The sequence below is a fragment of the Sylvia atricapilla genome, chromosome 1 (assembly GCF_009819655.1).
Source record: "Sylvia atricapilla isolate bSylAtr1 chromosome 1, bSylAtr1.pri, whole genome shotgun sequence".
NCBI lineage: Eukaryota > Metazoa > Chordata > Aves > Passeriformes > Sylviidae > Sylvia > Sylvia atricapilla.
This window is the reverse complement of record NC_089140.1, coordinates 83,286,563-83,388,132: the sequence shown is the minus strand read 5'-3', so window position 1 is coordinate 83,388,132 and position 101,570 is coordinate 83,286,563. Positions and strand designations below refer to the sequence as shown.

The window sequence follows — 101,570 nt, the reverse complement described above, 5'->3', positions numbered from 1 at the left end:
AATTATTTACTCCTGTAATCCTTGTATTTGAGTGGTGTATCAGAGTTTGGGTGGAAAAGCACCATCTGCACAAAATACATCTTTACTTAAAGAATCCAGGAGGGTGGAGGAGTGGGGTGGAAGAATTGGTGGTTCTTCTGGTTGGCAGATAGAAAAACAGAAGGTTGGGAATATTTCACTTTTATTTTTTTGGACACAATCCTTTCCTGTTTTCTCCTTGTTAATCCATAGAAGGCATCAAATGCATTCCACTTCAAAACTCTGTTACACTCTGGCTTCTGCATGTGATGTCTCCATATTGCACTACAGCATGAGTAAACTAATATGCTAACATGATGACATTTACATTTTTATCAGCACACAGAGGCAGAGTACTTCCTTTGGATTTTGATATTCCTCAAGTTTTTTCCTATCTGGGCATACATGTTAAAGTGCTTAGAATTCACTATCCTGCATGCAGTAACTTAGTTTTTTTCACCAAGTTAACAAAGGGGACTGCTTGCTTACAAAAGGTTTGAGGATGCCTATTTCCTGCTTGGCTAGAGGAGGCCATACTAACACTGAAACTGATTGCCACTAGGATCATTAAAAGTCACAGACAATAATTCTACACAAACCTGTAAAAAAAAAAAAACAACCAAAAAACAACATCAAAACCTCACCTTGCTTTATTGCATATATTACATTTGTAACAGACAAGAAGATGGCATTAAAAAAAAGCAGCATTGGTAAGAAGACCTCAGTAGGCCTGCCCTGTGGCAAGGTAGTGCTGCCAGCATGTTTGTCCAAACTGCTCACCTCTGTGGCAGATGCAAAATGATACCTGTGAAATCTGGCCCTCGGCATTAGCAGTGAGTACTTGGGCTATCAGAATATCACCAGTACAAAATTAGTCTGGGCCAGAAGAGGGTCTGTGGTACAGAATTGAATTACTTGCCTGATAGGTTTCGCTTCTTTTGCATTAGTTGCAGAACAACAGACATGATCAGACATCTGATCCCATAAAGAAAGCATTCTAGCATGAAGTTCACCAGGCAAAACATCTTAAATGCATTTGGGCCTATAAGTAAATTCCTATCAGACTCATGTTTTACAGCCTGTGGCTGCAGGACTTTCATCCTGATACAAAGAACCCTTAAATTAGGATTACTTTAACACTAAATTGTTGCTTCAGCTTGTACCTGCAAAACCAGATGAGAAAAACATCACCAACTGAGCCATTTCCCTTCAAGTTGAACTTTAGATGACTTTTGGTCTTTGTTATTGCTAATTTAGTAATGCTTTAATCTGGTTTGTCAATGTCCAGTCTGTAGACTGCTTTGTGTCCCGGACATTGTTTTTCTGACATCTTGGAAACTTCAGTAACAATGTCAGCAGATGGAGAAAAAAGATATCTTCTGAAATATCCACACTGCCTTCATTTGGGTTGATTCTGCATCCTAAATCTTAAGTCTTCCTTCTTTAACTTGAAGCACAATTTAATTAGTATTTGGAAATCCAACCTAACCACATCTATGTCCAAGACCTATAAGATTTTCATTAGATATTGTGATTAGTCACATCTGAGACTTGAAAATGAATTAGTTTGTGTAACACACATTGCAAACCCTTAGCCCAAAGACAATTCTGCTCTAACTGCTTGTCATTTTGCTCAGATAGCAGCAGATGTTTTAGTAAGAAAAATAGGTTCACACAAGATACTAAGCTGTGATTAACAGGGTCTTACCACACTTGTTAGTTGTCCAGGTTCGTTATGCTTTTCTATAATCAGGTATTTTGCATCCCTTGGCTGCAGGATCCTGGTGCCACAACTGGGGAACAGGAAGGTGCAATTACAAACAGCTGCCAGCCCTGAGCAGAACTACAGCCTGGGTTTACGGGCCCTGAAGCTCAGCTTGGCTGTGCTCAGAGGTACAACTCCTTAGAGCTCAGAAGACAGACGGGGAGGGAAGTGGAAGGGAGAAAAGAATTATTCTTGGGCAGTATGGTCCAAGGGATGGTTTGGGTATGTGACTAGGAACACAGTGAAAGCAGTGCTGTGATGTCCTGAGTGCTGCTCCCCACACCCTAACAGTCAGTTTCCCCTCCTCTTCCCTCGAACTTGTGAAGACACTTCTACTTAAAGACTCCCACTGTATTTGCCCTTTGAAACACATTCTCCAGAGGTGTTAGGACTGGCATCTTGCATTACCAAGGAGAGAAACAGCAGCAGTGGAATGGGTGTTCTCTATAACCTGCCCATTCTCCAAAACAGCCTGTCTGACTGCCATTAGAAGAAAACGAAGGTGAGAGTATGGTAGTATGGTTCTGCCAAGAATAATGATGGTTAAAGCAAATGGCTTAAGCCCTGAAAGCATGCAATATCATAGCTCCATAAAGAATCCTAGGCACATCCTATTTTTAAATAATTTAAATATTTCGACCTTTTCATTATCCAATTCCCTCCATAATACTTCTCTTTGCTGCTGAATTTGTGCATTATAATAATGTGCTCTCTCTGACTCTTACCATCTCCTAGCTTTCAGGTTGCTGTAGCACTCTGAGAATCAAAAACAAATACAGAAACGAGGCAAGCGGTGAGGATTAGAGCTTCCTGAAAAGTAACTTCACAACACATGTAGTTATGAAAGAATGTAAATTGGTAATTATAGATTGGTGGATAGAAGACTTACTAGGGGTTTTTTTTTTTTCACTAGACAGTAAGGTTTGTGAAAACAGCTGGCTAAACAAGGGTGAAAGTCATTGAAGGCTCACAAAGTTTGCCTCAAAATACTTCAAATCAATTGCTAGAACAAGCATTTACCTGCTCTAGAAAACAGTGCTTCAGAGAAATGCATCCTCTGAAAGGATTGCATCCTCTCTCCCTAAAAGTAATAGAGAGCAGGAACTCCAATGACAGCAGAAAAGGAGACTTAGGATGCCACAAAAATGTAAGACCAAATATGAGGGTCAGAGAAAAATCAAATATATAATAAAACAATTTAGTGGGCTAGTATAATAGATTTATAGATCAACATAGGCCTCTGAGCAGAAACAAAACACTTAATTGTGTGGTTTTTTGGTGTTTTTTTTTTTTTTTTTTTTTTTTTTTTTTTTTTTTTTTTTTTTTTTTGATACATAAGTCACCTGAAGTATGCAGAGGACCAGTTCAAGAAAACCAGAAGTATTTCTTTGTCAACTGCTAATATGATCTCTTGCATTGTCCACCACAAAATGTAGCACATGGCAAAAGTTCACATGGGTTCACAAAGGGCTTCTATCACATCATGCCAGAGAAACCTCAGCTGATGGATAATAACCCAAAAATACCATCCTTTTCTCTGAAAGTCCATTGGTCACATGTCACCGAGTGCCAGGAGCAGTGTTCAGGGGAAGAATCATTACTTGACAGCACATATGTAAGTACATCTTCCCTGCATGTCCACTGCTAAGACAAGGGCTAGAGATACTTTTTATCTGATCCAGTAATGTGACCAAAAGAAGGCTGGCTCATATGGAAGTAACTGAAGGTAACACTTGAGACTGACGAATGACCAAGAAAACCTGCTCTACAGTCAGCTGGAGGCTCCCTTTGACTGAATTAAGGCTGCCCTAAGTGAAACAGCCATGTAAGTATTGAATTTACTTCCTACCACCCCACCCCAGGAAATGATACCTCCAAAGTCTCCATCAGTTGTCCTGTCCTCGTGTGCCTTCCCCTGCTCCAACCTGCCGCTGGGAGGGGTGTGCTGCCATTGTGGGGGCTGCCACAGGGGAGCTGAGTCCATTAGGGCTCTGAAGTTGTTCAAAGGCAATGTCTGGCTTCATTCAGCCTCAAAACTGGGTCATAATTGACAGGGACTGAGTTCTAAAATGATCTTTAAACAGAGAATAGGTTCTACTCCCTTTCAAGGCTGAAGTGAGTATACTGACTGCATACAAATGGGTATCTCTGGGCATTTTTGTTCAGCAATGCAAAGAGACGTGTTGTGAAGGGTTTTCCTGGGTAAAACGCAGGTTTTCCTTACACCATTGACATCTGGGTAGCAGAAAGGGGCATGCTCAAGCCAGATGATTTTTCTTGCTGGAAGCTATGGTGAAGCTGGAGGGAGAGCGCCGTGCTGGGGTGGGCAGGCTGGGTGTGAGGGGGTACATGGGGAGCTGTCGAGGCTCTCCCAAGCCACCCACTGCTATTGAGGCAGAGAGAGAATGGAAAGAGTAAATCACAGAATTTTTCACGGTAGGAAGGGACCTCTGGAGACCCTCCAGTCCAACCCCCCTGGCGTGACACAGTCACCTACATCAGGTTACAAATGAACCTCTCCAGGTGGGTTTTGAATGGCCCCAGACAGGGAGACTCCACGACCTCTTGGGGCAGCCTTTTCCACCCTCAGTGTAAATTAGTTCTTCATGTTGAGGTGGAACTTGTGTTTTAGTTTATGGCCACTGCTCCTCATCCTGTCTCTGGGCACCACTGAAAGGAGCCTGGCACCATCCTCTTGACCCCCATCTTGGAGGCATTTATGTGCAGTGATAAGATCAAACGCTGGTGCGCAGCCCGGTTCCATCCCGCCCTGGAGGATCCTGCAGGCGGCAGAGGGTGGCTGGGCTCTGTCCTGCCCCAGGGCTCACCCGGGCTGGCCCCGGGCAGCCGCTGCCCTGCGAGGGGCCCGGAGGGGCTGCGGGCCGCCTCTGACAAACTGCTGACAGCGGAATCCCATTTTGCTGATTTCTAGTCTCCGATTCTGACAAGTCTAAACCCTGGAGTAGGTGACATCAGCGCGGGCCAGCGGACACAAAGGCCGGGGCTGAGCCCGGCGGCAGAGGCGGAGCAGGCCGCGATGGCGGGCTCCCGGCGCCGGGCCGGCAGAGGGCGCGGTGTGGGCCTGCCCCAGCCCGAGGGGCTCTCCCGGGGCTGCGCTTGCTTTGGTTTAGGGCGGCACCGTGCGTGTCGTCTCCTGTGAAACTGCTGTAAAACAGCTCCAAGCGCAGCCAGGCTGCCTCCGGCGGGGCGACTGCTGCAAATGGCAGCGCTGGGCACCGGCGCTCGCCCCGTCCCTGCCAAGAGCGGCACGTCCCGCTTTGTGGACATGAGGGTTTCTCCTCCCGGCAGTGCCCCTGAGGCTCTGGCGGGCGGGAGCCGCCAGGCAGCAGCTGCCCCGGGAGCTCTGGCGTTTCCCAGATTGTCCCGCTCTTGCTCGTGCGGCTCCTCAGGCATCTCCGTGGAGCCGACATCACGTCGGCAAGGGGCAGGACGTGCCGGGGCTGCTGGCTCGCTCCATCCCACGTCTCGTTGGGCTTTTCACCTAAGGCTCAGTGAATAAGTGAGAAATCCCACGTCCCTCCTATGGCAATGGCTGCGAATTGCGGCTGAACGAGCCCACAGGTTTTCTGATTTCCCCGTGTGGAGAAAGAGCGGCTGATAAAGCTGTCCTGCGGCCACGCCTGGTTAATGGTTAACGAAGGAGCGCAGGGCGAGCGCAGTACTGGTGAAGCCCCGATAGTTCCTGGAAAAGCCTTAGAAATTTCTTGAGATTAAAATTCCCTAGCCACGTCTGGTCACCTCTTCTTCACTGGGAGACTGTGAACTACAGGGAACTGTAGGGAACTGAAAACAATATCTGTTTCCAAGATACCTGGAAAAGGAGTGAAAGCCCCAAAAAGGTAAGGATAAATTTGGTATTGTCGGAAAGTGAAGCTACCTCTGCACTTTCACCAAATAATCTGATCCAGCAAATCCACATAATTTGTTATAAACTAGTCAGTGTTTAGAAGTGCAGCATAATCTGCTACATGTAAATATTTTAGTTGGCATGTGCTTAAGCCAGTTTGATGAAAGAGTTAGGAGTTCATGAAGTATTTTGGATTCAAAGTTTTGCATTTCACAGCATTTTTAAGAGAACTTCTCCTTAACTGCTGCTAAAAATTGAGTTGAAGGCGCTGCTGCATAAGGGAAGCAGTCTGAAGGGATGGCAGTACCTCTAGATGATGTACTGGGCAGTCTTGGAGCTGGATCCCAGCTGACAAGGTGATTTTATTAATCTTTTCAAATTTGGTCAGGAAAAAAGTTCTTATTTGTTTGAAAATTTTGTGCTCCTAGTTTTTGAGCTTGTTTTCGTTGTTAACCTGTCACATGAGGTATATACTCTTGTTTATGGCTCAGGGACTGGAGTGATCAACATGTGTTGACACTAAAATTTTATGTGGGGCTAAATGTGAAGCAGCAAAAATTATTATGGCATTGCTGAGATTTGAAGAGTAAGAAGATGCTGAAATTGGAAATGGAAAGGAGAAATAAAATGACAATCACTATTTACATTACAGAAATTTACTGTTTATGTCAATGGTAAGTAAAAGGGAAAAAGAAGATACTCTAATGAAAGTTCAATGAAAAACAGATTTGCAGTATACCATGCAGTGGTATGTGCTGGAAGGTTTCCTTGGGTAAGTGATGCCTCAAGGAAGAGCATCCTGGAATTCTGATGTTCAAGATGTGCATCCCCACCACCAATACAAAGTGAGGAAACTGGAATTTCTTGCTAAAATTTCTAAAGGTTGTTTAAAGTTGTAAGAGAGTTTCTTTGATTGGTCAGTTGATACAGATCAATGGGAAATTTCTGTGTTGCTTTAGTGTATGTTTCTTACTCTGTTCTTTCCATTATGCTGTGTCCAGTTCTTAGCCCTGCAATTTAGGAAGCACGCTGAGATGCTCAAATGCATTCACAGGAAGGCAACAAGACTGGTGAGGGGCCTGGAGGACAAGTCCTTTGAAGGATGGCTGAGGGAGCTGGGGTTGTTTAGCCTGGAGAGAAAGAGGCTCAGAGGAGACCTTATCACTCTCTACAACTGCCTGAAAGGAGTTTGTAGCCAGGTGTGGATCCATCTCTTCTCCCAGGCAACTGCTGACAGAGTGAGAGGCCACAGTCTTCAGCTGTGCCAGGGGAAGTTCAGGTTACACATCAAGAAAAAAATTTCTTCACTGAAAGAGTGATTGGGCACTGGAATCATCTGCCCAGTGAGGTGGTGGAGTCACCATCCCTTGATGAGTTAAAAAGAAAAGTCTGGATGTGGCACTCAGTGTCACGGTTTAGTTGATGAGGAGGTGTCATAGGTTGGACTTGATGATCTCAAAGGTCTTTTCCAACCTACTTCGTTCTGTGATTCTGTGAATAACTGTTCACCTCATTCTTCTGAGGCACAAAAAAAGGCATATTTTTAAAATCCCAGATAATATATTGCGTAATCAGAAAAATACATGGCCAACAGTGTTTCCTTATTGCTAAGGAAAAAAAAAAAGGTTCAACATATGCAACAAACTCAATTTATTTCCAGCGTATCGTAATCCCAATCCTGTTACTCATCTCAACCATCTGTTGCCTCTGCATGCCCACAATCCTCCTGTGTTCCTCTGATGAGTGTCTCCCCATTGTCTTGGTTTAGATAGACACATATTTGCCAGGGAAGATTGGAGTCTCCTTTGGAATGTAAGCCCCACCCCTCCCCCTTTATACATTTTATAAATTTGCAATTAAAAGGCTGTCAGGCAAAGATTTTGGGAATAGGTATAGTAGTTCTTTACTAGGGATATTAAAAATACAAATGTTGTAGTACAGAAGAATAAGCAAGCAAACAAACAAACAAGAAATCCTAGAAAACCCTGACAGAGTCAGAAATACAACCTAACACCCTGTCAGTCAGGGTGTTGGAAACAGTCCCAAAGTAAGCCCTCCTGGAGTGGCAGATGTGGTCCTGTTGGAAGCAGAGATGGTCCTGTAGAGAAGAGGGTCCAGAGATTGATCCAGTCTTCCTTTGGGAGTCCCATGGGAACACTGGATGTCTGATGACACTTGTGGCTCCTTTTTATCTAGGTGAAGATGTTTTGGCTCCTCCTCCCTAGTTAGAGCATCTTACAGTGGGATGATGTAATGTGTCATGTCATTGGTGAGCTTTAATGGCCCATTAACCAAAGATATTCTCATGGGGGTAGTGGAAGACTGAACAGAGATAAGAAACAATGCCCCACTCAGTTTTAACAGCTGGCTTGTTATCAGAGAAGGCAGTTACCTCCTCCCTTTTGGAGTTACAAAAGATAAAGAAAAGTGTCCCCAACTGGGTTTCAACAGATGGAATAGAATAAACATTTTTTTGGTTACAAAATCCAAGACACCCATTGAACCAGTTCATGCTGATTATATTTTTTTTTCTCCTAGAAGTGGTATCTTTCCTGTAGAAAATTTTGGAATGAAACAATTGCTTTGTTTTCTTGATCCTGTGTGGATGGTATGGCTATCCATTCAAAATCAAATGAATAAACAGGGGAAGAAATATTATGGTAAATACTCATTTCTTGGAAAATAAATTGGGATTTTAATTTTAGGCTCTTTGTCAGAGAGCTGGCAAGAGCACTGTATGCTTAAAAAGTTGCTCTTGCAGTTTACTGTCAAATAATACTGTATTATTCCCCCTTTCCCCCCTCACTCTCTGCTTGTTTTAAAAGGAACATTTTGTTTTAAAATTCAGGGCAAGTTGGCTAAACTTTGTGAAGGTGTAAATAGAAATTAGTTTTATCTTTCCTGATTGTATGTTTTCAAAGAAATTGGGTGGTTTACATGGAGTCAAATGTAGTTTAATGTTTTCACTCTTGTATTCCATCAGACATATTACTTTATTTCTGAATTTATTTTTTATAGCATCAGAGGCAGACAGAGAGATTCTGTCCCTAAGACTAATGCAAGAATTAATGGCAGCACATGATTTTTTTTTTCATTTATTCTCCCTCAGTGAAGTGCTGTGCTGTGAGTCTCAGTGTAGGAACATGGGATGACTTGAAGGCAAAGATGTGACTCCAGCACTGTGTCACCTATCAAAACAGCCTCTGTAGAGGATGTATCTCCCCATCTGTTAGGTGCAGCCTATCTTTGCAAGACTGGATATGAAGCAGAGAAGTTAGGAAGGTTTTGAAGTGTTTTGAGTGAAGATAAGGTGGAAAGGTTTCAGTCTCTGAAAGGAGTATGGGGAGGGAGGACATGGGACTCATCTGATCTTAACACTGGAGGCAATTGAAGCCATAGTAACAGCAACTGTGCATTCCAGTAGAAGCTGGAATATGTATATCCCAAAGTCAGGGTTATTATTAGCATTTCAGAGTTTCAAGCCAGTCGTGCCAAACTTGGGTTTGTGACATTCCTTATGCTTCAGAAATTTTTTTTTTTATCTACCAAGTACCATCTCCTATCTGATTGCTAGGGCAACGTCAAGCACTGGTGTCAGCAATACTGGCATATAATTTGGAGTTCACTCTACAAAAGGAAGGGAACAATCACTTCCTGCTCGGTAGACAGGGTATAAGTAGCAGACTAAAATTGCTGGAAAAAGAGGTCCTAGGAAAAAAAATGTACTGGAGTATATTGTTTAGGAAGCCTAGAAATTCAGTGTCAGAGTAATGCTGCTGCTAAGTCACTTATAACACCTCCGTGTGTTTTTTGCCTCACTTGCACTCAGTTATGCTGTTGACAAACGGTTTCATTTAAATGAATAAACCCCACCGTTTTTAGTTTTGGTTTTTTTTTTTTTTCTGACACATGACAATGCAGGTACAGTTAATGTGACATAACAAGAGGGAAGCATCTTTACTGTGACTACTTAGTCATGCAAAAAAAACTGAGATGAGAGATTACAGATATACTACACATGATGCTTTCTGCTTTTAAAAACAATCTGAGCTCAGAGAAGTGGGAGGGATCCAGATAATCATAGAGCCAGCTCTATGAATTTCAAGGCAAATATACATTTCCAGACACATGGGATGAGCTGAAGACTGTTGAAATGCCAATATGCTGGGAGGATGGCTGGCAGAGACCTTTTCATCTCAGACAATACCCTAAAGGAAATGGCCTTTCAGTGTGGCAGATATTGTCCCTTTCTGTGCTGCTTCTTTAAAGGGAGGGAGAGAGAATGAATGCAAAGGATTTCAGAGGAGGTGTCATTTCTTTAACGGCATCCTGTGGGTGCATTATCTTGCAGAGACCTTTTTCTTTGTCTCTCAGTCTGATTAGCACATGTCTTTGTGCAGTTTTAAAATGCTTGGACAGTTTTCTCTGAAGAAATACATGTGCCTTCCAGCAGTTTTAAATTGCTCTTTATATGTTTGATATCCTTATACATCTGCAAACACATCAGAATCTTGCTGAGTTCTTGACTGTAGTTCTTCCTGTGGTAATTATATTTTGTGCAGTTTTAACCACACATAGTGCGAAGAAGTGTTTCCTTCTGTCTGTTTGTAATGTGCTATCTTTTAATTTCCCAGGATTGTCCCTCTTGGGCTTTTAGAATTTGAAAACCAGAAAGAAGTTCTTTGTCTTCTCCCTGTACTCATTCGTTCACTTATCCTTTCCTTAGTTTCTCTCATATTGTTCTGTTTTCAAAGCTAACCAGGCCCACTCATTTGAATCTTCCCCAGAGGACAGCATAAGTGCCTTTGAAGAGAAATCTTCTCTTATGCTCCAGGAGGGCACTGAAGGCTTTTTGAATGTGAAAATCTGAGAGAATATTGAATGTTCTAGAAATATTCCAACAATTGATCAAAAGTCACTAGAATATTTTTCCTGTAATTCTCCAACTTGCTCTTAGTGGATCCAAACTTCTTCCTAGTCTTGATCATGCTACTTATTAAACAGGTTTTCATCCAGCATTGGTTAGACTAAGTTTGACCCTTAAGACTTCTTAACCCTCTCTGTATCCTGTGTTACTTCAGATTATTTGTACTGAGCTTCCTGCAATTCTGTACTGACTATTCAGGATGTGACATTCCTCGCTCTTCTCTCCAGTTCCTATGGCTGCATCTTTAATAGGAAAAAAGAAGAGGGGGAAGGGGGATAATGGGATGGTGGAATGATACCCTTTCACTGCAAGTTTTTGTATCTCACAAATCTAAAAGCTCCCAGGTATTGTGGCTTTCATATATTTTAGACAGCTGAAGTAGAGGACTCTGAGACCTCTAGCTGTGGTTAAGATGGGACATAGAAAGAATGGACCAGGAAGAATACTTGCTGTAGTGATGGGTACTGAGAGGTCTGAGATGGAAGATGATGAGTGAGCCTGTATTCTAATAAAACACAAATATCTAAGAGAATTTGTGGGAGAGAAATAGGAATATTGTGTGTAACTCTCTTATGAGGACGGGCTGGGGCAGCTGGGACTGTTTAGACTTCAGAGGAGACAAGTGGGAGGGGACCTCAATATCTGAAAAGAGGATGTCAAGAGGATGGATCCACGTTCTCCTCAGCGGTACCCAGCAACAGGACAAGAGATAACAGGCAGAAACTGATGCACAGGAAGTTCTACCTGAGTATGAAGAAGAACTTTCTTGTGCAGGTGACTGAGTGCTGGAACAGGTTGCCCAGAGAAGTTACGGAGTCTCCCTCACTGGAGATATTCACAAACTGGACACAATCCAGTGCCATTTGCTCTGTGATGACCCTGTGGTCCTTCAACAGGGAGGTTGCACCAGATGACCACTGTGGTCCTTCAACCTGACCCATTCTGTGATTCTGTGGTCTGTTGCCCATGATTCTTGACACATACTGAAGATGCTCCATAAGATGATCATATTTTCTGTCCAAGTATAAAATACCAGCAAATTTTGCTTTTTTACATATTTTACAAAATTTTACAGATTTTGCTTTGCAAGTGGGAACATCCAGGGAACAAAAGAATTGACTTTTGGAAAGAAAGAAATTATGGCTAGAGAGTATCTTTTTGAAACACTTCTCCTGATAACTAGAAACTAGGAAGATGTTACAGACATCTTCATATTAAGTAGTAAGAGTTTAATAATTAAAAGCAACTTAGTGATAATCTTAATCGATGAAGAAAATTCCTTCACATCAATAAGTTTCCAAAATATTGTCTAAATAAAATTTAATATTGCAGTGTAAAATCAGATTAAATACTTGGTTGTGAGAACTTGAAAACCTCTTCATGACTGCTTAACACTAATATTATTAAGGACCAGTGATAAACTGGGGAACAAGGTCAAGCTTCATAACACATGTAGATACAGAACTATTATTGCTCAGAAATAGAAGTCCTGAGACCAAATACATTTTTTGGTATTCCAAATAAACAAATTCAACTGATTAATTCAAACTAACCTATTAAACAATAGAAAGCATTTTTGAAGTTTTGTAAACAATAACAGGATAAGCTGAGCTTTGAGGAATGTGCACACTCAAACAAAAAGCACTTTACACCCCAGCTAGTGCCAGTACAGGCAGTACTGGCCCTGGCCCTGGCCTCGGCCTCAGCCAGCAGGAAAAACCAGCAACCTCTGACTGGATGCACATTTTACACATAGTGCTGCGATTTTTCTTTTTTAATGTTTTTAGGCATTTCAATTTTTTTTTTCTTGTGACATCTTCTTCTGTTTCTTCACTATTCTTTTCCTTCCAAGGAAATTTGTATTTAATGTTGGCATCTATCCCTAGAATCCTCCTTTTTATCATCACACTAGAATTTTTTTAATTATTTAGCCATACATTGCTTGTTTGTTGAGGCTAATGACATACAGCCTCTACTAAGGTGGGTATAGAAGTTCATACTTATATATGTTAAGCTTCTCAATATCTTTTCAGACCCTCAGAAGTCCTTCATTTGCTGGTTGCTAACATGACAGGTGCATCACACGCTCTCTTTCCTGTTTTCTATTGCCTTGCACATGCCAGGATTTTTTTCTTGGCGCTGCTCATGGAGGCAACGACTTGTCTCCTCATTTGCCTGCCCTGCCAGCTCTTAAATGAGCCTTATTGTGCCGTTCTCCTTTGGTGCCTGGGGACCTGGTACAAAGGTGTTGATTCCTGAGCAAGTGTTGCAGGACTGCATCCTGAGGCCTGCCACGCCTGCCAGGATAGGGGCCTATTGTTGTTCTAGGCTGCTGAAAATGACATTTTCTGTAATGAAAAGTTTCAAATTCAAAAAGTAAACTCAGAGCCTTGCAAATGTGGGTTTTTGGTGGTTTTTTTTTTTTTTTTTGCTAATGAAAGATAAGGCACAAAATTTAGAATGCTTTATTATGATTGTATGTAAGTGTGAGGATTCTCTGTAGCTACATCAGCAGCTCAGCTAGTTATAAGGCTGATCTCAAGAATATCTGCCCACGGCAGACAACTGTTGTGTGAATTCATGCCCTGGGTTGTTCTAACGCCTACCTCTGCCTCCTCCTTTTCAAGGTTATTGATACATATTTCTATTGTACATCCTAATGAGTATGTTCCTGCCTTTGGGTGATTTCCATTCTAGCTCTATCCAAAAATCTGAGATGCAAACATATTTTTTGTCAGTTTAATTTTCCTTTTCCTCAGAAAAAAAGAATTTTTTTTAATCATTGCAGTAATTTGTTACCATGTTGACTGCTGTTCTGTTCAGCCCAGTAATTACTTAATTGCACACTAGTCCTTAAATGACTTTAAGATTGAGTGGTGAACTACTCGTTTGCTACTACTGTTGCTTTGTCACATGTTTCCTTTCAAGGTTAAAAAGAAAATAAGACAAAAATTGTCAGTCTTTTTTCTACAGCTTTTGCTTTATTCTGAAGGTTCTTTTGGATTTTTTTTTTTTAATTTTTCAAGAGCAGATTTTTATGCTTTTGAAGATATATTTCTTAAAAAGACATTATGCCCTTTTGGAGCAACAGTTTTTGTTGATAGACCTCTTTATGAATATTCGTTTTAAAATCACATAAATTTGATCAAAATTTCATAACTGATAGAAGGAGTAAGATATTAAAGATGGAATAGGGAAGCCAGTGTTATTAATGTTACAAAATAAAAAAAATGTTATCACAGATCAGTAAATACTGTGTGTTGGTGCCCTCTTTCTCACCTGTTCTTATTTATCCTGCTCTTCATAGTGGTTGTTAAAAAATTCCTTTTGGCTACCATTTTATTTAGCAAATCATCTCTAATCTGAATGTTTCATTGATTTTGAAACTTAAAATGATCTTGATGTTATACGGATTCTTTGGTGGGCCTATAAGCTTGTTTATGCTGTTTTACTAGGAAAGGTACACTGACACATCTTTAATTTGTCTTGCTTATTTTGAGGGTCAAGTTCCATCACAGGAATGAGACTATGGAGGCTATTTCCTGCAAATTGCTTTCAAGTATTTATTTTTAGTGTACGTATGTTTGGTACACAAATTACAAAAAAAAGTCGTGTCAAGGAAGGTGTTTGCTATTCTGAAGTTTTGAATATTACTACATCATGTTGTTACAACATAATTGCAGTACAAAGACTGTCACATTGAGTCCAGCTGACCCTGCTGCCAGGTTCTGATTTGTCATCTCTTTGTGGCTCTGCTGCTCAGCACAACTACATGTTAGAAGTGAATCCAGTACTTGTTTTCAGGAGAGGATTAGGGTGTTGTTGTGTTTGGTTTTTTTTTTGTTTTTTTTTTTTTTTTTTTTAATACAGTTCCTAAAGACAACTGGTAGTTACTTTAGCAGCAGAAGGCTCTGGTAAGTAGTGGAGATGTTTTGAAATTGCTAAGATGATGAATCAAAATTTATTGTATCTAAAGCAGGCTAAAGCATTCTTTTGCTGAAGAAAAGTACCTGCTAAAGGAAACTGGAAGGAAAACAGAACATAGACACAGAAGCACCATTCATTTATTTGAAAAACAGCAGTAAGGTTATCTTTTCAACCAAACAGGAAATGTTATGAACATGAATGGTTTAGTCAATAGATGTTTAAGAGGACAAAGATAAAGATAAATATGAAATAGGTAGTGCTAGATCATGGAGTTTAACTGAGCTGTGAGTACAGGAAGTTGTGTCCCCTGTTGTAATTTTGACATCATTCCCTTCTTCACTGCACAGTGCCTCTACACTACCGTTTCAATCCCAGGCCCAAAATTCAGCCCATTTTTCATGTAAGAAAAAAACTTATTTTAGATGCCTGATGAGGATATGAACAGCTTCACTGTAAGAAAACCCACAGCTCCACCTATCTCTATTTCAGATTCAACAGGCAGAACAGTAGCAAATGTTCTGAGTCTTAACACAGATTCTGGATCCCTTATTCCCCAATCTTCTTCCACATGCTTTTTGAGGATGCTTCTGGTCACCTGGTCATCACAGTTTTACAGCTTATCTTCCTGGACAGCAGCAGTAGCAGCCAGCAGAGCTGAAAGCTGCAGAGTTGAAGAGAACTGTATTGTCTTGAGCATCCAGAAATACTGCCAGGCTTTTTGTGACAGCTTACTATTCTAGCATTGGTAGAAACCAACTCTTCTTTGTAAGTATCCATTGAATATAGCATAACACTATTTTTCCTGTGGTTTTGTGGGTTTTTGTGGGGGTTTTTTTCAGTGAATGGGAAGTAAGGAGATACGTATTTAATCCTTTGTTTAACATAGCTTTGAGTTATAGCCTTAATTTTAGCAGTGTTACAGGATTGGAATGTGGTTGATATGCATTGTACTTACAGCTGAAGAATATTGAGTTGGGGTTTTTTTGATATAGTAAACTAATCTCCACAATTATTCATTCTTCTTGAAGACTACAGTCACATAAAATGTAGATCTGGATTGTATGAGTTCATTATTGTGTATGGTAAAGTAAATAAATGATAATTTTGATAAAAGATTAGTGTGATTTTACATGCTGAGCCTACATATTAAGAAAATTAGCAACCTATATAAAAATATTAACTGCTTTTAAACCATTGAGAAGTCAGAGAATGTAGTTACATAGCTGTTCTCTTAATTTTTGCTTCAATGGGCAGCAGTAATGTCTTTAGACTGGTGTGTTGTTGAAAGAAAGAGACTGAAAATATCCCCTAGAATTCAGCAGAAGCTATGGGTAGGTAAGTTATCTTGCTTGATTATATTTTGCATGTATATAACATGAAATGTGGTAGTGATTCTCCTTCCCTAAGCATAATTTCACACCATTCTGTGTTCTCTGGGCACTGAAAAACACTGAAAAATGACATTTCTTAACCACTTCCTGCTGACAAAAGTTAGCCTGGTGGTAGAGGTGGAAGAGATGTCTCTTAAGACTACACAGAACAAGATCATGAAATAAGAGAGTGCTTTTTAAAGAGTTAGCAGGAAGGAAGGAAACAGAAATCTCAACATTTCCAAAACTTTCTTACACTGTCTTTCAGAGAACTATGCAGAATATCAGACTGCTGTGAAAACAGTTTGCTTCTAGACTGGCACCATCTGACCTCAGCAGAGAGAAGTTCAAAATTTGTGCCTCTGACCAGAGACAAACACTGTCAAGAGTTTTGACAGAGGGTGCTGCCACTTTAAACCTGGCCTACATTTAGGCTGTTTTGATTCCAAATCCAGTGGAGCCAAACGTGGTAGCACAGAAAAATAAGCTGGAAGAGAACAACCCTTTCTAGCAAAATATTTTATGGAAAATTCCTCTCTGAACCTACCCAGCATTTCACAGCATATGGCGAAGACTTGCATCTATATTTAAAATCAGGAGCTTGAACTAAGGCCTCTGAGTACAAATGTAATGAATGCATTGGACTGTCCTTCTTGTCTAACTGCCTGTCTCTGCCAGTAAGTCTTGGCTAAATGAGAGACTGTCTCCTAATGATAATGTGGAAGCTGTGATTGTCTGAGGTGTGGAAGTGAACAAGATCATAAGGAGAACAGATGGCAAGCAGTTCTGAGTGGGGAGATGGCTGGCTGGTATGTGATGAAGCTACCTGCAGCAGCTTAAGCTGTTATTTTTCCTGGCTGACTGTTTTCCCTCCTAGCTGGAGGTGATTGCCTTTCTTATGGAGTTGGCAGGATGGATGGAGCATGTGAACACTTGGTGGCTCTGTCACCTAATGTCACAGGGGCAAGCAGATTCTTTTAGGGATCCTTGATAGAATGAGAATTTGGCACAGGGCTTTAGGTAAAATTAGATCTTTAGAACTACAATTAAACACTTAATTTTCAGCATGGTTTATTGTCATCTACAATTTTTTAGGATTTAGTGTAGTTTATTTTTGCACAGTTTTTATGAATTATACTTTCAGCTAAGCAAAATCTCTAGTGATGATTGTAGCTTTCTTACTATCTAGAGTCTTTAATTATCTACACTTTTAGTCACCTGGACACTCTGCAGATTGTGTCAAATTCTTAGTAATCAGTGCATGATACAATAATCATAACCTGGACTCAGACTTTACCCAGGAGAACATGATTCATTCAGTCTTCAGAGGAAGAAGACAGCAGTGGCTGTGTCCCAGACCACTGGGGGATCATGGCGTTGGCTGTCCAGCATCAAGCCTTGCAGCTGTTTGATTTTATAGGCAGCATCTCATGTACTGTTACATTTCTGTGTTCCATAGCAGGTATCACCACATTCTGGTAGCAATCTTGCATGAGCAAATAGTTTTTTCACAATGCTGAAGGGGGATCTGCCTGTTCTGTAATGGCGGTCATCACATGTTGGTGACAACTACAGCGTTGGAAAGGGGAAAAGAGAACGAGGTGATATGTGACAGCACACTTACATGCTATGACTGTTTGTCTCAGGAAGTGGCAATGGTTGTGCTCACCATATTAGCAGGAGTCAGGAGCAGGGTCACGTGGGTCAATGGAAAGACTCATCCTGGTGTAAATGCATCTTCCTGCCTTCAAGCAGGTGTGCTGTGTACATATTTCACTCCAAGCTCTGAGGCAAAGACAACAGCCTAGAGCAGAAGGGAGCAGATATTACCTTACTCATTGCTTCAGCTGTGAATGTGTGTCCACGACCAGGGAGACCCTGTGCATGTGGAAGATCTGGTTCTCCAGAGCTCTCATTTTGGGATATGTGTGTAGTGGGTTGACCCTGGCTGGATGCCAGCACCCACCAAAGCCTCTCTGTCACTTCCCTCCGCAGCTGGACAGGAGAGAGAAACTATAACAAGGGTTCCTGGGTTGAGATAAGGACTGGGAGAGATCAATCATTAAATATTATCATGGGCAGAACAGGCTCAAATTTGGGATATTAATTGAATTCATTACTAACAAAATCAGAGCAGGATAATGAGAAGTGAAATAAATCTTTAAAACACCTTTGCCCCACCCCTCCCTTTTTCCCAAACTCTACCTCCTCCTTCCGCAGCAGTCATGGGAGACTGGGAATGGGGGTTTATGGTCAGTTCATCATAGGTTGTTTCTCCCACTGCTAAGGTAGAAGAGTTCTTCCCCTGCTCCAGCATAGGGTCCCTCCCACAGGAGAGAGTCCTCCATGAACTTCTCCAATGTGCTCTAGTAAGCATAAAGTTTCCTGAAGCTTTGCACTGGTCTATTCTGGAAAGATGCATGTGTTAGCACAGACTGAAGGAGAGCCAAAGACACCTTTGAAGAAAAGCTGACAGGGAAATGTAGCGAGAAACACTGGTGTGATCCCTTGCTGTAGTACTTGCTGTAACCTCAGACAGCTGGGCACCAACGTGCCCTTTATGAGGAGACTCTAGTGAGGTTCTCAGCCTTTCAAGAATGAGTTAAGTCTTACTGTGGTAGCAAATGCTCTTCCAAGCTTATTGCAGCTGCATAACCTTTGTGACAAGGCATTAATCACAGTCAGTGGCAAAATACCGTCTCAACCAAGCATTGTGTGTTCTTTGATATCTTTGTAAACAGTGATCCAAACAAATCTCTTGCTGAAGAACAAGCACTGGATTGTGTTCCGTCTGTCTGTCAAGCCATCTTTGTTCCTCCTGCCTCACCTGGGTCTGTATTTTCATCCACACGGGGGTTATTCCATTCATGAACTATCTGCTATGACTTGCTTTTCTAACATGAGGTCTTTACAGCACATTTTAGGCCACATAGCAGTTCATCTGTCAGCCACAGTTTCTATGAAGCTCACAATAGTCAATGCTTGAGAACACTCTCTGTGAGCAATACATGGCTGGACGAGTGCCCTGGCAGTGCCTATGCCCCTAGGTAAGCACATCTCAGCTCACAGCAGAAGCTATTCCTATCTCTGTATTGGAAGAGTCTGCCTACTGCGATTGCAGCCTGCTCTCACTGTCTCTGTGACTATTCACAGCCTGTCAGTTTTTCTGTTGACACTTTTTCAGTTCATCACAACCTCTCTTTTCTGTAGGCTTGCTTCCATAAGAGTATGGATATGCTCAGGCTGCCTCAAACCAGCAAGTCGTACATTAACTCCTCTGAAACTGTGTGTGTGAGTCTGTGTCCATGTTCACTTCGTTAGCAGTTCCTTTTTTTTCTTCTTTGGTTTACCTTCACATGTTCACACAACCAGCAATAGGAACTGAACAGAGAAAACAAGTCACACATAAAATATTTATGAAAAAAGAGGATAGTTACTTTCCCAGTTTGTCTGCTCTGTCTCAGATTCATCTCCTGGCTAATCTGTTGCAAAGTCTACTTATGTTCTGCAGGAGACTTAGGTTTTATCTCATACATTGAGAGTAATCCATCTATTTGCATCTGAAGGCTTTATTTAATTCTTACTTTCTTTCAAAGGAAATACACCCTTTGTTTTAATTAGAAAATTGTTAGTTGCAGATTTTATCTAAAATACTCTCTTCTTTCTTGTCTCATCTTTGTGCTTATGCAGATTTGGACCTTGTTTACCGAACATAAAAGGATTTTTCATTCTATTCTCACTTGTTTGTGTTTCTTTTACCTTCTCATAGATAATTTCCTGTAACTAGTATTTTTTACATTAATGGAAGAATATACTGGAGTGGGGAAAGAAGACCAAAATGGGGTTCTACTACTGTTCTCTTTTTGAAGGAGCAACTGCAAGGAAAACTGAAAAAAATCCCTGCAGTCTCCAAATAGCTTCCTGCAGAGTAAACAAAATACAATAAACCAGTAAGCTTTTTTATGCATAGGCAACAGTGAGTGTTCCTTTGACACCAAATGTGGAAATGAGGCACGAACATTGCACTAGATCCCTAATTAATTGTTTCAAATTATTTTCTCAATGTCTAAGATACTGAGTATATCTGAGTCAATTTTAAGCCCTTCATGTTATAGCTCAGAACAGGTTTTTTTGAACGTTAGGTTTAGTTAACTACAGCCCAAACATATCTTCATCAAATTTAGCACCTAGTACCACACCAAGAGGCTAGCATGAGAAGTGTCAGCCTATTTAGGTGAGGGAGAAACAAAGTTGGGAGTAGAACCATCTAACCATAAGTGGATTAAAAGTGTGAGGAAACTGTCTTTTCATTTCTAACCTGCATTGTACAGTTGTGGAAGAGGTGAAAGCTGTTACCAAGTGGGTACAAACTGTTTAATCCCTCTGCTTTGATCCATGTCTTTGCACACGGACTGACAGTGGGACTGCAATGACTGATAACACATTGCTTCATTTTCTGGTGCTGTGCTGGAGCCTCCTGTTCAAACACAGCCTCTGTCCCACCTTGTTTGCAAACTCAAGGGTTCAGTAGTGGTAATGAATCAGTGCTATTACTGCACGGGCACAGCATCATTTATGTATCATCATCACGGTTGACTTCCATGTGCAAAAACATATGGAAGCTCATCTCTTGTTAGCTGTGAATAATAGGTCTGTTGGGTGCTTACCAACAAGCCCCAGCCTTTAAACCTTTTGGGGTCATCTGTTATTTCTTACACACTGGTATCCTTAATTTTGGAACAGTTTGGCAGTAAAGAGGGGGTCTCTATTAATTGTGTTTCTGCAGTAAATGAAGTTGTTCTCTGGCTGTGAAACAGAGTAATCTGAAGGGCCTGGAACAAAGTCACAGCACCACAACAGGTCTGACTTATCCAGCATCTGTGATAGAAAACTAAATGATGTTCCTTTTGTCCACCACAGAAAGATTCTGTTAAACAAAGATTTGTTTATTGCCAGCAATTGATGATGAGAATTAATAAAACTAGTGCAAGGCAGAAGAATTTCTAAATTGCAGAAGAGACATAAAACATGCTTTTTAGAAGGGCATTTATTTCCCCTTTTCCAGCTTGCCTGTTGTATCTTCACACTTTATTTCCCTTTTCTTCCTGAGAAATTATAAATTGAAATATTTTAATGGAAAATGTGACTATTACCTCTTCACAGCAACCTTTACAGGTACAGCAGAGAAATAAAAACACACCAGGTGACTTTGAGGTTGTATTTCAACACTGATTAAACCAGCATTTTAATATTTCAATCTTAATTTTAGTTTCCATTTTTAATTTCCTTTGGAAGTTATTTACTTTTTGCAAGCTATTTGGATGAAACATTGAAGTGAGATTTCAGTTATCTTTAAATTTATTAGAGACAGCTTCAGTTTTTGCGTCTCTTATACCCTCACAACAAATTTTGAATTTTCAGCCTTTTCAGTCAAATTCAGGAAGGGAGGAAGGGAGGAAGGAAGGACTCCAAAACACTTGTTTTCCTTTGGGGTCCCAATATGCCCAGTTTGTAACCCTGTGCACTCAGGAGTTGATTTGAGGTGGAAAACATCTCAGAGGCTGTGGCAACTGACTCTGGGATTTCTTGATGCTTTTCAAGATTGAAGAACTTAATCATTACAGCAGACAACTCAGGCACTGGAACTGCAAGTCAGACCATAGAATAACATCTGGCACAAGTGCAGTGACACCAGAAAGCTCACCTGAGGAGTTTAGATTCTGTTTTTATTTTGCATAGGCTCTTCCAGAATTGTAGCAGAGTTGTCATTGGTCTTGTAACATTAGAAGAGCCATGACAGTTTTAAAACTGATGTGACAGTCACAGTTTTAAAAAGCTGTGACTTTTTCTTTCTTCACTAAAAGGTTGGCTGTAATAATACTGCAGTGGACTGGAGACTGTCTGAGAGCAATGACAATCCCAAATCTGCTACACTACCTGGATATATGCTGTTTAGGACTATGAAGTGCTGATAGTACTATTTTTTTAGATTAACTTGACTGAAATGAAAATGACAGGAAGTCACCTGCATTCATCTAGGAAAGAGAACTCCGCATAAAACTTTTAGAATAGGAAAACAAATCTTAAATGCTTAGAATTACTTTTAAGTGTACATATAATTAAAGAGAGAAACTGGAAAAAGTCGGATAAAGCTTATCAGGGGGTGTTAGTTCCACAGCTTTATACCTGCTCAGAAGCTTGCAGTCACTTGAGTGATGCTTCAGGCATGTCCGTGTTTCTTTCCCGGCAATAATGTTTCACAGAAGTGGATCAAAGCAGCTGCTTTTACTGCAGCAGCCTCTGCAGAAACGTCCCGGAGTGCGCAGCACAGACGGGGAGCGTGTATTCAGACACTCCTTGCTAATGAACTTGTGAATGGAGCCTCTGGAAGAAAACACAGGGCACTGCAGAATTAACCTGGGCAAGAGCCCTTTCTCGGTCGGGTCCCGCTGCTCTTCAGGGAGCTTTCTTTGCGAAGTGTATTTTGGAGGAGCTGTGGGAGGAGGGGGAGATGCTGCTGCTGCACGTTCAGTGCAAAGCCCGTGGCTGTGATAGGCTGGAGGGACATGGATACTCTGCCTATATATGCTGGCAACTGCATCCTCTCCGCTTTATAGCTGTCACTGAGGAGCAGAGAAAGGCAGTGAGAAGGGCAAGGGGAGAGGCAAAAGCCTTACCAACTCACTGTAAGTAACATTCTTTATCCTTAAGAATTTATGGTTATAAAATTCAAGTAGGTACATTTGGATTAATGCAACAATTGGTTATGGAGAGTGGGAGCTCAGTTAATAAGCAGCCAACTTATATTATTTTAGGGATGGTAATAATAATAAAACCCATTTATTTTTAATCTAAGTTTGCACAATGTAGTGTACACCTATTGTTGTGCTTGCTTGTTTTTTGCATCTGATGTATGTCAGCTGTAACTGCTTATATACATTTATGTAGAATCCCATGTATACGAAAGTTTGTATCTTGTCTTTCCAAGTACAGCAGTGCTTACAATAACCAAGCAGAACTTGAGAAATTCTCTGCCAAATATTCTGAATAATAAAATGTCAAGGTAAATTAAATGCATTACTTTTTTAGGATGAAGTTTTCCTTAGAAATAATCTTTTGCTATCACTGTAGTAAGACCTCAGCGGGGAACATTATGAAGTTGCAGACTCTGTGCCAGTGACAGTAAATGAATACAGCCAGGAACTTTTGGAAAACGTAATTCTTTAAATAAAATTTAATGATTGTAACATATACTCCTAGTTCTTGACTTGTGCAAAGGTAGAAGTACAGATCCAGTAGATCCAGTTCCTTTTTACTTGTGCTGAAATAAAATTCATCCTTTGGGTCTTTTTCTGGCAATATCCTATTGCCAGCAGGGGAAGTTCAGCTTAACAGTGGCAACAGCTGCAAAAACCTTCAGTTGGGTTCAGAAGCAGGAAGTTCTCGTGGCTTCAGTGGTGTCACTGAAGCACCATGAGCCCTTAAATTACGTTTTGTTCTGCAACAATCAGTTGGCAGAATAGAAAATGCACTTGACTCATGTGTTGGAAAAGATACACAGTTAGTACTTTTTTTGAGCAAATACAGCTATCAGGTTTAGGTGCTATTAATATGTCAATGCATTCTTCCTGTCTGTATTTATAAACAGGAGCTGCTAAAAGATTTTGTTAGCTGTTATTTATTTTAGTTTGATGAACTGGAGAAGAGGCAGACATAAAATTATAATGCATCAAATATACCTCTCTCCTCATTTGTTCTACTTTTCCTCTTTTCCCTCTTTTTTATGCTTTTTCATCTTTTTTCTCTTTTTCTTTCTCATCATGAATTTCCTGGTAGCATTTAGATATTTTTTACACTCATATTTAGTAAATATGAAAAAACCCCACCCAGATTCTAAAATCATAGACAATACTTTTTTAACAGAAATCATGAATAAGCTGAATGTTATCAACATAATACTATGCCTATAAATGTCTTATATATATATAAGTATTTATATATATATTTAGTATATAAAATATTTTTAATAATTACTTGTGTGTAAACTACTCATTTGTATGGTTCAGTTTCACATAAAGTAGAAAACTGATTGCAAATGAACATATGCAATCTAAAGACTAGCAACAATTTTCAGTAACTTCAGTAAAATAAAATGTGGCTGTATTCTAATTTCAGTGCACTGAGGTAGAAGGAGTAGTTTTAAAAAAGCAACAAAGGATATGTCAACTTTAGGTTGTACAGTGTACTTTTCCTCTGGCAAATTACAGCAAAATCAAAGACCAAGGAGTTTGTGTGTGAATAAATAAAAAAAGATACACTGATATAATTTAAGGTTTAACATGATTTTTTTGGTTTTACCTGCAGCTTAGAGCAGGTAAAACCTTCTCCAGTAAAATAGGATTTCATCTGAAGTATACAATGGTGACAATAGCTCTTGATTCTTGCCGGGAGCAAAAATGCTCAGGCAGAATATATGCTTGGTGTTGGGAAAGGTGAGACAGGAAAAGCTAACAAATAAAAATTGTATTTGATCAGTCAGAGTGAGGCTGTCAATGAATTTGCATAGGGCCTGCTCACAGTCTGGTAGAGGTTGATAATTAGGCAGGGCACCTCCTGAGGGAGCTATGCTCTCCTCACTTGGGGTTCAGCTCGCAGATACTGAATATGCTGAAACTCATCCTGGGAGGTGTGAGATCTCTTAAAGTGTGGAGACTTTCTCACTCTTTAGGGGCCTTCAAGAAGATAGACCACTATTAAATACTTTAGAGAGAGGCTTAGTTTCTCTGAAATTTCCATTTGGTTTTGGAAACTTGGCTTGCATTATTTTGCAGTTTAAGTTCCTTCAAGTTAAGTGGATTTTTTTGAGTGCATGCAGACTGTAACACTCATCCCTTCAGAAAGTACAGATTCTCTCAAACAGTATTTTCATTTTAAACCCTAAGACCTGTTATCTGAAGTATTTTGCTTCTTAGAAAATCTCTATATTTTCAAAATATACTGGCATAGAGAGAAGGTATCTCCCTATGCATTGTGTTATTGCATTGTGCATGAGTTTTATGTGCGTGCAAGAGGTAGAGATACTCTGTACTGGTAGAGAAGTGAACAAATTTGCATTTTGGTAGTACTCACTAGTGAGGATTACAATTGTCTGCTGGAGATGGCTTCCATAGCAAGTAGTACTTTCAAGCAGATGAAGTGAGATCTACAGCGAACAGTTCAGGAAGAGAATAAAAATAGGGATGAAAGTGTAAGTTGGTCTTGTCACAGAAGAATGGATATAAAATAGGAGGTGAAAAGGATGGCCACTGTGTTCCTGCAAGGAGTATGCCTTCACAGTTCCTCTGTGAGATACATATATTACTGTGGGTATGGAATTTTCAGGGAAGGACTTTTAGGAAGGACGATGCATGAATTGAAAAAAGTAGATTTTTAATTGCTTGGTATTTTCTTTGGAGGAAAGAAGAATTAAATGTTTTGCTTCAGATTGAAGCAGTTTGAAATACTTCACTGCATCAAACTGAATTGTAAGAGTATTAGAAGTTAAGTAAATACTAGTTTGTATCAATTTACAACACTGCAACCAACCTCTGTAGCACATTTGGGATGGAAGGCTCAACCCTTGATTCTTAATATTTAAGCTTCCTGGTTCAGTTACGTCTTCCATGCAAAACAGTGGGTTTCCCCTGTAATTTAATTCTTTACCTGAATTTTGCTATTGCAACAGTGATTTATGACAGAAGCAGTACAGCCAAAACAATGTTAGGATGAGCCAGTGAACCTCCCATTCTTGGGAAGTAAAGTTAGCCAATAACAAACAAGATCTTAGTGATTATACAAAATGTGTATTTTGTCAAATTGAGTTCCATAGCAATAGACTAAAACCATGGAATGTGTATGTAATATTTAGATATTTTATTTGCTTATCCTGGTATCCAAAAGGATTGTCCTAAGTTTTAATAATAAAAATAATAAATTATATCAGCATACAGTGTAGGAACAAGATGATGTATATGTTACTTGTACCACAAATTTCAGGTGGAAAAAAAATTTGGTAGTGAAAAAATGGCCACAAGCTATAAAATGTACCATGTATGTTCTTCTGGTAATATGATAAATTAATTTTTTTAATATAAATTCTTTTCTTTTTCTGTGTGTTTGTGAGCTGTTTTGAGCTTACATACAATGTGATTTAATTTATGCCATTTGATTTGTAAAATAGGAAAAGACTATGTGATCCACAGAAGTTTTTATGTTAAGTGGTCCCTTTGATTACTATGAAGCAAAACTAGAAAGTAACTTAGTGATGCTCTTACACAGTGATAATCTTATCTGTCTTGATGCAGTACTTGGGGTTTACTGGAACCACAGATGCGGAATGAGATGCTCAGCTGAACTGATCCATGTGTAAAGGTCTGTAGGAATAGCTGTAGCACAGTGATGAGCAACAGCAGTGCTGGAAACACCAATCCTCATGTTCTGAGTCAGTTCAGTCTCAGGCATCTCCCACTGATTTGTCAGTTGTGTGTTAAATGCTTTTTTCACAGCTTTCTTCTCTGAAACCAGAGGAAAAAAATAACAGATCACATCATGCAACTTCTTTAGGGCATGATATGGCAATGAACCTATGAATGAAGTAGCCTAGAAGAAATAATAATAACATGAGTTAAGGGTTAAGTTAGAGATACATTGAAAAAGAAGTGCAACAGTACAATGTTTAGGTTTCTTCTGGCAAAAATGTCTAAACCAAAGAACAGAGCCTTGGTGTGCAATTAGATTACTGCCACAGAAATGCATATTGATTGCTGCAGTTCATGCTGATTTCTTTAGAAAGTTTATTAAAATTTTGAACAATGAACAAAGATGTATTAAATGAAAATGCACATAAGATTTAGGAGATAGGGAAGAAATTGAATCATCTTTATTTTAAAGGAACAGAAACAAAACTGCTCACTTAAACATAGCTTTTCAAAGCGGAGGTTGACACACAAAGCTACCCACTGCACATTCTAAGGACTGTAGTAACCACTGTAATGTATTTCCAGCAACTTAGCAGCAAGAGATGGGAAAGGTCCTAATACCCCTTGATGAAAGGTGTAGACAGAGCCAAATAAACCCTTACATGATGATTAAAGAGAATACTAAAACTCTAGTAAAATAGCAACAGGGGCAGCCATCTCTGGGGACCTAGAAGTCCCTACTGTGCTCTCCCAAGTGTTTCGTGACCTACAGCAGCACTCTGCCTTCTTAAATAGCAGCAGCAGCTGCTCCACACAAATCCCAGATCCTCTGTTTGTAGCAGCAGAGATGTCTCTAAGTCAGTGCTTATTAATGATGTCTTCCTTTTTGTGGTGTTACAGTACTAATTCAAATGTAAAAAAGCCCAGGAGGTTCTTTCCTCAAAATGATGTCCTCAGTTAGAAATCCTTATCACAAATACTTGATCTCTGAAAAGTTGTCTCCTAATTATCTAATATTCACATTGTGCTTAATGTAATTATTTCTTTACAAAGTGAAGATCTACAAGTGTGTGAGCTAAGCACAGTAGCTTTTGAGACCAACAGTGAGTATCCTTTTTTCTCTTGCCAGTCTTCTGACTGGATTCCAAGGAACACTGTACCTCAGTCTGAGTGTATAAAGACTCTGGGACACTTTTTTGGTACTCAGTGAATAAAAAGTTTCATGTATTCACTGAGTGCTCAAAATGCACAACTACACAGAGTAATAAAATTGAGTGGGCCAGGGTGGTGGGAGCAGGCACCATAACATCACAAATTTATGTTTGCAGAGCACTTTGCAGGCAAATTTCAGCTCATCTCTCTGAGCCTTGGGTGTGCTCACACAATCTGCCCATCTCAAAGAACCCCTGGAGCTGCAGCCCAACCATCTTGGAAAAATATAGACAGTCCCAGACAGAGCTTCCTCACATTCTCCTGCAAAATGCAGTACAGATCAACTTAAAGAATTCTTTTTGAAACGTCACTAAGAAACAAAGTTTTGTAGATGACACAACGTGCATTTACAGTGAAAGAGTAAAGAAGCTAAATCTCGAAGCAAGACAAGAGTTGAGAAACAGATAAAATGACAGGGCAGCACAGTGGATCACTGTGATAACTGTGATTATTATAGCTTGTTATTACAGATTATAATAGAGACACACAGCAGGCTGTTTTCTTACACTTCTCCATAAGGCAGGAGGAAGCTGATTATGTGCCACTTCATAGTGCCACATCCTTGTGTCAACCAGCATCTGCAGGAAATAAATCTGTAATATTTGAATCTTTATCAATGTGCTTCTACTGTTCTCTGTGCTAAACTTATTGTTTGTCTGTATTAATCTAATCTAATCCTATCATGACCATATGAGTCTTCCTATAAATCATATGAATAACAGGTTTAAAACTAGTAAAATTCTCCTTCAAAAATGACTATTTTTTTCTCTTTCTTTTAAAGTGTTTCCTGTTTATTCTGAGAATAAACCCTGAGCTCTGCTACCCATGGATGCTGCAGAATTCCGCAAGAGAGGGAAGGAGATGGTGGACTATGTTGCGGATTACCTGGAGAAGATAGAGAAGCGACAGGTATTCCCAGATGTGGAACCAGGATACCTACGGCCCCTCATCGCAGACCATGCACCACAGGATCCTGAGAGCTTTGAGGACGTCTTTAAAGACATTGAGAAGATCATCATGCCAGGGGTAAGAAAAATGGAACTGTAGTGCCATGTTCTGTACTGCATTTAGGGTTTCAAACACCTTAAAGAAAGTGTGGATTTACCAACATAAGTATCCACACTCATTAACTTTTAGAGGGCAGGAGTCAGCTTTACAAGGTCAGCATTTACAAGCTTTAAATGTGATCTAATGTTTTCCATTCTTCCTAGAAATAATCAAATCATTCCTTTGCTTCATGCATGGTTTACTTTTGAAAATAATTCCGTGAACTGGTTAAGGCAAAACTTCATAACTTTCAGTTTCATGTGATATTTTTACTACTTTCATAGCACAGTAAATATTTTACAAAACAGGATTTTTATTAGTCTGCTGTGCCCAAAGTGTTCCTTCAAGCTGATCTTTAAATGTTAGAATTCTCATAGGAGACTTCTTTTTATTAGAGAGTTGACTAGAAAGGATTCTCCGCAATACTTGTTCTGTTGACTTACACTCCTAAATGTCAACTGCTTCTTGTAGCTTTTAAGGCAGATGGACACTGCCTAAATATTAGTCCTTGAACAGATCAGTGTTAGACAGACAATGCAGAACAAAGCATCATTGTTTTGAACAAGGCATTGTTCAGGCCTGAAATTTTCTTTTTTTTCCACTTATGGTACACCTTTTTATTTTAAATATGTGCTTGTCTCCTAAAGCCTCTAAGTAGCTTGAAGATGACTGAGTTATTAGTAAAAGTTAATGAGGAATCTCTCCTTTGGATCTCTGCAATAAACACTTTGGATTTCTTCTCTAGATGCAGCTAGGTGATATGATTGTGATGGGAGTGGACATCACAATCAAAATGGCTTTTGTCAGTGTACTATAATATCAATTCTTTTTCATTGACCAATGTAAATATTTGATATTCAATATGATTTTATCTTGTTTTCTTTGGAGCCAGCCCTGCTGTACTTTAACAGGCAAAAGCTCCACTGAAGTAAATTGAAACCTCTGCACTCTTTTCAAAGGTTTATGGATGAAGTCTTAAATCCAAGAGAATTAAATCAATGCAGATTAGATAAGAGAATTATGTCCAACACATGCAAAAACTTTAATTGCTGCTCATAGATATAACTGCTTTTTCTTTTTCATTAGAGGAAAATAGTAATGTCTGTGAAGCAGAAAACACTTTGAACACTTGAGAACTTTCAATAAAATAATAGATCAAAAATTAAAGATTAATCACTTGAGAGTAGAAAGTGGGACATTGAATACCAATTATATCATCAACACGCCATGTTCTCTTTTAACTAAATTGACTTTTTCTTGGTATTTACATGCCCTGCAAACAAATTCACTTTTACAAAGTGATACATTTTGAAGAAAAATAGTTTTATCCTAAATTTTTCCACTGGTGTGAAATGTTAGTGATACAAAGAGCACAATATAAATCCTGGTTCTTATAGTAACTCTCCACCCATGTTGCTTATACTAAATTTCAATGACTCACTTGGGCACAGAACCATGAGGTCATGTATAGTAGAGATTGGATGGTATCTCAAGATCATTTAGTCCATCCTCACTGCTCAAAGCTGAGTCAGCTAGAGCATGGTGTTCAGGACTATGTCCAACTGGTCATTGAATATCTCCAAGGATGAACTGTGCTGTCCTGTTCCAAAGTTGGAACATCCTCACAGTAAAAGGGCTTTTTCTTATGTTTAAGTGGAATTTTCTGTTTCAGTTTGTGCACATTTCTTACTGTCTTGTCACTGGGTGCTTCTGAGATGAATCTGGCTTCATCTTCTCTACACCTTCCCATGAGGTGTTTATACACACTTATAAAGTATTCCCTGGGCTCCCTGCAGCTGAACAACCCCAGCTCTTTCAGCCCCTTGTCACATGACAAAGGCAGCAAATAATCGTCTCCACAGTCTTTCACTGGAATCACTCCAGCATGGCCATGTCCTTGTCCCTTGTACTGAAGAAGCTGGAACTGGATGTGGCACTCCAGGTGTGGCCGTACCAGTGCTGCATAGAAGGGAAGGATCACCTCTTTTGACCTTCTGGGAGCAGTTTTGTTACCATGGCCCAGAATGCTCTTGGGTCACAGTGTACTAAAACAATAAATGAAAAAGCTGGCTGCTTTACGAACTTTAATGTATCTTTGTATAGATATCTACAAGACATATATAATTCTAGAAAGCTTTCTTAACTACTATTATTAGAAAGTTTATAAAATATATAAAGAAAACTCTTTCGGTTAATGCCTAAACCCTAGCCAAGTCCTAGTCTTACCTAGTAAAAAAGTACGCCAAACCCAGGTGTTTTCTGCACCGACACTGTACTCAGGTCATTTTAATTTGCCAAATTTAAATCTGTAATAACTAAACCCCCTTTTGAAGTGAATTTAAGAATTATACCTGAAAATTACTTTCTAAACCCTTTAAAATATCTCAGCTGTTGCAGACCCTAAATGATAATACAGTATTTAGAGGATTGATAATGCATTGTTTTAAATCACTATTCTATCTCTCATGTACTACTAATTGTGTGTATTTTCTAATTTATTTCTGCTTAGTGTAAATTTATTCTCCTGCCACATATTGTTTTGCTTTTTATGTTGTCTTCATTGTCATAACAAAAAAACCAAATTTAATCCCTAGCAGAGTGATACTACTTTAAAGTACTTTAAAATACTACTGATGTACTTGAGTACATCAGTAGTCAAGATGATGATTTTCCTCACATTGGATCTATTAATCTGTGAACTTTCAGCTGAAGTACCTAACCTTAGTGTGTGGCAAAGGGAGACCGTTCCTTAGACTAAGGAAGCCAGAGAAAGATATCCTTAGAAGAAATCTTGGAAATAGAATGTCTCTGAGAAGCACTAGAGTGGGAATTAGAGTGAACCCAAGAAATTTGTATATCATTATTTATCGGCAGAGGGCTAAAAAAACAGGCATCAAGTATGTCAGGCTCTTTGCAATATCTGACTAAGTGTATCTGTTCCAACATGGTGAAAAAAAATAATTTTACCGTTGCTTCAAGGGATGGGGGAAGGGGAGGCAGGAGGAAGAAGCACAGCTGTACTTGCCCCAGGGCTTTTAGCTTTTTCACTTTGTGTGAATGGTGCAACTGGAATCTGCTGTGTTTCATCAAGTAAATGGCTCCCAGCAAGCAGTCAGTTTAACTTGATTAACCCAAGATGAATGTCACAAGTCTTACAGATCACAGAGGATTAGAGCTGGGGAGATGAACAGTGGCAGCTCTGGCTCATTACGGACATCAGTGAAAGTCTGTGCATGTGGATCCTATTGGAGACCACTGCTTCTTGAATATTTTATTGTTTTCCCATCCGGGTTTTTTTTGTTTTGTTTTGTTTTCTGATTTGTGAAGGAAGGCATTAGCCACAAATACTCTAAAACTTTGTTGCAGCAAAGTAAGACCAAATATGAGATACAGCTGAAAAGGTTCACAGTGGCTTGTCTTTGGATAACTGATTTGACAGGTTTCTACCTAGTGATCAGTAAAAATGAAATCTTGAATATAGCAGGTACAGGGCTAGTTTAGACTGTGGAAAATTGTACTGGATTGGAGCTGTTTCCATGTGAAAGAGATGGGGACATTTGAAATTGATATACTACAGCATGGAAAAGATTCACTCTCTTAAGACTGTTTCCCCTTGGCATGGACCACATCCCTTAAAGAAGAGCTGATTGTTGGCATGAGGAAGGTTAGAAGAGGAAAGAAAGAGATTATTTGCAGCATGCAGAACAACGTGGTACAGCAATCCCAGAGTTAGCTCCAGAACCAGAAACTTTATCACAGACTGGGAGAGAGGAGTGTAAAAGCTAAAATTCAACAGAGGTGGGAATGCAGAACAAAAAAGTGGAGAAACAATGAACTCAAGCAAGAGAGAATGTTTGTTCTTACTATCCTCCAGCTGTAAAAGAAGAATTCCAGTATTAAAAAGGAAACAAAATGATGTAAGAAAGGCTGGCCTTTAATAACTCAGCAGCCTCTGGATTTCCAGCCATGAAAAAATTCTTACATAGATCTGCTGAATTCTCACTTACAGCTCTGGAAGCACTTTTTCAAAAACTTGCCTTTTACCTTGAATGTGAAAGCTGTTTTTGCCAAACATATCGCATATCACATTATTTCCACTGAATGCTGCTGTGTGGCTGTGCATTTCCTGCTTTCAAATTTTATTAGACTGGAGCTGTGGAGCACTATCAAGTCTCTCACAGATCTTTAAAATTGCTTGGATGTTGCATAAGATAATTCTAAATATTGCTTTCACAAGACAATTGACTACCATTTATGCAGTTATTATGTTGTTCTCTCATATTAGTTCCTACAAAGTGGAATTGTATGTAAATCACAACTTGTTAAAGGGAGATGAGAGTTTAATTTTATACAGAAGGTATTGTATACCGGGATGGGTTGTTTCATTTTGTGGTGAGGAGCTGTTTGGTCAGATTCAGTGCCTGAGCATTAACAAACAACACAAGTGTGCCAGTTCTGTGGACCTCTTCTGCACTGAAGACACTTTTCCTATGTCAGTTGCATGACAGAGATGGAAAAACAAAATACCAGAGAGTCTCTGACAGTAGAGACTCAAGAGCAGTGTCCTCCACAGAAGCTCAGGCTTCCGTGACCCCCACAATTCTTGTCTTCCAGGAAGACAAATGGAGAACTCTGATTTTGGAATTGTTGGAGGGCTGGGGTGAGAACTTGGCTTTTTTTTATTTCGAGTAAAAGATGGATAAACAATCATGAAAAAAACCAAGGTAAGTTCTTCTAAAAAATGGGATCCTGTGTTACAGCCAGCTAGTCAAGAACTGTTGGCTTGTCACAACCTCTAACCATTTTTTGAATTTGAGACAATTTGTTTCTGCTTCCTGTATTAGTTAAAAATAGCTATTTTCCCTTTAATACAGGTGACTCACTGGCACAGTCCATACTTTTTTGCCTACTTCCCTGCGGCCTCTTCCTTCCCAGCTCTTCTTGCAGATATGTTGTGTGGTGGAATAGGATGTGTAGGCTTCTCTTGGGTGAGTTTACTCTGGTGTGTGGTAATGGTAACAATGGTAACCTTGCCAAGATTTTAAGCATTTCAGTAACATTCTACAATTAAATTATTGATTAATAGCAGGGAAGTCGCAGGAGTACATTTTTAGGTAAATTTTCTTGATTAATTAAAGGTTTTCACATAGACACCGTGAATGACTCCAGGAATAAAAGGCTATTTCCTCATACCAGTTTTGCTCTTGAAAAATCACCAACATTTAGAATTAGTGCTAGCCATGCAAACATACTGGTAATCCACTAATAAGTATGACTATTGTTTACCAGCCATTGTTGTTATTTCTCTTATCATCTGGATGAATGGAAAATTGCCTTAAAACCCCCACATTCATATGAGGTATACTCTTCTCAAAAGAGGCTGGTCTTTGATGTTGAAAAAAAATATGCAAGATGCAAATCCAAGCTTTGACATTTAATAGTCGTGGTTCTACATAATGCCTGTTTTGACGGTTTTTTTTGTAAGTCCTAGAAACTATGTGCACAAAATGGTTTATGTGTCCCTAACCTGGCTGGTGACATTAGCCATCTACTCTCTTCCTTTAATAGCAAAAGAAAGACAGAGAGAGAGAGAATTATTCTTGCTCTGGTAGATCTCTTCATGGTCTAGTGAGGTTATTACCTCTGCTCTGTTTTTCAACACAGGCTGCAAGTCCAGCTTGCACAGAGCTGGAGACCGTCATGCTGGATTGGCTAGGGAAGATGGTTAATTTGCCTGAAGAGTTTTTAGCTGGAAAGGATGGCCAAGGTGGAGGAGTCATTCAGGTAAGAGGGGACATGAAAAAAAGAATACTCATTGAGTTTGTGAATCCATGATTTTGTCAAGTCTTTATACTAGGACATTAATGATGGAAATATATAATATTTTTTGCTGCCACATGGGCTCCTTTCAAATTTCCAGAAGGACTGATGATCTGTGAGAATGTCAATAAGGGGGCAGGATCATTCATGAAAGTAATGCATTTGTTTTTAGAGCAGCTGATTTCTAAAACACTTCTCAGTGAAGAATTGTTACTAGTTCAATTTAAAATTTAGGCTTAAAATTCAAATCAGAATTGCATAGGATAGAGACTTTAATTTGTTACTCAGTGAACTGAGCTTATACTTATCAACAATACGCAGCAGTGTTTCATAGCTGAGGTTAGAAGTCTACTTTTTATATGTGTAATTGTTTATTTCAGTCAGTTTCCACAGAACATTTGAGAAAAACTTTGATAAATAGAAATAGCAGAATGTAGTAGAAGATCCATCAATTTTTGCCAAAGAGGTTGAAATTACTTTTTCTTATATACCAAAAGGAAATATCAGAATATTATAATAAAAAGAAGAGCTGCTTAAAATGTGAACCTAAGCAGTTCTATCAATAGATATACAATTTTGAGACTACACTGCATATCCAAACTAGAAAAAAGTCCCCAAACTTTGACATTGAATGCTGAATAAAACTTACAATGTCTGAACAGATAACCTGAACAATAATGAATATATCATCAATGGGCAATCTTGCATGCATAATAGAGCTATGTCATTTGTGAGCCATGGCTCCTCTAGCACGTGGTCATTCTGCTGATGCAACTCTTGGTCACAGCTATTAATCTATATAAAATAGATTTCTTCTATGAAGAAGATTGAAATTTAAATAATTGTTCTGTGCTCCTATGATAACCTCTGGAGTCTGGTATTTGGAGGCCAGGGCACAATCCATTTTATCCTAAGACAGGCTTCTACTATACATCTGATTTAGATATTAGAACTGGGGGCTTCTTTCTTTGATCTCAGCTACAAATGCCTACAGGGTGTTCCAATGAATTGTTCCCAAAATCTTCCCAGGCAAGAATGAATTTAACCCAAATGCTGTCATTGTCCTAGACGGACATGGACCTACACCAGGGTATTTCCAGTACAGTTCTTTATTCATCTACTTGCTCTGTTAGTATCTTTATCATTACGATTGCTGGGGAGGGCTTTATGTTCGAGAAACCAAGCTTCCCTTGTGCATTGTAGCAGCATCTCTTCTGTACCAGTTAAAGCAAGCAATTTTGCCTGATTGTTAACAGCAGGAAATATTGCCCCTCCAGGCTGACAGTGCTGGATTGCCCATAATTTTCATCAGAAACTGGTCATTTGCAGAATCGAAAGTGGGCTCTGTGTTCCAGCTTATGATGCAGTCATTTGGGCTGCAGATCTTCTTGTCTTGCTCTTTAAACAATAATGATCCAAGCAAGAGAGCGTGAGGCAAAGACAACGTGAGTGTGTGAAAGTGCCAGTCATTCTGTTCCTAAATGCCAAGTAATTATTGTGCTATTGGATAAAACTGAGCCTGTGAAAATTGCCTCTTAATTACATTTGAAAGTCTATGTCAATATGAAGCACTTTGTTGTTGTGTGCAAGATGACACTTCAACATGGCAAAAGATGAAAGAAAATTTCAGTTCAGAGCTCTGGTGGACGTGAACATCAGCTCTTGCTGATATTTCTTCCGCCTCTTGAGCCTGCTTGCCATGGCAACCTTTGTTTGCCCGTGGTAAAAGCAAAGGTATCATCATCCTTCACTTAATGCAGAATACAGTATTCAGGAGTAGAAAAACCAGCTTTCAAAAATAAGCGAGAAAGCAAAATTCTTCCTGAAGTTTGTATCCTGCTGTTCATTCTGGATAAATTGCTGAAAAGTGTACCTGCTTTGAATTTTAAAGAGTTTTCTTGTTCTGCAAAGAAAAAGTATTGTAGGGGCAAGACAAAAATATCTTTGGTCTGGCAAAAAACACTGCTGATTTATCTTGTCAGTTAGCCAAATAGTTCAAGAACCAAGGTGGTTTTTTTCCTCAAAAATATTTAGCACAAGGCTTTGGTGCCAAGTGTATAGAAGAGCATTGCAAACCACGCTCTGCAAGAAGTGTAAAAAGCTTCAGTGTAAAAAAGGTGACTCAGTATAAAAAAAGATGATTTATGGAAACTGAGGCAAGGGGAAAACTCATCATGAGATGTCCAAAAGCATTTCCAGGTAGTTGGATTCAGGTACCTTTAGGCTATGTCTCACCTGTATATCAGGAGGCAAAATACAGCTGGGCAATGGGCCCTTTTCATCCTTGTTTCTGTAAAAGAAAATTCATACAAGAACTATTGTATACATTGACTATGCACCAGCACAGAAGAAGAGCCAGGATATCTTGGCTCACCCTTTAGAAAGCTGAAACGATTCTTCAGCCTAAGTCATTTGCACACCCAGCCAGGTTATCACCAGCGTAGTGGGGGCCTAAATTTCTTGATCTCAAATTAATGCCTTAACCTTTGTAATTTCTTACAGCCATTTTCTTTTATATATAAATGCCTATGTTTTGTAATACGTGTATTTCATACATGTCCTGGAAATACACTAACGGTGTAAACAGTTATTTCAGCTGTTTTGACTTTTTAGACAGAAAAAGTAGGATGATTTCTCCCGGTTCTGATATTGTGATGAGAGCTCTGTCCGGCTACAGACCATTTACAGAATAACATTAAATGAGGAGATTGCCAAATTATGTTTTCTGTAATTTATAGACCAAATTTCCTTCACCCCTTGTGTCCACGTGGAAGTTCTACCTTACTTGACCAAAAGGAGTAATTGTATCATAATTCTATACTGTATCTGCAATATTTCCCTCAGTTGCCATAATACTGTGTGCAGCAGCAGCTATAAAAAATGCACAAAAACTGCAAAAAAGCACACAAAACTGTCTCCAGCTTATGTTTATGCCCAGGGACCTATATTCCTCAAATCACACACTACCAGAAAGGCAGATAAAATTTATTAATCATTGGCAATACATTCAATGAATGTTCTGGGCCTGCCCTTTCCCCCAATTGCTCCATTGATGAGGCTGTTGAATTTCAGCTGGATTGCATTCATTCACTGTTGAGATGTTGACGTGTGTAGAAGGCAGCTTGGTCTCATGTGAATAGCTCAGCTAACTTCAAGAGAAGATCTGAACTTACTGAGATCATTTTCACATATGAAATTTTTCAAATCAGGCTCACCTTAAGGGAAATAAAATTGCTTCCCAGATATTTAAATGTACTGTAATTGCTTCAACAGTGGGAGGAGAGAATTTTGGTACAGTATAAGAACCATCACTCCAAAATTAGTTTGTTGACACTGGGGATATTTCTGAGACACAGATATGAAAATAAGTGACTCTATTCAGAACACTGTTATGATTCACATGATGTTTGATCAACCTTGAAAGTACCTAAACCCTTTATCTTGCATAAAGGCTCTCCAATGCACTGACATGTATGAGCATCTATTTACAAAGTGCTACTTATAGTGTAGAAGAGTAGTTTAGGGCATATTTCATAGTTTCAGATGCATGTTCTAGATAAAAACTGTATAAAGAATTTCTGGAAAGTTGTATTTTGTGAAATTTACTAATAAACTGATACAAAAAAATTCTCCTTTTTGTTACCACAGAGTATCTAAGACACATTTTAAACTGATGTTTTGTGAGTCAAAGTGCAATTTAGAAATAGTGTATCACTGTTGCTTTCATCTTTGTTGATGATGAAGAAAACATACACAACTAATACTTTGAAGTGCAATTAGCTATATTGAATCATAGCAGTTTTGGTTTTTCAGTGGTTTTTTTCTCTTTTAGTCACAATGATTTACTTTCCCAATGTAATTCTAATATCAAAGAAGACATATAATTAGGCATGCTGTTTGACAGAAGCGAGAGTTGGCATTGAGGTTGCGATGAAACATAAATTTGTTGAGATCCAGAGTAGCAGAAATCAAGTTACTCTGACATTGGTACGAGTTAAGAGCAGATTGGTGCCTGGTTTGAGAGCCTTTTCACATACATTTAAGTCTGTGAGTCCAGCTTTCTAGCACTTGGTTGCAAGGCTGTAGCCTAAACTGAACAGGCATAGAGTTTTAAGAAAACAGTTAGAGGCATCAGGAAGGAGGAGACCAAGATCAAACAGACATTCCTCCCTTGCTGTCAGACATATTTTTAAAAAACATGAGATTGCACAGTTTCCCATTTGCATTTTGTGTTAACTACTTCACAGAAACATGCAGAATGAATGTCACTTTTCTTCTTCTGCAATGTTTTCATTTGGATCTTCTTTCAATTTATCCCACAGGGAAGTGCAAGTGAGGCCACCCTGATTGCACTGCTTGCTGCAAGAACAAAGACTATCAGACAGGTGCAGTCAGAGAAGCCTGAGCTAACAGAAGCAGAGATCATGGGCAGGCTGGTGGCTTATGCTTCTGATCAGGTGAGTACCTCTCATTAACATGGAAACACAGTGTCTGTACTTAACAATTTCAGCCATCTGAATAGGCAGGTGCATTTAGTATAAACTCTTTGGATTGGTGACTGTCCGATTTTGGTTGTTTAAATACTACTGTACATCTTAAGTGTGTTCCACAGGGGTCTGTATTGGGATCAGTGTTGTTTAACATCTTCATTAATGGCGCAGGAATTGAGTGCACTCTGCAAATTTGGTGATGACACTGAGCTGAGTGGTGCAGTTGACACACCTGAGGATGGGATGTCATCCAGAGGAAGCTGGACAAACTTGAAATTGCTCCATGGGAATCTCCTGAAATTTAACAAGACCAAGTGCAAGGTGCTACACCTGGGTCTGGGCAACCCCCAGTACCAGCAGAGGCTGGGGGATCAACAGATCCAGAGCAGCCCTGCCCAAAAGGACTTTGAGGTGCTGGTGGATGAGAGGCTGGACATAGACAGCAATGGACACTCACAGCCCAGAAAGTCAAACGTGTCCTGGGCTGCATCCAAAGCAGCGTGGGCAGCAGAGCCAGGGAGGGGATTCTGCCCCTCTGCTCTGCTCTGGTGAGATCTCACCTACAGGGCTGCATCCAGCTCTGGGGGCCCCAGCACAGACAGGAAGGACATGGACATTTTGGAGCAAGTACAGAGGATGGACATCAAGATGATCAGAGGAATGAGGCACCTCTTCTCTGAGGAAAGGCTGAGAGAATTAGGATTGTTCAGCTTGGAGAGGAGAAGGCTTTGGGGTGACATAATTATGACTTAAAGCAGCCTATAAGAAAGACATGGGGGGACATTTTACAAGAGCATGTAGGGGCAAGACAACGGGCAATGATTTTAAGCTGTGAGTAGGTAGGGTGATTATGTTAAAGAAAGTCTTTACTGTGAGTGTGGTGAGGCACTGGAACAAGTTGTCCATAGAATTTGTGGATATCCCACCTCTGGAGGTGCTCAAGGCCAGGATGTATGGGGTTCTGTGCAACCTGTTCTAGTGGAAGATATCCCTGCCCACGAAGTGGGATTTGCACTAGCTGATCTCTAAGGTTACTTCCAACGCAGGCCATTCTGTAATTCTGTGGTAAGTGAACTGCAATGTCATGTGTGCTATCATAATTTAAAGGATAAATATCCAGATGTCAGTGTTAAATATCTTTATAAAGAACTTGTTTGAAGTAAATAAGATAATTAAATAAGTATTAATTTCAGTTATGTTTAGTAAGTCTAGGGTACCTTTTGTTACATCCAACCTTCTGTATCCATCTGTGCACACAGTATTTTCCTCCTACAAGCATATGTGCAAACAAACACACATACATCCTCCCCGTATATGCATGCATGGATACAGATGCATGGACACAGAAAAACTTAGTGCATGAATGTAAAACAAATTGGTCACAGTACTTGAGGAAGCAAAAACATTATTAAAAAAAAAAGAAAAAAAGAAAGAAAACCTTTGAGATATCCATCTGCCAATCCAACTAAGAAATCTTGTAAGGAAACAGAAAATGTAATCCTTGATTTCTGCCTGTGAGTAGTATTTAGCAGACTGAGCTACACTAAAGTCTCAGCAGGCCATGACTATGAGAGGCTTTTAATGTTAATGAAAATAAATTCTGCTCATGTGAGTTCTGCTGCTGCTATGTTTCTGACACACTAATCCCACTGAAGGGCCATGCAGTGTTGTTTCTCTTAATATGTGTAACATTTTCTTACCTCATGTCAATGAGATGGAAAAAAATCCCCTCTCTTAGTAATTAATGTTTATTTTAAAGTAATATCTGATGTGCAGAGTAAAATGGCCAGGGTTCAGCCTTACTTTGATTTATTACTAAGTGTATGTTAGAAAGCACTGTAGAAGAAGTTAACACTATACTTGCTCTTTGCTGGTGGGAAGAGGGATTATACTTGCTTGGTGAGAAGATTCAGGACAAGAAAATATGAGAAAAGATAGCTGCTTTCAAGAAGCACAAAGGACATTTATCTTTTTTTGTTTGTTTGGGACCCTAAGGTCAGTATTACGCAGACCACCAATCCCAGAGCTCTTACTGACCCAGTGATGCACAAAACCTTTTACTTGTTCTGACTTTTTTTGTCCCATATAAGAGCCTGACCTGAAATGAGGACTGACAGGCTTTCCTGCCCATTGAAGGTCAGAGGATCTTATGTTTACAGAAGGATTTGCCTTAAGATACTGCTGACCTTTCCAAGCAGATTGTTTCCCAGCTCACCGTTCCTTCTCTGTTAAGAACAGACCTGTGTGACTCATAGGCAATAATCCATGAAGGAAAGTTCAACGTAAGCCATCCTGTGGGAGGGAAAACCATTCACTGATAGAGCCCAACAATGCCTGAATGCATTTGGAAAAGTATCTTGTTACAATTTTTGAGTCTTGATAAAGCAATTTAGGGGTTCTGACTGGCTAACAACCTCAGTGTTTTATTGTAGTTTGCTTATTTGCAATTCTAGTATAAATAAGTTCTAAAATATATTTTTCCATTGTACACTTGAATGAAGTATGGCATTACTATGTTATACACTTTTTTTCCACTTAAAAAGTTATATTTAAAGTCTAGGCTTCCAAATTTTCTCAAGTTGGTGCTGAATTAGTTACCAAAGCACATTAACAAGAGGTACTACTGAGATAAAACTTAATGGTACATCTGTCTTTAAAACATTCCAGGAATATGTTAAGCTGAAAGGCAAAAACTACATCTAGTCTAGTTCAACAAATTTTGGATTGTTATTTTTGTGATTATATGCTAAATTAAAATAGAATTAATAAGCAGTCTTAAAGGCACTGGGAAGAATCAACAAGGAGATTGTGAATGAGAATGGTCATGATATGAAAAGGTGAGGGATTTTCCTCTTTCAAATTAATAATGATTAATGAAACTATAGAACTATAGAAACTGTTTGTTTGTTTTAATCATGCTTTAAAGGAGATTATTTTGTGGCTAATGTACCTTTCAATGTCAGTGGAATTTTTATTCCTGTTATTATTCTATTGTATTTCACAAATTTATAAGAATTTCTTAGTGGTATCTTTGTTTTTATTTACAGAGATGTGATTTATTTTCTAAAACACTATTTTTTTTTCAAGGGAATTCAAATGAAGTGAGTTGTAAATAAAATAACATATTGGGAATGATTCTTACTTGCCTAAAAAAAAGTGAATGAATTATCAAACCACAATTTAGTCAGTATGTAATCACAAAAAAATGGTCATGTAAGAAAATATCTGTCTGTACAATACTGGGACATGTATAATTTTAGAGTTCAGAAAAGCTATACACAATAAAAAATATGCTAGCAAGCACCTAAATCATTATCAGACAAGATGATTTTCTGCATGTCTTTTAATTGATCTAGAGCCCAATCCATCAGCTCTATATAATCCTACCATGTAAATTAAAGCTCTCACTAAGGTTAATGGAGCTCTCGTCTAATGTGATCATGGCAATGGTCTCAAGGAAATGTCAGGGCTGCTATTAGTGTATTTTGTCTTTGTTTATGTGTATGTATATATATGTGTATGTCCATCTACCTATAGGAAAGATGGAGAAGTATGTATCTATTACATATCATCAACAGTCCCAGGATCTCAATTGTGTCTTTACTTTTTTAGTTTATAAATTCGAATGAACTTCTTACATTCCAGTAAAAGGGGTTGGTCTTAAAATTTGCCCATTTCCTTGTAGGCTCATTCATCTGTGGAAAGGGCTGCACTAATTGGTGCTGTGAAGATTAAGAATGTTCCTTCAGATGAGACATTCACTGTTTGTGGTTCAGCCCTGAAGAAAGTTCTGGATGAAGACAAAGCTGCTGGTCTTATACCATTCTTTGTGAGTACTAGATTTTAACAAATCAGTGGATTTAATGCTTCTGATAAGATGCTTTTCCCATGAATAGATGATTTCATCCCTAACAGAGGCACTGATACACAGCTGAGCTAGAATCCTAGAAGAGGTTCCATGAGTGTTCTTCACATGCCTTTTTGTGCAGGAAAAGAAAGTAATTGGAGCAGCTGGTTGTACTTTTCTGCAGAATGATGTTTGGGGTCAATTTTTTTGTTGCATATAGTCCTGCAGTGTTATAATCTCTGAATTCCTGAATTCTCGACTGTTTACCTTTATTTTTCAGATTCCAACTTACTTACAAATAGAACAAGTTTAAAGGCAATAAACGTGAGCAGTCTCAAGCTCAGTGTCTTCAGAAACAATAATTTCCCCTTGACAGTACTTTAGCAAAGACATGAACCTCCATAATATACCTCAAATATCATTGAGATCAGACATTGTCAGTCAGGTACTTGTGAGTATGTAACTAATCTCTGACAAGTCAGCTATGGGGAATGTGACTGTGGAAACTTTAGGTGTCACCATTTCTTGTTATCTGTCCACTTTCTTTTCCCCAGAGATTCCTGCTTTCACAGCTGAACAGCGAAGGCAAATATAGTTATGTCTCAATAGCTTAAACTCATAATGCCCCAAGTTTTGACACAGACCATGGTTATATTACATAAAATTCTAAAAGTTTGGTTCCTCCATGATAAATACCTGATCAAAAAGAAAAATTGCTTATTCATTAGATCTACTCCTCCTGCCAGTTCAGAATACCATGTTACTACTTCCAGTAAAAACAAGATTTTGCCATTTGGTTTTTCCCATGAAGTAAGTAACTTCTCTTGTGGTTTTGTATATCACCAAAAATATTCTTTGCTTATTTCCAAGCACTATGCTCTACTAAACCTGATACTGACCACAGGCTGTATAGATCTGTTCAGGGGTATAACATGCTATGGAGAATATGTTTTTACTGGCCTCCACTGAAGAAAAAATCTTCACACAACTAATTTGAAACTGAGGGCTTCAGAAATGGGATTTTTTTAAGTGATTTAAAAGTAAGTCACTTTTTTCACAGAAAAGTCATATCTGACAATGGTTGTTTCTTTTCTTTCGTGTTGTAACATTTTGAAAAGGGATAATGTGACTTAAATTTCCATGAACTGTTTTCAGAAGAATTAGAATATTAAGCTTGCTTATAGTCATGGATTAGTGCCAAATGGCACAAAGAAGCTTAAATTTCACCAAGCTCTTTTGAAAATGTAATCTTTTTACTCTTCTTGTTATTAACCTTCAGAGAATGTTTTTATGTAATATGAGGATGACCAGAATGAGAAGTGGTTTTCATATGCGCAGAACGCTGCTAATTTCCTAGAACTAGCGAGTCCTTAGGATGACCAAGCACATCCTGTCAACTGCTTTACAATATAACAAGATTCTGACTGAGAAAAAAGCATCTCTAGGGATTCCAAAAATAACTTTTTTTTTCTGTGGGAGACACCTGTTGAGGTAAAGAACGTTCCACAAGGCACTTTTTATTTCTCTATGTTATGATCCCAGCTCATAATACCTTAGACAGGGTCCTGCTTCTATATCTTACTGTTCATTTTAAATAATTACAAGTACAGCAGGATATCACATCTTCATGCAGTAACTATAAAATTAATGTCTTTTTTTCCTCAGGTTTTGTCTATTAGCAAAAAAATGCAACTGGCTCCTCATAAATATTCATACCTGATTAATTTTTCTATGCATAGCAAAATAAAAAAAAATTCTAATTTACGTATTCAGTGACACCTTTACAAAGGGTGATTTAACTGCTGTTTTTTTCCTCTGTTTGTTTAGCTGTGCAGAACAGGCTTTCAAAGACAGCAGAGGCTCTGTCTGAGTTAATGCAGCCTGTATCAAGTCTTCCATTTATTTGTATACATAAAATATGTCAGCTTAGACTAAACTCATTATCGGTATGGTTGGCCTCTTAACAAAAAAGGTGTGTTAATTCTCTGTCATGCTGAGCAGCAGTCCATGCACTGTATTAGTGCTCCCTTTACTGGCTTGCAGATTTCAAAAGCCTTTCCATTTCTTTTGTTCTTGAGTAATTTGGTGCTGTTGTATTTTGTTCTGGTGACAAAGATATGCACATTGCCAAGGAAACACCTTACGCCACTCAATTCCTTGTCTCCCTGTATTCACTGATCCTTCACTAAGGGGAGTGATTCAACATCAAAGCAACAAGTTTGATGGAAGAAATTCTGCCTGAAGAGACTCGTGACAGCAGAGACATCATTCCTAATGAAGATGTCTTGTTTGTGTCCAAGCTGCTACAGTCTCCCTTCGAAGCAAGAAAAGGTTTTGTAAGGGATTAAAAAGAAAATACAAGTAAATTGCAATGCCTTCTAGGCATGTTTCTCCTCTTATACTTAATGAATAAATGAAGAATCATTATGCTGAACTCGGTAGCAGTGCTTTCCCTGTAGAGGTGAGTGGAGAATCAGGGTCAGGTTTGCTAGATCTAAAACAGGTTCTGTCATTACAGCAATCTCTTAATTAAAGGTTTGCTTTTCACATACATAGAATTTGGCAGTCAGCTTTTTTTGGGAAGGAGCATTGTCTTTAAAAGGAATCTTTGCATTCCTACCCACCATCAATGTCTTGTAGCACTAGTAATGTGTATATATCATTTTGTTCAGTAAAAGCTGTTGCCACTAGGGTACCCAGGTCTCTACTTTTGTTTTCTTTCTTTTATTTCTGAGTTCAGCCTTATGTTAATTTGTCTCTTTCAAAATACTTTTGTAGAACCTAAACCAGAGATATTTTCATATGGTAAAGCAAGCAGACTGTGCAAACAAAGCACTTAACCATGTCAGGTGTTGAGGCACTCAAGTTGCCACAATTTACTGAGGAGCCATTTCCCAGCACGGATGAGTTGCAGCCCTTCATCTGGCCCCAAGTTAAGGGGGAGCTTTAAAACACTGAAGTGCTGAAGTCATGTCCATTTCATTACCTGTAAACACACTCTGGTGGTTAAGCCTGAGTGTAAACGCCTCTCTCAGCTGGGCCCTATGCACCCAGCTTGAGACAGGCCTTGGTGTTGGCAGAATGTTGGCTGGGATGCTCAAAAGTGAAAACCACTAAGTTAAGCACTTCTAAATTCAGAGAGAGTGCCCATTGCATTCAAGCCTAGCTCACCTAAATGTGTGGAGGTGGCCTGTGAGCTTTGTGCTCTCTTTCATAAGTCAGCACTGACAGATTGCAGCTGGCATTTACAAGATACAATATACTTCAACATATATTGTATAATATACCAGTATACAGCTGTTACAACACAATTACCTGCTGCCCAGCCAGAAATCTCTCTGATTCTAGATGAAATGACTCTTCTGAACATGATCCACAGGAAATTAAGAAGCAGGTTTTTTGTATCCAGACTCACTCGGGAAACAATAAATCAGAATCAGACTGACAGAGGAGCCATCTTTTCAGTAGAACACTTAGATCCTGACCACGGATTTCCATTTGGAAGAAACATTCCTGAGACGTGTACAGATGTCTAGTTAGTGAATGATTGCTGTTCTGTAAAATAGTGAATGGTGGTATAGAGAACTGTTGCAGTTTTCTTCAGGCCACAGACATTCTCATGAGTGCAAGCTGGCAAGAACTGAATAGGAGAAAAGAAAAACAATATGTGAACATTGAAAGTTCTGCCTCATTTTAGTTATTTGCAAATGAAAAGCTTTGTGGTGGAACCATGCAAAATGTGTCCACATCTTTTTCAAAAGCTGTAGGAGGTCTTCAGTTGAAAAGATTGCGAGTAATCGCTCCCAGGAATCATAAAGATTTATGTATGTTTCCTGACATAGATCTCCATTTCAGGAAAGTAAAACATGAGATGACTGAGTTAAGCATTTTAGCTGCTTTGTATTCACAACCAAGGGCTGAGTCAAATTTGAAGTGCGCAACCTGAAAAGGAAAAGGCCTGCAGGCTATACTGAGCCATCAGTCCCATTTCTGTGACGCAGTCTGTCCCCTGCCCTTTGCACAAATGTGATTTTTCTGGTGTTATACAGGCTACAAATTGAGTTAGATTCATTCTGTAGTACTGAGGCGGGGTAATGAGAATCCTGACAAGAGCAGATGCTGTCACTCTAAGTGGTTTCTGAGAATTAAAGCAAGTAGCTTTGAGGCTTAGACACCTGCAGAGAGGAAAACAAAAATATTTTAGAAATAGAGGTATACTTTACAGAATAAGCCATTATTTAAACAACTAAGCATGTGTTTGAACTCATACAATCTCTCACTGAAAAAACATACTCCTTATCCTGATTAGGAGAATACCTTAACTGCAGTACAAAAGTAATAACAATAATGTGTAACTTTTAATTGTGAAATTTCCATAATTTTTTAAATTGCTGGACTAACCAAGGAAATTTTATTCTAATCTTAATCTCTAATTTTACTCTAATCTTAATCTCTAATTTAATCTTAATCTAAAATATCTAATTTTCCTTTACTTTACTCTTTCTGACTCTAGTCAGAAAATTTATACTTTATTGCCATAAAATGTATATGTAAAAGCAGAGTAAAGTCTGTAGTACACTCTTTTTATTTATTTCCCAATCCAATGGGTTAATTCCTATTCTTTATTCATATAGAAAAACTGGCATTTTCATCATGGTGCACTCCAATGTAATAAATATATTTTCACTCCATACACACATGCCTTCTTAGGAAAAATAGAGACCAAATTTTTTCTTGCTATTTAAAAAAATACCCTGCAATGTTTTCAAAGCAGCCTCTCTCAGAGGGTGATTAGTCTTCCAGAGAACTCTTAAATGTACCTCAATGCACTTCAGTTTTCTGTTCTCCTGTGTCTCAGGAATATAGGAGGGCCCAGTGTAGGTATAGATTAGATTATCTTGACGGAAAAATATGTTAGCTCACGATGTTACTAACTATATACATACAATATGCTTCTCATTTTCAGAACTGTATTTGTTTCAAACTCCGGTTCTTAGTAGCTTAATATAGAAAAAATACTGAATTGTCCCTTTTTTATTTTAATTAAAATGATTGATTAAAATTCTACCTGCATATTCCCAGTAAATTACAATAGCTCATTTTCACCTATTTTTATTATCTTTCTACTGTGAAACTTCAGCATTTATGTTGCCTCTGCTTTTGGCCCACTGGCCACACAGAAGGATATATCAAATGAGACATTAACAGAATGAAAGAAGAACTGTTCCAGTGTTTTAGGATGAATATGAGAAAAGAAGTTTCTCTGTGAAAAAGTCTTGCAAGGCAAATAGTGAACATATGTTACTAGTGAACAAGTTCCATGTTGCAGATCTCTGGAGCAAAAACTGGTTACAAATCTCTGTTGCACAGCTGTGGCTCTGATCAAGACAGCAACATTTGTTGATCTATTCTGTCAACAATAATTCCAGCACCTTTGAGTTGCTCAGGTTCACAACTTGCTTATGTACCATGAACTGCAAATCATTTTGATGGGATTTGCATATGTGAGCATAGAATTGAGCCACACAATAAGCATGTGGAACATACAGAAAATATATAAAATAGAGCATTAGCAGAACACTGTGCCTATACTACAGTACTTATCACTCAATTTTGTATAAACATTTTATGTATCTGCTTCAATAGACTGTTATGGGAGCTTTGGAAAAAACCCACTATAGTCTTAGAAGTTCTACTAAGGGTAGGTAATGACTGGCATTTTTTTGTTGTTCTCTAATGTCATAATGTCTATTCTTTTTGTTTATTGCTGCCTTTGTGGACTGTTTTTGTCATTTTCTATGCTGTAACACTTTTTTGTTTGTTTGTTTGTTTGGCTCTGCAGTTCTGTGCAACACTTGGAACCACCTCTTGCTGCTCCTTTGACAAACTGTTAGAACTGGGTCCTATTTGTAAGTCCTTGCTGCTTCTTTCTAAAATTGCAGATACCAGTTTAAGCCATGTTTAGTCATTTCCAGGACATTATGCAATGTCAGTGTCCAAATACAATGAAGCTACTTATAGATGTGACCTTCAGTTACAGTTTTATTTCTAATATTAGGTCAAGCAGCAAATGTGCATTTTCAAGCTGTTGAAAGAGTTAGGGGACATGGCCTTAAGGGTTTGTTTTCTGAAGGGGGACGTATTTTGGAATACTGTCCAATAAGAATTACTCTAAGTGCCTCAGTTTGTAACATGCTTCTTCAAGCCGTTTTACCTGCAAGGGCATCTAGAGCAATGCTGAATATCACAGAAGAGTTGAGCTCTTAATTCTGCTCTGCAGCAAGTATTTTGTTCCTGACTTCTAACAATTATAAAAGGTAGGGAAATACGCACCAAAAATCCCCATCTATTTTTAATCCTTACTCTCCCCTTCTCAATTTCCTTCTTCTTCCAAGACAACAGGACAAATGCCAGCCAGTGTGTTTAGTACAGTGATCAAGTCATGGACTTTTCATAAGTATTTCTTTCTGTGTTATGGTTTGTTGTATCAAGCTTTGATCTGCAGCAGGGCTTGGTGAAATCACGTTTGCTGGCTGATGAAAATGGTACCAAAGCACATCATATCTCTTTAAGTGTACATTTGAAATCTGTATCTGTACACAAAATCCATATCTGTGGGCAACTGGAAGCAACTTAATAGAAACACAGCTTGATTTGGTGCCCTGTTAATGTGTTCATCTGGGGTTGTAAACTTTGGGGCTTATGTGGTGGTCATTTCCTCTGTGAGGTTTTCTGCCTTTCAGCACAAGCCCCAGAGACTCAGTTTCTCCCAGTCCTTCTTTTTAAACAGGTTCCTAGTAGTCTGCTTAGCAGCTGCAGATTATTTTGCTGTTTGTGTTATTCCTACAGACCTATTAAAACAGTGACACTGATATTCTTCATCCTAGCAAGTAATCATTTGTTTCACTTCAGTGATTCCCTGCTTGTGCAGCAGAGCCTAGCAGGAGGATGGCATACCAGTGAAGTCAAAAGTCTCATGCTAGCTTTTCTGCCTGATTTTCTCCTTAGCATACATGAGGAGCAGTCCTATGATACAAAGGCAGTGTCTCAAACCAAGTGTATTTAAAAATAGATAATCAGTTAAACTTCCAATGTGCATTCAAATAAACCTAAGTTGTGGATGTTGTGAATAATATTATATTAGCTTTCCCAGACATTCATGCAAAAGGAAAATTTAGTTCACAAGAATGCAGATTTCAGCATGGACTTGGTGCCCAACTGCAGATCTCAGTGGATATACCTCTGTATGTGGAAATAACCATCAAAATTATTTGGTGGCCAGTGTAAAGATGTAATGTAGGCTTCAGCCATCAACTGATAAAGCATAATTGTTATCGAGTGCATTAAAATACTGTTCTCTAATAGAGTGTGAATACTTAATTACAGAGTATATGTGAGCTGCTCATATGCCTAATAGTTCTGCAGAAACCATTCACTGACTAATCAAAAGCAGCATGTTTCCATTTCTTAGCATTTCAGTGCTTGCTTTTGCATGTGTCTCTGTCCTTGAAACAAATAGTTTGTTGCACATAGTTCAAAAGCATGTGCATGCACATTTATCAATATGTAAAAAATACTGTTTAGAAAAGTGTTTGTGATTCACGAGTTAGAAGTTGGGAGCACAGCTAATATTCTATCTCCTCCTGCTAAAGTAGTTTTATTACCATAGAAATGATACCTAAATCTCAAGATACATTTTTTAAAGTGTATTTTATAATGGTTCTTAAATCAAAGCCACAAAATAATTTATGTTGCTTAATTTTAGTAAGATAAACCTAGAGATCCTTAAGGGTCCTTTCCAGTACAGGATATTCTGTGATTCTATGGTTCTGTAACTTTTTCCAGTAGAAGTGGGAAGGAAAAATAATACATTATGTATACATTTTTATATATTAATCAAAACCCAGGTGGTGGAAACATTTAATATCTTAATTTAATTTTAAATTGAGAAAATAATAACATCAAAGAGAAACCTCTCAGGAACTTGGTTTCATGCAAAATAATTGGGCTTTTTAATCTGCTGTTTAATTTATTTCCTTCAATTATTTTTTGTAGGTAATAAGGAAAATATCTGGATGCATATTGATGCAGCCTATGCAGGAAGTGCTTTCATCTGCCCTGAATTCAGGCATCTTTTAAATGGAGTGGAGGTGAATGAGTGTTTTTTCTCTAGCAGCCTGCTGAAATCTTGCTCTTTTGTAGAATTTGTGTGTCTATTAGGCACCCAAATTAATGGCTCTTCCAGAATCTCTGAGCAAGCTGCGCCTCAGTTTGCACTACAAATGTACATTCTATTACATTACTTAATTTTTTTTAATTTTTAATGGTTTATATTGGGACTATGCAATTGTACTCCTCTATAAGAAGAGGAGTCATACTTGTCATTCAGAATAACAAGTACTGAATCAACATATAGAAAAGAGGAACTTTTCCCCAAATATTGCTTAAGACATATTTTTAACATCCTAATTCTACATTACACAAAAAAGAGGGAAAAAAATTGACAAATTAATGAGCTCATTATGTCTGATTTTCTTCTTACATGCTCAAAGTCATAGTATAGAGCCAGTAGCTGTATCTCAAACAGACAGTGTTTAATAACCAAGAGACCTAAATGAAATATTCCCCCAACAGCACTGCTGTTCCTTTCCCCCTGCCTTGCTGAGCTACTTGGCATTCAGTTGCTTAGATAAGAATACTTCAATTTCCTGCTGCTCCCCTCAGTCAGATAAGTCCTTGTCTTCCACGTCAGTGGAGAAAATATTACTGTTTGGTAAAGCCAGAAGTTTAAACACAGCACTGATAGGAAGTGACTAATGAAGAAGAGGAGGGAAAACCCCCTCACAAATAAAGCATTTCTTTCTGTCTCTTTTTTATCAGTAAATGAAGCTTGTTGTAATTTCCTGTGGGGGAATATTTTAAAAAATATTGTTATTGGCTCCTGAAGGAAATGAAACAGCATCCCTTGTCTGGGCCAGAGTTTTTCATAAGGGTAAATATTTAACAACCATGAATAGATTTCCTACCTTACATAGTACAGGGTGATAGCTAGATAGATGTAGAGATAGAGAGATCGACAGATCATCTCTTATTAGAGCAATTGATAATTGTTTACAGGTGACAGGGGATGTTATGAAAAGCAAATGAGAACAGAAAAGTGCTATGTGGAATAGTCAGACCTTGGTGCTGCCAGGTCCTCATCTCCAGCATTTTAAGGCTGGTGACTTCTCCCTTTGTTAAAATTGAAAACATGGATTGAACCTTTCCGAAATGGTATCCATCTTACCCACCTGTGTTTCTTCTGATGCTCCACTTAAATATGTCAAGTAAACCAGGCCTGGCACATGGTGTATAAATATTTATTTATTGCAAATGCTTACTTTTTGTTGTTTTTTCTTTTGATTTGGATGAAACAATAATTTCTACTGAAAGAAAATACCCTGTCAAAAAAAAAAAAAAAGGAAAAATAAAAAAAAAATTCTAGTCAGTTGTAATTTTTTTAAGGAATATGATGTGCAGATTCTGAATTACATATATAATTTATTGCTCTATATGAATTTTGTGTGTATTAATTTAATGTTCTTGGAAATAGAAGGCTTAGGGAATTGTTATTGGAAAATATGATATGAACTCCAGTGAATGTTTCTGAGTATGCAGATTTATTTATTTATTTGTTTGTTTGTTTGTTTAGGATCACAATAAGATATACTTTTCCATAACATATGTTTCAAGAAAGAATGATTGCAAACAAATGCTCAGAATGTTGTTAATACCACTAGCCTAACTGCACACCTAAGGTGAATTCCATTCCCAAAATAAATGAAGATTTGACTACAGCAATTACTAAATAAGGTGACACCAATATGAACATTATAAAGATCTAATTAAGGAATTGATTCATGGTTACACGGGCAATTTGACAAAGTCATATCATTAGTACATGGATCCTTTTCTCTTTCACAATTCTGTTTTTATTTATCCATTCTCAGTTTGCAGATTCATTTAACTTTAATCCTCACAAATGGCTCCTAGTGAATTTTGACTGTTCTGCAATGTGGTAAGTATTACAGTAAAGGAAAACATTACTAGAGACAAAAATGAGTTATATTAGTCTTCCTTTCTAGCAGTAGACCTTTCTTTATATTTCTCAATTGAACTGAGGAGAACTGCATAGCTTTAAATCTTACAGATTATTTACAGAATTCAAGCTTTCATTTAATCCAAGTTTCAAAAACATGAAATTTCAAAATAGGCCTGAGCTATGTATTATGTTCCAAAAAGAGAGAGAAGCCCCAAAAATCTGCAGTTGTATACTTGCTCCATTTTGAGACTATTTAAAACTTTTAAAAAATTTATTTTAAGGATATCAGTGCAATGAATAGCATGCTAAACAGGGCTTTTTTTTTTTTTTTTTTCCCTTTTCCATAACATTTCTTTTGGTTTGATTATTTTAAAAGCCTCTAAAAATGTTTAAGATTAGGCTGATGAAAAGCAGTTGATTTCAAAAAGCTCTGTTTATGTAATTTTGTACTGACTTCCAATTTTCCCAGATGACAGCAGAGATATTTTGATACTTAAATGATGCCAAAATAGGAACCCATAGACCTAATTTCTAACAAAGGAAAGTATCATGGCAGTAATAATAGCATGAGTTTGTTAAAAACATTCCATAGTAGATGATCCTATTTTGTCCCAAATTAAATGGTAACCAGCATCACAATTAAGGATATTTATTAGCAAAACAGCTATTTAACAAATGCAGACTATTTATCAAAATAAATGAAAACATTAATTTCAGTTATAATAGAACAAAATTGGCAAAAAAAAAAAAAACAAACCTCTAAAACATCATCCAGATATAGGACAACTTACTTAAAAGAGGAATAAATGTAAGACAATGATCACTCAGTTGCTTTTGGTTAACCTTCATCTCTTTTAAGTTCCCTGGCAAAGTAGACTTTTATTATGGTCTTTATTTTATTATTTCAGCTGATGTAGGCATTTCAATCTTCCAACACATTGTGGCTTTTTCTTTTCCTTAGGCTAGATGGCTTACATTTTGATCCTAATTCATCAGTAGTGGCAGCACCTCATCACGTGCTGTGTCTCTATGTGTAAGGAAGTAGGAAGATGATGAAACAAACTCCTTCACTAATTCCACCCATCTCACTCAAAGACATTGTTAAACACTTGCAAATTAGACAGTACACTATCATTTTACTTAATGTTTGTAGAACAGTTAGGAACCACAGTCTAGGCCCTAACAGTTTAGTTTCTCATTAATTCTGCTTTCCCTGAAAACTTTGTGGAACTATGTTAAAGGCATTTTACCTGGCTTTCCAGTGAAACAAGTTATATACAATCACATTGTGAGTTCCCATCTCAGGTAATTTTAGGTTATTCCTAGTAAAGCTTAGACTTTAGACTTAAGAAGGTATTTTTTCTGCATTTTGTTTCTTGTTGGAGTTTTTTTGGGTTTTCTGGAGGGGTTTTTAGGTAGTTTTTTTTGTTGGATTTTTTTTTTTTTTTTTTTTTTCAGATAAGCCGTTGCACAAAATGCTTCTTTTCACAGGTAGGAAGATTCCAGTACAAAGACTCTGAAGAGACCTTACTATGTCTCTTTACTCAAAGTAAAAGTTTCACAACTCTAGCCACTCAGGCTTCAATTCAGCAAGGCATTTATGCATAGGGGTTATTTACTTAATATGGAATAAATGTATACTTAAACTCTTTAACTTGAAGTCAAGTCCATTGTCCAGCTAATTCTAAGACCCACATCCAAAATTCACCTATATTACCAGCTGTAACACTCCCTGACAAGGTGAAAAGTAATAATAAATGATGAAGGATGGTAAGAAAAAGCAACTATGAAGGATACATAGTTGTCTTAGGATCAATGAAAAGTATTAAGCATTATACTGTGGTAATATGGAAAGAGTTCAGTAAACGCTGAACACCATTTCAGAACAAAAATTATCTGAGTTCCATTGATGAGCAGACTTCAAAATAACCTAGACTCCTCAGCACATTCCCCTATAAATATCCGCATTTCTTTTTACTGCAAGCTGATTAAAATAGTTTACCCATTAGATCTGTAATGTAATTATGTAACTACCCAGTGCAATATGTGGCACTGATGTAGTTTCAGATTTGGAGACAATTTCGTTATAAATCTTTTGTAAAAGATTCACAGACTTCCTGATGTACAGAAAACAGCAGTCAGTTTCCTATAAAAAGGAATTTAATGCATCCAGTCCAAGAAGGGTGTATTTTCTATATTAAAATATTAGAGACCTTTAGAGACTTTGTCTTGAAACTACAGTCACTTTTGCCTGACTTGATATTTAATTGATATTCTGGAATATTATAAAATAATGAAATAATGGAATATTATTAAAAATGAAGAAGTGTCTTCATTCAGAGAGAGTGAAAACAATAATCTTGCAAAGTCTTGGTATTTTTTACTTTTATTACTCTTGTCAGGGTTTAAGTGTTAACTTTGATTGGGAATGGTGTTTCAGTAACTGGAAGAACGCGCTTATAGGAAATACTTATCTGTAGATCGTAGAACACAAAACAGTTTGGGTTGAAAGTGAACATAAAGATCATCTACTTCCAACCCCACTGTCTTGGGGACACCTTCCACTAGCCCAAGTTGCTCAAAGCCCCATCCAGCCTGGTTTTGAAGACTACTTGAAATGAAGTTGTATTTCACTTCCTGACTTCAGCTGAACAAACTTGAACAATCCACTTGAACACAAACTGAAGTGAAATTTTCTTGCTGGTTCATAATATGAGGTCAACTTTTTATCCATCATTAAAAATGCACAAAATAGTGAGGCAGTTAAAATCTGCCGATCTGCAATTCAAGTAAGTCACTTCTCACAGATTTTCATTTCTTATTTCACCAGCAGTTTTATTGTGCATTTTGTATTATGAGTCCTTAATATGTGAATCTGTCCTACTTAAGCTAGGTCTGGGGCTAGTAGCATAACATCCAGCGTAGAAAAAATTTCTAGTTTACCAATATAATATGTGAAATACATATTCACAGGATCACAGATTCGTTAGGGTTGGAAGGGATTTCTGGAGATCATCTAGCCCTGTGATTTTTATCTTGAGAGGTAGTCAAGGATCATCTTTCAGGCTGTTGGATGAGTGCCTCAAAGCCCCTTTAACAGAGAATCACTCACTACAGTCACTCAACTTATCTTTTTACAGTAACCACCATGTGGCTCCTGATGGAGGCTCTCCTTGTTTGCCTTGTTCATAGACGTGAGCAAACCTCTAAAGAATCATACCTGATTTTGGTCTGAATGTTGGAGGGGGGAGGTTGGACACCCCTGCTGCTTTTTGATCACCAGGGTCCAAGGTGTCTCAAGCTCAGTGTTATCCAAACACTGTAGGTGTATTGAGCTACATATCTACCTCCATTTCAGTCTCCCTACTACCTCTACTACCACACAGCCTGTTATCTGTGTCTTGTAATGCAGTCATCTGACAATAGGTCATCCACCTGTGCACACCTTGTGCAGGTACCAGCCTTTTCTCCAGGAGAGGTATCTGGTGATGCTTACAGAGGCTGATCTGGAACAGAAGGTAGACAGAGTTAAAGGAATAAAGTAGGCATTTATTGGAAGGCCTTGAAAGGATACACCTTGGGCAGTACAAGAGCCTGGCTGTGGTTCTACGCAAGGTGGACCCAAGATGGACACCTGCTCACAAGTCTTCACACTTCTATAAGTTTTGGTCCATTTACATATTGGGTTTAATTGTCCAATTACAGCTTCAGGTTATGAAGTCCTATCCTACCAGTTTACTCTCTTCAATTCACTGTTTATGCTTTTGGGCCAAAGGCTGTAACAGCAGTTCTTTGTTCTCAGGCTGGAAAAGGATTGTTTTGTCTGACTACCCTGTGAACAGAACTTGCTAACACTTCATATGAAGTTCAGACTCACACACTAAGACAGTACAGAATCTAAAAAATATGAAAGCTAAAATGTAAGGCATCACTGGGTATCCATATACCAGCTGTACTGGCATCTTTTTCTTACCAGTTCCGTCTGAGTGGCACCATCAGACTTCTCAGGGGCTGCCTCAATCAACACACTGGATTTGGCTCTGGGGTAGGGGCCCACCATTATGGCAGAAACCTTGAACGCTGAGCACTCTGGTGTGAGCCTCCTGGGCACTTAGGGCTTGCCTGAGGTGTGGACCTACTTGCAGAATGCAGCAGCACCCTTCCTGCATGTCCTGCCTGTGGAAACTTCTGTACCATTTGTGTGTCTTCTAAGCTAGATGTTGCTGCAGAATAGTTACCTGTTTCATTGTTTAATACAGAGTCTTACAGGAGAAGAAATTAAGTGCTCACAAAACATCTAAAGACATTCCTTGTAACTTGTATCAGCTGCATAGAGAATGAGCTACTGAAACAAGAATATATCAAAGTAATCAAATACTTCAAATAAACTACAGTAAAACAACCTAGAATTTTCTAAACAATATTTCTCCTAATTAAGCCTGTTTTCAAGTTACTGTTTTCTTCCTTTTGTCCACAGGACATTTCTAGCAATAATTAGGTTATTAATTGTTTTTATTTTATCTGAAAATCTGTTGCTATTTTTCATGTGCGTAAGTTTACTTATTTTCAGCTATGTACTTCCCATACCTGAAGGCAAATACTTAGCTGTTGACCTTGGTGCTTCCCTGATTAGTAGTGAGAGGAAGGTTTTTGTTTGCTTGAATAAGATGTTTTATGACCACAGCCTAGATGTGAAGCAGAGTGGGAATATGCACTGGCCTGTGCATTTATACATACACACTAAAAATATTAGAAATTGTATTTTTGCTTAGAAATTTAAAATTCTACATTAAACCATTAAAACACGTAAAAAAATTTGGGATTTTGTCATTTGGGATATCTCTGTGTTGATATAACTTCTGCTTACTTTGTAATATATTTGTAGGCATAATATAATGATGTAGCAGTCTTTCCCTTTTTGATTTATGGTTTCTTCTTCTTCTGCCTCTATAAACCCCAACATTTGTGGAGGTGAGTCAGTCTTACTCAGCATGACGCATGAAGCAGAAAAATCTTGTTATTAATCACTGGCAAAATACAGTTTATTCTCTCTAAAAGGGTTACCCTGGCTTTTGAGTCCAGTCACCTCATCCCTAGCTGGCAATACTAAGTTATGCTTCTCAGTGTAACATTGTGCTGTAGAATGTCTGTCAGGAACTGTGTAGTGGATCCAGCTAATGGCAGCGTGGTACTAAAGGGGAGTCTGAGTCAGGACTGGGGGCTTGTCCCTTCCAGTGGCTGGTGCTGCTGCTTCCACAGCAGCAGGGAGAGACAGTGGCCAGCACTCCCAAAGCCTCACTGTGGCTCTGTGCAATGTTTAGGAAGCAACAGCTCTTCCCACGCAGCTTTGTACTGCAGTAATTTCAAGACAACTTCTGTTGACTGCAAACATTAACATTGCTTCAGCTAGTCTCACATTCTGGTGTGAGTGTCTATCACCATAAAAAGATCCTCTATGTCTGTTTCTTGTCTGTTTTTAAATATGCAGTCGTGCAGTCATGCTGCCCGTTCCTGCTGAGCCTTACACTTAACTACTTGTAAGTACAGTACTGAAATGGCTGTGAAAAAGCACTGAAAATGGCACAGGCTGTGTGCAGGAAATATGCCAGTTTAAACACATTCAATTTGACTTCACTTCTTGTGAAAATTTAATCCCTTAAGTCTTTATTCTTAAATTTCTCAATTTGATCTCTTTCTTTTTCTATACAGGGTGAAAAAAAGATTCGATTTAATAGGTGCCTTTAAATTAGAACCTCTTTACCTGCAGCATCACCATCAGGAGTCTGGTAATTTTATAATTAAATGAGATTATTTTGTTTTGGTTGCACTCTGATATTTAATGGGAAAAAAAGGACTTAAGATGAAAACAGCAGTTCTTAAGCTACCCAAGTTGTTTAGGAGGCTGTTTCCATTTTCTGAGCACTCTAGGGAACTAAGCTCATTAAAGTGCAAATACATGTCTAGTGAGATTTTAGTTAGTTAAAAGCAATACAAGGAAAGTAATTTCATAAAGCATTATGCATTACTACTTTTATATTGGGATTTCCCCTGTTTCAGACTTACCACTGATTGATGGCAGGAGTGTTGAGAAAATTCTTATTATCTTTTGGCTGTCAGATAAACGTATTATTGGGTGTTACGTAACAAGTCCCTTAGCCTGTCTTCCCTAACACATCTTTCTCCCAAATGATTTCAGGATCTGAATTGGTTTTAGAGCTTCTAAGGTCTGTGACTTTTTTTCTTAGTTATTCAGGCAAGCTCTGATGCAAATTTTTCAGAAACCCATGTGAGGAGCAAACACTCCCTGAAACTGCAAAGAAGGGGTGAACTGTGTTTGCTGTGTGTGCTCTGCTTTTGAGTGATAGCTTTCTGGGACATCATGCTCTTACACTGGCTGTAGAGAAAGGTGCTAAGAGTGGACTATCTGTCTTGTACAAAATACTCATGAAAGCTCTTCACAAAATGCTCACTAAGAACTTAAAAAAATCTCAGGCTCTGTACAAAGCTCCTTACTGGATTAGTGCTGGTCCCTGCACATACCTAGCAACTGCAGAGTGATACTTGTCCTCCTGAAGCCCATTTTTACACATCTGGTTATTAACTGAATAATTGTGAAGAAGGTCACAGCAGTGCAGTGTCAACATGTGGTGGAAGTTCCCTCATAACTTTCTGAAGAGAGTGAATCATCTGTAGAAGGTCTTACCATTTATTCAACCTCATCGTTTTCCTGGAATTGCTGGTGCTGATCTTTGTTCAGAAGTGTATCCTGTTGACACTGACAACTCATTGACATTTAAATTAATACCATCAAGAATTCCACTATTCACTAAAAAGCCCTAGGAAAAATGGATTCATGTGCCTTAATCCTGAACTGGCATAAATCTTGTATTTTATTCCTTTCTTCCATTTCAAAGGCATGCAAACATAGAACAGTGCAGTAAACAGGAGCATGCAATAATTCTGGAGCTGATGTTCACCCTCTAAAAGCTTGAATTGTTAAGAAAAAAATATATACTTTATTTAGCCTTTTCTAATGGAATACACAAGTTACAGCAAATCCACTTAAGGCACTAGCTTTTACTTAACATACATTAAAAATATTTGTCTTCAGGCAAAAAAGTTCCAGCCTTAACTAAAATGAAAATATATTCTTGGGATAACTGATAGTGTTGATACAAGAACTTCTGGTCTTACCTGCATTAAATAACACCTGAAGGAAACCAAGCCTTTCTTAAAAACAGGAAGTTTCAGTAAGGCCACCTAGTTGACCTGAGAACTTTATCACTCCTGTTGGAGAAGGAGTTCTTTAGCCTTCATCTTGCCTTCAGAAGGGTGGTAGCAGGTAATGTGATCTAACATAATGATTTCAAGGAGATCAGCCAATTACTAGCAGTCTAGGAATGCTAGTTTTTTCCTATGCTCCATTCCCATTTGATATCAATTTTCCAAGGAGTTGGACAACCCTTCAAATGCAAATGCATCTGGTTAAACTCACAACCCACAGTTACTCCTTCAATAAACATGGTAAAATTTGCTACACGAAGGTTCTGCAGTCCCCATTGACCTCTGTGTGATTTATTGGATGTCAGCACTCGGACTTGCCGAATGGAGGATCTTGAATTCTCAGTATTGTCTGGTCTGAGAATTCCTATCCTGGTTTATTAAGTAAATGAAGTAGTATTTCTGAATTTGCTCATCTCTCACTCAAGAATTTAAATGAGCAGAAAAATATCTCTATCTGTGAGCAATTACTCCTAATAACCATATGGCAATTATGTGTGTCCCCAAGGGGAGAGTCTTTATTTTCTCATTAATTATAATTTTATGTGATTTGCATCATCACACCAGGAAGATTATACTAGCTTGCCTGGCAACCCAGGATATAGGTCAAATCCTCATGGCAGTGTTAGAAGAATGCAGCTTTATACTCTATTGTGAACACCACATACGCTCCCACAATGCAATTCCTCCTGGTTAAATACAGATGTAAGGCTAAGGCTTGTAATCAAGGAATCAAGCACTAATCATTGATTACATTCTGCTTCACAGCTTGTGAAAGGCGTTGTTGTGGATCATTAGACATAGCCCCTTCCAGGAGCGTAGGATTATTTATCTGTCACCAGTTGCTTTACTCTCTTTGCTACCAGTCTTGCAGCTATCAAACAGAAATGGCTGCTACAATGCAGAAGAATATGAATGTTATCAATTTACCTCGTTACCAAGCAGAGACAACCACATTCATTTCCTGAAGTCCGGGAATCGGTTAATGATTGTTGGTTGTTTTGTGGGTTTGAGGTTTTTTTACCACCTGGAAACTAGCATAGTAACAGGTTAAAGAACCTAATGGCCTCCTGTTACAGAGAAAGAACGACCATGTTTTTCCCTGTGTTTTGGCTGCAAATGAGAGAACATTGGCAACAGAGCTCATAACACGGGAAAAAGCTTTTGAGGTTTTTTTTTTTTTCCCCTAGAAAACATAAAGGCTGAAAAGCATGTAAATGGCATATACTGGTCAAATTCAGAAGCTACAATTCTACCTTCCAGCTAACAATTCCAGGAGTACTTAGCATTTTCCCAAGGAATCCAAGTACATTGTCTCCTATAAAGCTTATACTCTATTGCGGAGAAATAATGCAGAATAAGGAAGCTAAGCAGATGCTTCCTAAAGAAGTGCATTAAATATTACATCAGTTTAATTTCTGTCACTGTCTTACAGCAAGTAACTGACTGTGTTCAAGTTTACTGTGAAATCAGTTTAATTCCTTGATTCAAAGAAAAGGTAGGTGAATCCTGACACTGTGTGCTTATATAAAGGACATGTAATAATGCCCTCTACTTGCCTCCCTTGACTGATTTGTGGCTTAGCCCATCTGTGTAAGGGGTTTCATTCCATCAAAAGAAAAGCCGTGAAAAAAAATGCAGAGTACTATTCTCCGAGCAGGAACAGGTCAAATTCTGAGTCAATTTTTTCAATCACTTATTAGACATCCTGAAGAATTAGCAACAAATATATGTATGAGCAGAAAAGGTATTTAGAAGTGGATTATTTTAAAGAGTGTTACTAGTCACTAGGGTAAAGGCGATGATATTTCACAGCAGAGAATGAGTTATGAAGTGAATCTGGGGATTCTGCAAACTTGTTAAACCAAAATTATTAATAGGTGTTTTATCTACTGCTTGTTTTCCCTACAAGAAGAAAATAAACAGAATATTTGATCTGTCATCTATCTGTCATCTCCATAGTATCTGCAGTATATAACAGAAAGGAAATTAGTGTTTCTTCTGTAAACTGTTTGTTAGTGGCATATTTTGACTAGCTAAGGAACGAAGGTTATTACAAGCACTTTCATTTAACATGCTGCTAAGTACCCAGCTAGATATTTAGTGGTCCTGTTGACACTGATGATACTGAAGTTTGTAGCAGATGTAAGGGATAGATAAGGTACAGCTTTTGCAATAACATTAGAATGATTAAAGTCTTTGGTTGTTGTGATGATGATGCAATGTGAACATTTTTTCTTTAATTTCCAGGTCTTGTAACAGATTATCGTGTAAGTACAGCATTGATGCAATAATTAATACTATTACTTGTATGTACTGGTATTTTTAGGAATTCATTTTCCATTACTATCATAAACTTCCAATCTTTATGTTTCTTTACAAGAAAGATGCAGCTTGCTAAATTTTTTAACATTCCTCAAACAGAAATTTTGGGTGGTTATTTTTTGAAAAAAAATTGTTTAAAGGCAGAAATTGTCTTGCAAATGCAATGTCTTTAGATTTAGGCAATAGAAAGAAATTTCCTAAAGTTGTGGGTTTGGTGTTTTTTTTTCTTTAACATAGTGAATAACACAACTTTAAAAAAAAAAAAAAAGCATCTCTATTTTAATCTTTTACCATGGAAACACTGTTGTTTTGAAATGGAAAACATGCTTGTCTTTGGAGATGCTAGCCCCACAACTTTAAACAAGCCAATGTACATGAGTTTCTCAGATACTTGTTTTTCTAAAGCTTTTGAGAAGAATTCAGGATGCACAAAGGAAATTTGATGTGCCTTGTGACCCTTCCATTCTGACTCCAACCTCCTTTGCCAATTTTAATTTGAAAATTTTGAGTATTATAAGGTATTAATAAACAGAGATTGATAAACCAAGAATAGATATTTCTTCTATTATTTGATCCACCTCTATCAAGTGCCCGTAGGATCTGGCAATGTGGTTCACTTTAGAACCATGGCAGAGCGTAGGTTCTGCAGTGTCACTGCAATGGTGATCTCTGACACGGGCTCTTCTCTCTGGGTTGCAGCACTGGCAGATCCCCCTGGGCAGGAGGTTCCGCTCCCTGAAGCTCTGGTTCGTCCTCAGGATGTACGGGGTCAAGGGGCTGCAGGAGCACATCCGCAAGGTGACTGGGAATTGCCTTCTTGGGTACCCTCTGGTGGGACAGCAAGGGAAAAGCAGCTGGCTGCCCATCTACTGTTCATGACTTCTGTACACATCAGAAAGCACAGGACACAGTTTTAGGCAGCTCAGTTCAACAAGAATGCTGCTCGTTTGCCTCATGTAAGGTCACGATTTCATATCATGGCTGGATCAAAGGTGCCATTCATTTTGTGCTCATCTTTAGGAAAGAATTGGAATTTGGAATTTCTACAGTATGGTACCACAGTTCCCTCTCAAATTAAGCCAGAGACCATCCATGGTTTTATTGTGGAAATACATAGATATTCATTACATTCTTATTAATGTGCATGTATTGATAGGATGTTTAGATTATTATTAAGGGGTACAGTGACTTATTTGGCATGTCTACCTCTGCTGTTGCTTTTTTTCATGTTTAAAATATGTTTAAAAAGCATGTGTACGATTTACAGTTTGTTAATACTGTTATTACAAGGTTTATTCTTGATGAAAAAGGGAGGGTTTTTTAATCACTAGAAAACACATGGCACCTGTATAAATTATATATATATATACACTTCCTCTGTAGCAGTAAAGTCAAATTCAAGCATACCTTTCATCTTTATGAAGTTCAGGGAAACCTCTAGTGACAGGAGATCCATGACTTGGCTTTAAATATTTACAAAAATATCCATTAGCTAAGGGCCTAGCCTAGCATACCAAATTCCTTGCAGACACACATTCCTTTCAATTTTGGTACTAAATAGAAGAATTCCTAAGTATAGCTTTGGAAGACTCATATCAATTGCATGGCCTTTTGTCAGGCTGGTTTCCACAGGTTGGTATTTCCATTCAAAAAATTCCCTCTTTCCCTGTCTCCCACATATTTCCCTGACTTTCCAAAAGCTGCTTGTCTTCATAGAATCATAGCTGAGGACCAAGCCTTGATATTTTCTGTGACAATACAGTTCAGGAAGGCTAAGCAAATGAATCTTTTCTTAAAGGTACCGACTCCAAAGTAAAACCCTTGTATGTTTCCTCATTTGTAAAGGCAATTCAGACAGCTAAGATTTAAAAGAGCTTGTTGAAACAAGTGTTTGGTTTATATTTCTAAGAGCTAAATTGTTCTTCAGTATAGATATAAAAATAAGTTATGGAAAGACAAGAGGGATAATTAGGTGAAGAATTTTTCTCACTGTATAAATCTTCAAATTGGAACCATGAAATTAATTTCTCCTCATACCTCCTCACCCACCCCCAATAAATGCTGGTTCAGTGGGTTCCAAAGCATCTAAAAAAAAAAAGGTAATTTCTATCTCCAGCAAGCCTCTGTTGAACTTAAATTTCAAGAAATAATTGCATTTCATTTGCTCCCTGCTCTCGCAAAATTTAAGGTATCTCTTGTGAGTTTTCAGATATCTGTTTCAGAAATGCATTTCTTATCTTGTACTTGCTCCTGTCTTCTCAGGAATTATCATGAGCTCTGGGTGGATGGTGAGGATCTTTCTTTTGGTAGAGTAGTAATGAAGTATCTAAACCAGCCTGACATTGGTTTAAAATTTCAAACCTATAGACAAGTTTCCAACTGAAAAATAATTTGGAATTTACCTTCAGTTGTTAGCTGAACTCTAACATTGTTCATCCCCATGCCTGGCCTTGAGAAGCCACTTTCTTTTAAACATGTTGTAGCATCTTGCAAATAACAGTTTTTATATTCCCATTGCTGCCCAAGGCAGTCCCAGGCTGGAACTGTCTCCTGTGTACTTGGGACTTTCAGCTGGCTTTTAAGGGAAGCCCTGCAGATGCCAGAAGTGTTTCTGAAGCTGCATATGATGATTTGCAGATACATTTGAGTGGGTGATAGAGTGGATATAGGTAGAATGAGAAGAGACCTAGGAACAGTGGCAGAGGCAGGTACTGCAACCTTCCAGCGGAGAGCCGAGGGGCTGGAGCTGGGGAAGCAAGAAGAAGTGGTCTCTCTCTCTCTCTCTCTCTTGTGTTATTAAGGAGTTGCCCCGAGGAAAGGGTAACACAGTTAGGCAGAAGAGGTTTGAAGCAGCTCCTTGGGCTGGAATCTGGGGAACGAGATGCCTATATTTGCTCCTAAGTTATGGAAAACTCTAGGAAGATCTGTGCAGTGTTTATATATTTCTAGTTAGGCTTCCTTTGTGCAGCCTGGTGATACACACAAAGGGATTTGAGATTTTCAATAATGATGAGCTTCTGACAAGGCACAGAGGGGAAAAACCACTGCAGATCCTTAAGAACCTTTCCTATTTGTTGTATGTTAGCAAGTTTCTATGTGGAAGACCAAAGACATCTATAGATATCTCTTCACAAACTTTTTTTCTTGACATAAACTCACAAAAATTATTTCCCCCCCTCTTTTATTAGTAAATTTTAAGGAAAATGTGTTTGTTGTGTTTGCAGCCTTAAGGTCTACATCAAAATTACTGGATAACCACTGCAACTTGGCATTTGCTTGAGGATGACATTTCGAAACTAAAATATTCCCAGGAGATGAGAATGTGTGACTTGGATTTAGATACAGTAACTTCTTTTGTTTTCCAAATATTCCAGTTATGCACTCTTTTCACACATAACATGTCATATTAATCTGTTTCAAAGTGTAGGGTTTGTAGCAGCAGTAAAGGGAAGGATAGTCATCTTTGAAGGATGTGGGGAGAGACAAATATAAATTTTGGAGGTAAGTCCCAAAGCCACAGAGATGTGAAAAGAGGGCAAACTCAACAAGAACAACAGTCTTCTCAATTGATGCCAACCACTCAGAGTCTGTATAAATGTGAAATCCAAACGGCCTATTTGTAAATGGCCCATTTGCAAACCACTTGACCATCTCTTTATTATTCCTTTGTTGGTTCAAGTCCTCTCAAAGGGCTCAGAAGTAGTTTAAGAAATTTAGGAGTTAGTGTGTTTTTGTATGCAATACCTATGAACATTGTGACTCAGCTGAATCCTCCTTAGGATGAGAAGTAATCAGTGTACTGAGGATACTGAATGCCATTAAAAATTAACAGTAGAGTCCAAGAAACTGGAACTGTAAAGAACAGCAATACTAGAGATGACAGTATTTGAACTGGAGAGTGGCACAGTCCAAGTGGCTGTTAAGAAGACTCTTAAGAAGACAGCATTTCCCTTCAGTGTAGTGGGATGCAGGCTAAGGCAGACAAGTGAAATTTATAGGAGAAAAAATATGAAGTGATCAAGACTAGGCCAGTATGCTTATCTGCATATACACAGTAATGTACTCTGATGCTTCAGAGAAGGTCCCTGCAGTCTAATTTAGCTCTTGAAGGCATTACCCAAAAATTAAAATTCAGCTTGAACACTTTAATGCAGAAGCAGTTACAGTTAGTAATAGTTTTAGTTACATAGTTATAGTTATGGTTATAGTTGTTGTTATAGTTACTTACTCACAGACATACATAGAAAAATAGATTTTTTTAAAATAAGGACCACATCTTAGTGCTTCCCAAATTTACTGCTCCTATTATTCATTATGTATTCCTTTAATCCAGAATAACCAAAATAACTAGATCCCTTGTTTCCTTTCTCACTCTTCCGCAGAAGAGTTATGGTTATTTACCAGTGATAATAATGACACATAACAATTCCTTACAGGCTTCTTTTTTTCAATCAGCTAAACTGCTCTGCAAGAACTGTTATTCTGTTCCTATATACCATGATACATCAGGACACTAGCACAGTCCATGTGATTCCACTCTGAGAACCCACCTGATGAAGCAATTGCTCAAATGGTAGTTTTAGAAACAGTGTATGAGCTGGTTTGCCTATGTCCACACTTTTGTTAAATCACAAACACCTCTAGATAAAATAATTTTGAAAAGTTAAACAATATTTGAATGCCAACTATAAGTTAATGGTGCTAGGGACACAGCTTGACACAGATGTCAAGATCAAAAGCACTTGGAGGGTTCAGATATCCATAGGTCAGGCTTGGTATGTACACATTCAGCAGAAAACTGAGTCAGTCTTTTATTTCTTTCCTATCCTCAGTTTCAGTGCCTGTAGTTTTCTAAACAGGAATTTATTTTCACAAGGTACCTGCCTGTCTTGAAAAGCTGAAGCACTAAAGCCACACGTGTCCTCCTGTGAGTTATTGCCATGTTCATGTCCAGAGCGTGGGTACAGCTTTGGACTTAGAGAGCCACGTGTGACACCTAAATGCCCTGCAATTCTACAGAACTTGAACTTCCAGGATTAATAATATTTAACTTTACTGTTGCAGCAATCTTTGTAAGAGCAATTCAGGATAATAGCTCATGGTTCAAAGGTGCAGGGCCTTGGTTAAGTATGTTTAGGCAAAGCTATACACGTGAAACTCCAGTTAAATCCCCACTCTCTCCTTCCAGTTGTTGAGTAAAACCTAAAACGCTTGGTGCCCCCCAGTGTCTTTACCAGTTATTGCTGTTTGTTAAGACTTGCTGTGGATAAAAGTATTTGCATCCAGACGTGAATGCAAAATACATCTAGAATTTTGGTTTGTGACTTAACTAAAATTTTTATATTTCCCCTAGCTTTATATTTCTTTCAAATTCCTGAAAAATGATTTAGTTCAAAAAGTAGACATAAGTACCTGCTATAAAATGCACGCCTTGGGTCTGGAGTTTTCTTGTATAAATTTCTCACAGTAATCCAGATCTCAAATGTTTGCCTTATTCAATTCTTACCCAGATAAATTTTGATTAACTTCAACTGGTGATTACATTCAGCTGGACAGTTGAGAAATTCTTGTCTCACTGAACATGATGTGTTTTATGCCTTTGACTTCCAAGGCATGGTACATGCAGTTCAGAATTTTGTGGAGCTGAGTAAAAGACAAGTTTGGTTAAAGCTGTAGAATCTGAGGATAGGAGGAGACAGTAAAAGACCATTACAATACGTGTGCCTATTTCACATATGCTTTTCACACACTTATTGTGCATACAAATATCTGTATGTATGCAGATACTTCTGGTTGGATTTCACAGCTGTAAATTCATGCTCTTCATATTAGCAGAACATTCAAATGCCTTGGAAGGGATTGAGAATTTTACTGGTCTCATTCTTGACTCAAAGAGCTTTCAGGCTAATTTTAGAGGGAGATGATAAATGGATGTGCAAACAGCAGAGCAGAAGTGGTAACAACAGGAAAACTGGCTGGTTGCGTAGGGTACAGCAAGCCCAGTATGAGGGCTTTGAAGAAATATTTTGATTCAATCTAAACTATGTTTCTCTATTTTAAGAAATAAAAAACCACCAGAAAGCTATGATTAAGATTGCAAAATGTGTTGGCTTTTTTTGCCTTTTGTGAAGTTTCTGTTTTGCCTTGTTCTTTTGTAAGAAGTTCCTGTGAGATGAAACATTCCACATTTAACGTTGACCCAAAGTGATATGTTTCATTTTTGCTTAATGGCTGTGCTTGAACTTACAAAAAGTCAAAGTGCAAAAGTATAGGCTTAGTTGTTTATTTTTGTAAAGTTATTTGGAATCCTAAATTTATAAAAGCTGAAGAATCTTTAAACATGATTTTTAGATGTTTCGGATAATTTTTGGTATAGACTGGCTATTGCATGAAGACAAACTATAATTCAGATGGCTGGTTGCTGTTGTGGTCTTACCTTTTTTGGTTGGTTGGTTGGCTTTTTCTAAGATAGTGAATACTAAGCTAATGATAAAAACAGTAGGAGGGGGACTGGGTAAAGTACTACAGGTACCTTATGAGGATATGGGTTGGTTTTTTTGAAAATGCTTTTACTTTTGAAAGAAGAAAGCAAAGCAAAACATGTTATCAGTATGCAAGTATCACTGGCTGATGTAAAGATTTCCCAGCTGGTTTTTAGTATGTCTTTTGGTATATTTCCTACTCATTTGAATTTTTGTTCCATCTACTGCAAAATAATTGCTCTGGCTTGGTGTCCAGTGTCATTCTTTTTTTGCCTCAGTAACTTCTCAACAGGTTTGCTAAGATTTGCTGTCCATTTGCTTGATTACACTGCCATCAGCTTTTTTTCAACTGAACCTGAGCACTCAGGTCAGAACAGTGAGCAAGTTCACTCTTTCTTCACAGATTTCTCGTATTAAGTGAACTATTCTAAAAAGGTGTATCTTTCCAGCTCAATTTTCACTGTAATTGTGACAATTTTTTTCCCTGTGTATCTGTGCACTGCCCCCTTTCCCTCTAATGACTTCTGGATTCTTTAGCCATTCCTAGCCAAAACTAACAGTGGTATAAAACCTAAAGGAGAAATATTAAAATTATTTACTCTTAATATGGTATCATATCAAATTGTGTTAAAGTGTCTCAAGAAGTACACCAGCACTGCCTAAGACAGACTGAGATGCTAATACAGCAATGGCTCCATATGGTCTCTGGAAGTCATAAACGGGATGGAAGTTAACACAAGCAGATGGCAATATGTGAATATTATCACACATCAGCAGGAGGAACAGAGCATAGGAATGGAAAATACTTCAGCACACCTTTTCTCTTGGTGAATCAAATGTATTCAATATAGATACCCTTTCTCTTCTCAGCACATCAGACTGTCGCATCAATTTGAACACTTAGTCCTTCAGGATGAAAGGTTTGAGATCTGTGCTGAGGTTGTTTTGGGACTGGTCTGCTTCCGGCTGAAGGTAAGGCAGCTGAGATCTCCTATTTCTTCTGTCAGGGTTTATAGCAACACCATAACCTGCAGTTGAGTACAGTCTTTGTAGTTAATACACTTGTTTTATTTTTTAAGGAAAATAAAATGAGTTTGTTTAGAACATAGCAGATGAAAGAAAAAAGGTTAAGACATTTTTTATTAAAACTGATTTAAAAGCTTAAGAGAAATTAAAGCATATTAAGGTGTAGAACAATAGAGCCAAGGCAAACAAATGTTTTAACCAGTCATACAAAATTACTTTCATTCTATGTGTGATGAGCTTTGATCGAGATGATTGTTTTAATATATTTCCCTAGACTTCTGAATATGATGAGTGTGTATTACTTGTTTCTTGTCAAGTTAATTGCTTATGTGTATATATTTAATATTCTATTTTATTTAAAAATTACTATCATAGATGAAAATCAGAGCACTAAACACTTTTTTATTGTTTTATAAAGGACTGTTTTTTCAGCTATAAAATTCTACAGTCAAACTGGGAAAATTGAAGTAAGATATTTATGAACAGGTTACATGGGAAGACAGCTTCCCTGGTCTGCTTTTTACTGCTGAACATGATCCTTTTGCCCTGTTCGGCCTTTTATTCCCCAAAATCTCTCGAAGTGCCATGTTCGTTGATATCCAGACCTTGCCCAAAAGAAACTAGAAAATTCATTCTGTACTTGGAGCATAAAACTGCAGTAGTTGGGAGAGCTCATTTGTTTTAGTCAGACATTAAAAGGGGGATCAACATCTCAGTTTAGGTAAAGAAGTAATTTTTTAGAGGAGCTTGCAGCTAAAGCCTCTGCAAAGGACTGGATTGTAACACTGAATCTGACCACCAAGCAACAATAACAACAACACTAGTGTTTTCTAGTTAACATGATACCTAGATGAGCTTTTAGCTTTTCTGAAGGCTTGCAAGCACATCTTTTCTCCTTCTGGGTAGTTTATTTTTAACAAATTCTTTTCTCAGTCATTCAGTTACCTGAGTTTGATGCAACTGGCTGAAGAAGCTAACAAGTAAATAATAAAGTATTGGTGAATTCATCTGGAATAGGAAAATGGCTTTGTTCGAATTGATAATGTTTAAAATAAAATCTAAAAAGAGCTGGTGTTTAAGGGATCAGGCACATTACAGAATGTAGTTTTTTTCAGTCAATCGAAACACAAATATAATTTCTTTTCTAACAAGAACTTTTGAAAGATATTGAGGGATAGATTCTGTGGCTTTTATTGCTCAATAACAAAATGTTGGTTGCAGTCTGCTCTCTCACATGGAACAAGCAAACACTAGTTTTGCAGATCCAGACACAGCTGTTAGTCAGTGCTTTACATTTACTTTGAAGGAACAGTTCTGGTGAAATAGAGCATAGCAACACAGGAATTGTCACTTTTGATCAGACCAGTAGCTCATCTACATCTGTTCTCCTGTCCCTCATGATTCAAAGGAAGAGATCACATCTAAAGGGAAAGAAAATTTTACAATAGGAGGTAAATATTGGATCCTTAGCTAAGAAACCTTTGGACAAGTTGTAGAATAAAGGCCTGATTAGACCAAAAACCAGTGTTGAAAGAGCAGTGTTTTCATTTCTTGCCTACCTGATTTATAAAAAAAACAAAACTAGCAAGCTTTCAAATTTGGAGTTTTTTATAGCTATTTTAACATCTTTATTTGCTTTTTATATCACTCCTTCAAAAATATTTCTATTTTTGAAGTCATATTTTAGTCATTTTTATAATTCACATGAGATACATCTCAGAAGCAGAATATTTGTAACTTTAATGTAGTTACAGTAAGACTAAAGATCAGGGGACTTGAACTATATAATGCTGCATGGCTGTAAAAGTATGAAATATTTTTTCTTATTTCCTTTGTTATTGAGAAGCCCTTTTAAATTTTTTGCTTAGCTATAGCTTTTAATTTTTTGCCTTTCACACTGTTGAGCAAATGGACTAATTACCTATGACTTTCATATTATAATTATTTCATCAAATATGTCATGCCAAAGGGTTAGTTTTAGGCCTCCTTGTCATGACTGCAGATGAATACAAGTCAAGCTAGTAATTTCTCCAAGGGGGTGAGAATGCTGTCTTATTGAAGCTCACAGATTCAATCAAAGCTGCCTTCTCAAAGCTCTGGGAGAGGATTAGTCACTACCAACTTCAATTTGACATGACACCCGAGTGTCACAGCAGCCCTAAGGTGGAGCTGTGAGAGTAGAACAGAAGAAAGATAAATTAATCTCTCTCCTTTCTCCCTTCACCCCTGCCAACTTAACATCATATAACCGCTTGTATTGCCTGAAAGTCAGTGCTGTGCATTTGATATTAAAGGCGAGGATTTTAATAATGCATTACCTTTGATAAGAAAGCAGGACATCATTGTTGCCAGTGATTGACCTGTAATAGGTGGGGACTTGCAAAACACCAAAGTTAGTCCATTTTCTTAGTTAGGAGCATTTCAGTCACAAATATCTCCTAGAAGAGTAAGGCTAACCCATGAATTTTAGGATGTTGCACCAAATTCATAACAACTTGTGCTAAGACAGAACAACGTTTTGACTTGGGTTTAACTCTTAATTCTTAATATGATCTAAAAATGTGCGAATGATACATTTATCCTTGCTGCCAATGGGAAACTGTCTACTTTATGCTTTGGTTTTATATGGAAAAGGCTAATCAGGAAAGTCAAAATTACCCAGATTTGAGGGAAGGTATTTTCTGGTCAGGATGTCCTCAAGAAGACCAGTGCTGCCACAGCAACACAAGTGCTGCTGAACAGATAGATGAATTTGTCCATTTGCGACTCTTCTTCCAGTCAGTGCTCAGTAAGGGACACTGTGGTAAAAATGCAGACGCTCCCAGAATCTCTTGCAATTGTGTGTTACCACCAGTGTAATAAAGAGTAAATGTTGTGCAACACCTAAGATAGCTCCCCTGATGGATTCTGTGGTGGATAGCTTCTATAGAACTTGAGGCAAATACTTTGTTAGGGTTTCCACTGATAATATAAAACCCATTTATGCCAGGGATATATTACCTTAAAAATTGTTTAATTAAGGGTAAGATTTCATAATCGAAAGAATCTCTCACAGCAGCCATGCTTAACTGAGGAATGTTAGTGTAGTTCACTGCAAAACTTCCTCCTGTGTTTGTTTGATTAGGTCCAAGAAGAATGTAATAACAAGAATAGATAATGAATGCTTTTAACATAGCTCATGACCTTAGGTCACAAAAAGGCAGTCAGCTATCACAAATGCCCCAGTGTGAACACTGCTTCTAAACTGAAGGTAATCCCTAAATCTCTTTGTGGCTCAAAACTTCTCTCCTACATCATCATCTTTTTGTGATCCTTTGATGGCAAAGAACTGAGAGACATGAAAGTGACTCTTTGTTACTCGTGCTACTTGGGCTTGGCTGCTTGGTGGGATTTACATTTTCCAGACTTGTTTCTGAAATTCATTGCATATCCATTGAATTACAATGATTTCAGGGCTCAAATGAACTAAACGAGGCACTTCTTAAAAGCATAAATGATGCCAAGAAGATCCATCTGGTCCCGTGCTACCTGCGAGAGAAGTTTGTGCTACGTTTTGCTATTTGTTCCCGCACGGTGGAATCCACCCACATCAAGTTTGCCTGGCAGCACATCTCACAGCTGGCAACTGATCTTCTGAAAACATGGGGGAAAAACCACCACCAGCAGTAACAGCAGTGAAGTATATGTGTAGATGAGGTAATTAACTGGCTTTCTCTGTGTTGCCAAGTTTTATTTTAGGTGCAGGTGGGAAAGTCAAACTATGAAGGAAAAAAGTACAAAACCTGTTGTTATATAGCCCAGCTGCAGTAGCAAAATCCTTGCCAGCAAGTTGAGTTGTAACTCAACGTAGTCATTCCTTCTCTATACTGTAGTTTCATCTTGCCTGTTTCCAGGATGCACATACCCAAGGAGACTTGAGCTGTCATTTCTTAAGAGTTTGTAGTCCCGAGCATTTGTTCAACCAAGCAATGGAAATGGAAGGGTTGGTGCTCCCTCCATTGTCCCCATTCACCTCTAGCTCGTCCCCTCCTTCCTTCACAAATGAAACTAAGAGTTGCTTTAACCAATCAATTTAACATTACTATGACTGCAGGAGGAGCCCAATTTGGGGAAGTTTAGTTTGGGTTCTAAATATGTTACTGTTATTTGTCATGATAAACTTGCTGCAGTAATTTTTTAAATGAACAAAGGACAAAGGACTTCAAGACTTCCTTCATTGCATATCCAGACCCAGGAATATGAGCACTAACTGATTACTAATCATCTTTCTAGCAGGTTCTCTACTTCCCCCTAAATGGTTTGCTTTTTAAAACAGCCATTTTGTCAAATTCCAGAAAATAGGTTATGCTGGCTATTGGTTTCCAGAATGATCATTCATAATGAGGTCCCTGAAAAGCTCCTCCTGAAGAGTTTTGTCAAAAGCCATGTGCTACCTGGTATTCTGTATTTTTAATCAAGTTATTATCAGCAGTGATTACTTGAAAATAGTCCGTAAGGTATGTTCTGTGAAACTGAGTTGATTTGTTTTTATGGCTACCATTTTGATTACTTCATGGTGTAATAAATCTTTGGCAAAATGTGCTTAAAAATGTGATGTCAAAAATGTTAGTTTCTCTAATTAGCTAACAAATGAGTAAACCATGACAATAAAAATAGGAAGTAAGAGAACAAACCCCCAAAATCAGCTGTGATCCCCCCATCAGTGGTTTTCTTTCATTAACAGTCATGAATGGAAAATGAAAATACTGGAAAACCTCTTTCTGAAAAAGTCAAATCACACGTATTTGGCACAAACCATTAATGTGTCATCCTGTCAAAGACAGGCACAGTAAAGAGCTAAAATGAAAGTTAGAGGGGAAAGTCAGAACAATATCAAGTCAAGAAGTACTTTTGCCATTTAAAAAACATAAATCCAGACAGTTATTTGCTTATGTAAAAGAAAAATAATATGTAGGATTAATTTGTACATTTGCATTTCAATCTTCCTTTTAATGCCCATATTAACTTCTAAAGCCTCTTGAGCAACATGCACAATTATTCAGCTTTCTTCCTCCATCTCTTTCAAGTATACTTCCTGTGGCTCAGAAGTTGCAAGTAGACCAGGGAACATGGACCACGACAGTTAATTTGGAACGTGGTCTGCTCCTACATCTGTCTTTCCTAATCTCTCACTTCTGGGGTGCAAACTAGGAAGGATTACTATTTACATGAGGAACTGATTTCCAAGGCAACAGATGAAGAAAGGGATACCAGTGAATTTGGTAAAACCCAGAAATATTTGAGTGGGTGACTGACACAAGACACTACTGTCAGCTACAGTGTCAGAAATTTTGATAGCATCATTCTCTTCATCAGAACCAATAAGAAATTTAGTTTCTCTGTAGTAGCACAATGCAATAGATTGGTAGACTGAAGAGAGTGGAAAATGCTGGCAGTTGTTCCCTTTCTCTGTTACTGTTTTTTTTTAAACCTTATTCAGATCTCATGACCTGGAAAACAGTGTTCATCCATAACATATATCTTCCACATTGATACAATTTTACAGCTTTTACATTATGAAAACTCTAGAATCTTGGAGCCAAAGAAAAATTACATCTGCTCTGTGAGACAGACCAGTATTTTTTAATGCAAAATATATAACCAGGTCGGTCCATGAAAAAAAAAAAAAAAAAAACCAAAAAAAAAAAAACCAAAAAAAAACCAGATTTGGATCAAAGCTATCACAGAGTAAATCCAGGATAATTCCACTGAAATTAAATGGAGTTGCTTTGGGCTTAGGTGACTATAATTGAAATTAAAAATCTGACTAATAAGTATTGGGAAAGAAAGGCATGAGGTAAGGCACTGCTATTACATAAGAAGATTCTGCTGCAAATCTGCTCCATGGAAACCTGAGCAGAGATGAATGATGCCTGCCTGTGTAAGTCTCAAACTGCTCTAAAACTGGGATGCAGGCAGGATGCACACCCAGACCTAGGAGAGGTCAAATGTCCCCAACAGCCCAGAATTAGACATAGATCCCTTAGACACTTATGGGAAAATACTGCCAAAACTGACATTCAATTAAACATTTTTCAGTACCTGGGTATCAGTTTTAGAAGTTGTCCATATACAAAAAACTCCTGTTGGCAAAGAATTTAAGATAAAGGCTAATTTGAAATATAGCTGGAGTAGAAGTTAGTTTTTGAGTTTTTTTTAAAGAAATGACATAAGTAAATCAGGCTAATGAACAGCAGTGATGAGACCCATGGAATTACATTTCCCCATGGCTACCCTAGTACAAAAACCTGAAATTCACAGTTCTGTTTTTTTCTGAAATTCTAGGATGATTTGAATATGTAACTATTGAAGGCCTTTATAGTATTCACTCTCTCATACCCTCTTTTCTTCATGGGATAATTCCTTCTTAGACTATTAACATTATGTAATCTGAAAAGGAAATATGGGCTATGTAATCAACTCAAGAAGAAGAATTGAAAGGAATATTTTGAAAGAAGAAAGTAACTACTGTTTCTGTTCTGTAGCTTTACAACATATCTGTAAGTGAGAAACACTGTATTTATGAATAGTTAATGTTAACTTGGATTTATTGTGCCTTGTGTGCAAAACCTAATACAGTCTGTGCTGATGAATACTGTTTGATATGAAAAATAATTACAAAATCCCAGAACTGTACTTTAGTAGAATATCCATATCTCAAGCAAGACTCAGCTTTTAGAGAAGGAGGGAAAAAGCCTGACTTTTACTTTTAGGAACCTGAATTTATTTTTTTTTTTTAACTAGCAGAGTACAGTACTTGCATTCTTAATGACAGATTATAAATATATTTTATTATTGGTGGTGAAATATTAGAAATATATTTATGAAAGTATTGGTAATATATTCTGAACTGCATTATAATTATTAATTTTTAGTTTTTTCTTCCCTTTACATCCAAGATTCTGCTCATGGCTGTTTTGTTGTTGTTGAATGTTACCATATGTGATGAGTAGTACTCACATTGAAGTTGCCTTACAACAGCAGTCTAAACCTTGAGTTGTATAAACTTGAATTGCTCAAAGATAGAAGAAAATGAGAAATAAAACTGAGAATCCTGAAGACTAGAGTGGCTGGTAGGGGCAGGTTAAATAACCATCAATGGATAATATCTATGTAGCACATGTAGAGTTTGTATGTTCTAAATGGAAAAATAATCAGAAGTCTAATGCTTTAATTATAATTTGTGAGCTGTTGACTCCCTTTAAAATCTGTATCCAAAACATACTGAACAGACATATAGGTTTTAATTGGCAATATTAATAAACAGAAACAAAACTACAGCTGTTGTCTCTTTGTACTTAACTAAGCTTTTCTGGTCTCATTCATGCCAGATGCACTGTAAGAGGCCCAGCTTCCCCACTCATACCAAGCCAGTGCCCTGCTTTTCACCACCAAGGACTATTTTTCAATGTGTTCTTCAAATTACTTTGCAAATGGGAGTTTGCAAATTTTCCTGCAGGAAGTTTCTTCCTCAGCAGCAAGAGTCTGAAAAATACCTGGCCATGCCCAGGGCCAGTGCTGACCCCTCTGCGAAGTTCTGCACAGTGCTGCAGCTGGATGTGCCGCTGGAGACACCCGCCAGCTTTGGCTTTGGCTTGCAGTTCCAGTGCCATCATGTAGGACAGGGACGAGGTCATGGCATCTGTCCTGCCTGGCTGCAGCCTGCCTCCCCACGGCTGCTTTCCTCCCTTCCTCTGTGCAATCCCGGGGAAATCGGGCAAGCATGCCTTGGGAAAAATTTGATGGCAGCAGCGTCACAAACTATTTGAATGTTAGCCCAGTTGGGTCTGAGATGATAGCTTGCATACCAGCACAGACAGTTTAATGTGCTGTCTGCACTAATGGCATAACAAGCCTGATGTATATCAAAAACCTGACAGTAACTGCAGAAAGATTCCTCACGGGAAATGAAATGTTCACCCACACAGAAGCGTCTCTGTTAATACCAGAGGTGTAACTGCAGCTTAGAGTGTTAATTTGCCTCTAGATTGATATGCTAATTTCAACGTGGGTTGGTGTGATCCAGATGGGGACTCCACCACCTCACTCCGTTCACGGGATACTTCCACATGGACCACCATCTTTTGCCCTGTAAAACTGTGTCATTCACCTTGTCCTTGTCAGAGCTGTTCTCCCAAAAAGGCCCCAGCAGCAACTGTTGTTTTCGGGAGTGTTTGACAGTGATTCCCTTCTGACATTGCCGTGGTAGCCGTGGTGGCCCCGCAGCCGGTGCCACAGGGGTAGAGATGGAGTCGGTGGCCGTGGAGGCCGAATGCTCATGTGCCTAAGGGCCAGGTACCCACCACTGGCTGCGAAGTCACCGCTAGGGTTAGTGCTAGGGCTTTGTGCCATCACTGATGGAACCTGCCTCCTGTGGAGCCCGTCCTGCACGGGGGGCTGCCGCCAGGGACAGAGCCCGGGACGCCACTGGCGCGGCTGCCTGGGAGCTGAGCAAAGAGAGCTTTCTGACTGCCAGGAGAGGAACACAGCGGGCAGCTGGGGAACGCTGATGGGAGGTGGCCGGCCCTGCCGTTTCGGGAAGCCAAAGTCGAGTTTGACACAGCAAGAGCCACAGTACTTCTGCTCCTTCAGTCACCGAACTGAAGGTGAAGACCTCGCCTGCCTCACAGAAGCCGCACGATTCCATTTGCTACTGCTACTGCTACTGAAAATGGCCTGTACAGGCAAAAAAGATGAAAGAGCCTCTTACATCCTCCAGCCTCTCCCTTCTCGGCTGCTCTGACCGTCAGCTGAGGAACCAAGCCTTGATCAGAAAGATTTTACCGAAGCGTGTGAGCAGGGCTGGCAAGGCGCGGGAGCCGAGACACCGGCACTCGGGGGAACGCCCGGTGCCGCCGGCGGGGGCTTCGGCGGGAGACGGGGGAGGGACTCGGGAAGGACGGGGGGGACACGCCGAGGAGACACGGGACAGAGCCGAAGGGAGCACGCCGAGGGGACGGAGGGCTCCGGGAGGGAACACGGCGGGGGAACGGGGGAAGGACCCGCCGGCCCCCCACAAAGCACGCGCGCGCCACTCCACGCGCCGCGCTCGGTGCGGAGCCGGCCCCGCCTCCCAAGGCACGGACCCAGCGCCCATTGGACTGCGCGGGCCTCAGGCGCAGCCAATGGAGAGCGGCCGCTCTGCCGCGCGCCGTCCCTCCCAGCGCTGCGGGTGACGTCGACGCAGCGAGCCCGCCCCTCTCCGGCTCGGCCCGGCCTCCCGACCTCTGATTGGCTGCATCTCCCGGAGCGCTGTTATCCCATTGGCGGGCGGGGCCGGGCGGGGAGCGGGCGCGCGCGGTTCGCGGAGGCGGCGGCGGCCGGTGGGTGCGGGGCGCGGGAGCGGCGGGGCCGGGACTGGGGGAGGGAGCGGGAGGGAGCGGGAGCGGGAGGGAGCGGGAGCGGGAGCGGGCCGTGGGCTGCGGGCCGCACTGCCGCCCTCACTGCCGTGCCCTGAGGGGCCGCCCGCCCCCGGCCCGCGCTCCTCAGCTGAGGGGCATGCTGCCGGCTGCCTAGGGGCGGCGAGGGCTCAGCCGTGCCCGGGCGGCTTCCCGGCCGGATTCCTGGCCTGAGGGCAGCGCAGGGGCGGGTGTGCTCGCGTGTGCAGGCAGCGGCACCAGCGGCGGCTCCCGCCCGCCCCGCGCTGAGGCGAGCACGCAGCCGAGTGCCAGATCCATTGGTGGCAGGGCTCGGATACAAGCCCAGCTCCAGGCGTGCACACCAAGAAGGATTTCCCCCTCTGGGAACAGTTCTGGCGGAACGTGTGTGCGTGTGACGCTCTTGGAGAGAAGTTGAAAGGCTGTGAGGACAATTAATATGGATTAGGCTAGGGGGAGGGAGTGATGCTAGACGATGATTAAGATGTATATAAATAACAAAAGGGTGGGCATCGAGACGATGGGTTCAGGCTTTTCTTGGTGGTGCCCAGAGGCAATGGACAGAAACTTAGGCACAGGGAATTCCACCTGGATATGGGGAAGAACTTTTCCTGTGGGAGTGACAGCACTGGAGCATGTTGCCCAGAGAGGCTGTGGAGTCTCCCTCACTGGAGATACTCAAGAACTGTCTGGACACAATCCTGTGCCATGTGTGCTGGGATGACCCTGCTTGAGCAGGGAGGTTGGACCAGATGGCCCACTGTGGTTTCTTCCAACCTTCCCTATTCTGGGATTCTGTGGAAAATCAAACTGAAATTTCAAACTGGTTACCACTTTTCACTTGTTATGACCTTCCCTCAGTGCTATGAAGGTGGCCACTGAATCCTTAAGAAAGTGGTGGTGAACTTGAGATTTTATGTTCTGAATTATGGAAGTATTTTATGGGGGCAAATACATACTATTAAACTTTTCCTGAACTTACGCTTTTATGTCACTAAAGATATTTTTGATTCAACAGTTACCAAATAAAATTATTTGCACAGTGACAGCTGTTTAGAGAAAAGAACTGAAAGGCTGCAGCCTTTTATGTCTTGTTCACCTCTCGCTCAGCTATGGATGATGATGTGAGTTTGTATCAGATTCTCCATGTGCAAGTTAGACTTCCCACACTGCAAAGCTGGCAGTACCTTTTCAGAGAGAGTCTTACTTTTGTGGTTTTGTTTGTTTTAATTTGATTTGCTTGTTGAGGTGCTGGATTTGCAGGTAAAATGTATTTTGACTTTTCTAAACAGCTTTACAAATTTGGGCTGTAGTAAAAAAAAAAAATTCAAACCAAAATGATTTACATCCTTGTTATTGATCATGTGTGTAACCATATAAGCATATGAGCAATAATCATACTGTGCTCTCTGTTGTCTAATGCTGATGCCAGACATATTGCAAATAATTAGGGAGGACACTCCCACATAGCCTGGATTCCTTCAGTTCTGTGTCCCCAGTCTGACATGAAGGTTGCACCTGTACCTTCATCTGCACTCCTACACAGTTCACAGCTGATCCAGAAGGTTGCTGCTTGACTCTTACTCTGTTGGGAAGGTGCAGAATGTATGGACATGATACTTTGCAGAGAAAGAAGATACATCATGAATGTGAGCAAATCACTTGAAGTCAAACAAAATATTCTTCCTGAGCCAAATGTCACCTCTCCTATTTCTAAAAAAACCTCCAGCACTAAAGGAGTTTAAATTCTGCTTTCTGAAATTGAGAAACAAGCATTGCTTTAAACACACAAGAGCTTTGTTTCTCTAAGGTGTAAAATGGGGGCATTTTAGTGCCTTCTAAATAGAAGTAGTTTTGCACATTTGCTGTTAATCTGTAATATTTTCTTAATCTGAAATTTGCTACATTCAGGATTTTTCATTCCATTTCTATCTCCCCTTGGAGACACTGCACACAATTTTACTTACTAGCTTAATTGTTTCATTTTTATTACCATCACTGTAATAATTGAAATCATTCTGACAGTGGTGTATCCTCGGTCCTCTGCTGCACTGTGCCATATTCTGTCAAATAAGAATGAAAGCCCTGGTGATTTCATTAACAAGGCCAGTTTTCGCTTGGCCATCTGTTACCATTCTTTGCAGCCTACTTACCTCCCCAGGAGACCTCTGGTTAGAAGCAAACTCTTTTTTTCTTCTTTTTTTTTTTTTCCCACTTTTTTCTTTCTGTGGATAAGGAAGAAAAGAGAACCTAAATGCCTTTGCACCACAAGCTGGTTGCTTTTTGAAAAGTGTAAAGTGTCCAGACTGGATAAAGTAGCTTGTGAGACCTCCTGCTCTGTTTCTCTTGGTTAAAATAATGTGATTTTTCCTGTGTAAGTATTTAGGAAAGGGGGGAAGCAGCTGGTGCAGTTGGTGTGAAATGGCATTTTGTAGCTGCAGGTATTTTCTGTCTGTTGCAGTGTCGGCGATGGAGGCCCCTGCCCCCAGCGCCGTGCACCTGAGCGACTGGCAGGAAAGTCACTTTGCTGTCACCTCTGGCACCTGCACGCCCGGGCAGAAGGCAGATGGATACCGTGCCAAGATGCTGCGTGTTCAGTATGCATGGGCAAACTCCGAGATCTCCAGGCCTGTGCTGCCAACCTGTTCAAGAAGTACGTGGAGAAATACTCTGCGATTATTGACTCTGGCAACGCGGAGACTGGCTTGAACAACTATGCGGAAAACATTTTGACTTTGGCAACATGTCAGCAAAGTGACAGTGACAAGTGGCAATCTGCCTTGACAACAGATAATGTGTTTCAGTTAAAGTGTGTGCAAGAGAGGATGCAGGCTGGCAAAATTTTCCAGAGCTCTCAGATGGCACCAGCAGATGCCCTTGTACGAGCTGATAAAGGGGTCAGTGCCTCCACTGCTCCAACTCTTCCTAAACTCGATGTCTTCAGCAGTGCCGGGGAGACTGAGCTCAGTGCTGGCTCAGCAAAAGGTGCGAGTCAGGGACCAGGTCTTCTTGGGCATCCCTCATCTTCCAAGTCTCATCAAAGCAGTGTGCCTCCTGTGACCAAAGCTTCAGACACACTTCCTGCCGCTTTCAGCCTCCTTAAGCAAACAGTTCATCCGGGTTTCCAGGCAACTCCGCTCTTTGGAAGTAAAGAAGCTACTAATAGTAGTTCTCTGAAATGTTAGGTAACTGTTGTGATGGACAAAACTTTCTCTTTTCAACCAGTCAGCTGTACCTGCCTGGTCTGCAAATTCTGGCAAAGAAAAGCATTCTATGGTTTGGCTGATGAATGCAGCACAGCTATTCCTAGCCTTGCTCCGTGTCAGGCTTCCATTTCTACAGAAACGAATGGTTTTTTCAGGGCAAAGAAACAGAAATGAAGAGAGCAGTGCTCCTGGGTTCAAAACTGCAAAGGAACAGCTCTGGATGGATCAGCAAAAGAAATCTCAAAACCAGCGTACGCCCATCTCGTCATATGGAGGTGTAAAAAAATCCCTGGGGTGCAGGCAGGTCTCGGGGGTCCCTTCAGCAAGTTTGTGCCTCCAGTTCCAAACAAGATGGAAGTGAAAATGGAGGAGCACAGTTGTAAACCTCATGGAGGGGAATCATCAGACCCATCGCTGCCTGGGATGAACGGCTGAAGAACATAGAACCAAAGATGATGAGCTTCATCATGCACGAGATCATGGACCACGGGCCTCCGGTCAGCTGGGATGACATTGCTGGAGTGGAGTTTGCCAAAGCTACCATTAAAGGAAATCGTGTGGTGGCCATGCTGAGACCAGACATCTTCACTGGCTTGCGTGCGTCCTCCAAAAGGAATTCTTCTCTTTGGCCCCCCTGGAACTGGCAAGACCCTCATAGGCAAGTGCATCGCATGCCAGTCTGGAGCAACTTTTTTAGCATCAGCGCCTCCTCCCTGACTTCCAAGTGGGTGGGCGAGGGGGAGAAGATGGTGCGGGCGCTGTTCGCTGTGGCGCGGTTTTGCCAGCAGCCTGGCAGTGATCTGTCATCGACGAGATCGATTCCCTCTTGTCCCAGCGCGGAGAGGGGGAGCACGAGTCCTCCAGAAGAATAAAAACTGAGTCCTGGTGCAGTTAGATGGCGGCTACAACCTCCTCTGAAGATCGTATCCTAGTGGTTGGAGCAACAAATCGACCCCCCCAGGAATTGATGAAGCTGCCAGAAGGAGACTGTGAAGAGACGTACATCCCTCTCCCAGAGGCTTCCGCCAGGAAGCAGATTGTCAACCGGCTGATGGCATAAGGAGCACTGCTCTACTGAATGAAGAGGAAATTGAATCCATTTAGTCAGAAATCTGAGGGTTTCGGGGGCAGATATGACACAGCTCTGTCGGGAAGCTTCTCTGGGCCCCATCCGCAGCCTGCAGTCCTATGGACATCACGACCATCACGCCGGACCAGGTGCGGCCCATCTCATCCTGGACTTTGAGAGTGCCCTGAGGACGGTGCGGCCCAGCGTGTCCCCCAAGGACCTGGAGCTCTATGAAACCTGGAACCAGACCTTTGGCTGTGGCAGATGAACTGCATCACAGCTGTTTGACAGGAACCCTTCAGGGCTTCGGCACTGCCGCTTGTTAAACCTGTGGCAATTTAGTGTATCTGCACTTCACTTTGTTTCTGTCCTGGAATTAAACCTCCTTATGTTGTACAGGCAGCTGTGCAGCCTCTGGCTGAGGCTTTGCCAGCTGAAAAAACCGTGAGGAACTGCTGGTCATGATACGAGAAATTGCTGAACAGCAGTGGCATTGAGAGGCTGACAGAATTTACAGATTGCTGGGAGAGATGGAAAGATTTCACTGATGTTTAAGGAGAAGGTTATCAAACCTCACAAATATTTGAAAGGAATATTGGGGAAATCTTGCAAGGTCCACCCATGCTGTATCAGTAAGGCTTTCGAGTAATAGCAGAAATACCCATTTTGGGTAGGGGTATTGCAAAGCTGGGATGGATGAGGAAGAGTAATTAGAGGTGCTTTGTTTGGGTGGAGACAGGAGCAGAGGGAGGAGAGGGTGGAGGTGGATGTGGACTTGCATGGAAAAATGGAAGAGGGGACAAAAGATGAAGGTCTTGAGCATTGTTCTTGTCTGACAGTCTTTTGACTCATCACTGCAGTTAATCCCAGCTTCCCATTAAACACTTTTTTTTGATGATTTTCTGCTTGACTTTGCTTTCTGTGGTACATCAGCATGTGTGGGGGTGTTTTATTGGGAGGTCTGGACACTTGCAGGTGGAGAAGAGGCCATGGGTCACAGGGGCTTTAGGATCTGGGTCCAGCTGTGGGGTAGCCAGTGTGGGCAACCAGGTGCTGTAGGGATCCAAAACTGACTGCCAAACTAAAGGCTGGACAAGCTGGCAAGGAGAAAAAACAGGATTTGGGAAGAGCCCCCAGTGGCAGGATAAAGGTGCCCAGAGTCTGGGCATGGGTATTTGATAAACTTAAATCCTGTGGCAGTGTCTGAAGGTTCTGTGAGTGAGGTGTCCTTGTGAAACTGGGGAGTGTGGGGGCTGTGTCACACACTGGTGACCTCGGTGCTGTGAGGCTGGAGCTGAGGACAGGGTGGGCTGTGGGTGGTTTGTGGGGCTGCATTTGTGTGTGTGTGTGCTGGGAAAGACACTGCTCCCTCTCTGTCCTTGTCTGTGTGTGGGTGTGTTTGTATGCACTGGTCTGGATTAGGGGCTCAGCCTTGCTCCTGGCTGGACCCCCAAGCATAAACAGCAGCAGCTGCATCCATCAAATGAAGATGGAAGATGCCTTACTCTGAGGAGTGTTGGGCTCTAGTGGTCAGGAAGGAAAAATCCCATGTCCCAACGCCTCCCAGGTTCCACTGCTCCTTAAAAAGTCCTCATGTATCAGTGGTAAAATTCCTGGCTGGCTTGTGTTGGCATTCATACCTAAGGCATGACAGAATGCACAGGCTTTTATTCACATGATCTGTCCTTGCCCACTGGCTGAGCAGAGCTGCCTCTGGAAGGAAATAAATGGAGATTTTTTCCTTTGGATTCTGTTGTCAGTGTGGTAGAACTGGCTGCTCTGCTATCTGTGCTTAATTTTCAATTTTCTAAAGAACTTTTTCTCCTGTTAGGGAAAATGCAGAGTTTAAAACCTGCTCTTCCATAGATTTCTCTGAAACTGGAGGAATGCTGTTTAACCAGCATTTTTAAAAGACATTTGGAGACTACAGAGCCCAGGAGACTACCGTGAGCCTTGAATTCAGAATAATTTGGAAGGCTTAGAATTTCTTAGAGCTCATCCTGATTTAAACAAATGAATCAGTTTTATTCATAGCTCAAAATATATTCATAGTTTTTTGTCAAGTCTGATATATATTAGAAATTGTTTTGCAGAGACATAAAATTCAGGTATGGGAATTTATCTTCATTTTTGAAATAGTGAAAATAAAATTTTAGATTATTTTGTAATAATAAATGTGTGGGGTGGTCCAAACCATTTGACTTTTGTGCCACTAGGGCAAAGATTATGAGATTAAGTCTGTTCTACAAGTTCAGTTTTGGAGAGGTATAAACACATAGTAGGTAAGATTTTTGCTCTCTCCAAACATTTATTTAAATTTATTGTTCAGTCAAGTGAATGAAACACTTGAGAATTTTAATTGTTTAGTCAAATTAAGGGTTGCTCAAGGATTAATAAATGCCTTATATATGATTAAAATTGTCTTCTTCTGGGAATTACTCTGGTGTGCTGTGTGAGCATTCTGTGCTCTTCTCTGTGTCTGAATTTTCACATTTTAATGGAAGTGCTCTACAGGGAGGACCAGTGAAAATCCACATGGTGACAGAGAATGAAGCTCCTCCTGAGGTAACAAGGACTGGGACAAAAGTCCCGTGCCTCTGCATTTGTCTCCTGCAAAATGGAAGTTGTCAAACATAAAAGTTGGAACCAGACAAGGTTGTTCTTCCTCCTAATTTTTAGGTTATTCATTTATTCATTACAAGAATTACATGAACATGCTGATTTTTTAAAAAAAAAGGATTTTAAGGAAACACACAGAAATAGTGAAAGGGCATTAGGTAAAGTTTATTGTGTTTTAGTAATGATGCAGGTGACACAACCTTCTCTTCAGCCATGTAGCATTTCTTTGGACTTTGCTGCAGAGCTCAGGGCCAGCAGGACTTGCAGTGTCAGCCCAAGATGAGTTTCATCACCCTCTGTAAAAGTGCCACCACACAGTGACTGCCAGGAACATAATTTCACAAAATACAGAAAATTGCACAGGAATAGGGCATGATTGTAATTTAAGGGAAATGGTGCAGATAAATCCACTTTAATGGATCTGTTTAGTGTATGCAGAAACCTATGTACTTCATTATTTATTCTTTTTGGCTGGCTGATCTTTGGAAGAAGAAATGTAGGACTCTGGTTTTGTGGTTCAGCAACATTGGGTGCACAATCTCAGTTTCTTTTAAAGGTAAATAATTGCAGTCCTGGAGAAGTCAGGTCTTATTAATAAACAAGGCAATTCAAGCTCTCAGTGCATCTTGGATTTGAGTTAGCTAAATTGTTTCAGAGCTGTATGAAGTCCCCCGGGGCATTTTCATTTGCAGAAAACTGTGCCAACACATGTAAGGGAAAAAGCTGATGAGGCAGAAATGGTCATCACCTGCTAATGGCAAGTGAAACCAGACTGACCTCTTAAGAGCATCACTAGGATTGTCCTTTGGAAACAAGGCAATTTCCTTCTAACAGAAATTATGGAACTGGTCACAAGCCAATGTGACACTGGAAAACCAGCCCACCAAACAATCCAGCATGGGCTGTCCCCTGGGCCACAGTCATCTGCTCCATGGTCTGCTGGAACCAGCTGTGCCCTGCCCCATGGAGGCCACTCCTGCAGCCCTCCCCTGCTGAGACCTTCACACCTGCACACAGCACAGAACAAGTCATGTAAAAGTGGGCCTTAGCAAAGATACAGACACAATATTCCCAAAGTCCACATTTCTTAGCCTTGCTTTTTAATATTTTATTACCATTCTATACCTTACCTTTATAAAATCAGTCATGTAAGATGCTGTAGATACAAGCAGCTGTATCTACAGGTGTCTAGTATGATTTTTTTTTCCCCATTTGATGAGAAACTTCATACAACCTTGGGTCATAGCTGTGAAGCCAAAATAACATTATCACAGAGTTATAGGTCTGGAAAGGACTATAAGAAATCCTCAGATTCCCACTTTGTGGACGGCAAATTAATTTTTGTGATTCCTGGTGCATGTTTTCCCTGGTTTGTTCTTTAAAACCATTCAGTACTTCTAAAAACCTCTTTTCGGACTTCATTCCCAGACCAGTGATATTATCACACTCTATCTTTGAATGATGGCATCTACTGAAATACACCAAGTCCAGAGTCGTAAATGTGTTAGCCATTAATAAAGAGGATCGCCTGGATTCTTCTTTAGCCAGATTGAAGGTGAGTAAAGTTCTTCCCTAATGTGATGCAAGTGTCCTGGCTCTTATCCTGTCTGTATTGCTCACACACAGACATGGGGAAAGGTTTAATCATCCCCTTGGTAGCAGGTACCTGGAAGAGTTGAGATGTGTCATCATTCAGCACTACAATACTACCTGTACTAAGTAAATGTCACTCTTCCACTCCTTTTAATAGTTTTCTCTTGGTTAGTCTTCTGATCACTCCTGTGTGCTCATCTCTCCTTAGTGTTGATACCCCAAATGACAGTGCTCATCAGTGATAAGGGACAAAACTGGAGCAGAGCAGGACGGACTATGGGTGCAGGATGATAGATAGATAGATAGAACTTTTCAGTGTATTGTTCATTTTCAATAAAGTTGTTCTGAAGTTGCTGTGTTTTTCCATCTTGCCCAGGTTGGTTTCAACAGTAAAGTTACACAGAGGAGCTTCCTTCTTTCATCACAAATAGTCATCAATGAATCCATCCTCACTGCTGCAGGGAAGACCCAAGTGAAATCTCTGGCAATGCCTTGTTGTTTGGCTCTTAATGCACTTTTATTATGGCTTTGCAACAAACTGGACAGGGGTGTTAGAACAATTTAATAATTTCTGTCTTCAGAAAATATCATGAGAAAGGCTCAGAGCAGTGTGTCCTGTGTCCATATTCCCAGATTACCAAGGCACATAACCTGTTCTAAAGGAATATTAAGTTGTTATCTTGTGGCAAAGATGGATCAGTAAACAAAAGGCAATATTGTTCTCTTCCAGAAGCTGAGGGTCAAGGAAAGTGAATGAAAGCTGCAGGGATGCTGTAAAGACACCAGATCTGCTTTCTGGCTAGGGGAGGAGATGATGCAGTGCTTCCTCACTGTAGGTCACTGAGGAAAAGGGGAACGACTGCCCTTTCTTCACCCAGGCATGACTGGAGTCGTTAGCTGGGCAGGGAAAGGGGGGAACAGAAAAGGGGAACCTTCAGCTGTCCAAGCTCAAGCAGGGACAAGGCTGTTCTGGATGTCATTTGGGTTCAGCATCACAACCACCAGCTCATGGGTGCAGCTGAGGTGATCTCTGATTCCCAAACAACACCCTGAGCCCAAGAGAGCCCCTCTGTTTGAGCTGGGTTGGTTTATAGTGGTCAGGGGTAGGGTGGCATCTTGTGTTCTGTCCTGCCTCTGATCTTATCACATCCTCCTTTGGCTACAGTGCCTGCAGCGTAATCAAACACAGCCAGGCTGCTCTGAGGCTTTCCACCAAAGCCACATGAGAAAAGCTCCCAGGAGCTCAGGCGTTCCCCTAAACTGTGCTGATAGAAAATTCCAGTTTCAGATTAGTTTGCCTGGTTTTGGAACTGGCTTCCTGCAATCTGAAATTCTGGGGTTTGTAAAATGGAAACACCTGAGCACCAAGAATTAAATGATGGCCAGCCTGCTGATGCAATGCTCTGAAATACTGTCTGGAACAATTGTGTGTTCACAGGAAAAAAAAAAAAAAAAAAAAAAAAAAAAAAAAAAAAAAAAAAAAAAAAAAAAACAAAAACCAAAACGCAGCTCACTTTTTTCTTTTCAGAAGTAGATCACAAAATCCTGGTCAGTGGCCTGTGAAAATTCCTACCCAATTCTTACAGGTTTTGAGTTCTGTACTATGGGTTAAAATGAAATAAGATTAAATTGCCTAGGCTTCTGCTTTTAAATTTAGGGTGGTTTTTATGACTTTTGATTACTGGTGTTAGTAAAACTGTCTCTTTATAACTTTTGCCTACAGCCAAAGGTAAGTGTGTCTGTGCCAGCTGGGGCAGTTCCACCTAAATCTGTTGTGTAGGATCATTTTGATTAATAAATGTCCCCAGTCCCAAATATTTCTCAGTGGTGGTGAAGACCTACAAGTCTGTTTTCTCCTTTCCCAAATGAGTAATTTTATTTTGTGGCACTTGCAACTAGTGACTGCTTCTCCTTGCTGGACTGATGTAACCAGTGAGATTTCTTACAAGAGTTGGTATGAAATGGCTCATGCTCACACACTTAATTCAATATTCTGAAGGAGAACTTATTTGACCTATGGATTTTTTTTTTTTTAACCAAGTATGGAAAGAAAAAAGAGGAGGAGAAAATATTGACATTGGGAGCTTGAATTCACTTGATGTATTGTATTTTTTGCACACCAATTATTTGCACTACAGAATGCATATAGAGCTGGTGTAGTAAGGATATAGCCATTTACACAGCATTATAGAAACTCCTGGTTTTTCTTAAGTGGTGGACAATTGTTTTCCAGAGAGGGCATGAATTCTGGAAGCTGGTGTCTGCAAGATATTCTGGTGCCAGATTCTCTTAATAAAAAATAGAGAAAATTCAAACAGAATCAACAGAGAAAATTGAAAAGTACTGTGAGTGGGGAGATCGATTCCATGTACAGACACAAATTAACATATACTTTCAGGCTGTTTTGTCTTTGATGATGCATTTTTCATTAGCTGTCAATGGCTTAATGTTATATAAAACCATACGTTTAGTGGTGATGGCACAGAACAGGAAAAGAAAACTCCACTTTCAAGAAGGTCACAGAATCTCTGAGCTGGCGTAGTTACAAGTGCAGAGAAAGAAGCAGCTTGTTGTGACAATTCTGTGATCAGTTCATTATTTTCTGAATGTGCCTTGGATTTTTTTTTTCAGTGATTTTAATGCTAAATTTAAAAGGTTCCACCCTGCTTAATGCGGTGCCTTACTGTCATATGACAGTGAGTCTCAGAGCTGAGTGAAAAAAATTAAATGTGATAATTAAAACATTGTGATATCAGAAGTCATTCCAAAACCAGAAGTTTTGAATCAAAGAAACAGAAGATCAAATTTTCAGAAACTTTTGCTGTCATCTGCTGAAAAGACACACTAACGCTCTGTCTGTAAGTGCCTCAGAAGGGACAAGGCTGAGCACGCTGGGGACTGCTCCATTGTGGCTTCATTCATGAAAACTATTTTTCACGTGCTTATAAAAATAGTTGTGGTACTGCAACTCCCCAGACAGTCACTCCTCTAGTCACCCCAGAGGAGGGGGAATTCATGCCAGGGAATGTTACCTTTTGTTCGTAGAACAATCTTATTAAAAAAAAAATTTTAAAATCCAATTTTAGGGGCCTTTATTGCCCTTAGAGCAGAGGAAAAACGATTCTGCCATATTTATATCACCATGGAGGAATGAATGTAGTCTTGTTTGTGGGTGAATCCCAGTATCCTGGACACATATGCCCGCGGATGCAGGTGGCAATGGCACTGCTGCTCCTCACCTTCACAGCCTGGGGATGTCTCACACAAAGCTGTCAGCAGCACAAGTTGTGCAATAGGATATGGGAGCCACGTAAGCTCAAAAACTTTAGCTCTGCCTCCATTTAGGACAAGCCTGGAAGATGCCTTGCTCAGTCTATCCTATGTAAATCTTAGGAGTTTATGGAGAAATAGTTAACCCCAGGACTCCTCTCCATTTCCAGTTGTAGCATTCTTTCCAGGGAGAGGAACACAGCTGTAGTGTTTGAATTGCTCTTTTTTTGTAGCTGCCCCAGATGGAGTTCTTTTCCTAAAGAAGTCCATTCCACTTCTTAAGGAAAGCCAAGGCGAGGGTTGCTATTTCCTTGTTTTGTCACTTAGAATCACCCAGTGTCAATGACTTGTTACTGGACTTTATTAATTATTTTATTTATTGTTTTCTGTTGGGGGGACTTAGTTTTTTTGTTTTTTTTTTTTTTTTTTTTTTTTGGGGGGGGGTTGAGAGCTGCAAAAACAGACTGACACTTACAGAACTTCCTATTAACAAAGCTAGGATTCTGAAAGATTATTTTTACTTCTTGTCTCAGGTCAACTGGGGTGGCGGGAAAAGAGGTGAAAATCCTGCTACAATGCATTTGTATTTAAAACTGATCCTTGATCTTGGAAGTTTTAATAACAGAATAAATGAGCAGAATACAAGACATCTTCCCAGGCTGAAGATCCTGAAAATGGCATCGACACGTAGATACACAACAGGTAACATGAACTGAGTCCAATTAATTCAAAAGTCTTAATTAATTGAGTTTTGGTTGATAGTCAATGGCACTACTGCTCTCCTGAAATTGTCTCAGACGTAAAAAACCATTGTGCACTTGCAACAGGGTCAAACACCAGCAGAGCACCAGCAGTGCAGGCAGCCTTCTCCTGAAGCCTGGACAGGATTCCTTGTACAGGGTAAGGAGTTAACTTTTCAGGGAGATGCCCTCTGCAGCAGGGTTTGCTGAACTGTCCAGGCAGCGAGCCCGGTGTGCCCGGTGCTGTGGAGCTTTTGTGCCTGACTGATTCTCTGGAGCAATAATTCCGGGGACTCTTGAGGCTTCAGCCTCTGAGCACGTTTCAAGGGAAAATCGCCGATGCCATCCACAATCACCGGTACAAGGGTATAAAACCCCGTATATATTCAGATGGCTGATATATGCTCTATCTCCATGAGTCCTACAGTTTCTCACTTCCCTGCTTTGTGGGTCAGATGCTCTGAAAGCCAATTTACATCAATTCCTGGCACTGTTTTTTAAAGAAAGCAAGGGGGAACAGCATGAAGTCTCACTTTCTGCCAACAACAGGAAGCGCACGCTCTTTGTCAGGCAGCTTGTGTCAGCCATCCCTTCGTTGAGCCAACAAATTTCTGGACTGCAGATTTGGTTTTCCACACAGCACCACTCAGCAAATCCTGGAAAGGCAACGTCACGGTGTGGCACCATGGATGTCGGGGGAAAGCCCAGCGCTGCTGCAATTCCCTTTTTCGAAGGGAACGTTTTTTTCAAGAGCGGTCTCCTGAGGGAAGGGAAAGGAAATGGTGATAACATCTCTCTCTTTTTGTGTCCCGTGGGTTCTGAACGTGCTGCTGCTGCATCTGGTGCTGGCGATGGCTGCAGCGAGTCTCCTGGCGGCCTCTGGGGCAGTGCCATGTAACACAGCTGTCCTGCCGACTCAGCGAGGTGACGAGGTGCACACTTGGATCCTTGTACTTAATTTTTTGTGCCTAAAGCAGGCCAAGGTGCTCTGTGGGCTCCAGAACTTGTTGTGTAGTTTTCTGAGATGATCATAGATCAATCCAAATTTCCTATTTCTCTATCTTTCTCCTGATACATAGTTAAAATTGAAACTGAGACTTGTCATTAAAAAACTAGAAGTCCCTTCTCTGTCATATCAATCTTTGGGGTAGCTCTTTCCAGGCCTACTTTTTTGTGCTGACTGCATGATGTGATGATTGTACTATTATTTTTTTTTCCTTATCACTGCTGTGAAACTTTTTTAGGAAGCTCACTGCAGAAGCCAGTGTTCTTACCCCTAACCTTCTTACCCCTTCCTTACTCCTCCCAGTGTTTCTTGGTGCAGAGGCAGGCTAGCCTAGACAAGCCAAAAAAGTGCAATTCCTGAAGAAATTATTTTTTGTAATTTTAAACATCTCCCTCCCCGATTTTTTTTTTCTTCTGTAAATTTTCTTTTCATGCTTCTGCTGCCACCAACCTCCTGGCATTTGTTTCTTCTATAGCATTTCCTCTCTAACCCCTGCTAGCAAACTTGTCCTGTGAGCTGAGTGCCTCCAGCCTCTCCCTCCTCCCCCTGCCCTTGAAGGTTTTAACTCGCTTAGCGCTGATGCAGTCCTGGGCTTGAGAAGAACTATGTCCTGGCACAGTATTCGTGGCACAAAATTATGAAGTAGCAAGAGACTTGTAGGCAAAAGCGCACAGCAGAGTAAGATGTGGAAATGATGGGGTTTGAGTCAATATTTCCCTGATTGCAAAGGAAAATTAGGCAAGCAGTTTATACAGGAGAAGCAGAACCAAAAGGAAAGCTCTCGCTTTTCCCCTCGGCACATACTGCTTCTCAGAGAAGCTTTGGTGATCCTGCCAAAATTAGACAAGGAGGGTGTAACAAGTTCTTCCCTATTTTCTGGAAATCCCACCTCTTTCCACAGCTTATCTGAAGTTTCTATTTTGCACGTTCCCCTTTGTGCAAAGTTTGGGCAAGCCTCAGCTTTTCGGTTGCAAATGAGCCTCTAACTAAAGCCCTCATAGGCTGATTTTTAAAAATATTTTATTTTTCTTTTTTTTAAATTTTTTTTTGTTTTTGTGTTTTTTTTTGTTTCTTCTCCGACATTGTTGAGAGGGCAAATGGGGTAATTTTTTGTTGTGTTTTGAAGGCTTAGAAAAGCATCCCAACTTCTTAAATCAGTTAGTCACCATAAAAGAGGTATTTGAGCAGAACATTACGAATCTGTAGAAAAACTGAGAGAGGGCCCACAGGGTTGTACACCAGACAGAGGGCCCCTGATCCAACACTGTTTTCCTTTTTTATCTGTGCATCATTTAAAGACACTTGCAAGGCAGAGGCTGCCTAACTTCAACAACTAATCATGGAAAAGATTATGTGTCTTGGTAGGTTTGGTCAAAACATTCTGTGAATTTAGGAATTTAAGGTATTTTCATTAAAAGAGAAGTGGAAGGAAACCTGTCAGCTCTTGGTTAAAAAGCTAAAAAGTATTGAATATTTGAATTAGACAGACATGTAGTATTTACACAATAGTACATGTGCACAAACCCGCACATTGATGTTATGTATAGGCTGACTTCTTAGTCCTGTGGCTTTTTTTCAATTCTTAGCTGATAGTGCAAGGGTCTGCAAATGGAGTTTCCTGAGTTTACTGTCCACCAAGGAGGAAGCCCAATCTGTGGCTGGAGAATGAACAAATACTAGAAGACTGGCTCCCAATCCTGACTTTGTCAAAAACCTGTTGCAGGAGCTTGCTATAAGCAATTCAGGGAGGGTTTTGTGCCTCCCTTCAGGGAGGGGAAGGATGTAGTTGTTTCACACTAGTGCTGCTGTTTACAACCTTTCAGAAAAAGTATCTTGAATTTTGGAAATTATAGAATAAATGTAAAGATAACAGGAAAAATTTTATCACCTTTTAGTTCAAAGTAATTTCCACTTCTCGTAATCTTACGCACACAGGCATGCACTCATCCTGAAGTCAACAGAGCTACACGCCTGCTGTATTGGGAACAAAAATGGATGTTCTCCGCAGCTGTATCTCCAGAGAATGGGAGAGTAAGAAAACAAAAATTTTATTTTAAACTAATGATGGCGTCAAAAGATTATTGAAAAGACTTACACCACACAATTCTCTCTTTTCAGGTATTGAAGACAAAAAGAAAGTGTGAACGTATAGTGGGAACACCTGTGTTGGATGCCTGGATTTGGCAGGGCTGGGGGGTTGTGAATTGTCACTAAGATCAAATAGAAGAATAGTTTTAGTTCAGAAATTGATTTCAGGTTTAAGGATAATCAAGAAAAGAGGACAATTCTCCCATAGTATAGTAGGAACTATAATAGGCATGCAGCCATTAGAAAAGTGGATTTTTCCCCCCTGAAATGCACGGGTTTGGCTTTTCTTAATTCTGTGGTAATAACCCTTATGGTAGAGAGTAATTTCTTCACTGCTGAACTCGATATGTTAATTTTTCCACCCAATCTTCTACCACCCTTCATTTCCCTTCTGGTCTGCCTATCACTTCTGGTACATTTGCCCCTACCTTCACTGACCAATGGTTAAGCTATCAAGAAGTAGTTGATGAAACTCAGGCAGATGCCTGTAGTCTCCTTCTCCTGGCCTGGGCTTTGAAATTCTGTTGAAAATGCCTAATTTTATATGACTTGCTCTATTAACACATGCACTTCATTGTTTTCCTAAAACCACTAGAGCTTTTCTTCCTCTGCTCTTTCTGCTGATCAGGATCCCACCTTTGTTTAAAGGTCAGTCAAACGTGATGGAGTTGTCACTTAGGGATAAGCAGCTGCAGGGTCTGTTGGTGCTGGATGTTCCTCGGGAACCTGAGTATTCTCACTCTCTCAGCTTTACCCTGCAGAAAAAAATTCTCTTGTCAGGTAATGTCATAATATAATTACAATATACCTTATAAGACTGGTTGGTGCCTCAGCCTGGATTACAGAGAGGTGGCAAGGACAGATGTTTCCAAAGCAGAAGTAACCATTTTAATTTGTACCAATACTTAATGAGTCCAAAAATCCCCTATGTACATGTGAGTGCTCAGCACAATTCCCATGTGCATTTGCTAGACTATGCAAATAAAGCACTATCTATATTATTAGCCAGGAACTAAGTGACTGGATGCAAAGCAAAATGAAGTGTTGTGAATGTTTCAGAGCTGGACCTGGGGAGGTAAATCTCTTATGTGCTGTGCTAAAAAAAAGTGAAATTCATGTAACAGGGCTTTGGTCACTGCCCACAAATAGGTTTTTTCAAGTATTAACACCCTCTTCTTTTTCTTCAACACAATGTTGAAAAAGTCTATATTCTCTCCCATAGCTGCACTGAGGAATTTCTGTAAGATGATAAAGGTATGTCTTTGTACACTGCAACTATCAGTGGAATAAACCTGCAGTGTTTGAATCCAGATTTGAGCGACCAATATTAAGAGCTCTGTGGATCTCTCTTCTGATTCATGTAACATATTAAGGCTGTTTCTTAAATACTCTCCAAGGCAACAGGGACACTATAAGAAATAGCTGCAGTCAAATTGACATTACTGTCTTCTTTGAAGCTGAGTAGGGAAGACTAGAAAAAGAAAAACTCTTCATTTACTTGTAGTACACATCCCATCTATGTTTTAAACTGCCCCCTCAATATTCTGGCTATTTTCCCAATTATTTTGGTGAAGTGCATGCAGGTGCAAAGTCTCTGACATGTTGGTGAGGCTTTGCAGCCAGAGGCTCCTATCCCTGCTCCCTCAGGCAGATGCTCTCCCCAGGAAGGGATGCCAGGCTCCTCTGGGGCCCTTGGTTCTGTTCTTAGTGGTAAGGAGATTACAGGGGATGTTAGCCCAGGCTCGTGGCATTCCTGTCTCCAGGCTCTATGAGTTTTGGTGCAAGCAAATAGAAGAGAGGAGCTCAAGGTCAGTTCTGCTGCTTGTTGAAAAGTTTATGGACTTCAGATTGAAAAATCAGAGCATGCTGAAATTTGTTGTTAAAATGTCAACTGGCTGAGCAGAGATCAGGTTTTTAGCCCTGAAAGCTTCAGTGGACACCTGAAAACTCCCACCAGAGATTTCCCTAGAGAAGAGCTGCGAGCCACCCCAGGCAAGCAGTCAGGTCACATTTAAGATGTAATCTGGTTGAACCTTGAGTGGGAAACAAGAAGTGAAAACTGTCAACTGTGCCCAGATCCATTCAGATCACTTCTAGGGACAGTTTTGATACCAAATTATCCCTGTTATGCAAAGTTCCTCACCAACCGGCTGGTTCCCAGTTATGCATGGGGAGAAGCGGTGGCCACATCTGCTTCCCGTTTTGCCGTTTCGGAGACGAGCCATCTGTTTGGCCTCATCCCGAACAGCCTGCTTGGGGCTGATTAACTTCCTCACCCCCACCAGCCCCTGCCTCACTGTCTGCTGCAAGGTGTAGATTTTTTTTCTACTGTGTTTTTTCTTCTTCTTCTTCTTTTTTCTTCTCTAACTGCTCATAAACCAGAACCTTCACTTCTCTCCCAAGGGACAGGAAGGCGTTGGTTTGTGTGATTTGCAGCCGCCACCAGCAGCAAGAACAGCAGCAGCTGCCCTCTATCATTCACGTGTTCCATATGTGTGGTCAGGACAGATAAAACCAGGAATTGTTCCATGTCCTGGGATGGCTTTAAAGCAGTGAGACCCTTCTCCATATGAAAGAAAAAAAATCCAAACCCCAAAGTAATAATAAATGCAGCAGAAATCTCACTGCAGTTAACAGGGATCTGTTCATTTGGCAAGAGCGGGGTATCAGTCATGCTTGTGGATCCTTTTTTTGTTTAAATGTGATTAACTCTTGCTGCCTGAAGCCTGGCTTTGGATTTCTCTCCTCCATCTATCCCATTTTCAGCAAAACTTTGCAAATTTTTGTCCTTCCTGTTTTCTGCGTGCCCATCTACTGGCCAGTACAGCAGGGTTTCAGAAATGCTGCATGTCTGCTGCTGCTAGTGACTTCAGTTCAGCAGCCCTGAAAAGTCAAAGTCTGTGTGGCCAAAAAAAAAGAAGCATCAAAATTTAGAAATTGGGACGATGGATGTCCTGTTAAGATTAAAACTTCTGTTGCCTTCCACAGGTCAAAATGATGCATTTTGACCAGAAGTTGTTCTCATGTACAGTTTTCCTTCCAGAAAACAACCTTCCCGTGTTTTGTGCTGCTGGACACAGCCTGGCTGGCCCAGAGCAGGGAAGGATGCTCTGGAGATCTGACCCACAAGACAGGCATGAACAGCTTGTTCAGAAATCAAATATTTCTATTTTCCAGTTGTCACATTTTCAGTTTTCAAATTGTTGGTGCCGCTGCTGAAACATGAAGATTTCAGTGAAAGTTTTGCCTTTGCTTTTGACCATCTCACAAGCTGACAAAAGCAGTGCAATATCCTCAGTGTACTGGCAAAGCCAGGAGCATTTCTAACTCCTTTTCCCCAAGTAAGATGTAGAGTGATTCTCACACACACGGACACACACACAAACACAACATCAAAAACCCAGGAAATTGTTACACTATCAGATCCACATGTTCCAGGTCTGGCTCTGACTTCTCATTTTGGTATCTCTAAAATATTTGGTGTCTTTTAGTGTATTTCTTGATTTCAAAGACCTTGTTTGTTGAGCACAGGATAATGCTGTTTTGGTATTTTCATGCCTATGAAGGGATTGGGAAGCCGGTCTGGGCACTCAAGGCTGAAAATACTCACCCCTGGTAGCTGTAGGTTTTGTCTCTGTAACTATTTGTGTCTTGACACCTGCCACAGTTTCTGATGTAATTTAATCAAGCTATTGGAGTAGGAAAATCATAAATGTGTTAATTTCAAGGAAGTCTTTAAAACATGATAGATATGAGACTCAGAACAGATTTTTAGGTACACAAACTTGCATTTAAATCTGTGAATGTTTCTAGCTCAAGGACTTAATAACACTGATTGCGAATATTACATTTGGTCTATTTTTGTGTTTACTACTATTATTATTAAACAGATCATATTTGTTTTGGAGAAAAGTCACCAGCTGAAACAAAATCTGTACTTTGTTCATTTACTGAGAATCAGCTATGATGGGGAACAAAGAAATTAGGATGTTAGTTCCTTCTTATATTATGTAGTCATAGTTTATGATGAAACTATACCACAAAAAACTTAAGGAACTTAAGGAAAATGTAGATTTTGGGAACACTGTAAAAGAATTAATTTGCAATACTATTAGAGTTATTTTAGGGTAGTTTTCTACTTTTAAATTTCATTTTGTTCATAATAATAGAGTTTAACAAATGGAAGTATTTCTAAAATTTTATAAATGGTGCCTTTTATGAGCAATACACTGATGCTTGTTTGCATTAAATATGTGATGTGAAATTTACTGTGCTGGAATCCAAGGAAACAGGGACACCCGCAGAGAAATCACCTTTGTTGTGGCAAATAGTAGAAATAATTTCTCTGTGTTTTATTTTGAATTACCATGACTCTACATGCAGAAGTAATTGTGTTCTGTAATGACTCCATCTGGCTGGTGGGAGGGAAGGGTGTGAGGAGAGGGCTGGAGGGAAGCACTTCTAAAAGTCGACTGTCTGCAGGGCTGGCTGATTGGGACGGGCACTCTGGATAGCAGGTGAGCGGTTCAGGACCTGCTCTTCACCGGAGCTGCCTGGGCAAGGCTGCCTCACACAGCACTGAGGGCAGGCCGCTGACACAGCCCGGCTTTTCTGCCCGTGGAGATTGGATTGCGAGGCCAGCACGGATGGGGTCCCCACGGGGCTCAGTGTCCCTGCACCTCCCCTCACTCTGTGTCCCCTCCCACACCGGCACCACCCACGGACACAGAGCCTCCAGCTGCGCCCACCAGGAGAGTGACAAAAATATTCTGGGGCTTGGGGGTTTTATCTTGTTCTCTGGTCTCAAAAGATACATCTCAGTTTGCAGACATAATTTAATAACATTTCCAATTTTTATGAAATTGCCTTTTTTTTTTTTTAAATACAATATTCTCAAAGAAATGAAGTTACAATATAAAACCACAGCAGAAAAAAAAAAAAAATAAAAGGTGTAAATACCACTGTTTCTATTAGAAAAGGCAGTGCCTGGAGAAGGAATAGGAAGCAATTATTCTTTACTTTTTTAAAACAGATATAACTAACTTTAAAACCACTCCACATATTTACTCCTTTTAAAGGTCAACCTAAGCCGTATCAGGGTATTGCACCATAGCAAAAAAGAGGAAAATAAGATTACACTAACCTTTCTGAGGCGCCGTTTGTTTCAATGTACCACAGACACAACACCTATTTTCATGCCAATCCTTGCATATGTTCATAACTAAAATTACGGAAACCACTGGTTCTCTAAACAAATGAAGATGATTTTGTGCAAAAGAGGAAAAACACTGGAAAAAGCAAACCTATAAAAGGCCCTTTAGTGAACAGAAAATGCATTTGCTCTGCCTTTAAACTATGCCCTGATACACTGTGTATTAATATACTACTTATACTACTGTACTGTTTATATACAACATCAACATATTCTGTTATAAGTATAAATAAGAAAACTCCAGAGCCAGGAAAACAAACACACGTGAGTGACAGTGCATCATCATGTCATACAAACCATTTTAGATATACATACACATCCAAAGTATATAAAATATTAATGATGCACAGAGCCACAGAGAGGGCATGTGCATGTCGACAAGAGGAGAGACATAGGACTCAGACACGTGTTGTGTGTGCACAGAGATATGGTAAAGGTAGCAACCTAACCAGGAATCAGAAATCACCTTTCAAGCTGTGTTGAGGCACACTCGAACTCTGCTGGAGCTGTGCTTGTTTACAACAGTTCAAGAACGTGGCCTTTATTTGTGTCGGTTTTTGGGTAAAAGCAAAGAAACAAAACCACCTGAGTGAGCTGCTGTCCCTTCCCTTCTAGAGCTGGAGGATTCTTAAATGAAGGGTGGAAAAAATTATGGCATGGATAATAGTGACATAAACCTAAGAAGAACAGGAAGGAGGTCTAAGAGCAATAAAGTAGAACGTTTTCAGCCAATGGTCTGATCTCACACAGGACATTGCAGCAGGGCCTTAGAAATTACTTTGTTCACTCTGTTTCACATCAATCAGATTGGAGAGGGGTAAGAACAGCTGAATGTATCCCTACCAGCTACGAAAAATGAACTCATTACAACTGTACTTAAGGTAAAAATTAAAGGAAACTCATCCATGTGGACTATCCCCTGGAAAGTGCCCTCCAGATCATTCCTATACAAAATATTTGGTAAACTCCTTCTTGCCAGGTACAGTCTGTCTTGAAGCTGAATGTGCAGCAGCATTGATGACAAAACTGTGGCTGAGACATGAAAGTGTCCAGGGATTCCTTGTGCCCACCCCTTGTGCAGCCTCTTGGGCTGGAAGGTCACAAGCAATCGAAGTCTCAAGCTGAGCTGTAATGCGGGGAGAAGAGGGCCATCAATAAAGTCCTTTAAGGCAACCGAGTTCTAATGTTGAGAATAGAGGTGGATCACCTTGGGTCTGCAGTTCAGGCTGCTCATTTTGGAGAAAATGTGTCCTAGTAATATGTTTTTCCTGCTGTGGATGTATGCACTGGTCTGTGATGTATGCACAGCTTTCCTACAGAGCATTCACCATCTGGTGACAAAGCCACTGCACTGTGAGGCATCCTGCAGTTCAGTGTGTGTGTGAAACACACCAACCATGCCCACGTG

General features: G+C 39.7%; 2 protein-coding genes across 2 annotated transcripts; both read left to right on the top strand.

Moving 5' to 3' along the window:
* The first annotated feature begins 22,462 nt into the window (after positions 1-22,462).
* DDC (dopa decarboxylase) lies at positions 22,463-74,532 on the top strand. The gene is made up of 14 exons (XM_066326863.1): positions 22,463-22,561; positions 28,326-28,570; positions 33,466-33,579; positions 34,256-34,375; positions 38,734-38,868; positions 42,587-42,730; positions 48,591-48,657; positions 50,804-50,898; positions 52,738-52,805; positions 58,539-58,615; positions 62,361-62,380; positions 63,135-63,233; positions 69,788-69,889; positions 73,397-74,532. Exons 2-14 carry the CDS (start codon positions 28,370-28,372, stop codon positions 73,610-73,612), a joined length of 1,458 nt encoding a protein of 485 aa, XP_066182960.1. The 5' UTR covers positions 22,463-22,561; positions 28,326-28,369; the 3' UTR covers positions 73,613-74,532.
* A 7,050-nt stretch (positions 74,533-81,582) lies between these two features.
* On the top strand, positions 81,583-84,356 carry FIGNL1 (fidgetin like 1). The gene is given in 18 exon segments (XM_066326850.1): positions 81,583-81,979; positions 81,982-82,539; positions 82,542-82,565; positions 82,568-82,615; positions 82,618-82,712; positions 82,714-82,857; positions 82,859-82,942; positions 82,944-82,983; positions 82,986-83,167; positions 83,169-83,250; positions 83,253-83,362; positions 83,365-83,526; positions 83,529-83,554; positions 83,556-83,622; positions 83,625-83,685; positions 83,688-83,752; positions 83,754-83,796; positions 83,799-84,356. Coding segments are annotated over 18 exon segments (2,094 nt in total). The 5' UTR covers positions 81,583-81,780; the 3' UTR covers positions 83,903-84,356.
* Positions 84,357-101,570: the final 17,214 nt, after the last annotated feature.

What these genes read in the sequence shown, in the direction of transcription:
- DDC (XM_066326863.1), top strand. Translation starts at nt 28,370, where the DNA reads ATGGATGCTGCAGAATTCCGCAAGAGAGGGAAGGAGATGGTGGACTAT. An exon ending in GTTAGAACTGGGTCCTATTT is followed by an intron (nt 48,658 to 50,803) that starts GTAAGTCCTTGC and finishes TATTTTTTGTAG; the next exon opens with GTAATAAGGAAAATATCTGG. An exon ending in TGCAGGAGCACATCCGCAAG is followed by an intron (nt 63,234 to 69,787) that starts GTGACTGGGAAT and finishes TTCTCTTCTCAG; the next exon opens with CACATCAGACTGTCGCATCA.